The 121,896-nt window shown below is 38.5% G+C and overlaps 4 protein-coding genes, 1 long non-coding RNA gene and 2 other non-coding genes across 17 annotated transcripts; 1 reads left to right on the top strand and 6 right to left on the bottom strand.

Moving 5' to 3' along the window:
- Nucleotides 1-1,210: 1,210 nt before the first annotated feature.
- Nucleotides 1,211-11,373, bottom strand: LOC126644294 (uncharacterized). Its single transcript, XR_007629909.1, has 3 exons — nucleotides 11,067-11,373; nucleotides 4,148-4,305; nucleotides 1,211-1,307 (listed from the first exon to the last, which is right to left on the bottom strand). It is a non-coding gene; the product is annotated as an uncharacterized LOC126644294 (long non-coding RNA).
- Nucleotides 11,374-12,957: 1,584 nt separating this feature from the next.
- On the bottom strand, nucleotides 12,958-46,405 carry APAF1 (apoptotic peptidase activating factor 1). 7 transcript variants are annotated; one of them, XM_050323428.1, is made up of 28 exons: nucleotides 46,304-46,405; nucleotides 45,801-46,007; nucleotides 44,891-45,032; nucleotides 44,416-44,605; nucleotides 43,007-43,204; nucleotides 41,794-41,977; nucleotides 38,603-38,715; nucleotides 37,943-38,074; nucleotides 37,310-37,548; nucleotides 36,604-36,771; nucleotides 35,603-35,734; nucleotides 33,130-33,243; nucleotides 32,361-32,539; nucleotides 31,082-31,208; nucleotides 28,930-29,055; nucleotides 28,181-28,312; nucleotides 25,901-26,026; nucleotides 24,699-24,860; nucleotides 24,321-24,449; nucleotides 23,439-23,564; nucleotides 22,564-22,683; nucleotides 20,713-20,838; nucleotides 20,317-20,442; nucleotides 18,724-18,843; nucleotides 18,277-18,402; nucleotides 17,376-17,501; nucleotides 16,794-16,940; nucleotides 12,958-14,590 (listed from the first exon to the last, which is right to left on the bottom strand). In XM_050323428.1, exons 2-28 carry the CDS (start codon nucleotides 45,839-45,841, stop codon nucleotides 14,447-14,449), a joined length of 3,795 nt encoding a protein of 1,264 aa, XP_050179385.1. In that variant the 5' UTR covers nucleotides 45,842-46,007; nucleotides 46,304-46,405; the 3' UTR covers nucleotides 12,958-14,446. The 7 variants fall into 7 exon arrangements, 6 of the variants coding, with proteins under 6 accessions (XP_050179385.1, XP_050179384.1, XP_050179386.1 ...); XM_050323427.1 differs by lacking the exon at nucleotides 46,304-46,405 and having other exon boundaries at nucleotides 45,801-46,167; XR_007629902.1 differs by lacking the exons at nucleotides 12,958-14,590; nucleotides 16,794-16,940; nucleotides 17,376-17,501; ... (8 more) ...; nucleotides 25,901-26,026; nucleotides 46,304-46,405 and having other exon boundaries at nucleotides 28,290-28,312; nucleotides 28,930-30,480; nucleotides 45,801-46,187.
- Nucleotides 46,406-46,532: 127 nt separating this feature from the next.
- On the top strand, nucleotides 46,533-55,911 carry IKBIP (IKBKB interacting protein). 3 transcript variants are annotated; one of them, XM_050323442.1, is made up of 4 exons: nucleotides 46,533-46,682; nucleotides 48,182-48,378; nucleotides 49,297-49,414; nucleotides 50,299-53,528. In XM_050323442.1, the coding sequence occupies exons 2-4, from the start codon at nucleotides 48,185-48,187 to the stop codon at nucleotides 51,127-51,129; spliced, it is 1,143 nt and encodes a 380-aa protein (XP_050179399.1). In that variant the 5' UTR covers nucleotides 46,533-46,682; nucleotides 48,182-48,184; the 3' UTR covers nucleotides 51,130-53,528. The 3 variants fall into 3 exon arrangements, with proteins under 3 accessions (XP_050179399.1, XP_050179400.1, XP_050179401.1); XM_050323443.1 differs by lacking the exon at nucleotides 46,533-46,682 and adding an exon at nucleotides 46,696-46,723; XM_050323444.1 differs by lacking the exons at nucleotides 46,533-46,682; nucleotides 50,299-53,528 and adding an exon at nucleotides 53,569-55,911 and having other exon boundaries at nucleotides 46,909-48,378.
- Nucleotides 55,912-57,410: 1,499 nt separating this feature from the next.
- SLC25A3 (solute carrier family 25 member 3) lies at nucleotides 57,411-70,201 on the bottom strand. The gene is made up of 8 exons (XM_050323445.1): nucleotides 70,076-70,201; nucleotides 69,761-69,917; nucleotides 65,376-65,497; nucleotides 62,942-63,121; nucleotides 62,649-62,830; nucleotides 61,760-61,932; nucleotides 60,667-60,777; nucleotides 57,411-60,556 (listed from the first exon to the last, which is right to left on the bottom strand). The coding sequence occupies exons 2-8, from the start codon at nucleotides 69,909-69,911 to the stop codon at nucleotides 60,396-60,398; spliced, it is 1,080 nt and encodes a 359-aa protein (XP_050179402.1). The 5' UTR covers nucleotides 69,912-69,917; nucleotides 70,076-70,201; the 3' UTR covers nucleotides 57,411-60,395.
- Nucleotides 62,240-62,479, bottom strand: LOC126645300 (small nucleolar RNA SNORA53). The gene has a single exon (XR_007630114.1). It is a non-coding gene; the product is annotated as a small nucleolar RNA SNORA53 (small nucleolar RNA).
- A 4,646-nt stretch (nucleotides 70,202-74,847) lies between the features above and the next one.
- Nucleotides 74,848-98,165, bottom strand: TMPO (thymopoietin). 3 transcript variants are annotated; one of them, XM_050323437.1, is made up of 9 exons: nucleotides 97,758-98,165; nucleotides 88,445-88,571; nucleotides 86,670-86,825; nucleotides 84,994-85,094; nucleotides 80,165-80,284; nucleotides 79,964-80,059; nucleotides 79,296-79,406; nucleotides 77,987-78,081; nucleotides 74,848-76,723 (listed from the first exon to the last, which is right to left on the bottom strand). In XM_050323437.1, exons 1-9 carry the CDS (start codon nucleotides 98,001-98,003, stop codon nucleotides 76,432-76,434), a joined length of 1,344 nt encoding a protein of 447 aa, XP_050179394.1. In that variant the 5' UTR covers nucleotides 98,004-98,165; the 3' UTR covers nucleotides 74,848-76,431. The 3 variants fall into 3 exon arrangements, with proteins under 3 accessions (XP_050179394.1, XP_050179395.1, XP_050179396.1); XM_050323438.1 differs by lacking the exons at nucleotides 79,964-80,059; nucleotides 80,165-80,284 and having other exon boundaries at nucleotides 97,758-98,159; XM_050323439.1 differs by lacking the exons at nucleotides 79,296-79,406; nucleotides 79,964-80,059; nucleotides 80,165-80,284 and having other exon boundaries at nucleotides 97,758-98,155.
- Nucleotides 98,166-105,196: 7,031 nt separating this feature from the next.
- Nucleotides 105,197-105,268, bottom strand: TRNAW-CCA (transfer RNA tryptophan (anticodon CCA)). Its single transcript has one exon. It is a non-coding gene; the product is annotated as a tRNA-Trp (tRNA).
- Between the last annotated feature and the right edge of the window lie 16,628 nt (nucleotides 105,269-121,896).

Genomic DNA, 121,896 nt, shown 5'->3' with positions numbered 1-121,896 from the left:
CCCCAGAGCAGATAAACTGAAACTGGAAGGAAAGATAACAATTGACAGACATAAAGCACTTCTGTATTTGCAGAAAAGTGGGACTTGGGAAGAAATATTTCCCTCACTAACTGATAAAATGTAAGCCAGTTGGAGAGAAGTCCATAGGGTCCCCTCTGCCATGGGACTGGTTCAGCAAGGGTACGTGAAGAAACTGGAGTATTTGGATGTTGTCAAACCAAGAGTTAATTGCAACGACTGTCTTACAGTAGGAGGGTGGAGAACAGGCAAAAGAGAGGTGATACAGAAATAGATTGGATTTGATATGAGCAGATAAGCAAATTCAAATCAAAATGAGGTGTGGGTGACAAAGGATTTTGAGAATTACTTGGGTGGTGAGGTCTCTAATATGCTGTTCTGACTGGGTGTTTTAGGTCACTCAAAGAAACACCAGCAAAGGTATCAGCAAAAACAGGTTTAATAAAAAAGTGAAAGCACGATGAAGTTCATTGGCAAAGTGCACTCTACTGCTTACTTGGTGGTTAAAGCACACAGAAAAAAATCAAGACTAAAATCTAAAATCGGTCAATCTAATACTAAAATCAGTCTAAAATTATCTGCATGGAGGCTGGGGATGGGAAAAGGGTAAAGATGGAAAAGGGTAAGGATAAAAAGAAATGAGTCACAAGATTCAGAGTGGACTCGCTTGCCAAACTCAGCCTCAGACTTAACCAATGGTTTAGGCCTAAAGGTTTTAACAGCTCTTGAACATAACAGCACTTAATTGATAGTAAAATTTAAACAATTTAGGAAAATATTTTGTAAAATTTACAATAAGCACAACAGTAACTCACAGGCCTTACTTATGAATCTAACCTACTTAAGAATCTAAGAGAGCAACATTCATAGTACATTTGCTGTAGTGTAGTCACACTTGCATGCACACAGACCTAAAGGAGTATGTACTAGGTATGTAATACCTGTGAAAAATTCCCCTTGAGTTCAGCGAAGTAATCAGGTCGGATGCCTTTGCATCTTCTCTAAGGGCAAAGGGTTGAGCCTCATGGAATGGGGGTCTCAGCACAGGCTCTGTCGCTGGCTTTTTAGCCAGTGATCCTCCAAGTAGAGCAAACTTGGGAGTTTGCTGGGTCTGAGAAGGGTCCCACTCAGAAGGAGATTTCTGGTCACAGCCCACTGCCGTCCAGGAGAACTCTAAGGGTCTTACTTAGGACTGCTGTTTATTGGGTCACAGAAGAGTTGGCTTTCAGCGTAGTAATTTTCCATCCTGGCCACAATTCGGGTCAGTGACTTTCTGTGAAAATTCAATCCTAAAAATGTTGTTACACATGCATCGTTATTCAGGCAGGAGAAATAAGTTTCCAAGGCTGTTCACTAAATAACAGGAGCTCATTAGCCAACATAAGTTCCTGGGGACAGACAATGTTTCTGATAAGCTTGGCCCAGCTATCATTTATCAATGCCAAGGCCTAACAAGCGTTTCTGAAATCAGTGTGGGCTGAGGTGGGAAGAGGAGTGTATCACCACGTATGAAAGGTAAAAAAGCTGGTGCTGGGAGAAGGCTTAAAGTTGGAGAAACTCCTGAGGAAACATTATGTTTGCGGAGCTAGAGGGTTTCCTAAAGCAGATGTTGATGTTGCATTTCAGACTGGACACAGTGACTCCTCCAAACTGGCCTGGTATTTATTAAGAGCCAGAAGAGGCACTGCTTACAGCTGGCAGGAAGAAACACTCAGCATGTCCAGTTCTGGTATCTCAGTTTGCAAGAGGCTGCTTTTCCTGCAGAACAAGGTTACACGTGCCTTGCAGTTTAAAGCCAACAACTCAGCACCAAAAACTGGCATGGCCACAAAATGGCAACCATTAGGAAGAGAATTAGCCAGGTTGTCTGTCCTTTGGAAAAGAAGCAGCATGCTAGACAACTAATAAACTTGCACTTCCAACTGTGAAATAGTTTATTTTTCCATTCTAGGTTAAAACAGGCAGTTTGTGCCACGTGCAGAGCTCTAATTTTGCCCTAGATTTCTTTCAATGTGACTGTTCAGCTGGCCCACTTCACACTTCACTGGAGTACAATGTCTAAGATGTCATCAAGACAACAATCTAGAAATAGTAACTTCAACTGTCTCCTAACTACCAGCCCAAAAAACAACTGACTCTGTGGAGGAACCGTGTGGCAGTGACAAGTACACAAGTGGCAGTACATGGCACAGGGATTAGGGAACATATTTAGATAAGAAGAGGGATAGCTATTATCTCATGTTAAGAGACCATCTGAAGAGAGTGGGAGAAAAAAGGGTCCTTAATTGGCTAGAATTATTGACTGGATTTTCATCTCACTGGAAAGAATAGGGGTATAACGCTCAGGCTTCTACTGAAAAGCTCTGTAATTGTTTAGTGCTCTGTAACTTCGTTAGGTGAACCAGCTTCTTTGCTAAGCTAACAAACAAACCCTATCACACAAAGTCCCTGCTGATTCTAGCTAATCACATGCTGATTCTAGTTAACTTTCACAGCCCTGAGCTGATAACCTGAGCTAGACAGAGGCTGACCACAAGCTCTGCTAACTGAAACACGTACCACAAGCTTCACTTGTGGCCAGAGTTCACACTGGATGTAGATTTTGTAGAACTGGTGGATGATTTCCTTCCTGCTGACTAGGCAGTCACACTCATCCTCATTACAAGCCTGAATGCAATCAGCCCCAAACACTGCTGTCCTACTGAAGAGGCAGAAAATGGTCTATGGTCCTTGCCTTTTGGGAAGGTTGTGCTCCAAATGCATGAGTGGGAAATGGCACCTCCGTTTGGCTCCCGCTCTTGTAAAGAGCACACGCAAATTTCTCTTCAGTTCTACTTAATTTTTATGTAGTGCTACATCTTTCGTCATTCTCCTGTGGAAGTCAAGTACCTAGATATATTTGAGAATGTGGGTCTGAGTAAAGTGATAACAATTAGGCAGGCAAAAATGCTATCAGTATGTAAAAGAAACAAAATTCTCTTTCTCTCTCTCCCATATTCTCTTGACACTGGGAGCTTGTATAGGAAAACTAATTTTTCTATCAATCAGAAAAGCCAAATTCAAAATACTTTAAAATAACATAAGAAAAAAATTAAGCTTACTGAAGATACTTGAGAACTGCCTGGACACAATCCTCTGCAATGTGCTCTAGGACAACCCTGCTTGAGGAGGGAGATTGGACCCTTCCAGCCTCTTCCTTTCTGTGATTCTGTGAGGACCTTATAGTTTCTATGTGTGATGAAGAAGTCTGTCACAGATTTAAATTCAAAAGCTCACTTAATTGTAAGATACATCCCTTTTTGTCTTCTTAAATGTTGCAATTCTACTTTCAAGTTGTTAGAAGAACTGCTCAAATTCTCCACACCCTTCTACAAAGCTAAATTTGTTCTAATATTATTTAAGAAAAAAAAATTCATGCTCAGTGTTATGGATGGGCCAGTGCTTGAGAGAACATGTCCAAATTCAAAGGCAGTGAATTTATTACCATATTTTCTAAACACATAATAGAAAATCCAGAAAGAGGGAAAGAAAGGAAAGGGAAATATGCTCTAGTAGAGAGAATCCCTGATAAGCATTAACTTTATCCTATAGTGACACCATGAGGAAAAAAGAAATAGACCAAACTAATTTAAAAAATGCATTAGATGCAGTGCAGTCTTCACTCTTCCAGCTGTGATTATTGGATAACGATAACTGCTAGGATGCAGAATGTCAGGCTTGGGCAAGTCCTAAGCAAAAATATCCCAATGTATATCATTGAGGCTAGCACTACTTATTTCTTGACTTTATGTTGCAAAGAAGACATAATATTTTAAGTTACCTTCCAGACACTATATAAGCATATAAAAGTATTAGTGATGGATTAAGTGAACACTTCTTCATTGGAATTGAATTTACTGGAACATACAAGTGTTTTGGAATGCTGTGCATGAGTGGAGGTTAATATGAAAAGATACTAGATAATTCACCATGGCCATCTCTCTGTCACAACCATTACATTTCACTCAGTTATACCTACATAAAACTTCAAGGGTTACCTAGGCCAAATACCTCAAAAACCTAGAAAATTAAACAGATTGCTACAAGAAGTAAGAAAAAAAAACTTATAAAGTGCCAACATTATCCACACCCCATGATGTGGCAAAAAGTCCTTAGGTGAGAAGGATCTCAGAAATTCCAGCTGGTGCCCCATTTACTACAGAAAAAGATGGGGTGAAATATTCCTGCCAATGTGACTTTGGGGAAACCTGTTCCCCATCCAGAAGTTCATTCATTGCATGATGCAATCTGCAAGGAAACAAAAAGATAATTCTTTTTGTTGACAAGAGTGACATGTCCTGCCTTTCTCTCACACATCACAAACATGTCACTTCTCAGCCTTCTCTCCAATTCAACAAAACAAATCCAACACAAACTTTACACTGCAAGACTTTTGCCCAGCCAGGAATCATTTTTTTGTGGTACTCTTCTAAATTTTGATTGAACCGATTTTGTCCCTGAAATACAATTACCAAAGCTATATGCACTATTTCAACTGATGTCTTATTAATGAAGCAGAGAGCACTTTCTCACTTCTTCAAGACAGATCCTTTTTATGCACCCACAGGCCCTTTTTACATACCACTGCACACACTTTTGTATGAATGATACCATACACTTTCATTCCCACACCACCTTTCTCAAGATGGTGGACTTCAGAATGCCAGTGAGACTCTCTGTGACAAAGATTGTCCATAAGGTAAGAAAGCAGAGCTGGTGGATGTTGAGAGCAGACATGAATCATATTGTGATAGGTAGTTATTCTTGCAATTCACCTTTTAGGCAATTTATAGAGTGTATATCATAGAATCATAGAAGGGTTTGGGTTGGAAGGGACCTTCAAGATTATCTAGTTCCAGCCCCCTTGCCATGGCAGGGACACCTTCCACTAGACCAGGTTACTCAGAGCCCCATCCAACCCAGTCTTGAACACCTCCAGGGTGATGCACCCACAACTTCTCTGGGTAATCTGTTCCAGTGTCTCACCACCCTCAAAGTAAATAATGTCTTCCTAATATTTAATCTAAACTATCCTCTTTCAGTTTAAAGCCATTACCCCTTGTCCTATCACTACATGCCCTTGTGAAAAGTCCCTCTCCAGCTCTCTTGTAGCCTCTCTTAGGTACTGGAAGGTGCTATAACACCTTTCCCAGAGCATTCTCTTCTCCAGGCTGAACAGCCCAAACTCTCACTGCTTGTCTTCATAGGCTTTATCATGCAAGGTTTTATAGATCATGGACAAAACCATTAAACAACATTGTACCAATAACGTGACCTATATTTTAATCCATCTAATGTTCTCTACGTGTGCTACAGAATAGAAGCTCTTTTAAATCTAAATATGGTGTGATAATAAATCAAATTCCCTAAAGAAATCCAAAGCTCATGTATTAACACTGATGTATTATAAAAATCACAAAAAATAAAAATCCCAAGCAAAACAGTTAGAAATCTGTCAGTAACATTTGCCAAAACCAATCTCTCATAAAACCACAACAGTCAATAATGCTTAGAAAAATTCTGTGGTGCTCAGAATAGGCTCTACTTTTCCATATAACCTCACACCTGCCAGTCCACTGTTTTCCTCAGGACTTATTTCAGGTCAATAGTTGTTGTGGTCACCTCTCAAAACACCAGAATTGTCATGGTTCACAATCCTTTAAAAATTTATCAATTTTATAATGTATGATGAATTTTACCATGTGTGATTCAAGGGACACTTCATCTTATCTATCTCAGGCATATGGCTATTTATTATTTGGACTTGGCAGTTCAAAATTCTATAATGTGAACAAATGCATCCTTGCTAACTGTTAAGATTATCAATTTCCAATTTCTGTGATTAACATATTCAAAATATGCCATCTTTCCAAGATCGTATTTCACAACTGTGTCACTGTGATCAATGGAATAAGCTTCTTTTTTTAATTACAGAGGTCTAATATTAAACAATCTCTCATTTACTTCACTTATCAATATTTCAATCCCTGGTGTAAAAGCCCCTATCCGTTGCTCTTATACTTTACTTTGTAATTTGCACTCTAAATATCATAAACATGATCTCTTAACATATTTATCTGTATTGCACTGCAGCTTCTACACCTTTTTTAAAGGAATATCATGTAAGATAACATCTCATTCAGCAGGTTTGGTGGTGTGGTGATGATTTTTTCACATCTGTGGAACTGTGACTCCTTGGACCCCTTTCAAAGCTTTCCAGCTCTGACATATCCCACACTACATCTGTGCTCCCAACCATGTGAAAAATTTACTTGCTGGAATGATTCCAAATCTGTAACTCCCTGATCAAGGTGATACCCTGTTATACATGGAATATGCAAGCAGAGTACTGTCAGCGACACCTGGAAAACTGATAATATTTTACACCTTGAAATTGCTTTCATAATTTGATTTCATAATAAAGATTTCATAAAGGTTTGCTTTTCAAGAATGTCTCTTCTGATCCAAAGCCAAGTGTGTGGGTGTTTTTCATCTCACTGTAGTTGATTTAACTTGTAAAAGGAGAGTTAACTTCCTCTCTATAGTTCCTCTGAATTACATAAACATTCTTGAGAGCAAGTCAGTAAAAGTTTATGACAGATTTAGAGCTGCTTGGTGATAATTTATGAGTACTTTATGTTGACCTGATTACTGAAATGTTTGTTATATGGCTTCATTTGTTTAACGTAGCAAGAATCTGTTAGGAAAAAGCAATTCTAAATTCTATCCTTCTAAAGGGAAGGATAGATGAGGGCACCCAGTTTTCAAACTCCACTCAGTTCTTAAGGAAAAATGCCAGAATTATTTGAATATCCTATTCAACATAGCCTCTAAAAACAGCTTAGCAAAATAAAAACAAAAAGTCCAAGCATCTGTAAGACCAAAACTTGCATTTCAAATGGGAAGTGAATAGTGCTTAACTGTTAAAAAAAGTATTGCTTCTGTCAGTCACCACACAAACACCGCCGCTACAGTTACAAGGAATTTTTGCAGTCCTCCCCTTGGAACTGAATCCTGGAGTTACAATACCTAGTTGAGATTTCTCACTTTGAGGTTCTGACTGTTTAGGAACTTTTCATCTTTTCCCTTCAAGAAATCTCAGCAGCCGTAAACAGTCACTTTAGAAATAACAACAACAACAACAAAAACCCAAACAAACAAACAAAAACCAACAACAACAACAACAAAAACTCAAACCAAAACTACTTTGTTAGAACTCAAACATTGCACAAAACACATTCAAAACAGAAGATGCTCAAGTTCAAACCCCATTACTGCTTGTCTTAGTGTAGACATCCAAACTTCGCTTTTGTGAGAAAGAATATATAAAAGTTAAGTTTGTATTTGCTGCTAACCACTCAAAGTATTCACTGTGATAAATTTCTCATTTTCCAGATAGGTTCCTGCTTAACAAAACAAAAACATGGACACATATATAGTATTATCCTAAAATAATTTCTAATCCATGATAGAACTCAAATAAAGAGCAAACTAAGTAATGATAAATGGAGAGACAAGCTGCATAAGCTGGAGGCACTGTGGTATAATGTTTGAAAAGGAGGAGATGTAATTTTTATGCCAAATAAAAATAAATATAGAAAGGATTATACATTTTAGAGAAGGTGATCTTAATTTCCCAGATTCACATTTTAGCAAAATGATGCATAACACACATATGCAGCAGCTTGTTAAAGATCATTCTCTTTTTTTTTGCTAATACATGCTGAGGAAACCAGAGATCCAGAACACAAACTGAGAAAATGTTCTGTTCCACAGAGCCACTTTGTGATTAAAAAAAAAAAAGAGTACAAGTACCCTTCCCCTACCATTAACAATATTAGAACCTGAACAGTGGAACCCCTCATTTAAAGAAGGTTGACAGTGGTAACTAAGGACTAAATATGAGATGTAAGGAGGGGTACAGCAGCTTGAGAAACTGCAACGTGTAAAGAGCTTCATACAGCAGAAGCTTAGGAGGAAAAGTAGACTACAACTCAAGGAAAAGATCTTTTTTTCCACATCTACCACAACCAAAAGTTTAACCCTTTGAACAAAGATATTTCTGGGAAAAGGAGATAAAGCAACTGAATTGGTAGACTTCTAGCTTATTGCCATCTACTGTGTTGAATATATTTTTAACCATGTTTAAATGCTCAAGATATACTATGAAGTAAATTCCAGGTCACATGTAGTTCTACAGAGTTGTACCTGTCTCTGGCAGATATTCACTGTTACAGTCTTGCAGTGGAAAATGATTCTCTCACAAGTTCAGCATGGTCCCTTAACCATTCCTTTGAATGAATGTGTACCCAAAAGATCTACCTCAAACCCAGTGCTCCAGAATATGAAAAATCAGCTGCTGAGTCAGAAGACCAATTTAGTAGCTGAATTATTGATACTGTAGAAATATTTTTTTTAAAAATTACTATCTGCTCTATAATTTTGGGGATGGAAAGACAACAACTCTTTAGCTTTGTGAAATTGAGAGGGCCTCATCTGGCACTGTTATTTCTTTGAATATTTTGAAAACTCAGACACCCTCAGATAACCTTTTTTCATGTTATTTTTAAATATATACTGAAATAGAGGTAAAACTTTAGCAACACTTCTTTGGTTCAAACTCTTTGAAATTTTTCCTCCTTGAATTTCTCAGTACTGAAATTTAAGTCACACTGATAAGACAATACATTTCCTCCAGTCTCTCAGCTGGAAATATAAAATGTATAATTGCTATCCTGTACTGAATGTAAACTCCACAGCACCTTGTACGAAGTCATGCAAATACACTGAAAAAAATTAGGAGCTACCAGCTTCTTCAGGTGTATCTTACATTACTGTGTAGATACTGAGTGCTCAACCATCAAGACATGACTATCCACTTCAGATTGGATTCTTTATATCAAAATTTTTGATTTGTATTTACAGGTAGATTTCCACTGGTCTATTCCATATGTCTTTTCATTCATCTAATCTCTACCAAAATACCCAAACCAAAACAAACAAAAAAAACTCCCATGAACACCATGACCAAAAAAAACCTGTTAAAAAGACAAAACTCGAAGCATTTCCAAATCTCACATTAAAAGTACACCATTCCTCTCATGTATTATTTCAGTGCTGTTAAAAAAAACTATATTTTTCAGTGTTTCCTTAATCTTTTTTTCCTGCACTACTTCTGCTGAGAGCCTTATAAACAACAGTCAATACTGATCAGAGTATTATATATTAAAAGATTAATTTAAGTGGTTCTAACTGGGAGCACAGAGAGAAATGTCCCTGCCATTGTGTCTCTGAGGCAGGAAAACTTGCTCTCAAAACATGTCAAGACTAATATTTCTTAGTAGTATGGCAAGAGTTTGAATCAGCAGATACAGAGTCTTAGCACACATAAACCCAAATACTGACCCTAATGAGGAACAGGAGTATGCAACAGTTATCACTGTCTTTGTAGAATATTACAGGCAAATAATATGATTTTTAGAAGTACAAAAAATCCCTGGTCTCATGTGCTAGAAAGTACCAGTTATCTATAGAAATTAAATTTTGTATACAATTATAAAGAAGAATTAAAAGAGCCTAATGTTTTAGAAAAGTAACATGAAATAAAAGTTTAAAAATGTATTTAAATATCAAGCATATTTTGTATGCCTTTATGCATTACAAATAACACATGCTTTACCTAAATAGCATCATGTTTACTTTTAAACACTTTGATTGGGTAAATTTGTCTTTGCCAAATTTTGAGTCATTTTGAACATCATGATTTTCATCTGAGTTCACATGTTATTAGAGAAACAGGACAAAGCTAAAAATAAATCAGAAAGATACACAAATAAACTGAAAGAAGTTAATACAGTAAGAAACGAAAAATACCACATAAGCACACGGAGTCTAATTGTGCCATCCTAAGGAGGTACTCAGATGAACCCTCTTGAGTACAGAACAAGAATCCTCTCTAGCCTGAAGGACATGAATATAACTGTTCTCAGAGCACTTCTTGTACATACAGTGTATGGTTTGTTAAATGGAAACAAGCACAGGAAGCTAATTTGTTCTGTAAACAATCAGGGCCCAAGAGAGAAACTGCCTATTGAAACACTTCTAAGATACTTTAGCTTTCTCATTCTTCTGAGCAAACACACACATGTCACTTCAATAGTTCAACTAGTCCAATTATCACAGTTGTGCTATATCCCACAAGTGTAACTGTAGGAACTGATAAAGCTCTCAATAACACAAGCAGACTGAAAATCTTTCTCGTCAATATTCTTTCGGGATGCACCTAACAGTCCCAGCTGAGGCCTCTATTAAATCTACTTGCAAGGTTTCTCATAAAAGGCCCTTTTAGAAGAAAGATGTGCAGTAAGTTAATTTGGAAAAAAACATCTTAAAATCCAAGAAAACCCAACATTCATGTTCCAAACCCACTGCTCCCCACCTCCCCCCAAAAAACCCACACCAACACAAATGTGGATAGCAGCACACCACCCAAAAATACAGGTCAGTCTACTGCAGAGTTCCAGCCACAAACAAGCCTAGTCTCAGTTTAACATCTTACTGCATATTGGCAGAGTCAGTGACTGTGTCACATCCCTAGCCTGAAAGAGCAGAGTGAAATTGAGCAAAAAAAAAAAGAAAAACCCCAAACCACACTGGAAGTGTTCAGAGTACCTGGCACATTCCCTATTCTCCAAACAGTAAAGGTCATTTGGCTTCTGCTTTTCTTGAAATCACAACAGAAATAAGGTGTCCCGAGTCCTCAGAGCTCTTGGGCATCATCATCACCATGTATGAGCCCAAACAAAATTTATGTCTCCATAGTAGACACAAGGAGGGAAGCACAACATGGACAAATACACCTGAGCATGCTACCAGAGGGACACACATCCCAAGGCTGACTTTTCCACTCCTTGGCATTGCCATGGCATCTGTACTTGCTATGAAGGAGAAGGGGCAGCCAAATAGTTCAGTAAGGGGTTTATGTTCTACTAGCAATTGCAAGAACATACCTGCATTCTCTGTGACCTATTGATATTCTGAATTTACTGCTTTCTTGAAGATGGGTGGGAGTGGCCTCGCTGCAATGTTCTGTTCCAGGAGGGCAGAGGAAATCACCTGAGTCTTGTCTTTCCCCTGAAACCTGCAAAGGCATCAGCTTCTGTAAAAACACCTCGGGAGAGCATTGATAAGGACATAGACTATGTACTATCTGTATACAACTTGGGGAACAGGGTCCCACACAGAGAGTTCACTAAATTTCAAAATGGTAAAAAAAAATCCCCAAACAAACAAGCCAGCGATTTGCACAGCATTCTGAAGTAGGGAGTTTAATAGCATAATTTTCTAAAGAAGGCCAAATAATTTTGGGTGGGGGATGTTCTGCTACTGAGAACAGGTTATCAGTTCCAGCTCTACCCCCACACTTCAGCACTACAAGAGATCTATAAACCTTTATATGGAAAAAACCTCAGACAGTAATGGTACAGTTTATTTCAAATGCCTATTATAAGATAAGAGGGGGAAGGAGAACACTGTAGTTAAAGGAATGGTGCATCTCCACACCATACAAAGCATCCTCTTAAGCAGGTGTAGTCCATGTGGGTACAGTTCCCAAGGAAACGAAAAAACACAGATTTATGAAGGAGCTGTGGTTCTAATTGCCAAGTGAAGAGACCAAAACTTCTACAGAAACTGATAGGCATGGTTAGTAGGAAGTGTACCTAAAACTTGTTTATCATAAAAGCATATAATTTCAGTGAAAGACCTAGATAAAACTGGCAATGCTCATTAGTTAAATTTGAATGCAGAGTCATTCAGTTTGATCTGACATTACAAGAAATAATAATGGAAGCACTAATGTCCAATCTACATACCAATGTCAATTAAAATTGCTTCTAGTAAAATTTCCCATTTCCTTGAAAATACATCTACCATTAAAGAGAACAGCTAAATCTGATGATACAGGAAGACATTTTTTATTACAGTAAACTGCCTTCTTAAACATTTTAAATTAAAGAAGTTACTGTTTTGGTCCTACTGTAATAATTTTTCACTTGAAGCTTTTCATCCTCTCCCTGCGAATCAGATCTATTCTTTGGATCTTCAGACTTTTTCATCACTATTTCTCTTCTTCCACCTCAGCTACAAATACCTACAGCCAACTCCATACATTTACCTACGTGACTGCAACCATCCCAACTCTATTAACATTACCTTCTATGAAGCACAGCTTCCTCAGTTCCAGCAACAAGTACAGTGCTGCTGTGCTGTCATTCTTCCAGAACAATCCAAGAATGCAGTATTCATCTCACATTTCTTCAAGTTTTGTGCTACTTGCCTCCTACTCACTTCAACATTGCAATCATCTATAAACTCTGCTCATGCACCATTTGCTTTCTGCATTAAACCATGATCCGTTTTTCCTATCATCAGGATTTAATTAGTGTTCTCACAGAAGACACCTTTCTGCCCTGGTTCCTCATGGGAAACATTTATCCTGTATCTTTTAACCTGGATAAGTGTCTAAGTTCAGGCTGACCGGTTCTGCACAACAGGGACAGCACAGATCCGCATCTCGGATCCAGGGATATTTGTTGAGAGAAGCTTCCTGCTCCATGATTCTTCAGCTATTCAGGGAGGTACTGATGGGTTCTGTACAAACTAGACAGTAGAGACAACTCTGTCCTGAACACTGCAGGAAATGTTCCAGGAGTGCAGTTCACTTTTTTCTCCACACTCATATTTAATACTGTTGCTCACCTGTCAAAGTATTTTTGATGTAGTTTGTAAAGCATCATTATGTTTAGATTGAAAGTAAAATCACAGTGAAAGACAATAAAAGAGGCAGCACTCCCCCTCCCTCTTACTATGTATTAAGAAATACTCAAGAATACAAGTTCATTTACACCTTTGGCCAGTATTGCCTGGATTATCTTTATTGAGTATTGTACATACTTCGGAAACAAAACATCATGTTCTTTTCCACTGAATTTCTTCTCTTTACATATCTGCCAGCAGTACTGTGATTATACTGACCCGTATTCAATAGCACCTTAGAAATAGCACAATTTTGAGTTAAAAAAGAGGAAAAGCTGGCGATTGTCAAAACCAGGGAAATACTAAAAATGCATATGAAATCTTCTGAAATGCACACAAAAAATACCATAAGTGAGAATTTCATTATCAGTATCAGTTCAGATACTTGATACTGTACTTCTTACAATCAAGTCTTTAGACAGTGTTCTACTGCTAGCTACAAAAATATGAAAATCATATTAATGCTTGTGTAGTTGCTCATAGCAGTTGAGAGGCAATTGAATAGAAAAAGACTTACTAGGTATCTAAGAAAAAATTGCTACCTAATTACTCACAAAACATCTGTCAAGTGTAATTAGTACAAAATGTCAATATTTCTACCCTATATGGAATCTATAAATAGACTGTAAAAATTTCAAAAATTAAAAAAAAAAATCACATATTACCAGGCAAGAGATCAAGTGGGCATAGAATCCCATGTAAACAAAGCTGACGACAGTAAAGTGCCTCCATAGTATAAACTGAATTTTAAATCCAAAAGAAAAGAAAAGCTATTAAATTCACACCTTTTTAGATTTTTCAGTACATAGCTTTTAAGCCATTTCCATTTGCAGTTTAGTTGGTTAGCTGTACTCATCCTTGGACTGGAAATATGGCACTATCTTTTCCACTTCAGTTGTGGTATCCTTTCAGATTTTTCCTTCAGAAAACAAGACTCAGGATGTTCCCCTTAACAGGAACAGCTCACACGTGTTACAATGCACTTTATCTCCACAGATGCAAAGCATGAAGGTTCTTACCACAAGTGGGAGGCACTGCTGCTGTAAATTGAACAGCTACTTGATTTGGTTTGAATGTCAAGCACCAAGATGCCTGGTTTCATATTTCAAATGAAGGATGCACCTCTTTCTTTCCATTCCATACTAAGTAAAAATCCTTGCATCACAGTAAAAAAAAAATGGGTTTGTACCTTATACAGTTGTGTTCGTGACTAAAGAACATTTAGCCATCAGCCTCAGCACAATATATAATTTCAAAGTATTATACTCTTATTATTTTTTCACTGCTATTAATTTCAACTAATTTGAATAAATCTTAATATAATTTCCTTACAAAATTGGAAGCAACATACTTAAAATGCAAATCAAGATTTAAGGATTATAATAACACTTATTAAAAGTAAAATTAAATGCAAGTTCATTTGAAAAAGACATAAATAAATGTACATAAATATACATGAAAACATGAATACAACAATGAACTGTAATTCACAGCTTAAGAGTCAGACAAACATCCAGAAGAATTTTGTTTCAGCTTAAAAAATTAGTTATCTTTGCAGTGTTCGGCACATTGATCAGAATTTCTGTAATACATAAAGAATACCAAGATTATCAACAGTCACATACACTTTGAAATTAGGAGACACATGTATTGACTTGAGGTTTGTTCCATTTGTGTAGAAGGTTTGTAAGGATTCTCCAGTAGTTACATTCCACCACTATAAAAAATAATAACAACAGTTTTGTTAGTAGGACCAAATTCTTTTTCAGTGAGATTACAGTTTCTAATTATTATTTTTTAGAATATGCAGTAAGCCCTAATAGCAAAGAAACTGAGAAACCTTCAACCATCAGTTTACTGTAGTCTGAAATTTCACATTTCTCAGAAAAACTACAGACCAATGCAAAATTGACCTAAATGCAATCCGGCACCAAGCTGTTACTCAGTTGTGCCAATAAGAAGTCTACCCTCTATTCTTGCGGATTTTGAGTGCAGCAGCAAAATATCACAACAGATTACCTTCAGCTTTGATCATCTAGAAAAACAGATGGTATTACTACTTTTTAGCTTACTCATCTCATGAAATATGTAACATCACAGTTGTGTGCATAATACAGATTTGCAACTACACAGCTATAATGTTCTGATTAAAAACACTGTCGCTAAAGTGTCTGCTATTTGATCAACACCCCCAAAAACAGAAAGACAAAACCAACAAAACAAAAAATGGATCTTGACTAGCTCCTGAACCTTTGTTGGTGAATAAATGATCAGGTGCTGTGCTGGAGGTACCACTCATTTATGACTAAGATGACTCGCTTGTTTAGAGTTATTGTCCACATAACTCTACAGTACCACTCAGTCCAGTTTTTAGGGGACCAGACTTCTGAAATGTTCTAGACTTTCACTGCCTAGCATCCTCCTACAAAATGGCTGTGTGTGTGTTTGCATGCACATCATACACATCCATCCGTAGATCTTGAAAGAAAACTAGAAATTCAATACTTTGAGAAGACATCATGATTGAATATGGACCCATGACTGGAAAAAGACAAATGTCATACCCACTTTCACAAAGAGATGTTGCTGAGAACTACAGGCCAGTAATCTTCCCTGTAGTGTCTGGGATTATTATGGCACAAGTTTTCTGGAAGCTATTTCAAGTCATGTGAACAACTAGCACAAACGAACCAAAGGTAAATCATGCTGAACCACCCAATTGACTCCTGCTGACAATAATGGCGGCTCTCCAAACAGCATGGAAAGAGCAGTGGGTGTGAATAACCTTGACTTTAACTAAGCCTACAGCATGGTGTTCCACAGTGTCCCTATAGTCAAACTGGAGAGATAAGGACTGGACGAGTGGAATACAAGGCAGGTAACAAACTAAGTGTATACTACTAGGTTCAAAAGGTAGTAGCCAGCAGTTCGGTTACTGTGTGTTGAGCCCCAATTAAGTATAAGAAAAACACTGACAAACTGGAGCAAGTCTAGCCCATGGTTATTGAGATGGCTGGACACCCAGAACAGATGCCACAGAAGAAAGACGGAGCACTGAATTTATTTAAGTGGCTAACTGCTGTCTTCAACTACTAAAAAGAGGGTTAGAGATGTCAGAATCAGGCTCTACTTTCAGGACCTAGAGTTGACCCAGTTGGATTGGGGCACAATACTTGATGGGGCAAAGCCCTAAACAACTTTACCTAACTCTGCAAACTAATTCTAACAAGAGGCTGGACTAGATGAGTTCCAGAAGTCCCTAACATCCTAAACAATTCTACGCTTCAAGAAGCATCACAACACCATACTGTGTAACCACAAAATAAAATGGGGAGGAAGCTGGAAACAGCTTGTTCTTTAATAAGAAATGAACATCAGAAGATGTTTTCAAAGCTAAGTTAGAAAATTTGCTGAATTTTCAAACCTTTGTACTCACTGACTTCAAAGAACTAGTCTGATAGCATGTCCGACAGCTAGACATGGACCCACAATCAACTAAACTCCATCACTCTGAGGTGAGAACTTCACCCCCTCTCACTTCACATACACACAGTTTCTAATAACTAGTATTGGCTATTACACGAGGGGAAAAACAACAACACAAAACCTCGTGAGAAATTCACAATTATGAAGAACCATTCACAGACTGAAAGAAAGGCCAACTCTTCCCCTTCCCAGAAGACATATGCCTGGTAGATGCCTGAATCAATGAGAGAGTTTAAAAACAAGCTTGAATTCTTAAGAGACCTTTTCAGGGGACCTGCAGATATGAGAAGGACAGAAGTGAAATTGAAGCAGCTCTGTGTTCAGTAAAACGTTTCAGATTTGTTTCTTTGAATTAATCTTCATTTTCCTTTAGAATTTACAGAGTGTTGCCCTTTAATTTGGTATGTTAGGATATTTATTATTTCAAGGCTTACCTTAAGATAGCCTCCAGATGACACAAGCATTTTACTATCAGGAGAAAATGAGAGGTCTGTTACCCAACCCCCGTGAGTTGGTTCTCCTTCGTCTACAGTAACTGGGGAGCAGAAGTGAAGTAATGCACCTGCTAAAACATCCCAAATCTAAAAGAGAAGGAAGATTATGCAAACAAATAAACTTTACAGGAAAAAAATCTAAAATAAGGATATCTGAAATGTATTTTTCTGTATTAAAAAGATCTCTTGTAAATATGCCTTCTCCTTGAAGTGACAAAATATTCAAAGAAAGAATTCTCCTCTTAGAACTGTATCATATTTGGAGGATTTAATCACTCATGCAATTCACAGTAGAATAATTACTGAATCACGTAAATTGGTTCCTTATCATTCACGGAACATAAATCTATCAATATGGTTACAAACTACTGTCTCACATGACATACTTTGCTATTTTCAACCTCTAAAGTTCACCACAATGCTAACGGATTAGACATGCAGAACACAAACTATAAGAACTCTTCTATCTGTGAGCTGAATATCAACTGAATTATAAAATAAACATCAGGATTAGAGCAGTACCCTTATTTCTCCTTTGTCATCTCCAGTGGCCAATAATTTGTTGTTAGGAGAGAAAGTACAGCACCGCACACAGGCTTCATGACCTTTCAGCTCATGAAGAACAGCTGAGCTTTCAAAGCTCCATATCTAAATGGAAAACATTACAGAGGAGTGAAAAAGACAAGTTCAAAACCAATTAGGACTTCTTTCTAAAAGGCATTAGCATTCAAATGTACATAAGACTTTTCATTTATATGCGTACAAGTGTGTGCATTTATGTAAATGTATTATACTCTCGTCTAGTTTTCTTTTTATTATCTGAATCACAGAAGAATGTGCTTGCTACAAATTACTGAACAACTACAAGTAACATATCTTTCCTTGGAACATATTTTGTAATGAAACTGATTTGTTCACAAGAAAGTTTAAAGCTGTTCATAGAAACAGGATTTATCAATCAATTTAAAGTTATCTTTTAAATATCTAATGAAGTGCTTTAAGAATATAATGGGGTAGCCTCAGTTCACTGCTTTGTACACCTGACTTCAGAACAGGAATACCAGAACCTATCGACAGCACTTTCCTGGAAGTTTCAGAAATTTTTCTTAACTTTACAAATTAAGAATATCAGGCTATCGACAAACCAATATAGGGAAATAAACAAAGTGTTCTGCACAAAACTGTGCATTAAACATGCATTTTATTTGTACAGAAGCCACTAGGACAGCTTCAAGTTACAGCCAAGATCAATTGTGAATGACTGTAACAGCTTTAGAAACATGTTGATGAATACAGGAAATTTAATACTAGAAATACAACAGGATAACTTGAATAATCACTAGTTACCTCAAAATAAGAAATATAGATTACATTTCAGGGCAAATAAGACATCGTTTTTATCTTTGTACAGAAGGTAACCAACCTTTGCAGTTTTGTCAGCAGAAGTAGATGAAAATTTACTACCATCAGGTGAAACAGCACAGGAAAGAACAGCACCTCCATGACAAGCAAAATCTTTTTCTAGGTTTCCAGTAGTGATATTCCAAACCTAATCAAATGTACAGGAAAAACAGGTTACTTTTGTAACACAGTAAAAAGGTTAAAAACATTTGCATCGTATACAACAATATGTAAGAGACAAAACTCAACTAGCTAGATCTAATATGGCCAACACTTTATTATACTTACTGGTATAGTTAAAATACAACAACAGTGTAAATCTTACTAAAAAGAAAATTCAAAACTTTGTCTTAAAAGTCAGCTTACACTTCACAATCAAATCAATAAAATCCACACAAAGTGCAGGAAATACCAAATGTTACAAGAGAGTAAAACATATTTGATGTATTTGTCAGTTCCCTTTACTTACCTTAACAGTTCCATCAAATGACCAAGAGAGAAGTTTTGAATTTTCCAGAAGTCTAAAATCCTTGATTGCTTCCATGTGCCCTCTTAGAAACACATGTTCGCTCAACTGCCAATTCCATACCTAGTTATAAAAATTAAATACTTTTTTAAAAAAATTGTAACAGCAAACATAAGTTAAGAAGAATGAACTAACCAATTGATTTTTATGTCACATGACTAACAAAAAGTTCTTATGGTGGTGGCAATTAAATAAAATGTTAGATATTGAAGAGATCCATAGTAGAGATGCTGAACATTGAGAGTGCCACAGAATTTATTAGTCAAGCTATAAGACCGTCCCTATAATACACATATTATCTGATTTTCAAAGTGAATTTGATACTTAAAATTCACTGGTAATTTAAAAAGAAAAGGTAAACCAATAACTTATAAGCACCTGACAAGTCTAGGGGTTTAAACCTTTGATTATTGCAACAAATAGACTTATTTCATCTGGCAGACCTCTTATTTTGCACGCTTGAGTTAACTTTCTTTTACATGTTTAATGGGCATTTTTAATGAAATGCCATTTTGCTTTGCATTTTTATAGCAAAATGACACTTCTATTTTTAATTCAACTATTCATTTAAAAATGAGTGTAATTTTTTTTTTACAGAAGCTATTAAGCATCAATTTATTTTAAATTACAATAATTTAATAGTTTTAAATTTTATAGGTTTCCTGCTGCAAAGAGTGAACAGAAAGCAGCTGTGTTCAGGTGACAGTCGTGGAGGTTTAACTGAGGCGCTGCCCACAAGAGGGAGCTGAGGACGCAGCAGAAAAGTTTCCCACGCTAAACTTGAGAAGGATCCTAAAGCTGAGGACCAGCACCCATATGTGTTTTGGAGAAACTCAAGTTCAGTTGTGTGTAGTGAATGCTCATTAGTAGCCAGAGCATGTGCTCCAGTTTAGGAATCCTGTCAGGACGCTGCGGCTGATCTGCAGTGCAAACTAAAGCACAGTAAGCATAAAACGACAAGGATGTTCACTTCAAAAGTGCATCCCTGAGGTGAGCTAAAATGCTAACGCAGACACACCAGAATGCATCTCCAGAGCCAATCTACCCTGCTGAGAGGTAGAGGTTACTAATTTGAGACTACATTAGAGCAGTCACTCTGTTTCTAGTATTATCTGTAGTCAGCACTCTACGGGACTAGGTGAGCACACAAGCCTGCCCTGAGACAGGCCTTTTTACCTCATTCCCTAAGAGAGCATAAACAAGCCCTCTGACAGACCTACCACATACAGCCAGCTCTGGGTCACATCCCAAACCCTCACTTCAGAACTGCTGAGTTGTCTTGTTTGATGATTAATGTTCCTTTTACTCTTCTCAAAGCAGTTGGTGCTTTTCTATCATCCACAGCAGTAAAAACAGAAACTCTAATATTCACTGTCACATAAGGTATAAATAAAAGCTACAGTTTTTACAGTCTCTTCCCCCAACATGGAGCAATACAGAATACACTAATCATTTACTGAGTTTACATTATATATAGTATAAAAGCTCTTTACTTTCAATAAGTTACAACATGATCTTTTTAAATATCTTTCAAACCTGTAGAACTGAATCGTGAGCACTTGAAATGAGAGTCTGACAATCAGATGTGAATTGACAGTGCTGCACAGATGTCCTGTAGGCCTCCCAGGATTTCAGAACTTTCCCATCTGACAACTGTAGTACCTTTAAAAGGAAGAATGCAATAACTGTACCTATTTTATATACTTGAGGAAAACAGAAACATGCAAATTCTCTTTTAAATAACGTGAGATTTTTAAAAAACGTGAGTCATTGGATTAGAACAACTAAGAAGTCCTATTAGATTAGTTATTAGCTTTGAATTACTATGTTGAAGAATATTATTGTACAAAGTCATTCAAATTACATTTATTTAAAAAGCACCAAAAAGAGTGTTTTCCTACTATTTTTAAAATCAAATTTAGGATTTAATACCTTTATTGTTCCACTTTCCTGTCCAAAAGCTGCAAATTTAAGATTTTCACTTAAGCAACAGCAGGAAATGGGGGATTCTTGGGCTGCTGTCTGCATAATAACATTGTCTGTATTTCCATTGATAAGCTGTAAGATAGGAAGTTAATTATTACAATATTTTAAAATTTAAACTTAAATACATTACAATACAGAGCTAAGAATGCTGAAGGGAACAGTGTACAAAGTTACAAACTTTAAATTATAAGAATCAGGTACTTTCATAAACCATGAAGTTTATAAAACTTCATAAACCATGAAACCATAAACTTTCATGAGCCTTGAAGGTCAGTGTAACTATCTCCACACAATGTTCTCTGAACAGGACAAGTTTGTAGAAGGAAACTCATCTCAGTATTAAAAGGCTTTTTAAAGTTTGTCTGACTACAGGAAACAGTAACTCAAAATGCTACTCCCAAATTCCAAAAGCCATACAGTAAGCTTCATGCTCAAATTTATCTTACCAGCTAGATTTAAAGCCCATGTCAAATGGAGCATAAAATACTTTAAGTGCATCGTCTAAGCATGACTTTAAACTTACTAGCACACACAATACATCAAATCTCAACTCAGTATTGTCCTCAAATCAATTTCCCGGGAGGAGGCGGGGGGAGGGAATCTTTAGTATACAATAATTTACAAACAGACTTCAAAAAGCTATCAGTGTGAAGTGTTTAAAAATGAACATATTGCACATCAAAGGGTGAGTAGGAGTCCAGTTCTGAGAGACAATAAATTACAGCAGGTTGAAAGAAAAACTTAGAGAGGTGACAGCAGGTACACTGTTAAATGACAGTACACATGCAATCTGTCTTTTCAGCCCATTTTTCTCCTTGTACAAGGATGAAAATATCTATTGCCTTTCTACACTGCAGACTTCTCTCATGACTGCTGCCTACAGGTTGTCAGAATATTGTATTTAGGGCAGAGAATCTAAGCACCATCTTTCTCTAGGAAATGGTTCAAGTAAATTTAGGACAGAAATACACTATTTATAAATATATAGATAAGGTCTACTAATTCAAATGAGAGCCAGACTACACTATTACACAGTAGTTGCTACAGATGTTACAATTCAGGAAGATTAGAAAGTATCAAATGTCCTAAACTGTTCCCGCACATAAGCAGGTGTAACTCCATTTGCTGTGGTTTCTCTCAGCCCTTCGTTGCAGGAGATGAAAATCCTATAAACTGACTTTATCTGATATATTAGAGAGTCGTGATTTTAAAAAGGGTGACATGCATGCACTTGCTATCGTGGAATGGAAAAATATATTTTGGATGTTGGTGTACTTAGCACTTGGTGTGGGGGGGCCCACACTAATAAGAGTGTACTCACTGTTACTATTTTCTTCAGCACAAATCTAAGGCTACAGGCAGTCCTGGGCTCACACCTTTCAGTGCCCCAATTTGAGACGATTCCTTCAGCTGTTACCCAGGGGTTCTGATGTGTTACATACCCGTGCTGTGTAACACCTGGTCTATAGGTGCTGCACACGTTACGCATTGCTGTGCACATCTAAGCCACTCAGAAGGCCCACAGCATCCCTGGTCGTGAAGGGAGATGAGTTTTGTTTCTCTGCATCCGGTTTCAGTTTCAACACTGGTGTAGAAATTTCCCCTCAAACTCTATTTTTCACTTATTAAACTAGGCAGAATTTCTGGATATAAAGATCTTATCAACCATTGAGTCATCTGCTACAGATTCAACTGCTGAAACACATGAACAAGCCGTTCTTTCAGTGCTTCCTTGTTTCCTAGTAAGATTTGTAGGTAACGTTCAAATATACTAACATATTGAGAAATACAGCTTACTTGTAAGTGCTTCTGATTATAAATTGCTAAAATCATCACTTCACCATTGTGAAATACAACATCCAGTTCACTTTTCAGCACATTATCAGAAGACTTGCACACCTTCTTTGTTTCCCAGATCTGTGGAAGAACACAGTATTTCAATAGCTTTATTAAAGAATAAGATACAAAATGTGTTGAGTAAGAGTACTTGTAAACCAAAGGCTTATAACCTTGGATGTAACATTGATTTTTTTAAAACAATGAAAATCATGCTTCTGCTATTTTTGATACTATAGAAGGTTGTGCAATTACTATAGTGATTCCAGCAGAGGAAACAGGACTTTTTTCTCCAGACTGACTATAAGATTCCTCTGTGTTTAGAGTCAGAGCTATAAAGTCCAAAGTTTTCTAATCCAAAGAGCAGCATTAAAATCCAATTACAAAAAATGCCAAGTATATATTTCTATATTTAACTGCTTTCAAAATTTAAAAAATGTATGTGGTTATTTGAGAGAAAGGGAAAGTTACCTTGGTAAACTATAGTTCTACTTTCCCAGGGTTTTAATGAAACATTACAATTACAGAAACCTATCCTAAATACTAACATGCAAATATATCTAACAATGAAACTAACATCAAGTCTTCTAGGATACTCAAAAAACTTTGCTATTCCTGATTCAAATAAAATGTGAAATGAAATAGAAGCTTACAATTACTCTTGAAGAGCCACCAGACTTAAAAAAAATCATGTAGACATAAGAAATTTATATAAACAGTAAATAAGTAAAAAAGTCAGCTCATTTTACTGTATATGTAAATTATTTTAATACAAGTACTTAAATACATATATATATAAAATTAACATATTTCAAAACAAAAAGAAGTCATCTTACGCGTATTGTCTGGTCATCAGATGATGTCAGAAATAAAGATCCATCTGGTGAAAATGCCACACAGTGAACCCAGCTCATGTGTCCCCTGCAATATGCCACTTTTGACAGAGATTTAATATTCCACAACTACAATAAAAATACAGAAGAAGGACTCAAATGGATTTAGATTACATTTATTCATTTATTAATTAAGTGCAAGTACACCTAATTACTATGTCTTCTAGTATTTTCTTAATTCTCATTCTCAAATCAGGTGTAACAAGAATTGTGCCTGCTTATCACATTTCAATGGTCAGGAAAATTGAATCTGCAGCCTCTTTGACCGCTGCAATTTTAAAAGACAAGGGGGGAAAACAAAACAAAAGAAAAAAAGAACAGTATAAAAAACCCAGAAGTTCGATTTGACCATGTAGATTGCAAAACCAAAAAAACCCCAAACAACAATGATCACCTCAAACCAAACCCAAAGCTGATACCTGTACAAACTTAGCCTTGCTAGTCCCAAAGTTATTCTAGATGTTTCCTTCCTTTTTATTGAGTTGCCACAGTCTGTACCAGCATATAGAAGGAGAGAAGGAGGTTTGGTTTGAGTTAAACAATACTCCTGAGAGTGATAACAGTAACTTTAGATACATTTAGTACACTAGTCTTTCTATATGAGTTCCATTGTCCAGAATGAGCATGTAACTTTAAAACATTATTTCCCAGCTGATATTTTACATTTGAGAAGCAAGTGAAAATTAAAGAATGAAGCACATCAAAAGCCTGTTAAAGTACCTACATTTGTTATATCTCTGCATACAAGAAACTATTGAGACAAATGTAACATTTTAAATTACAAGTAGCCTTTCCTGGTATACTGCAGCAAAGACAATTGCTTACCTCAACAGAACAGTGAGACAAGGCAACTGCTACTAACTCATCACCAGGACAAAAGTCGCAGTACTGGATTGTACTGTGATGACTGATGATGACTTGCGTTAGCAAATCACATGTTTCAGTATCAAAAAGCTGTGAACACACAGTAAAATAGTTGGCACCAAGTCTGAATGATTTCACTATTGACAAATAGCTTATATGCGTAACAGTGTACATTCTTGAATTTAGGAAGTATTTCTCTCAGCCACAAGTTTGTTGCCATCATATTTTTACACACATTTGAAATTATCCATCTTTTATCTGAAACATCTTAATAGCTCGGAATTTCATCCATAACTGTAATATACTAACTCCAAATAATTATTAAAGTGAGGTACTTACCAAAAGCTTATTTTTGGCTACTACCAAAATCATGTCACCATTTCTGGACCAAGAGCAACATTTTACTAAAACGTCCACATCATCTGGTTGGTCATCTGCATTTTTGAAGAAATCTTTTATCTCAATACTTTTCAGTTCATTTCCTGAGCATGCTGCCCAAAGCTGCAATAAACAGGAAAGAAACAAACATCTTTTCTGTACCTACATCTTTTCACTGATGTAGGTACAGAATTCAACAAGGGAGACCTAACTCACAATCATTTCTAGGAAAAGCGAGGGGCAGGGAACACCATACACGAAAAGCCCCTTGCTACTTTGCTCAGTCAGTAAGTAGCATTAGAATATTCCCAAGTCCAAATGGTTTAGATAAAAAAGAAGAAGAATAAAATAAAAAACAAACCAAAAAACCCCCAGGATTATGCTGTAGCAGAACCCTGTCCTTAGGTTCTTCTGTCATATCATTCCAGGTACAATGCTGTCTCAACTTCTACTTAACAAAAGAATAAACCCAAAAATAATACCTGCCCTGCAACTCTATAAACAGTCCACTCACCATGAGAAATCTGGTACACATCTAGCTTTGCACCTTAATTTAATTGAAGAACCTGCCAAAAATCTACTGAATATTTCTGACCCCTTCATCACACTTTTCCTTCTGAACAACAGCTACAGCAATCCTCCTTTCCTGATTTAGCAACCACACAGAAACATAATAGTGTTTTAAGAATTGCAATTCTGAAACAGCATAGTTCTGTTGCAACCAAAGGCAATAAAAATAATACATTCTCAGAAAAACACATAAGACTCTCAGTTCTCTTCTAGTGCATACATGAAAACATAGGAATTGCTTCTAATTTTTATGTCTCCTGATCATTTTCAGAGATGACAGAATTTTCAATTAACCTGAAAACTTACTACTATTCCATTTAAATAATTTTCACTCTCACCTCAAGTTTTCTTAATAAAGTGCATTAGGGGAAAAATATTCAAAATGAGGCTATGTAGTATTTCTTCACAACTACAGGCAGCCAACTTTCTTTTCCTGGTACTGCACTAGCCATTTAAAATCCTACAGTACAAATAGGACCAACTTTGATTCATTAAAGCTTATCATGTAGACACTAAATTTTCTTTGCATTTTATACAAAAATACCCCCATCCATCAGCAAAACAAACAGTTGATATAAAAATACACTGTGTACCTTTACTGTTCCATCTGTTGAGCAGCTAGCAACATATTCATCATTTGGTGAAAATCTACAGTGATTGACAGAATTTTCATGACCCATCATCGTATTTCTACAATACTTTTCATTCATATCCCAAAGCTGCAAGAGAAATAAACATATAAATATCATCATATTAATGAATTACTTAAAGACAGATCATTCATGCTCTTCTCAAAATCCTATGCTGGCAATCAAAACATCAATTTCTTTTTTTTTTTCAGTTTTACCCACATGCTCATGGACTGGATACTATGCCCCAGACTACCCCACAACTCACCTCCATCTGCTAACATGCATGAAAACTATTAACATCAGAATTAAATAGATCTAATTAAAACTGCACTGTACAGTGCAGACAAGGCCCTTGAACAGTGCAAAGTCACAAAATACGCTGAGTTGGAAGGGACCCACAAGGATCACCAAGTCCAGTCCTTAGCACTGCACAGGACCATCCCCAAGAGTCACACCATGTGCCAAGAGTATCATCCAAATACTTCTCGAACTCTGTCAGGCTTGGTGCTTTGACCACTTCCCTGGGGAGCCTGTTCCAGTGCCCAACCACTCTCTGGGTGAAGAACCTCTTTCTAACATCCAACCTAAATCTCCCCTGACACAACTTCAGGCCATTCCCTTGGGTCCTGTCACTGTCACCACAGAGAAGAGATCAGTGCCTGCCCCTCCTCTTCCCTTCACAAGGAAGCTACAGACTGAGTGAGATCTCCCCTTGGTCTCCTGTTCTCCAAACTGAGCAAAAAGCTTTGTCTAGACTCTTTTCAACGTTGAAGTTCAGAATTATGTAGCTTATGCATATTAACACAAATGAAATCTCTGGAGTTAGTCTTGAACAGTCTGAAAATCAGACTTTCACATCCATATTAACAGAGTTAAAAAAACATTTCATATGGGTTTTTTGTTTAGGGCTTCTCCTCTTCACCCTTCTTACATGCACTGATTTCCAAGTCTATAGCCCACACAAAAAAAAAATTCAATTGAGCATTCAAGAGAGAGCTCAAAACAAGAACAGTCACTTGTACAGTGTTCTCTGAAAATTACTGTACATACTTCAAATCTGTTATTCATTACCCATGAAAGTGTCAAACTAAAATTTTAACCATATCAATGTTATAAAAATGGTAATTCTAAACAAGTCCCTCCTAAATCTACCTGTTACAAGGTGGCAGACTCAGACAGTAAATGCATCTCCTGAGACATTCAGATCAGCACAGAAGCCTCTTCTTTCCACCTTGACATCAGATCGTAACTGTATTTGTCCTCCAGTTGACACAGACACAAGCTTTTGCAAGAACTCTTCAGATGAGACTTCACAACTGCACATTACAGCTGGAAGTAACGGTTGTCTCCCCCTGCCCAAAAATCTCACTCCTTGTCATGTACTTCCAACAATTCTCTTGCACTAGGACTAGGTAATAGTGTCACTACAGGGAACCAAACGGGCAGAAAAGCAATCCTAGCAGAGGGTTTTACAGAGCTGGCTCCTTGAATCATACACTGCAGAAAAAGGTAAGTACATGCATTGTCTCAAAGGCAAGAATATATTGCCAGGGCATCTGGTGCCAGCTAATGAAATTATTTGCCTATTTGTACTGTAAAACTGCACTCCTTATTTCCCAGTGTCGAGATCTTCGTGATTCTTCTGGTTTCCCCTTTCCATCAGATGCAGACTTAAATTGCCCAGCTTCTGCACTTTCTCTGTATACATACTGCCTCCCAGTCTGGACACTGAAGGCCAACAGTTAACCTGACAAACCTCTGTACTGATTATTATTTTGCTGTCTTCCATGTTCATCTCTCTACTATGCCCAATAAATTTAATCAAAAAATGTCCCTGCTACACTCATATAACACTTTTTCTCTCCTCTTTCAGTGTTCAGTTTTTTACATTATTAATGTTTCCCGACCTAAAGTTCTGCCTTCATTTTTTCTTATGCTGTTTTTAATTAGGTATTTCACTCCCACTCCCATTCCACTCTCTCTCTTGCCAAAGCCCTCACCTTCGTACCCTACCAACAGAGGACTTGCCCACTCTCCTTTGCTTAGTATAAATGCTCCGATTCTGCCTTTTTGAAATCTGACTACAGAGCTGTAGTCAGTACTCTTAATCAGTTGTCATCTCTCTTCTACCAGGCTCATTAAAAAAAACCATTAATTTACAGCATTTGGATATATTTATACACTAATAATTATCCTGTTATGACAAACAGCATGAGAATAATCTCAACCTTTTCCACTTACTTTGATGAAAGTGTCATTTGAGCAGGTGGCTAGGAGATACTGTCCACTTATGTTATTGAACTGGCAGCAATTGACCTGCTCTGAGTGTTCTTCGTATACACGCCTACACTGGCCTGTTCTTGAGTTCCAGATCTAGACAGAAATGAAGGATGAAAAAGACTTTTAAATATATTTAAAGTAATTAATTTTTAAAAATCTGGAAACTATGCAGAAATACAGATAAAGTCCTAAAACATTCTTAATAACACCTCAAAGATGTTTTGAAGATAAAGGGAAAAAATATATATTTGCAAAAAGAAACAAGAAGTTATGAGGGGGAAGGTCATAATTCAGATTGCAATCTGATAAACACTGGAATTTCAACAAGATTTGGCTACAATAATGAGGAATTAAAAATCCCAAATATTTCACAGGTAACAGAAAAAAACACTAAAAAACCAATTATGGATAGATTCATCTGTTATGAGTAAGACTGGACTCAAACATTACGTTCTAGTTAAAAAGAATCATCTCATAATACAAGTAAAATAAGTGATACTAGCTACAAGCAAGATGTAACGTTAAGCATATTTTGCATATGTAACAAGTGGGACTTATGTGTTTGTCAAGTACTGAATTATCCATGTAAGATTTAAGACAGTTTAAAACAAACACCTTTAGTCTTAAGAATCTGCTCTGTCTGAATTGGTTAAACAGAAATTAGAATTATTAGTTTGACAAAAAGAATTGCCTACATCTCATTCTCCTACCTTCACTTTTTTATCACTTGAACAGGTAGCTACAAATTCACCATCTGCAGAGAAAGCGCAACAAAGTATTTCATCATCGTGGGCATTTATCTCCAGGAGTCTCTCTCCACTTTCTGCTTTAAACACCTATAACAAGAAACAATAAAACCTTATAACTTGCATAGAATTTTAAAGCACAAATATAAGGTGTTTTTATCTCAGATGGCTCTCTTTATGTAAACTCTTCAAAAAATTGGTTTACTTATGAAAGCATTCATATTTTCAGGGACAGTAACGTAACTATAAAACTATTTAATTTGAGCTTCAATTTTGCAAGGATGATAAAAATTGTTAGGGAGAGAAATAGTGAAAACTGATACTAAAAAATATTTCTGTTCTACCCTCACTCTTTAAGCCCAGAGCCATGTCCTTTCACAGTATTTCTTAACAGTAACTGCAAAACACTATCTATTAACAAAATCTAAATTATTCTTAAAACTAAAAATTCCAGTTTTATACGTATGTGATGTTCTTCTGTGGAAAGTATGAATTTCATAACCAATTGACAATTTGAGGAACAAAACCCAAAAATAAGTAAGGAAAAATTGTACAGAATGGCACTTGGGCTCAAAGTTTCTGTCTTGTGCTAGACAAAGGAAGTGAAAGGACAACTGGGGAAAAGTGTCACATACTAATCACTTTCCCCAAATTCTGGGATTTACAATGTGGGACGGGCAGGGGGAAAATCATGTCTTCCTTTCCATCTTAGGTTAAATATTCTTAATTATTAAAATAAATCACAAGGTGTTCTTTACAGCACTGTTCAGGATACTACATTGTGAAATCCCTGTTTTTTTCCTTTAATTTTTTATTGAATGGGTATGTCAATGACAATGAAATGGTTGGTATTTGTTCAAATAAGAACATAAACACTGAAGTAACAGGAAATTCACTGTAAGTTCTACAGAATATCTGCTCTTACTCTAGCAATCATTTTCTTAAGTAGCTTTGAAAACTGAAAAGCTTATGCCATGATTAGAAAAAACACGAATAAGTTCGAAGTTAAACAACGAAAAAGGACTATTGCTAATTTTCCTATTACTTCTTCAACAAAAGTTTAGTTTAAATGCAATCACAATCCATAGGGGTTTTTTGAGTAGAAAATGAAGATAAAAATAAGCAATCTGCAGTGTCAATAATGAGGCTACTTAGTACAGAAGCCCAGCACAGTAACTTCAGCACAGCAACTTCAGCACAGCATGAGTACATTCACCAGGTATCTCCTTAAGAGGATGCCATGATCATAATATTGTAGAAGCCAGCAAATAAAATAAACAAATAAAAAAACCCCAATAACAACACACTAAATAGCAAAATGAACAGCAACTAAGCACCAGTGATATTACTGCTTTAGTACTCAACTTCTCAAGCACCCAAAACAAAACCAAAGGTTTGCAGAGAAGTTGTTCTTTTCCCTTACCTTTAGCTGTCTGGAATAGGGATACTTTACCAGGTTACTGGCTGGCTGATTGCTAGTTCTCTTGAGAGCTGGCTGACTCCCCTGCAGGCAGACTGCTGGCAAATTTATATTAGTCACTTTCTCCTCTGTCTCCTCTAATCTGCTTTCTAAGCCCTTTGGGCCTGTTTCCAATCTAACACTGTCCTCAACTTCAGGGGTTTTCTCCACAGATTACTTTTGCATAAGACATTTTATTAATGAAGCATCAAAGAGGCATAATATCCACTACCATTTCATATAAACAGTAAAGATGTAACTAAAATATCTTACTGCTTCTCAGTACTGTAGAAGGTCTACTGTGACTGGAAATAACACTTTTTGCAAGCAAATATTAAATAAGCTGGGGTGCATTACTTAGGCTGTGAGTTTTCCCATATCATTAAAAGGCATCTCACATTCACGCATTAAAGCAGTAAGGGTATAAACCCTAAAATCACACCTTTTGGCTTTTGAACTAGAAGAAAATGCCTACTGTTCTAACATGCGACTTGATGTTTATGCAACAATATATCCTTTTCAGTCATTTGCCTCCAGTTACGGTCCAGATCCAAATACTTCCACATAACATCAAAAAAAAAAAAGCAACAGGACTGCTAACAAAGGTTATCAGTATGGTACACAGCATCTCTTTTCACTCATGCATAGGTATCTTACCTGAAGTGTTTTATCTGCTCCACATGATGCTATTCTTTGTCTATCCTTAGAAAAGCAGGCATGGTAAACTGCATCTCTATGTGGACGAACAACCAGACGGTAGAGGTTTTTCAAGGATTTTTTATTTCTACAGGGTGAGACAACTGATTTAGACGAGTAGGATTTCTAGTACCTTTGTACTATTCAGAATCCTCTCTAAAAAGATTAACGCTTTTCCACACATCTTGAGCAGCCAAGCTTTATCACAACCAACTAACCTACTCTGTCTTACCTCTCAGCTTTCATGCTGAAGTAATAAGGGAAAAATAAATTCCAATACTCACTCAGAGGTTTGTATCATAATCATCCTGTTTAGCTAGGTCTTCAGACAGAAAGCTGTCACTGTAATAAGATGACTTTTTGGTGATGAATGACCAAAACATCTATCTCTGTTCTGTTGATTTCAGTCATTTTCTTCAGCATGTCTCCCATATCCAAGGTGAAAACCTTGAACTGACTGGGGATTGACTCTTCTGAACTGTGTACCTTCCAAGCAGTTTTCTTAGAATTCTGTTAGCTATCCTAAATTAAATAACCAAGTATTCAAAGAGGAGACTAACCTGTTGGGCTATTACTATAATCACTTGCCACTCTGTTTTGTAACCACCAAGTACTACAAATATCAGAAGAGAAATGTAAAACAGAGGAATCTAACAGAGTTACATGGTCAGATGACTATTGGACAAAGCTAGGAAAATGTTTAGATACGTATACTTTTTCCTTAAACAATTTCTAAAAACACAATAACAGCAAAGAATTATTTAAATAGGGGAAATTTCAAGATTGCATAGAGATTACAAAGTATTTCCCACCTCGCTACTTTCAAAAACTTTGCAAGTTAGTACAAATGCTCTCCTTTCTTAAGTTGTACATTTTACTATAAAACCTAAAAACATACTGAAACATACCCAATACTTGCACTACAATCCTAAGTTTTAAAAGGTATTTAAAGAAGTTTTGAACTATCATGTTTTCATCTTTGCATAGGTATTTAAAAGGAAGAATAACTGAATCCAGATATAAATATATTTCTCCATTTATTTCTGTGTAATTACCACTAATGTGTGGCCCTACATATGCAGGGTTCTTGAAAATTATTTCACATTCTTTCCCCAGAAAAAAAACATATCAGTTATTACAAAGGTGTTTTTATTAGCCATATGTTGTATTTAGTTGCACATTAAATGATTTCCTTGGATCAAGGGATCAGCATATCAGCAGAAGGACTGCATCTACTTACATCCACTCCAAATAAAATGTTCCTGTTTCTCTTTGAGCATGTAGCTTGGCTTGTTGATATACCTCTGATGTCTCTGGTTGGCAAAGCCCCAGCTGTGTAATGTCAGGAAATGGTTGCCGTCCAAGAAGGTGCCCATTTAAAGAGAGAAATTCCTGGAAGTTCTCACGTACTGTGCTATCCTAAGTACAGAGCAGATAATATTTGATAACACAGATTTATCTTAGTATTTATTTCCTAAGTGCCCTTTGCTTTTTTAAATTTCTACACATTTAATACTCTTACAGAAGCATTTAGCTCTATTTTTCTATTTAGTTCTATTAGCAAGTACATACAATGGACTGAAACATTTCATTATCCTACTCAGGAAAGCATAATCTCCTCATTTTTCAAATAAAGAATATTGGCAACAGTGATTTATTCAATAAGCAGTCAGTTTGAAATATCACAAAGACTATTCCAAGTGGCTAACATAATTCTACACCTCCTCAAAAGCAGCGTACCTTATGTACCCACCATTAGGTATTGATCCCTTTGGTTACTGAGTTCCACAGCCACTCACTTACACACTGAAGTTAAAACTAAAACTGAAAACTAGGTTTCCTTCATTTTTATCTTCTCCAAGTTAAAGTTTAAATTAGGATTGGTTTTGTGATTCAGTGTTTCAAGCTTTCTGTACATCTGCCATATATACATACATCCAACAAAATGCAATTACAAAATAGAAAAATATATTTGGAACAGACCGATCATTTACCTTTTAGTATCATACCTTTTGATCCAGGATTGAACTATATTCTACATATTCATGAATCAGATGAGCAGGCCCTACTAATTCTGTTTTAGCTTTAATCCAATCTAAAGAAAACATAAGATCACGGAGCTCCTACAAGAAATAACAAAGTTAAGTTCAGAGCATAAGTTTCACAACAGAAAAAGGGGAAAAAGAAAAGGACAGGAAATACATTAGGTATTTAATATGCTTTGGTATAACTGTCTCTAGTTGAAAACTTCAGCAATTTCCTGTTTCCTGCATCTTATTTAATCAGGTATGAAAATCCTGGGTTAAAGAAGGCTAAGCCTGTTATTTTAACACAAAGGGTTGCTCTTTGATACACCTACTCAGAGAAGGGATGGGAGTACAAAGCAATTCTTGACCTGTAGCACACAAGACCTGGTTTAAGATACAACTCTGAAAAAGCTTCTTTTAGTCCAGTCTAGCAAAGATCATTGCTAATAGTGATTGTTGATCTTCCTAAGAGAAGCTGAATTTGAATAAAAGCAAAAAAATCTGTTATAGCTGCATTTCACTTAAAAATGAGAAGACTACTTAAAAAGGCGATCTGAAACTGCAAATAGAATTATTAGAATAGAATAGAAATTTCAGTTGGTAAGGACTTACTATGATCATCTAGTGTAACTGCCTGACCAGTAGCTAAAGCATGTTATTAAGGGCATTGTCCAAATGACATAAACACTGACAGGCTTGGCTCATTGACCACCTCTCTAGAAAGCCTCTTCCCGTTTGACCACCCTCTTGGTACAGAAATGTGTCCTAATGTCCAGTCTAAACCTCCCTGGGTGCAGCTTCGCACCATTCCCTCGGTTCCTATCACTGGGTACCAGAGAGTAAGAGCTCAGCACCTCTCTCTCCACTTGCCCTGCTCAGGAAGCTGTAGAGAGCAGCAAGGTTGCCCCTCAGACAGGGACCTCCCCAGACTCCTAAAACCATTGGTAGATGATGGGGAGGAGTCCTGCCATAACATCCTTTTGTTCCTTCGGTGCTCTTGGTTGTATCAGATCAGACTTGTGAACATTCAGCTGATACAGCCAGTCACTTACAACTTCAGCGCCCACAAATGAAAAGTCACTGTTCCCAGACTCATGTTCCTCCAGCCCAGGGGGCTGAGCAGCCTGAAGTCTGTCAGTATTATTAAAGATTGAGGCAAAAAACCCACACTGAATGCTTACACTTTATCCTTATTAGTTGGATGACCATCTCCAACAAGTATTGGTCCAATGTTTCCTTCAGACCTCCTCTTGCTATTAATGTACTGAAAAAAGCCTTTCTTTTAAAAAAACGTACTTGCTGGGATCAGAAAAACTCCTTAGAGACAACATTGCACAGGCTCTAAGTATATTCCAATTTAAAGACAGTAACTACCACAAGGATTAAAATATTATCATGGTTAAACAAAGGAAAAGAATACCTCCCAGCTTTACTAGCCTCCCAACAAATAGAAATCATGCTTAAACAATGAGAAATATGTAATACATAGAATGCAAACTCTAGGAAGCATACAGTCATAATGAGCCAAGCTAAAGAACTCTGAGAAGCTAATTCTACAAAATGTAGAAAGACCGCTAAAAAAACCCATTTTTCAAAACATATTGAAGTTAAAGAAACTAAGATAATTAAGTAAATATGATACAGAAAAACAAGATTTGTAGCCCACAATAATTATGAAGGTTCTTATAAAATATAAATCCACACAGTATATTATATGATGAGTCAGATGAATCATCTCAAAAGAAGTTCAGTAGAAAAGGTTTGAGTAAATGTGAAATAAAGCAATTAGCAACCAGTATCAAATGCTATTCAATGCATTTGAAACTCAAATTCAAGTGAAACTTCTGAATTATTAACCCTTCTACATGATTTGCATCTTATTCTAGTTGAATATCCAAAGTACAGTAGGAGGCAAAATGACAAAAAGTTTTCTAAAGGTGCCAAGGCAATCCTGGGAACAAGAGATTTGCCCTACCTCCTGATGCATTTTTTTTTTGGCTATTAAAATCAGATAATAAATTTTTACATGCAAATCTCTACAAAGTAAGAGGAAAAAAACTAATAAGACTTCTGAAGAAAAAGATAACTAATTGATAGAATTCTCTGACTAAATCAATTTACTTGTATTGTCATACAATAAAGCAAGTCTGGGTTTTCAAAAAGGTTTAGAGAAGATTTCTTATCAAAGCTTCTTAAAAAGGAAAATACGAACAATTAAGATATAAAATAAGAAATCTTCTCAAAAACTGTTTGAAAAGAGAAGATACAAAAGGTAGCAGTTTTTATAATGGACAGTGATTATCAGTGGACCTCCTAAAGATTCTATGCTGAGTGCTTATCTAGATGCAAAAAGGCCTGAGGGAAAAGAAGTTCAAGTGGGGAAAAAGGCCTGGAGGGAAAAGCAGAGGTAAGAGTGGGTTAAAAAGGGAAACAGAGGCCACTTGACAGAACTCACCTCCTGCATGTTGGCACCAGCCATGTGATACGCTAGGAAGTTATACCAGTACATGCAGTCCTCTTGGGATGGAACAGGCGTCTTCAGTTTGTAATATTTCTTGTACTGATTTACTATGTTTTTATGTAGCTCCTGCAATGTGAAGAAAAACATACATATTTTAGTAGTTAGTTTAGTAGTTTCAGTTAAATCTATATCAATGTATGGGTTATTTTCAGTATTGAGGAATTACAAGTATTATTAAGATTATATTTGAAATTGCATTGAGGAATAATAATATATTTTCTCGATCACAATATGTCAAGAAATGAAATTAAAAAAAGCTTACCTTTCCAAATTGTACACCCTACCTAACTTAATCCTTAAGACTTCTCCAGAAACATTCTCTGGATATTAAAAGGCAGAAAAGAAAGCTGTTAACCTTCCTTCTCAGACTGATAACAGCTATCAAATCTCTCTTCATATTAAATGTGGGTAGCCAATAAAAAAGGACTCTTACATATGTCACTCTAAAACAAGTCTAAAAACTTGCTTTTTCTTCATGTCTACTTTTTCTGCCTTGTCCTTCAGAAGTGAAATTTTTTGGGCCCAACTTATATGCCTTCTCCCTGCAGGCACTGCTTTAATTGAAAAAAAGGAAGTAAAAAAGCACTTCTCTGCATTAAAGAGGGAACCTCCTATTCTGGTAGGGTCTTGATGCCTTTGGAATCAACAGTGGTGCATTACATCTCTTGTTGGAAACGTCTGATAGAGAAATAATGGATATGGAGTCTTCTCTCAGTTTAGTCTCCTAGGTCCAAATGGAAATCTTGAAATCATGAAATCATGAAATCTTTCCATAGTTCCAAGTTGAAAATAAGTATTTTTAATTAATCAGCATTAAGTTAAACTGCATCGTGGACTATTCTATGAAACTACTTGGGATACCATTTAACAACGCAACATTTTCTGAAGAATACCCAGCTTTGAAAAGTTAAAACTAAGATTCATTATTATGCTACCTGAAGTTGGTTGCGATTCTTCTCTGTGAGAAAGTCAAGTTGAAGATCATGTAGATAATAATGGAATGACTTCCCATTACGATCACAGAACAAGAGTGATTTGTTAACAAATTCCTGCAGTATATCTTCAACTTCTTCAGTTTCCATATCCCAAAGAATACAGAGAACCTAAAAAATATTAACAAAATAACAGAGAAAAGAATGAGAACTAAGTCATAATATGACTTATGTGAATATCATAAAAGGCTACCAATTAACTGACAAAAAAATGCATACTAACAAATATAGAGATATTACAAATGGTAATCAATAAGTCACCAATTCTTTCATATCAAACCACAGGACAGATACTACAAGTTATCCTGTCTTTTGTCTATTTGTGCTGATTTATGGCAATCATATCTTCTTCTTAAAGAAGACACATTTCACTTAACAGTCTTTAAACCTTCCATTTTAAAACTACTTAAAGAGCAATATGCAGAATGCATGTTAAACATTAAGAATACATTTATTCAGTTATGCTTTTTTTAGTTTCACTACTAACAATAAAAGCCATGATACAATAATGGACCAAATCTACCTAATCTAGCAATTACTATTAAGTTACACACAGCATAAGTTGCACATGAAAATTGTAAATTTTATGAATGCTTTAAAGTTGTTGTTTGTATCTCACTAAAAATGACAAGATTTCTGCTGTTATTACCTTAGTCGGTACTTTAACATCTTTAGGGAGAATAGAGAGGTCTTTATAGTAGTCTTTGTAATTGTCATTTAGTTGCTCAACACTTATGGACATTGCTTCATCAAGGGCTTCGTAATCATAAGATGAAGATTTTCTTATTCTTTTAAACTGCTTATTCTGCAGTTGTCTGAGATAGTATTCCCAACGACTAGGGAAGTCTCGTAATAATGCACCTATCAAGGATATCACAAGAGGAGAACCTGAAGGAAAAGATTAAATCAATTTTAGAGCTTTTCAAGCAACACAAGCTGATAGTTGATCATCAAGCCATTGAGTAATTTTCCCAACACATTGATTAAATTCTTGAGGTGTGGAGGACAAACACAACGTGTAATCCATGTAGACATCTGCAAACTCACTAAATTTAAGTGCAGTTGTAGCGCACAAGGAAAATAGACTGAAGAAAACTACTTCAAAATCAACATGGGACAATTCTATTTTGCTTAGAAAACCCTCAAAAACATTTGACAAGCACTTGTGTTTCACTTAAGGTATACAATATTAAAGGATGTTCCCTCCTTTGTTTGTAAGTCTAAATCTAGAAGAAAAAATACATTCAGTGGTAAATGATATGTTGAAGAGCAACCAGTATACCTTTGCATTCTCTTACAAGAGAGTTAGCTTGTTCTGGCAGTTCTGATATTTTCATATTCACAAATAGGGATAAAATCTCCAGTCCTTTCTCATGTGCTAGTCCACTCTCAACATGAACCTCAAATTTATTGCCTAGATTCAGAAACATGGAAAAAGTTAAAAGAATGTAAAAAATCCTATGGAATTTGAAGGCATTTTCCAAGTAAAATCTGGACCAAAGGACCTGGTTCATGATTTTTTGCATAGTATTTTATAGGCTTAGCACTAAGAAGAGTATGAATTCTACTCATCAGAATTAGTCTACATCAGAGAGTCAAAAAAAAAAAAAAAAGACTATAATCTAATAATTACAAATGCATTATGGGTAGTGACTACTCAATAGTGTAGAGATAATCAGTTTAGCAGCACCATTGTAACAGAAGTCAATTTATCCTGTTGAGAATCATTGCACTCTTCAATGAAAACATTTAACTTTCAGGATAACATATAAATAACACTTATTTCACAAAGAGCATAAAGTCTTACAGAGTAGATTTCCAAAACTTTGCCAAAAGTTGATCAACAGAGATTCTACTAGATTCTTTTAAAAGTTCACAAGAACAAATTGTATACACACATACACACAAAATCTGTGACGCAGAAGAGGAAACTGTTCCTTACCAGCCACAGCATCTGTTACGCTCCTGTCCCTGCTGGTGATAAGAACCTGACACTGATTATCGAATGCTTTTAGTACCCAGGAATCCCAAATGTCATCCAGGACCAAAAGAGATCTAGTACAAGAAGAAATATTGCAGATTTCATATCAACTATTAGTGCTAAAATAAAGTATTGCACTTTAGTAATGAAAAAGTATTTTCAGAATTTACAATGCATCATTGCACGATTATTATATTTATTATTATTATTACATTTATTATTACATAAAATATCTTCAGAGCATGACCAGAGAAGAGTAATGAAATTGGTAAAGGGCCTAAAAGATAAGTCCTAAGAGGAGTGGCTGAAGGAACTCTGGTTGTTTAGTTTGGAGAAAAGGAGGCTCAGGGGGAACCTTATTGCTCTTTATAACCACCTGAAAGGAGGTTTTAGTGAGGTAGGGGTCAGCCCCTTCTCCTTGTCTCAAGTGGAAAGACAAGAGGAAATGGCCTCATATTGCACCAGGGGAGGTTCAGATTAGATATCAGAAAAAAAAAAAATCACTGAAAGGGTGCTTAGGCATTGGAATAAGTTGTCCAAGGAGGTGGTGGAGTTATTGTCTCTGGAAGTGTTCAAGAAGTATCTGAATGTAGCACTTGGGGGTAACGTTTAGGGGTCATCACAGTGGTGCTGGGTTAATGGTTGGATTAGATGATCTTGAAGGTCTCTCTCAACCTTGATGATTCTGTGGTTAAACACTGTACTGAAGAAGCTGAATGCAGGTATCTCAAAAAAGTAAGTTTTTACCATTTACTATTTTATAGCTACAACGGAAGTGTAAACAATAACGTTTTGAGAAATATTTCCATTAATAGATGTCAGGAAAAATAGAAATATTTACTCTGTTTTTCAGGTCACCAGGCATCGTAAATGAAGAAAACAGTTGTACAGGACTACATAGCAACTCTGTTTGACACAGGCTAGTGATAAGCTTTGTGGGAGAAAGTATTTCACTTTCCTTTTGACTCAAGAGTTTTCAGTTTTATCCTTGTATCTTTGGAAAGAACCTCTTGTGAAGGAATTGTCTTGGATGATGAGGCTATTTTTCACAGAAACAACACTTTATAGTGACTACACACTCATTTCCTATGGCTAGCCACATTTGTGGGTTAATACATGGAATCTCACCAAAATAATTTATAGTAGATTTCCCTACACCTACCTATATATGTCAATGAAGTTACTGAAAGCTGATTTTAAAAGGTTGGTTCCAAGGGAGTAAAAAGTCAAAAGTAGGTGTATGAAATGTCAGTTATTTGCATTCAGTGGGTTTTGGTTATTGAAACCTAATCTTACAAATTGTTTATACTTACTGCCTTTTTTTTTTCTGGAATTTTCTGCTACACTAGTTATTGGTTAAGTTGTCCAATTCCCACTGAAGCATGCCAAGACTTCCGCATTTTTGTTCAGCTAAATGGCACTTACACCATCAAAGCTTATAAATAAGGATCTGATCTTTCTTGGAGAAGTGTGTACACATCATGCCACATTTAGAAAGTTGCATTTAAGTCTTTGATACCCCTATCTCATTTTTATACAACTGCTCTTTTAATACCCTTTTGATAAATCAGAGGGTTTACAAGAATACCATCACAGCCATAAATGACTCATGTTGTGGCACTTTCACACTTGAAAATCTGCTGGGTGGTATGAATTTCATGTTGGTTTGATTTTATGTTTTTAATTAATCTGAACACTTCAAAGTCCTCCCAATATTTTAGCACCAATGATTTTCTCCTCCAACCACACCAACAAATGTTATATCCTAATTAGGATTATTTAAAAAAAAATAAAATAAACAAAGCAAAAACAAAGCAAACAAAAAAACCCACCCTAAGCCAACAAACACAAACCCCTGTGGTAATAATCACAGGAGATTAAATTCTGTAATTTCTTACTTTAAAGTATATCACAGTTTCAATTTCTTCATTTGACTAATATTTTAATCCCAAGAAACATACTGGATTCACGGTGGAATCCTTTGGCTAGTACTTTGTTCCCAAAAGATATCCTGGGTTGACTATTTGAATCCAGAAACAGCTAAAGTGACTTCTTGTCACCAAAGACAATTCCAGTGCAGACCAAGCTCCTCCACAAGCTGCAGAAAGAGCAAAGTTTGGTTTCCAATACACTTGCACCTTATGAACCTCACTCGTCAGTACATTTCCCTCTACTTCCTCCCATGCCCACTGTGATGTTATGCATGAATTAAACATCCAAATTCTTCCTTATTCAGGAGTTTTGGTTTGTTTGTTAAAAAACAAGAAATAACAATGGAAATGTGTCAATGGGGACAGCCACTTCACATATTTCATGAAAAAGTGCTCTTTCAGTTGAAAGTGTAGTTTGAACTTTTCATATAAGATTTCCACAAGAAAAAAAAAAAGAAAAGATTTCTTGTGGAGGACCTGGCAATATTTTTCACATCTTTTCTTTGCAAGAAAATACTTTTTCTTTTTTTCTGTACAGAAATGCCAGTATTCTACTCTATGTCATCTATAAAGATCACAAGATTGGAGTATTATTCCCAAGATATCTCACTGAGGTGCAGGCTTGTTTAGTTTAGTACAGATTTTCCCAGAGAGTAATGAAATCCCCAAAAGTAACAAAAACTATTGCTCAAAGATGAAAAATGCTGTGTAGTGACTGAGATGCTGATCAATTAAATCAAGTTACTTGCCCTGAAGTTTGAAAGAAACTGCTTTCTTGGTGGTAAGTGATCACATCATGAAAACCTGCTTTCACTTTAGTACCTCTAGAACAACGAGTTTTTTGACAGACATCAGTTGTTCTGGAAAGGAAAAAATTTCTGCAGTGATACAACACCATTTATTTCTGCTGTATGATCCTCATATATCAGTAAAGCACTATATGCACACGATGATTGCAATGAAAGTTAGAGCGATTCTTATTTCCAATGGTTTGTTCCCTTTCATTATTCAACAACTAATATTTTTCAAGAAAATATGACTCCTGCACAGTTGGTTAACATATTTTTAGCAGAAGCCTTATTAGTTTAAGTTAGGAAGTTGGTTAAAAAAAAAACAACACATCACAGAGACACGTACCTACAACACAGACACCTTAGATTATTAGATCAAAGTTACTCTGCAACGTTTTAAAAGAGTAGTGTTTGATTTTACTGACATTACCTGGGATATTTGCGTAACATCAGCAAACGAAGACGATCTTTAGCTTCCTCGATGTTAAGTGGTGACCTTTGTGAAACAGTCGAGTCATGTTCTAACCTACTACAGAGATTCTGAAGTTTTATTAGGAGGCCTGCTTTGTCTTGTTTTCCAACAGAGATCCAGTGAACTCCTCCTGGAAAGTAATCTAACAAGAAAAGCAATATTAATCATGCTATACATTTAACATCAGAAATATTTAATAGTAGCTTAAAATAGACAGCAAGAACTCAACATTAATTAAAATATAAACCTCTAAAGTCTATTGCAAGCCATCCTTGCAACTCTACTATTAACACTGAAGGATGATTCTACAAGATCACTATATCTATTTTGAAAGGAACAGGCTCTGTAGGGCAAATTCCCACAGGAATTTCACACCACCACTGATGCTATTGTCCCTCCTTTGTACATGTCTTCCTGCCTGTCCTTTGATGACCCCTTCTGTGTCCATCTTTCTGCAAGTCTAACTTAGTATTTACATTTTTAACCCTGTATTACCACAGAAGTTGAGAGTTTGGGATGTAAAAATGATCCCAAAACAGTCATCAAGAAGACATCCAGAAGAATCAGCTGTAGCAGCAGATGCTGTGGTATCTATCCCTATATCATGTTTTTTTAATGCCCAAGTCCTGCTTTCTCCTCCTAGTGTTCTATGTAGGGAAAAATAAATAAAATAAGAAAAATACCATTAAATAGTTTCATTTATGATCTGCTTTAAGCTAAGGTGATACTACTGTAAGCATTCCACAAATGCCTGCCATTGTTAAAATCTATGCAAAAGTTAGAACGAGATTTTTTTAAACTCCCACAGTAAGGAGAAGAGTCTAAAGACTTTATCAGCAATGCCCAAAAGGAATGTAACTAGATATTTTTCATTAGCAGAAATAACAATTTCAAGTTAATTAAGGATGCAGCTACTGTCATAAACCTAAGCAGATTCTAAGGTGAAAAGCTATTCAAAACCTTTTTCCATAAACTAGTAAAATACCTAGTGGTCCCAGAGCACTAAACAGTTATGAACCTTGTATGTTGCAAGCAAATATTCCAGAAGCAACTAAGGAATTTAGAAACCTGAATCACTTTCAAGATGACATATGATATTGCACCATATATGTCCAAAACGTGTATACCTGCAGTAATTTCTATTAAAATATGGATGTTTTCCTAAAAGTACCTTCCAAGAGCTGATGATCCCTTAAAGCTTCTGCTGTTAAAACAGTCTTCCCACAGCCTGCCATTCCATAAACTGTGACCCAGCCTGGATCACTTCCCAAGCAGGACAGCTTCTTTTTAATAGCATCTACCAGTTTCGGTCGAGTGACAAACACAACTGGTCTCTGTGGTACACCTCCTTCGCAGAGAACTGTCTTCACTAAAGTTAGAAACAAGAAACATGAAAATAAAAAGTGAATTCTAAAGTGATGCCTCTTCAAACCCAACTAAACAACTCCTCACCCAAAATAACTAGTGGGCTCCCTTCCCACCTCATGTCCCATAAAAATGCTCTAAAAACTTCTGGGCTCACAACACCAAATACTGAAAAACTATTGCTTTTTAGAAATATATTATTTAACAGATAACTAGCCCCCCACCTACAGCAGTATTCTAATAAATAATGGAGGCATGAAGCAAGTTAGTTACATCAATCCCTAGAAGTTAAAAGATAATTAACAGCTCCAGTGGAAACTGTGGCCAACACAGGAGCTCAACATTACTATACCCAACAACCAAGTCACTTTCTCAGCTAGAAGATACCACCCCATGGATCCAGCAGAAAATAAGGATGTTGTGTAAGGCTTTTACTTGGCAGTTAACAGCACAGCACTGTGATCCAAGCAAGACTTCCACTGATTTAAGCTATAGCAGGAAAGAAAATGTACACTTTATCTGTCCACTTTGTAGCCATATGGAGTGGTATGTTACAATGATAAACTTTTATTATCTGAGTAAGATTTCCCAAAACTCCACATGCCTGTGACACTTACTAAGTGTAGAGTGTCAGCAAAATATGGCAGGTAGAAGGTGCTTGGCATTAGAAACTACAAATTTATTTCATGTCAATCAAAGATGATACCAATGACAAGGCATGCAAAAGTTACGAACTTACGTAGGGTAACTAAAAGATCTAGTGGAAAGAATTAACTAACCTAATAATTAGATCAACTGTTGGAATGTAGGTTGAGAGATTACAGATTACTTCTCAAGATGAATGTCAGAATTGTGGAGGTTACAATTTTTTATGTTAGATTCAACTTCTTTAATATATACAAATGAGAGTATCTCACAACAAAAATGTTACTAATTAGAGAAAACCACAGGAGCTTCAGTTTTCCCGTCTTTTAAAATAAACATTACTTAATGTGAACACTTTCAAGATGACCTACAAAAGCTGTAAGTGCTGTAACTCTCCTGCCATATTAAAGACATGAAATACAGACATACTGAGTACTACACATCAAAACAAGCGAATGTACCAACTGCCCCTTTTTCATTGGAATAGGTATTACAGAGTCACTTTCTAAGCAATTAAAAAGGCAACTTGTCTTTACATTCAAGCACAGGGATTGCTGTAGTTACACTGACCATATGAAGTCATTCCATCCATTGAACTCTTTCTGTTACCAGACGAGACAGCAGGGATGCCATCCTGAAGAAGCGCAGCAAGATCTCTGTACCCTTCGTGAAGCAGTGCATTATAAAAGGATCTATATGAATTATTATCTTTTGTAAGAATAATATTTATTAGCATGGCTGCTCGCTCCTTCTGTGTGTTCTAGAAAAAAATCCGAACATTAAAAGATGTATTATGAAAAACTAAGAGACCTTAGAAATCATTTAATCTATCACTCCGTCAATTATAGATTATTTATAGTTAGAGAAATAGCCTTTAACTTGACCAAGCCCTTAACTTAACCTTATGAAGCCCACAATAAAAACTGTGTGCTGGATTCTTTTGATGAATCCAGGAATTAGATAGACAGAAATTACTATTTTTAAAAAGGATAGCAAAGCACGTGAGTACACAAGGAAGATAAGGAACAGTGAAAGATGACTCTACCTGCTGTTTCACTCTCTCTTCCTCCTGTAATGTTAGCACTTCATCAGAAATCATATGATCCATAATATAAGAAGTCTTGATGTCTTTTTCCAATGCTTGGCGATTCATAAGTAAATAATTTCTACTCTTGACATCCATGTTCCTTCCATGTGAAAAAGGGAGGGGGGAAGAAGTCAAGTAAGAACGGGAACATAATTTACAAGTATAAGCAAAGAAGTTTTAAAATAGCTTAGGAATTTTGGTTTTAAAGTCAGAAAGAGTAGCAAAACAGCTGCATTAGTGGAAAAAATGTACAGTACCTGATACGTACTGCTAATTCTGAAAATAAAAAGTCTGAGTCCTTTCCCCCATTTCTATGAATTTTTGTTTATGAACACTTGCAGAGCTAAAAAACCACAGACTTTGCAAGATTTTCATATACTAGAAACTTGCTAAATGTCTCTGTGAAAAGCTTTTCTCCCTCCCCACTACAACTCTCAATTTTTTTAAGTCCTTGGATCATGCAACTGGGACAACAGGATGAGAAAGAGGACTGGTCTCATCACACAAGATAAACTAATTGTTACCTCCAAATTCAAGAAGCCATACGAGCACATTTGAATGGTACACATGATGAAAGATGGAGCGCCCAACACTACCAATGGCTGCACTATACCTTCATCAATATCTAACACACAACTCTATAAACTTTCATTCTTCCTCTATGTCATAAAAAACCCACATGTCTGAAGACAACAGAAGGTGAAAACTATTGTCTATAACGCAAAAGTTTTCCAGGATCGATCAGCTGCCCCCGAGAGTCCCCAGTGATCAAAACGATCTCTCCGATCACACTCCCGACAAAAAAATCCGTAAGCAAGTTCAAACTCCTCCATGGAGCAACTACGCAGGTGCAGGCAGAAGCATTTACCTTTTCCGATTGCTCCCTCCTTCAGGAGCTGGGTAGAACATTTGCCTTTGGATAAGCCCGTGCTGGAGCGCCTCTTCAGCCGTACCGACAGAATTTCCTACTTTCACTGAAAATTACGCGATCAGAAAAGCCTTCCCCCCATCTTAATCCCAACCGCAACGCTGAGGTAAAGGGGACGCGGAAGCTCCCCAGCCGAAAAACGTCCAGCTTAAACAAACAAACAAACAAAAAACAAACAAACAAACAAACAAATAATAATATCGGCAAGAACAATAACGAAGCCACACGTGAAGCGAATACAGGAGAGATCGCCGCACAAACACCCACAACAAAGGGTTAGCTCACACCCGAGCCGCCGTTATCAGCCGCCCGGAGAAGGAAACAGAAAGCGGAGCGCTCAGACCGCCCGCCTGCCGCCGCCGCCGTCCCCACCCCGCCCAGGCAAAACCCTTCCCGCTCCGGCCTGGCCCGGTCCGTCCCTCCCTCTCCGCCACGCCGCTCACCTGGTGGGCAGCGCGGAGCCCCGGCAGCGAGCCCCGCCTGGCCCCGCGGAGACGCCGCTCCCGCAGCCACCGCTGAGACAGCGCCGCGACGCTTCCTCCTTCCGGGCCCGGGGGCGGAGAAGGGCCGGGCCGGCCCGCTCGCTGCCCGGCCCCGCGCCCCACAGAGCCCGGCGCTGCGCGGAGCCCGGCTGCGTGTGCCCGGATCGGTCCCCTACCCGCGGCGGCTGCGGGCGGGCGAGCGCCGGACGTGGCGCACCGGGAGGCGATGCGCCGACCCCGGCCAGGGGAGGGGCTCCACGGCCTGTAAACGTGGTGCCTGCGGGGCAGCGTGGCCCTCCCCGCCCCTCCGCCCTGCAGCTGAGGCCGGAGGAGCGCCGGGGTAACGGAGGAGCGCGGCAGCGGCCGGAGGGAGCGGGGAAGGTGGCGCGGGGTGCTGGGGGTCGCCTGGGCGGGGCGGCGTCCGGCAGGGCTGCCCCGGGGGCGGGCGGGGGGCTCGGGTTTGCGGGCAGGGATGTGGGGGCTCTGGAGGGCAGGGATGTGGGGGCTCTGGAGGGCAGGGATGTGGGGGCTCTGGAGGGCAGGAGGCGGTAGGTCACGCTCGGTGTCCCGGACCCAGCACGGGCAGGGCTGGGGCGGCCGGGGCCGAGGGAGGGAAGGGCTGCCCCGGGAGGGTCTCTGTGAAGCTGCGGTTCGTCCCTCTATACCGCGCCGCTCTGCAATCTGAAGCCGTCCTTTTAAAGCAGGGCTTGCCTTTCTATTTTTTTTTTTCCTGTGTTGAGCTATTTCCCTAACTACCATTCAGATTTCTTTTTTTTTCTTTAACTTCGTAATGCTTTCAATCCCAAAGATGTCTTAAAAGTTACAAAATAGCGGTTTTTTTAGTTTTTGGGGTTTTTAAGATGAAGAGGAGTTTTTTCCTACGTACTTCAAACTCAGAGAATGCTGCCCCTTACTGTGACTCAAAACAGCTCTAAACTACCTGCTCTTATGGCAGATTAGATTTTAAACAATCTTTTACTCTTGTATGTGACAATCCAAGTGTCTAAATATTTATATTTTGATATGTGACTAAGCGGCAATACTGCAAAGTAATCCAAAAAGCAGCACAACAGTTTTGTCTCAAATTGTGCTAAACCAAATCCACCAAGGATCAAGTCTATTTTGAGCAGTACTGTGGAAGATTTTAGGCTTAAAAATTCCACTCCGTACTCCCAATTGGTTGGTAAAATATGAGGCTGAAGATTACCTGTTTCTATTCAGACCTTAATTTTATTAAAAACAAGTTATAGCTTTTCTTTGGTCTACATGCATCATTTTATTAATCTTCTGAATTTTTCTATTATTGACTTTTCATTAACTGATGTTTATGATTTTACAGATAATGTGAAATCACTACAGTAGAACTAATTCTAAATTAAAGCTTGACTTGCAATTTCATTTTTTAAATAAAAAAATAACTTTCCCCTTTTAATGTGGTGTAGGTAATAATTATTTTTTTAAAGTCTACAAGTAAAACACAAGTCCATTAGTGAAATTGCAGATGATCTCGTGATTTAAGTATCTCTTTAAAATTACTTATTTTACAACAGAGGAAATATTTCTGGAAAGGTGAAATTAGCTAAAGCTTGAAAAGTCAGTTTTGTTTTAGAAAATATGAAAGCTGGGCTCTGTGCAATAGAAGGCAAAGTGAAAGTCTTGTGACGTTTTACAAAAATGCACATACTTAAACACAGTAAACACTGAAGGAAACACTTTTAGGAGTGTATTTTTGTACTTTAAGGGTGAAAGTTTATGTTTGAGGATGATTAGAAGTTAAGTAGTCCTTTTAGGGTTTGTTTTTTATCCCAGCTCTCTTTTGCTTCTGCTTTTAAAACTCAGAAAATGTCTGAAATTAAGCAAAGGAAAAAAGGTATTTCTTCATCTAAGACCAATGAAGGTTCACAAAATGTTGAGAAGCACAGTATTTATGGGAAGCTGGCAAATCCCAGGACCAGCAATAATCAGAGTTCCTTTTGGATGGACTCACGGACAAGCTTGACCATAATTTGCCTTGCTGTTTGCCTGGTGGTGACCTGGTAGGTAACCCTCTAAAGCGTGTTTTAATATTTTCTTTTGTCTTCTGTATGGCATTCAGTCACAGGCTGTATGATTTATATTTGAATGCCAGACTTGGGTTAAGGGACTACATAAACTTGTTAAAGCCAGAAGAATCAAGAAAAGAATAGAAATACTCACAAGGATGGAAATATGGGTGCACAGTATGTTATTATAGAAGCTCAATTTGTTATATCATGTTGAAAGTTTAAAAGGTGCCTTCCTCATGAATTTGAAATAGCTGCTTTAGAGACTACATCTAACTGTGAAGAGCAACTTAACCTGCTGCTAAGTACAACAAGGCTCATTCAGCAGGTCATAAGTAGACAGTAGAAATGAAACAGAGTTTTTGTAAATAAATTGCTCATCAGTGTGGTATTGTTATTACAGTAGCTATACAAGCTTTGCCTCCATGTGTTCTTGGGTGGTTATAATTAAACGTTAACCAGCCTTTCTAAATCCAAGGACTTCTATGCATGCTTTTGTGATGTTTTGTAAAAAAAGTCCAAATTTTTGTGTGTGTGGTTTATTTCCACCAGTTAAATAATACTTCATCGATAAAATATATTGTGAGGCAATGCATCACGAGCATGTCACAGTCTTCTTGTGCCAGTGCTCTGATTGGACATTTTTTCTGTTTGAATGGCAATACAGTGTAAAAAATGAAGACATCTATGGATGTTTCCTTGTTTTCCTACCTCTTTTGAAATATAACTCCAGTATCTAGACAGATCAACTTAATTAAATCCTGATTATTTTTTTTCTCTTACATATTGATCTAGCAAATTCTGCGAATAGAAATTCCTCCAGTAACATATTGCTGTGAATCAGGTCCTGGAACACTTAATATATGCTAATTATGTAGTTATGTTTTCTGTTTATTTACTTGCAATTTGCAGGTTTCTGTTTCAGCAGTCAGTTCAATTTACTGATATGGAAAGAAAGTACAATTTCTTACAGCAAGAAGCTGAAAAAATCCTGGATGTGGAAAATAAAGTAAACTTAATTTCTGAAAAGGTAATAGTCATTAACATCCTAATTGGAAAATCTCTCGTGAACATTTACCATCATTTTACCTTGTTTTTAATTTTTCTGTTTTAAAATAAATTCTCATAACATGTTCTACTTGCCTGTGACTAGGCCTTCAGAGAATATTTCATGTGACAAAACGTGTAAATCCATGGCATCAAGTATGTAGATGTAGTGGTTGTATCTCAGTATTAGTTTTTAAACTATTTTTAAGAACTTAACATTGATGCACATACTTCATTCTACCAGTACCTTTTTGTGTATGATTCTAACATATGTTGATTTGAAGAAAACGTACAGGCATTTTTGTGCAGTAGACCTGTTCTAATAATATGGAAACATGATGAAGTGATAGATAAGAAAATAAAACAGCAATGAAAAAACTATTATGATGTGTGACATTATCAAGTTGAAAACTTGTGCTGACTGCCAAATTATCCCCGATACCTTACAGATAATGATGGGAGCACAGCATGGCTTATGCCAGTTATTTTGTTTTAGTACTGATCTCAGAATGATGTCACTTATACATGATGTAATTTGGATATTTATATGCTATACTTCAGATTGCAAAATGTTGCATGGTGTTGACTGTATTCTACATGCAAAAAACAAACATGGAAACAAGGGATTGACAACAAAGAAAATGGCATATATTCTATGTATTCAAGACATATCTTTTTACTATGAGTTTTTCATGCTAGAATAATCAACAATATTTTAAAGATGAAATATGAAAAAATCATATAGAACCTTTGTAACAAGTACAGTGGCTTTTAAGGGACTTTATTCTCTCTTAAATAAATGGAAATGGTTTTCTATTCTTACTTTTGTTAAGTAGACACGGACATTGTTTTGTGTTATAAATGCAGTTTGAGTCTTCTGAAAGTGTCCTGCAAGAAGCTGCTTCATCCATCTCTGTGATGACTGAGTTTGAGCAGGAAATATCTTCTCTTCATAACATCATAAATGATATTCAGAACAATGAACAGACTCTTTCTCTAAAGATGCAGAGCATTAATAAGAAGTTCCAAAATGTTACGAATTCCTGGAGAAGAAGCTTGGATGAAATGAACACAAACACTAGTAGTTTAAAATCTGAAGCAAAGTTCATACATGCAGAAGTTACTTCTCAAATTAATGAAGTCGACCAAAGAATTAAATCCCTTTCAGAAAGAGTAAAAGATTTGGAAGACAGTACAGCCAGAAATATTAGAACAGTAAAAAAGCAAGAAGATGATGAATTCTCTAGAGTTGAACACAAGTTGGACTTGCATGCAAAGGCAATTGAAAAGCTAGAAGAAGAACAGAATAGTCTGGTAGCCAAGGACACAGACCTGAATCAGAAACTGGCAAACTATGAACCTAAAATTGAGGAGTGCAAGACCCATTTGCCAACAATTGAAAATGCTATTCACTCCATTCTTAGACTGTCGAGTGAATTGCTAGGTATGGAGAAAAAGATACAGGACTTGACAACACAGCTGTACACTGTGGAAAATGATATGTTGAAAACGGTTTCTGATACAATGGCGATGCAAAAGGTTCTTGAAGGCATTCAGTACAATGGCAGCTTGTTAAAAGTGCAGCATGAAATAGCAGGTTTAGAAACAGTAGTGCCTGACATAACAGTATCTTCCAAAGCAAAAGAAGTAGCTTTAGAAAGCTATAACTTAGAAGATGACCAGAATGGCGATAAGTGAATTTGGACTTAAGTTTTTCATTGATGAAAAAGCACTTTATTATAAATAATGTGATTTCAGTGTATGTTAAGGATAGCTTAAATACTGTCGTAATTTAAATAGACATTGGATTAGCCTGAAAGGCAAACTTATAATAAAGAGGCTAGAGAGCAAGCCATACTGTATTGAAAAAGGAAGGAAGTATTTTCTTAAACTAAGGATTATTTTCATCTTATTTATTAAAAGATCCTTTTCATTTAAGGAATTTGAAGCAAAGTGTTTAGATTTAAGGAAAAAAGGTAATATTTTTAGTTCATACTTAGTTTTCACTACTTAAGTTTCTTTTGTTACTACTTTCTGTATTATTTTCATGGACTTGTAACACAATGAACAATCACTTATTTCTCAGTAGAGGTACATGTACCTTCCTATAACGTATTGTATACCATAATGGTTTTGTGCTTCTCAATGTCAGAAATGCTGCTGGGATCTACATACATGTGCAGGAAAGCACTGAGTATATTTTTAACAGCTGAAGCTTAGCTACTACAGCATTACAGAAAACACTCGTGAAGAACACCCTACTGGGAACGTTGTCTCATTTATAAGCAGCTGATATTTATATAGCAGCTGGTGCTATCATTTATTTCTTTGACCCCATGCAAATAGCCTCCTTAGACCTCATTTCCAGCCTTTTCAAATGTACTTAAATGACTGGTATCATTTTGTTCTGCCATTGAAGTCACTGAACTACATATAGACTAATGTTCATATTGACAGATATTCCTGTTAAGTTCTTCTTCCATCATTTAATTTACAAGTTTGGTGTCATCAGTCACTGTGTTAGTTTGGGGGTTGGTTGTTTGTTGTGGTGCTGTTAGAAACGGACTTTAACCTTTTCTTCTGTAGAATGCTCTCTGATAGGTACTACATTATATGTCTGGTATTGCTTTGCGTTTCAAAGGGAAAAAATAATTAACAGTGCCACTTGCACTGTTTCCCAAAGTTTGCTGAACCAAGAGCTGCAAAAGTAATTAATGAAATCCACGGAGTTATGTACTTGGGGTCAGGGAATATCCAGTTTATCCATTGATCTACTTATGCATAACATAGTATTACCTAATAGGCCTGATAGCTGTTCACTGAAATTTGGATCTCAGGGACAACATAATTTTTTTGTCTACAGACTTACATCTTGACAATTTTGTATTTCTGAACTCAGGAAAGTAGTTTGCTTAGTAGAGACAGTGTGAACCCACAATATTTATGACTTAATCAGACTTAAATTGTTCTGGTTTTGTACATTCATTTCTCTAGAACTCCACAGAAATCTTCACTTAACAGGTAAAAGTGCCCATTCAAGAGTCTATGAAACCAGCATTTCTCAATGTTATAAAGCTGTATCAGTTTCATATATTTATTGCTTCTGTATAAATTTGTGTCTGTTTACAGTCATATTCAAAATAAAAACATATTGTAGTAAACTGCCTGATCCTGGTACATAATCTAATTCAAAATAAACTGCTCCTTTGGAAAAGGTACAGAGTAAATACTTTAGTGTTCGTGTCCCATTAAGAAAAACTATTCGGTAAAGAAATGTTTTTTAAATACTTTTCTTTGAAGTGTGTTCCAGTCATAGTGTTTCTACGTTGTATCTTTTTGGGGAAGGGTGGCTAGATTATCAACCTCAACATTATTGAAAGCTGAAGGTACAGGAATTTGAACAGGAAATCCTCATCCATAGAGGGCATTAGCTAGGAAACAAGCACAGCTTTCCACAGTTTTGGTCTTTTGCTTTTGAGCAGACAGTTCTGAGCTAGTGAGGAATGACCAACACTCTTGAAGAGCTGAAAGTATTTTGTTTCTTTGGTGGTATTTTTACTGTTAGTGTCCAGAAAAGGATTAGTATGAAACTAATTATAGCCTCTTAGAATGTGTTTCAGCTTGCCCAATTGGTGTTTTTTTCTCTCTAAGTTCTGCCCTGACTTTTGGGGGATTGAACAGGATAGTGTCACTCAGGTGTTCTCCTTTCTTCCTCTCAAATTTGAAAACCAAGAACCAGTCATTTAAAAAAAAAAAAAAAAAAAAAGTGAACTTAGCAAATCCAGGCAAAAATCCAACAATAGCATGAGTGTTCCCTCATTAAAGTAGCTTTTAGGGAGACTTACTACAAAAATTCCTACAAATGGAAGAATTTTGCATTTGAGGACTTGTGTTTTCAGAGGTCACATGGGAAACTCATATAGCATCTTCCTGTAATGTTTTGTTGTAATAGAAAAAGTAACATTTTTTATGTATACTGTCAGGAAAAAAATTTTGGTTGTGTTTCAACAGAAGTTGATTTCCTAGAGACAGGATCTGCATTCAATTTGAATATCAGAATAGTAAGATATTTCATTAGAGTATAGCTTGAATTATGATGTGAGTTGTTAAGCTAGATATATTTTTGTATCCTTCTAGTGTGAAAAGACTTGGAACTTAATGGAACAGCTGGAAGATCTTGAAATAATTTCTCACATTAAACATCTGCAGGAAGATATTTATACAATGAAAACATGGTCTAGCAGCATAATTAGAAAACAAGAAGAGCTGCAGAAGAATTTAACAAGTCTTTATCATGCAGTTTCAAGCATTGAACAGAATGCAGCTTCTGTAGCAAAAAACATAACATTGACAATCGTGACAGTAAAAACTGACATAAGGCGCATTTCAGGCCTAGTCTCAGAAATGACTGCACTGACAGATTCTTTGCAAGCACTAGAAGATAAAGTAGAAAAAGGTGAAAAGGCGACAGTAAAAAATATAGGTGACCTCCTAACCAGTAGCATTGACCGAAGTACAAAAATACAAAGTTTGGCATCCAGTAATGCAAGAAAAATCGAGGAAATGAAGATGGCATTGTCGGAGTTAAGGAGTGATTTTAACAAGCACTCAGATAGACTTTTGAATCTTGAAGGTGATAGAGCAAAAGTTCTGAAGACGGTTACATTTGCAAATGATTTAAAACCCAAGATGTACAAAGTTAAAAAGGAGTTTGCTGTCTTGGAGCCATTAATAAATGACCTAACATTGAGAATAGGAAGATTAGTGGAAGAGGTACTACGACGGGAGAAGGAAATTGCTTTACTGAATGAGAAATTGACCAATCTAACAAGAGTTCAAACTGAGATCAAGGATGTGAAAGATGAAATAACCAAGATCTCAGACATGAACTGATCACTGAAAGGCCACTGCCTAAAGAACAGTGTTTGAGGAGTTGTTAACTCCATCACATGTAGTACTAAGAAGACAGACAATATTTAAAGGCTTCACTTAGAAGCACACTGAAACTTGAGGTTTGTCCTATTCCTTTGAAAAGGACAGGAAAAAGTCATACTGATTTCAAGTGAGAAGTTATAATGTGAGCAAGAACCGTATCTCTCTGCATATATTTGTTTTTCTGAAGAATGACAAATTTAGTAAATTGCTTGTTTTGTACAATAAAGCAGTGTTAAGACACAAAATTATGTTCTTAGGTGTTTGCTTTCATGAAGAAAGCAGGACACAAGACTGACAGATGTCAGTTTTCCTTTCCTGCTCCAAAGAAAAGGAAATAAAATTGTGGCTTCCAGTGAAACAAGAGTTAGTCAAACAGCAATTTGTCTCCATATATTCAGTCTATGATTTTTGTAAACTAAAGTGGTTTCTTTATTAATAACATTTAATGAGGTAAAAGCAGTGAAGCAAGCAATGCCCAAAAATATTGCTGATGCCTTGCAAAAAGTTCCTTACACAATTAGACAGAGTAACTTGTATAAGGTTTTGTGTGAGGCTTTATAATTGTAAATCGTAATTACTGTGCAGCACCGTTCATCTTTAAAATGCAGAACTCTCTATAGGGACAATGCTCTGAAAGACCTACTAACCCTGCTGATGGCTTTATCCCAGTGTCACAGTGTCTGTTCAGGAATCCTAACAGTGTTATTCATTCATTATTTCTTAGTTTGCAAAATACTGTGGTGAGCAGCAGAATTGCAAAGAGAAGCTACTTAATCCCAAAAGGCTAGACTGGTCTAAGCCACTGGCAGTATTTCTGTGCTGAAGAACAAGAGATCTGGGACATCTGAAAATGTAGGCAGTAGACTGAAGTAACAACATAGTGAGAATGGGTTTAGCAGATGAAGGCTGGGGGATGGAAGTGCATTAAACAGGAATAAAAATTACTATAAAAACCCATTAGGAACAATACAGCAACTCAGAAAATCCCTGTAAATTGAATTATATCAAGAAGTGCATGTATATGGTAAGGCCTTTATAACTTCTCAATTATTTAGTTGGTCATACCTGAACATCTTGCAGCTACTAGACTCTTGATTGAATGAAAGATAAAACCTTTCCTCTCCCTCACCATTCTCATCTTCATTCAGCATTCCATGTCTTTTGGTCAGCTTCATATTGCTGGTCTTCCCTACCCCTTCATCACCCTCAGTCAACCTCAAATACTTTGTTTAAAATCTTCCTCTTTTTGGTAAAAGTCTATTGCTCCCTCGCATTTTTTTTTCCCCCTTTCCAGTCCACCTGACAGGCCACAAAAATACATCTGTCATGCGTCCACAATGCTTTCACATCCCTTTAGCAACTTCTGTCCCTTTGCTCTTTCTCACAATTCTTAAGTGATCCCCTAAAAATAACCCATTGGCGTTTAAAGGAGACAGAAAAATCAACAGCCAGAATGGTCAGCCATGCTAAAGAATGTGTTGTGTATACCTCAAAAAATATATATGCACATACACCATAAGGGTTTGAGGATTACATAATAAATGTATCCGATCTGTATATTAAAGCCTGCTCTTCACTGAATCCACCAACTCCATTTTGGTTATTTTAGTGTGCAAGCTCACATTGCATCAAGAGCACCTGGCACAACAGACGTGGGTACAAAAGGAACACGGATACAGCGGAGTGAGAAATGCACCCTGCATGTCTTTCACTGTGACCCATATGATGCAGTTCAGTTACCAGTGGATTAACAGCATCATGGGCTACAGAGATTTCATTTATTTTGTTTTCAATGTTATGAATGCATCATTTGTGGTCAGTAGCCAGTAAAAATCTGGAAAGGCAGTACTGGACAACCAGCAGAGTTCTATCTACACAAGTGATGTGGAAAATACGCTCCAGCTGCACAGTTAATCAGAGCAGTCTTGACACAACAGAGGTCTGTCTGCATGAAAAGAGCACTCTCTCCTTGGAATATTAACCAGAAAATAAGCCAGGATAAACAACTGTGGATTTCACTTTCAACCCCCAAATGAATAACCTCCAAATTCTAGAACACATCTACCAGGAAAAAGCAGAGTAAGACAGCCTTGTGCATGGTCTCTACAGTGAGTTCAGCATGCAAAAAATGTTACAAGACCATTAATTCCCCTTTCCCTTTAGATGTATGCAGACCACCCAGAAAGTGCAGGTCTAAAGCATTATGATCCTTTCAGAAACCTTTCCTGTTGCAAGGAAGAGAAATAATTTAAGTCATAAACATTACTTGGAAAAAATATTTTAAAAGTATCTCGATCTAAGGTTGGCACACCCACATATTGTCCTCATATATATGGAGAGCAATCAGTAATTCTCCTATAATCTGCACAGGTATTACAAATCTCCATTTGCCATTCAATCACACACCTCCATTGTACCAAAAAAAGTAGTTTTGCAATTACACTGCTCTAAGGACAGAGGCAAAGCTCCTCCTACAGTAGAAAAGGTGAGGCAGAGAATGAAGTATTTTTCAAAAATTTGAAGCAGACTACTAAACTCACCTTATTTTTAGTACTATCAGTGGTGGGGAAGAGTTATCAGCTCAGGAAAACTACAACCCCTTACTTAGTTCATTTCTAGGGTCACTCAAAGATACTCTCTCCAATCTTACCAAGTGATCGAAAGATTCAGATAATAATGAAAATTACAGCTATGGTACTTAAAACAGATCATCCCATGGAGCCCAACCTGTAGTGACATTCAGGAGATATTTGCTTTTAATTTAGTTTGTAGGTACAAAACTGGTCAATTAATATTCTTGTCAGCAACCTGCAAGGAGAAAAACAACCCAAAAGCCAGCAACAGCATTAAGTAATCAACAAGGAAAAATTACACGAGCAAAGTAATCCCAAAACATTAAAATCTACTTTTAGACATGAGAACACCTGCTGAGCCAAGAATTTCCTGCTAGTAACATCTTCCTCCTCATCACTTGGGAGTTACAAAAATCGTATTCTATAACAAAGCCACGTAGTTACTAAGCTCATCTCCCCAAGGTACTCGTATTTGCTATAAAAAAGCAGGATGTTTATTGTTTTCACTGTGAACTACATAATTTCTATATAGAAATGTAAAGTAATTACAACTATTTGTATTATTACAGCCCATTTTAAAATGATATGCAACAAACATTTCAGCAAGTATCAGCACATTTGATCTGTAGTACAACCTGATACAAACACTGTGTGTGAATAGAGTTGTTATTCCAAATTTATATAACTATATGCTTTAAACCAGAAAGCTCTTCTCAGCTCCAAAACCAGCAAGAAAGGATGTTTTCTCCTTCATAAAATATACACAAGCAGCACATACATAATCCATGTTTTACAAAGCACTTTGGGGTTCAGTGATGGGTCTGGAGTTATCAAAGTTCAAAATGGAGTGCTCCTTTTCGATACAGGACTTGCCCTGCAATGGAAGAGCAAGTCCATCAAAAGCACTGCTGCTCCCATGCCCCAGCTTCCCAGGCTTCGGAAAACATACCAGGCATTATGCACAAAGCAGTTATCAATGACAAAGTTGACCTTTTAAATGCATATTAATACTACATTTTTCCCACTGAAGCTTATTTAATAATATCAGCAGGTGACCCTTTAAGAAACATTTTGTATGTCAAGCCCTTTCTAAACAAGCATCTGAACAAGCCTGTGGCTGAATATCAATGAAGCCAGCACCTGCAAGGCAATTCTCTCCCCCTCTTAGATTTTCCACTGAAACACAACACTGCAATGAGCACTAAGCATATTTTCCCTTTCTCAGTTACAGAAGAGGAACTGATGGCCGCTCCTTGTAATCTCAGATCTACCTTGATAAATCTGAGCATCTTTAAAAGGATAGTTTCAGGTTTACCCTTGAGCAATGAGAAAACGGACTTAAGATTCTCCTGTTACTACGCAAAACAACTGCGCAATGTTGACCCTATTCTAGGGAAAATTGTGCGACTTTGCTCAACATATAGAATGACAAGAAGCAGCCTTGTGAAATTTAGCTCAGCATTGGATTGCTTGACAATCAGGCTACCTCACTGCATGAGCTAAGCTTGTCTCACTCTGCCAGCCTTAAAATTTGACAGAAGTGCTTCCCCAGAATTAGAAGGAACTTGAGATGTTTTACAGCAAAGCAATATCTACTGAGTTAAAACATGCTTTTAAAGAAACTGATATTCAGTCAAAAAAAGTGATACTGTTTTTTTTCTAATAAGTTGCATCACACACACAAGTTAAATTCAAAAGACAATTTAACATCTATGGTCTTGCAACAAGATCAAGTCATACTAAAGGCTCTTCTCCAGGAAAGCTCTTAGAAGCATTTAATGACTCATTAAATAACTTCAAAGCTTCCTACTCACTATGGGGAAACAAGATTTACATACTTTTATCATTAAACAATTGTAATTCAACACCAAATGTTTTGTTTAGATGTAGGGTATTTGACTTCACTGTGTAATGCAGTTAAGATACCAGCCACTCTGAGTGCCTTTATTACTGTCCTGGTGACAGTGAAATGGAGAAGTTTTAGATTTTATTCCACATTCCAAAAGGCAACAATTCAAAATAAGGCCTAGTTTTCTTGTTCAGCATAATCACCAAAATCTTGGAAATTGGAGAGTTTTCCTAGGGAGAAAGAAGCTTGATACTACGCAAGACAATAGGAGGCACATAGGACTCCACAAGAGGCAGCAGTCAGTGTATTTATGCTATTCCAATAGCACCTGCCTTAATTGTCCTTTTGGCTCTGAAGGAACCAAGTAAAGAAGAAGGAACAGCACAATATATGTGAGTGCCAAGGTAAGTTCAGTATCATCAGCTCACATGATGTAAGACAGCATATCCACAGTTTTGCACAAAAGAAATTTCAGCTCCAGTTCTACTATGTCAACAAAGTAGTACTGGAGAGGTTGAAGTGATTATCAACTGTGGGTTACTGAACAAGAGAAATGCAGAAGGCAGCATTATTATCCTTCAGTAAAAGACTCCATGATTGTCTCCTCTTGCATGCCTAGGAATCTAGATTTGTTCACATCAGGGTCCAAAAAAAAAAAAAAAATTGGTATGACTCCTTCCCCTGCAGAAGTGCATGGTTCAACCAAAACTCAGCACTAAACTAATTCAGGAAAAAAATAAACAAAAAACTACAGCCATAGCAAATGGAAGGAAAAGCTGGCAAGTTTTTCCAACTCTCAAGTAAAAGACAAGTCATTTTTATCTTATTGGAAAGCTGAATTAAGCTTTCAGTGGTCAGATATATTTGAAAATCTTTATGAGCATCAGCTTTTCTTTAGTTAAAGAGGTAGCAGCTATCATTTAATTCCACAGGACAACCAGAAGGACCAAGTTCTTTGGTGTGGTTCAAAGCCAAGAGAAGCAAAAATTAGTCAAGTAAGCATAAGTTAATTAAGTTGGGATGACCATCCCAAGGCAGAAACAGCTTTGGGATGTATAAGGTTCTTTTTATCTCTGTGGGGAACACCAGTATTATGACCAGGATGCCCTATCAGACTGCAGTCTCAGCCACTCAGGAGTTCAACTATTCTACAGTAACAGCTTATTAAAGGCAAATGATCAGTGGACTCAAAGTGCACAAGACTGCAGTTTGTTTCTGCAGTTCCACAAGGACATGTTTTGGCACTTCTCTGGAAACAGTGAAAGTCTAGTTTTGTTACAAGTGGAAGAGTAACACTTCTCCAATTCCTAATGTGTAGAACAGAGTAATTTTTTTTAACTCTTTTTGGGGGAGAGAGTAAAGCAGGGAGAGTATTTGACATATTTGCTGCTATGAAATGAAGCTTACATATGCAGTAGTAAACAGACACTAATGACTCTGTTTCTCATTTATTTCAGGCAATGACAGCGGTAGAATTTAAGCCCTCACATGAGATGAGGGCACAGCCAATAATGACATCATATAGAGTTTGTTTTCTACATAGTCAAATATATAAAAGTTTCATGAAACTCATCACTGGGACAGCCAGCAGTCAGTCCATGAGTTGTCTATTCAGTTAGACCAAGCTTCTTCTTCAGAGATTCTGGCATTTCAGGTGGAGGTGGGCGAGGAAGTCTGAAATAAACCTTGACAGAATCGTAGATGAACCACTGTAGTGCAGTCAGGGTACCAATCATAATGATACGAGCAAACAGGCCTTTCCATACACCTGCAGAGCAAAACATGAAGCATGAGTAGCATAAAATGACAGCTAAAATAGAAATCTTCCCTAAAACACCACAAACACTTGATCCAAAATACATGAAAATAAGGATGTACCTTTGAATCCAAGCCTCATAAGAACCTGTGAAGCAGAGCTGCCCTTTTCTTTGTTCAACACAGACACCACGGAGTCAGCAGGATGGGAAACAATTGCACAGAACACACCAGCTGAAAGAATAATTTGACATTAGTTCTGTGATGTTTTAGCTGTATCATTACTGTGTACACTAACTACAACCAGCTGAAATCACATCTGCTAATGAACTGCACAGACATTTTGTTCTGGTATCCTAAAAGGACTCATATGAAGATCTACAGGACTCATGAGGAGCAGCTGAGGGAGCTGGGATTATTTAGCCTGAAGAAAAGGCGGCTCAGAAGGGACCTTATCACTTTCTACAATCACCTGAAAGGAGGTTGTAACCAGGTGGGTGTCGATGTCCTCTCCCAAGTAACAAGCAACAGGACAAGAGGAAACAGCCTCAGGTTGTACCAAGGGATGTTTAGATAGGATAGTAGGACCAAATTCTTCACCAAAAGGGTTGTCAAACACTGGAACAGGCTGCCAAAGGAAGTGTTAGAGGTACCATCCCTGGATGTATCCCTGGAGGTACTTTAAACACGTGTGGATGGGGCACTTGAGGACATGGTTCACTAGTGGAGTTGGCAGTGCTGCAGTAATGGTTGGTCTTAATGATCATAAAGGTCTTTTACAACCTAAATGATCCTATGATTCTATGATAACAGGACGTGAACAGAAAATACCTCAGTTCTCGTACTGCAGTAACTCTTTTGCTAAAATAATCCTTCTGAATCTTTGGATATTGAAAAGCCATGTTCCATCCAAATTTCTCTTACCTACCTTTCAACCTTCCCGACACTAACGAAGATGCAAGTTTTTCACTCAAATAAACTGCAGGTTCTAAACCTGGGCATCAACATTGGTAATATACAGGAACAATTAAGAGTATTGTCCTATTACAGACCCATTTTTCACTAAGAGACTGAATACAATTTTTTCCCCTGCACATATTTAGGTTCCAACTGATTTCTCCCATGCTAGTGACATTTATTTAATATTCTGAGAAGGGACAGGACTCTAGAGTTGCAGTAGTCCATTAATGAAGTGTAGGACTTAAAGATTCCTTACCAATATAGCCTGCAACAAACGTGACTACCAGCTGTTCTCCTTTTGTGCATTCACTTCGTGGCTTGGGAACGACATACTTGTAGAGAGCTTCTACAGTACGTTCAAAGCAGGCAAATTTCATCATTGTGTATGGAATCTGTCTCATCCATAGTGGAGCAACACCTTTATAGAAACTTAATCAGAGAACAGACAGACTCAGTTTCGTTTTCTTTAATATTTAAGGTATATTTCCAACTTGAAATAAATTAGCTTATTGTTATCAAGAATAAAGCTTCTAAATACTAAATACTGATACTGTAAGGCTGTCAATACTTACTGAACAGAAATTTAAGTTGTATTAGTGCCCAAGTACTACCTTAAAATAGCAACACAAATTAAGACTTTTCCTGATCCCCAGCTGCACAGCAGTTTCTGTAGTCAGTTTTCAGATTACAGTGCACTACAGTAATGCAGTACTGATACAACCAGTGCAGTAAGGCTAATGTCTGCATACCAGCCAAGTCCTGATAGTGAGAAGTGGGCTGTATATCTACAGCCAATTCTATCAGAACAGAAAGCTAACATGCAGTTATGTTACTCTCACATGCCAATGACTCAAGCATCTTTGACTGTACAACCAGAAAGTTGCTGAATATCTCTGACTGGAACTGCTAGAAACTGAAGTTATCCAGCAGAACTCAGCACAAAGATACTCACAAAGATGGATCTAAGGAGCATGTGGAATTAACAGCCAGTTTAACACAGATTCCCTGAAGTATGTTATTATCTTAAAATACAAAGACCAAAAAGTATTATAAGCTAAAGCCAGAATTAGTTAAAGCAACAGTTCTTAAGAAAAAATACTCAACATCAAGAACCTGAATAAAAATTAAAACTGAGAGATACTTACGCCCAGATGCCTTCTTCTCCAAACATTTTAGGTAAAGCCTGACGCAGAGTGTTCGCATATCCAGGCTGTGTCTGAATACGAACTTTAGCAGCTTCCATTGGAGCCAGAGCAATGTCAGCAAAAAACTCTGCACTGGCAGATGCAGCTAAATACAGTGAAGTACGCCACAAATAGGCATTTTCCTGAAGTGAATGTGAACACACATTTTTATTAATGAATCATGCTTCTATGATTACTCCACATTACTATTATGTTGCAGATGTACAGCCTTACAAAAACTATTTAAGGCTTACCTCTCCCAGCATGTTGCCATATAGGATTTTGAAAACTTCATAGAAACCAAATTTACAAAGCCCTTGCATGGAATATCCAATAAAGGTTGGAGCCCATCCCTTAGCCAAGCCACGAACACCCTCTTCATTTATTGTCACTGAAAATCCATTGAAGATGCTCTTGTATTTTTGTGGATCAACCTAAACAGAATAGGCAGTTAAATACTTGATATAGCTTACTATTTCCGTTCCTACACCCCCAACTAAAATTTAGAATTTTTAAATTCCTCAGACAGCTGACTTCCCAAAATTCCCTGGAGAGATGATGTACTCACCACAAAGTTACACTAATGAAAATTAAGGTTACTTGCTGGTCTCAAACCCCAACTTATTTTAACAGCCTTAATACTAAGGAATCACCAAATTGTCTGAATTTTGTTTTACATTTATTCTCCAGATCAACAATACAACTATAACGGATTTACTGAAATCACTATTCTAACACTGTCAGAAGTATACTGGTGCAATTATGTATAGATCAGATTCTTAAAAAATTTGATAGCTCCTGTCAGCAATGTCATCCACTCTACATGTCACACCTACATACACTCGATTGTCGCCACAAACCAAACCTGATGATTCACCTGATTCCTAATCAGAAAAGGTTTTCTTCCCACTTTCAGTTCGATCCCCCCACATAGTCAAAGACAGATGGAGCAAAGGGGATCAAAGAGTACTCAAGAACTTCTGCACTTGTACTTTGACTTCACAGTAAAGGCTACATACAAACTGTTTTCTGCCCACAAAACTTTTGATATTTCATTAACTTTTCAGAAAGTAAAAAAAGACTGACTTGAATAATTTTGTTTCACATGAAAGGAAACAATTTAACAGAAATTCTTAAACAGGTATTAAAGTCACATCACACTTTTACTTTTCATACTTGGCATCATCCAACAGTTCCTCAGAGCATTAGGAAGGGAAGAATCAAACTGAAAGCCAATTAAAGCTTTCAGAAAAAGCAATGGGACACACATGCCAACTTGCATTGACTGATATTTTGTCTTGCAGTCTGGCACCAACCTACTTAAGAACTACTTCACCTAAACATTTTTAAATGATTTCACAATTTTAAAAAGAGACATTATTTCAGAAAACTGGATATATAATCGGGCACACTGTAAAATGGGGCTATGTTCAAGTCAGAACCATGTTCCGTTATTAGCTATGTAACAGGTGTCCTGGTTTCAGTTAAACCATAGCAAAGGTGACCTCTTCTTAAAAAGACATGAGAGGGCAGGCAACAGGTTTCTTCCTGGAGAACTTAGGAAGGATTAGTAACATGCTTTGTACTGGATCTGTAAAGAGATAAACGCTGACAGGTTTTACAAGATCATACCTGGAATTCACATGGAACTGCTTCCCCCACCCCCAAACACCCCTTAAGTGCTGGAGAGGGAAATACCACCACCACCACCATGTAAGAAACCCAGGACTTGTAAGCTCAAGCCAAGCATGTCTGATGTGTTATAGTATTTCTAGCTTAAGACCAGAATTTCAGGTGCTTAAGTGTGTGAAGAAGCCTCTTTGGTAAACAATGATAAATAAAGGCCATCCAGAAGAACACAATTTTAAAGAACATCATGCAGTAGTCCTAGTGTAATCAGTAGATCTGACTAATTCACAGTTCCCTCCTAATTTCAAGAGCTTTATAATTACAAAATTTCCATTTTGTAAATCATTGTCAGTCTACGCTACAGGGAAGAAGTCATTAACTACTATATTTCCAGAAATTTAAAAGTGTGCTTTAATTTGCTTCATTCTTGTAGATTTGCCTGAGTAAATCCATTTGTATGTTTTTAGCCATGGCTGTTCACTAAATGATTTAATGCAAAGCTGGTATCACAAATTAGGGCGATGCAATGACACTCCTTTCAGGTCAATCAAGAAGCACTTCAAGGAAACCAGCCGCAAACACCAATGGCCTTACTGACATCCAATCAAGTTTTACCCACTCTATTCAAAGCAGCATCGTTAGAAAATATCCAATCCATAAGCCATGCATTGATATCCACAGTGTTAATGGATAAAATTACACATGCATGTCACTCCGGGCTAAAATCCAGATCTGCACAACACCAAAGATACTATTTTCTTACTCCAGAAGCACTGAAATAGTGCTAGACAGCAACCAGCCAGCCAAGAGTAACACTGAGGTGGGTTCAATGTGCCTTAAATGTCATCAAAAATAATTCATCCAGATCATCCTAAATACCTTTGCTTCTCTCGAAAGTGGTATTTTGCTAGTCTCACAGCAGTAGATTTGATAAAGCAGCATTCAAGTTTACTCACTTCCTTTCATCCAGAAAAAACTGCATCCCTACTGCAAATTGTTAATATTCTGGCTATACAGAAAAAAAAAAATAAATCAAGAAACATTTAAGTTTATACAAACCTGCATACGACATTTCACTAAATCCAGGGGGACAACACCAGTGTGTGTCAGGCCACAACTTAGGACCCCACCAACGCCACAGAGAGCATAAAACTTGAGCGAGCCATATTCACAACTGTATTCTGCAGCAAAAAATAAAGACACACCATGCTTTTATATGAACTCCATGCACTGTTGGACTGTGACGTCCAGGGTATAGTTTATGCCTCCAATTCATTAGTAGATTAAATATACCACACTAAACATGCTTTGCCAATGTCATCACATACTGACATGCAGAACAAACCTGCATTCTGCATTTAACCAGGTCTAGGGGAACCAGTGCCGTATGTGTTGTTCCACAGCTAATAATCCCACCAAGGCCACAAAGCATAAAGAATCTGTTTGAGCCATAGGCACAGCTGTATTCTAGTTAATTGGAAAAAATTACATATATATGATCAATCACAAATGGTAACAAAGATCAGAAAAGAAACAAAATTGACTGAGTGCTACTTTCTCAGACGTATTAAAGTGAAACATACTCCCATTTAAGTTTATGGGAGTATAAAGGCACTGTTATACACAGAAATAATTCCCTTGCTTTAAATTACCACCTTTCGGACTGGCAAGATTTGATTCCAAGCCTTCCAAATTCAATTTGTTCCTTTAAACAATCAATGAAAGAAAGTGCATTTTTAGTCCATAACACATTTAAACCACAGAAATTAATCCCAGAAGCTGCTAGTAGAAATTATGACTCAAAGTTGCAATGTCCAACAATTTTCTCTAGAACTCAGGAGACAAAGCTTCTTTGGTTAAATAGTCTATGATAGTGTAACTTCTATATTTAAGTAGAGACTTATAAAGAACTACACAATCAGTGTTGAAATTTTGTTTATGCAGCTGTATTTTCAGGTATTTTTCAGATTATACAGATTTTATTTTCTTTCAAATAAAAAATCTCAAATTTCTATACAGCTTGTTCATTCAAGTTTAAATTTAACGGTACAAAATAAGGATAAAGTAGCAGCACAGTTCTAAGCAACTATGCTTAACATTTTAAATATATAAGTAAAAGCAAAACTAATATACTTAATAAGCATCCAGGAAACAATACACTATGTAGAAAATATTTCCCTGAGTTGAAGGGCATAATCTTTTGTTATTACATCCATTGCTGTTACTTCAGTATAATATAAGTCACTAATGAAAACCAAAAGACAGCAAAAACCTATCTCATGCAGAGCTTCTTCACTCTCTTTTTGATTCTTCAATAAACTCCTTTATGAACATCAACAAAAATTTACAACAAAATTTACAATGTTTAAGAGTATCAATAGAGCAGCAGTTAACACTAGCAGGCTTATCCAGCCCATAACTTTGCTATTTTAAGGGCACTTCTTCCTCCAAATGTTCCAGATATATTACATTTAAAATTCACATTTCTCACTTAACTCTTAAAAATTAATTACCAAGGCAATACAATATATTTTTTTTAATTCTAAAATAACAAATACCAAATCACAGACAGCATATTAAGCCTAAACCTAAAGCCAGACATCAGTTAACAGTCAGAATAATGTACTTTTAATTGAGATACTGCTCAAGACTGCAAATATGCTGGTCTGGGACTTACACATACCTCCAAAATAGCTTGGCTAAGCTGGCAGATTTGCAGACAGCAGCAGTCTGTTTACAACTCTCCAGAATGACAGGTTAAACATACACAGACCAGGCTTTCTTTGCAGGTGTAATCAGAGAACAGACTCGAGATCTGTATGGGGCAGTTCTGTCCAGCTCTATCTTTGGCCTGCAGCTCAACAGCGCTTCACTACCATACTGCCCAGATACCAGAAGTGTTTGTTCACAGTCCCTTTTTCACAGTAATTTACTGTTAGGAGTCACACTCCTGAACTAACAGAGACAGACCTTTGTAGTAGCCACAGAAAAGTAGAGTTTTAGCTATGTGCTGTATCACAATGCTATTCAGGCTGACCTGCCAGCTCAGTGTTCAAAAACAGCAATTAAGAAAAGCAAGCCAGTATCAGTTAGGCTGGAGCTCTTTAGAGGTATCTAAGTTGGTGATGGTACATCTCAGACTTTCTATTTTAGACGTAGAGTCAAATTTCCTAAAAACCATTACCTGAGAAGAGACCTCTGAACACGTAGTACAGAGGGCAAGAAAGTCATTCTAATATACCCAGGCAGTGACTTAGCACAAATACCCCAAATATAAACACACAACATAAAAATATGCCTACTGTTAGGACAGTATATCATAACTACTTATCTCTGCTACTGATCTGATATGTTAAGGACAAATTCCAAGAGCCGATCACAGAACATTTTGCCTCTGAGCTGGGTTATAGTTGATGCCCTGAGCTGAACTCTTTAAAAGGTCTTGTGGTTTGTATTGACTTTGTGTGACCTTGTGAAAGCTCAGATATCTTCCGCAACACGTTGTTCTCCCAACACAAAGGCCAGAGAAGCAACTCCTATGTGAAATAATGAACCCAGCAGAAAAGACTACAAAGATTAAAAACTGCTGGCCACCTTTGACCATAACTGCCTGCAAACAGGATGAAGATTACACATAATGCTTTTAAGAAATAAATGCACCTACTGAATATATTTAGCATACCAAAGAGTGATTTAGGGCTTTAGTTAGCTAGCAAAAGGATTACTACACTAAAAGCCAGCAGCAATTTCTCAAAAATTTAGTAAGTAACATCCAACACTGACTTGTCTTTCACATATTACATGTATGTTCCTCAAAGTGCTCTGAAATACTTCAATAACCATGGTACTTCAGAAGAGGTAGTTTCCTGAAACCACTTACTTTTTTTATTAAAATAAAAGCAGAAATGTTTTTAAGTTAACAGTTTAACAGAATTTTAATATCTACCTCTGCTACTGTGCAGCCCTTCAGAAGCACCTCGACAGGTTGGAGACATGGGCAGAGAAGAACCATCTGAAGTTCAGCAAAGGCAAATGCAGGTCCTGCACCTGGGGGGAATGACCCCACGCACCAGCACAGGCTGGGGGCTGACCTGCTGGAAAGCAGCTCTGCAGAGAAGGACCTGAAGGTCCTGGCAGACAACAAGCTGTCCATGACCGAAAGCATGCCCTGGGGGCCAAAGAATGCCAATGGTATCCTGGGCTGCATCAGGAAGAGCGCTGCCAGCAGGTCAAGGGAGGCAATCCTGTCCCTCTACTCAGTCCTAGTGAGGTGCATCTGAAATGCTGTGTCCAGTTCTCAGCTCCTCTGGACTACAGACACGGAGCTCCTGGAGTGGGTCCAGCAGAGGGCAACAAAGATAATTAAGGGACTGCAGCATCTCTCTTGTAAGGAAAGGCTGAGAGAGTTGGGCCTGTTCAGCATCAAGAAGAAATGACTGAAACAGGACCTTATCAATGTCTGTAAATATCTGAAAGGAAGATGCCAAGAGGATGGAGCCAGGCTCTTCTCTGTGGTACCAAGTCATAGGACAAGAGGCAATAGGCAGAAACCAACGCACACCAAGTTCCACCTCAATATGAGGAAGAACTTCTTTACTGTGCAGGTGACCACACACTGGAATAGATTGTCCAGAGTCACTGTGGAGTCCACCTTGTGAGAGATTTTCAAGAACCATCTGGATGCAATCCTGTGCCATGTGCTCTAGAATGACCCCACCTGATCAGGGAGGCTGGACCAGATGACCCACTGTGGGCTCTTCCAACCTTACCCAGTTCATGATACGAGAAGTATCATCAAGGTATGACCTTTATAAGTCACAAAAGTGATCGGGAAACATACGGGAAGCACTTGACTCTAAAATGCATCACTGTATCTTAAAGAGCAGAGTTATCTGGTGTATATTCTACAAATCCTAAGGAGAAAAAAATTTTAAAAAAAAGAAGGGGACCTCCTCCCCCCCCAAAAAAATCATCTGCAGGAATATGAACAAACAAGGGAAAAAATAAGAGGAAAAGGAAAAAAGGACGGGAGACGTGGTTTTTTGAATCCACAAGCTGCTCTTCGCCAGGGATGAAGTGCGAACCTACAACCTCAGTGACCGAGACTGCAGGCCCTACAGAGACAGAGAAAGAGCTCTCCAAGACAGACTCCGCAGGGGTCTCTGATTAGTCTGCGCTAGAACCTTCCCACGTCCTTTGCCGGTAACCCCGGATCCTCTTGCCCCTCGGCACACCCCGCAGGGAGGGCGGAAGCGCCTGCCAGCGCCTCCCCCGCCCGTGCCCTTCCTCGTCCTCCAAGAGGACGCTTAGGCCCAGCGCCAGCCTCTCCCGGCCGCTCACTCTCCTTGCGCCAGCCCGGTGAGCATAAGCACGGGCCGGGGGGCCGTGCGGGCCCCGCCGCCCCGGGCCTCGTCCCTGCCGCGGCCCCTCCGTCCCGCTCTCACCTTCGGCGGCCGACGCGGCCGCCAAGCTCCGGCGCGCGGCGGGCGCCTCCGCGGGCTCCGCTGGGCGCTTCCTCACGCCGTCCTGGACCAGCTGGAAGTGCGGCGCGTAGAAGGGGTTGTGCCGCGCGAGCGGCGCGATGGACGAGAACATGGCGACCTGAGGCGGGCGACAAGAGCAGAACGGCGTGGGACCGGGAAGCCCCGCCACGGCGCGGCTGCCGGGCCCCAAGCCCGCACCCACGAGGCGGCCCCGCCGCCCCGGAGCGAGCGCGGTGCCGGGCGAGCGAGCGGGCCCGCCGCGCCGCCCCGACTCACCTCGCAAGATGGAGCCGCTGCGGCAGAGGCTGAACGCGGGCCCCGCGCCGTCACCTTGTCCTTCCCGGCCGGGGGCGGGGCCGCCAAGCAACGACTCGCGCCGCGATTGGCGGAGGCGCCCACAACGGCCGCGCACGCGCAGCCGCGGCCGACGCCCTCCCGCCCTGCGCCTGCGCCTCGCGCGGCGGCGGAGCCGCACCCGGGCAGGGAGTGGGAGTGGGAGCGGGGCCGGTGTCAGGGCCGGTGTCAGGGCCGGTGTCCGTGTGTGCGGGCCGGGGCTGCGGCCGCGCCCCCAGTAACGCGGGCACTGAGGGCCGAGGCCCCGCCGGCACGGACCCGCTTCTTCGCGGGTAGTCATGGGTGTATGAGCGCACCCTCCAGCGCTCGCGCCTCAGTTTCTGACGCTTCCCCGTCGCCGCCCGGCTCTGGGAGCTTGCCAACTACGCCACGTGCTTCCCGCAGCCTTGCCCCAGGCAATGTCAAACCGGAGACACTCCCGAACGCCAGCGCTCCCCGTGCAGCGGCAGCCTGTTGCTGGCACCGGCAGGCTGGCCTTGACCCCTGCTCTGCAGCACTTTGCACTGAATCATAGAATCACCAAGGCTGGAAGAGACCTTAAGGTCACCATGCCCAATACTATCACCATAACCCCTAGCATAACATCCGTTTTTTTAAAATTAAAGAAGTCCTCAGTATTGCCCTAGATTCCAGTTCTGCAAATCACACCTAATAATATTTTCTAATCACAGCCTGCTAAAGCCATAGGATGCAACTCCCTTAGCAAAAGGCTCACCTCTAGCAGGCTGGCCCCAGCTTGCCCTAAGACTGAGCACAGTCAGATCTGCATGCTCCATGGCCAAATTTCACCTCTGGAGGGTAAGTTTGCAGGGCATGTTGACTTAGCCTATGCTGCGACTGCTATAGCTGCTAACAGAGTTACTTGGTTTGTGAAAAGCAGAATGTTATTGAACACAGGACCTATGCTCGGCCTCACCAACCTTAAACTATGCCTTTTCTAATGTAGGGCGATTTCACTCATTGTAGTGATTTACACAGTATAAAACTGGCACAGCACAGTTCAGCTCTCCAGTTACTAAAGAGGCCAGAACTCCACTTTTTCACCATTGTGATCACATACCTTCCATTTATAGTACTCCATAACAACATATGTGCAGAAGCCAGCTAAGCAAGAGACATGCACTGAACATCCCAGCTATTACTTATGGGCAGAGAGACATAATGCAAGTAACAGCACGCCTGCACCACCACACTGAAGAAACACCCTCCTTTGGTCAGCTCAGTGGCTCCTATCAAACTTCCAAGGAGAGCCTTTAGGCCTTGGCTCTACTCACTGTATTTCACAACAAAGTTTATCGAGGCAGACTGTCACATACAGGCAAAAGAGACACACACCTAACAGCACTGCCACAGAAATCAAGGTTGGTCAAGTCCCTCTTGACTAAACTAGACTCCACTTGCCTTCTAGGAAAAGGTCAAGTTAAACTTGCATTCTTCAAATACCTTCATTTAGCAACCAGCAGAGAGCCTTAAGTGATCACTTCGCTGCCAGTGGCAGCAATGAAGACAAGCCAGAATTGTTCATTTTGCCATTACCTGCAATCTAAACAACTGTTGTTAGCAATGTTTTATCTAAAAACCACTGATACTTATTTTCCATTAATAATCTCTAAACATGACCAAGACAGGCTCTTATCTTGAAACTGGATGTGGTTGCAATTCTTGCAGACTTTTCTGATTTTTACACAGAGAAAACTTCTGCTCCTTCCAATTACGAAGGATGAACAGAAGACTATTTATTTACAGACATCTAATGGCAATTTATGTGCTTAACTAGTACTGACACTTCTGAGTTACAGTCTGTGAACAGGGGTTTTTTTGTTTGTTTTACCTGATAACTAACAGCTGTACTATTAACAAGAAATATTAAAACAGCAGTCTAACATAGCCCCATGAAAATACAGGAGTAATACATGTTCCTACTGAATGCATACCATTTTACAGAGAAAATATCTTCAACCTTTCCCAGATGTGGGGGAAAAAAAAAAGGCAAGTCAGTTTAAGAAAATGCCAGTTTGACAACACCAAACTTTCTTAATTTTATCTATCCTTCTGTTTGTTATTAACACACACCACGACCCCCTTCCTATTTCCCATCCCCCCAAAGAGCATAAAATCACGACATTGTAGGTTATTTCCTGTCTTTCAGTAACTTCTACAGTTATAAAATTTTGGTGAAGCCTGCAAACAAAATCAAAGCTCTTATGAGCTAGTACCCCAGGTGATATTGTTTTCAAAAATACAGTGACATAGTGAAACCACCATCCACACCTTTGATAACCAGGTTAGCACAGTAGGATCTGCTCCTGTTGTAAGCATTTATTTCACGTGCACTTTCCTGGTTTCAACATCAGAACTACTAGACTTAGAGACAGTAATGGATCAGGTTTCACAGCCCAAGGGAAGCCTTAACACTGCAGCATCTTCTTCTGCAGTATCCAAGCTTGCTAGGTTGAACAACAGTTCACATCCACTGAATGCAAAAAGTAGTGAAACCTCCCCTCTTCTTATTAGTCGCTGCCATGAGTGTCCTCATCTTTTTAAAAATCTAAATCCTTCTCAGATATTACATGTTTTTCCTTCATAAAACATAATGTTTTTTACCTAAATAATAAATAAATAAAGCAATGGTAGAAAAGTTAGCATTTTTAAACCACAGACTACCAATGCTAAAAAAGAACTTCAAAGTGAGGTGGGACACAAAACTTCCAAGATTTTTCTTTTTTATATCAATACATACATAGTCGAGTTGTCTATACCACCTCAGGACTGCTTTACAAGTTGAGTTAACTTGTAGACCCTGAGCTGTATGAACACATGCATCTACTACATCTGTCATAGCTTGCTGTTGCACTGGTGCAAAGCAGCCTGGTACACTCCCTCTGGAGAAAGAAAACCAAAGCTCACAGAACAGTTTTAGACAATGACAGGTAGACTTACCAAACACACACTAAAAGCCATAATAACAGACAACAAAGGGTATGCTGTAACACCTCTATTTGTAAACGCAAAATTAAAAATTATACATCACAACCCACCCCTGTATCTATTTCAATCAGTCAGATGAAGTTTTAAATATTTTTAAAGCGCTTCAGCCCAATATGATAGGATATTTTGTCCACAAAACCATCTGAGAAGATAATTAGCAGGAAATTTTAATACCACAAAGGGGGTTGTAAGTTATGTCACAAGAAACAAACCAAAACACACATAGACCAAGCCTAGGAGGGACACAAAATCATTCTGAAGGGCAGTACTGAGCATGCTCTTATAGTAAGTAAAGATATTCCTTCACACTGTTTCCTATATAAATACAAATCAAGGTTCCAAAACACACAGAACTTAAATTCACGATCCTTGAGAGTTTCTTGCCTCAGACACTACTCTTCTAGTCTCACCATGGATCACATGCCATAAAATTAAGTCTTAAAACTGCAAATGAAAATCCTCTAGTGATTTGCAGCCTGATCCAAGCTCCTGAGACACGTTAAAAGATAATCACACAATTTAAAGGGAAAAACACAAGCTCTGTGTTAGCTCTAATTCAAACAGGTAAATCAAGACCTGCCATGTTTTCAGCACAGCATTCTGAGCAGTATGATCAATCATGAGAACAAACCCCACCAAACTCAAAACAACACTGTTATGCCCATTAATTTTCACAGACCTTTCCTAGGCTTTTTGTAGCCCTTGCCCCAAAAAGGACTTCAACAATACTTAAGTACATCAGAACTCTATTATAATTTTTGCAACTGAATTTTGGATACTGCTCCATAAAATTGCTCTATTTTGTGATTGGTTCTGCAAGTTTAACCTGCCTTTGTCTAGAAGATGAACTAATGGAACAAAAGTGAAAGTGTATAAAAGGAAAAAAAACCCACCAGCTCCTATTGCTTCAGCACTTTGATACAAAGACTACAGTATACTTGTATACTTCAGCATAACTTACACAGCAGTATATAGGCCTTAAGCAGAAGATACAACTATTCAGCTAATAGCTAATACTACATGTGTTACTCTTAGAATAATATGTATAGCTTTAAGTATGCTGGAAAATCCGTATGTGGGGACAGGGGAGGAAGGAAGAGAAATGTCTTAGTCTCAGGGATATTTCACACCATTAAATGCCTCAAGTATAACAATCCTGTTAATTTCTTGAAGATGAACTGTCTTCCAACTACAACTGACTTACATGTAGGTTACTTTAAGGACTTACGCAGAAAATTCCTTACCATCTGTGAAGTAACACTGAAGTTGTGAGGATTTTCCATAACAGTGCAAAAATGAAAGAATCATGAAATTAGTTGCATCGCAGTTCAGTTTGTGGTTTGTTTTTAATTAAATGATGCTAATAGTATCCCTGAAGAAGGTCAACTGAAAGTATTTCATGTAACTAGAAGAGAAAGATGTATTTCACGTTAAAACATGCAGCAAAGTTGCGTGAGATAATTTAAAGTGAAAAGGAAGTTCCTTAAGCATTGAAAAGCAAATGAAGGCTAGCTTCTCCTCCCATCCAAATTAAAGGTCTAATATAGGCTAAAGGATTATGGTGCAAAACTCTTATAGTGCAAGAATGCTGAATATTCCTCCCGCCAAGTGACGTGAACTGATTTAACTATTAGATTTTTAACACTGTTTTTTCAGTATGGAAGACTGTAGCAGCACAAAATGACACCACTGATACATCAGCTGTCTTGCTTTTCCTGCCTTTCAGCAATGCATTTATTTTGATAAGGAAAATCCACACACATTAAAATCATTTTTATTTTTCTGCATTTTTGACACCAAAAGTGAATGTCTTATGTTACAATTTTCTATAGGATGGACACAAGGGTAGCTATTTAGATTACTCAAAAAAGCAGTTTAGAAGGAAAAAAAACATGAAACAGCAAAAAAAAACCCCAAAACTATTGCTTTGCTACAAATTACCGTGTTTGTCCCAAAGTTCACAGAAAGTAAAGCTTCCCCATTGCTATAGTCTACACAATAATTGTACCTAGAGTAAAAAGATATTGACTATTAACTAATGTTCTCAGCTTTTTATAAGTAGCACTTTAAGAATAAGTAGTATGATTTATTGCAATTTTGTACCAAGCAGTAAGACTTAACATCTGTATGCTGCAGATTTAAGCACACCAAAAATGTATACATTCACTTTAAAAAAATTGTTGCTTATCACTCTTCATTGGTAGTAGTGAAGTCAGCTGCCTGCTCAACCAAGTTACACAATAGAGAGTGTTTCAGCATGCTTCCACTGAGAAAAATAGTCAACTGCATGAAAGTAGTAAATCTCACCTTAGAAGATGAAACTGTAGCAGAAAATGCAGCAATGCCCTCTTCATACAAGAATAAAACTTCATATGGAATTTTCACACTTTGAGAATACTTCTCTACATGAATATTCAAAGATAATCACATAAAGCTGTGTTGGAAAGACCTCGCTTTTTTTAAAAAAGAAAAAAGATCACTGCTTAAATTGGAATTTGGACTACTTCAGATAACTTTGACCCAAAAAAGTATTTTAGGAGCAAATTATATTGATGCAATTTTTATTTTCCACACATTACTAATAAATAAGTTCCTCTAAGACGTCTCTTGCCAATTAGATTTGTATTCAGTTCCTACAACACTGTAAGCACTAAAATGAAGGGATACATTTAAATGAAGTTACACTTAAACAGTTACTAGTATGATACTAAGACTTTTACAGAAATGCAAACAGGTTTACAGTTACATTTACTAAAAAGTTACAGTAATCTACAGAAAAGGTTGTTGTTGTACTCTCCCTACATCCTAAGAGACAAATTCAAACTGCTACTGAAAAAATGCATACAGAAATGCATTTCCCTTTATCCCATGTTAAAATCCTCCTCCACTATAATCTAGAGATAGAAGTACAACTTCTTTTCTGTACAAAGGAAAAGCTTTAAAAACACAGCTTCACATTTTACTACATTTTTGCCCTTCTCAGCTTCCAAGTTCTTGCAAAAACAAATATACATTTTCTCAAAAGTGAATTTAAAGGATGTCCACATTAAAAAAATAAAGCCTACAAAAAGTTCAAAGATTTAAAAAAATGTTACTCCTATGGCAGTGATCTCCTACTAGTCCAAAGTCCAGAAAGTTACCGATGTCCATTTAATATTATCTTCATTTATCCAATTTATCAAGTTCCAATCACATTATTTGTAAGAAGTCCTTGAGCCGATGAGAGGGCAGAAGAGTTCTCTACAATTAAAAATAGGAGATCAAATCGGGTGTGCCTTTCAGAAAGATATTCATTTGGCACTTCCCGGAGAGACAATATTCAGGTATCTAGAGAAAGGATTTTCTTGATTAGTTTCCATTGACTGATAAACCAAAAACAGGAAGACTGAAACAACAACAAAGAGAAGAACTTTTATCCACAGGGGAACGGAGCGTTCTTTTTTTGTTGGTAGTTTCTCCGACTTGATGTCAGTCGAGGTACCATACTTTTCAACATATTTAGAGAAACTTTCATCCATTCTGAAGTCACTGTGCTCTATAGGCCGGCTAGCAGCTCCTTTGATTGGTCTACGGCAGCTAGCACTGTTAATTAAAAAAACCAAATTGAAATATTGCATATTTAAAAGACCAATCTAAAGTACACAGGAAAGTTTTAGTATAATTAAAGAATGAAATTATTTCCAGTGAATTCAGTACCTGAAATATCCATCAAACTCCCAAAATAGTAATGATAGATATGTTAATCATTCAGTGTTCAAACAAACACCCCTTAAAAAATTCTCAAATGCCACGTTACCCTATCCACATAAAAGGATCGTAACTGGCAATAAAACTCTACGAAGTGTCTCTATTTGCTTCTTTAATGATCACTTATGCAGCCCTGCTGGAATTTCTAAACATAAGATTATCTCTGGCCAATAAAATATCTTCTGATGGCTAAAGCCAATACACAGAGCCAGAAGACAAAGTAGTAAGGATTAAAAAAACCACATATGTTGCCAAATCCTTGCAGACAAGGAGCACACATGCACAATTTTTATTTAAAAAGTAGTATAGATTTAACTAGGCCTCAAAAACAAGAGAAAGCAAACCTGAGTGGTCAGCAATACACCACAGTAGTAGTAACTGGTACTATGTATCTTCCTTATGGTTCAGACTTTATGCAATTGTGTTTAAACTGAAGCTCTAATTAATATGTTGGAAACAAAGGAGATGTTTTCACATCTTAACACAAGGAAACTCTCTCATTCTCTAAACAGGGCAGAGTTTTTTGAATTGCCTAATTAACCAAAGGGTTCCTTCAATTTTTTTTAAATATAAAGTTGCACACAAAAATGTAATAGCCCTTCCTAGATGCTGTTATTCATATTAAGAGTAATCTTTGACTACAACTGGACTGCTACTTAAAGAAAAAGGTAGGGTATCTGAAAATTCTTTTCGGCTTTGCAAAAGAAAACTCAAATATATGCTGGGAGATTTTTTACCTTAATTTAACAGCAGGCCTAATGGAGTTGCATCTAGCCCAAAACCTGAATACTGCAAGTCATTACCACAGAAAAGCACTTTCCCTTTAACTTCCAGCATCCAGAAGTTCCAATAACAATTGCTATTATATGCAACCCTGTTTTCCCTCCCCCAATTTAAATAAAGACTGAGCTATTTTGGCTAACAAAACTTGTATACAGAACAGCAGAAATTGGTGGTCATCAAAAGTGTCATTGAGCCAAGGTGCAAAAACTGTTCCTCAGAAATCTATCAATATAATCAAAAGATTATATTGATATAATTCAGCTTAAACTGGTTTAAGAGAACTGAGAAACAAGCCCCCATAAACCTTAGAAATACCTAATTCCTGTAGGTGTTGATGCTTCATATGGGAACATTTCTTTCAGAATATCCCTTTCTATTTTTCTTTCTTCTGTAGCAGTTCTCTCCAGCACCTAGTAAGTCAAAAACAGTTAGAGGCCAAGCAGACAGAAAAACAAAAAGCTTCTGCATAGCTATCTCAGTGACCACAACCATGTGCAATTTGTAAGAATGAATGAGTCACCCAGTGATATTCAGAAAGTTTAATTCTTGCGTTTAAGAATTTCATTTAACCTTAATTATTGGCAGAAGTCTGGTCACTTCTGGTATCTTAAAGCATTCGGTGATCTCCTCAGTTTCCTTTAAGATAAAGAATATATTGTATACATGCTATACACCTGCCAGCCAATGATGTAGATGATTAAAAAAAGACTTAACCATCACCTCTATCATGGCTGTGTTGAGCAGCTCACAAGACTGGTTGTAGTGAACATGATTAAAAAGGCACTGATGTGGGCAATCTGTCTCTTCTTGCTGTAATAAACAACCCCATAGCACAGTAAAATACTGACAGAAAAAAACATCAGCAGCTTGGAACAGAACATCAACTTTTCCCACAACCTTCTATTTGATAAATAAGTCTACGTTCCAGTCATATTTTAAATGAAGTGTTAATAGAAGTTTTATCTACAGTAACTGCATGAAGCAATGAACTCCACTGAAATTCAGACAAGCATTATCTTGCAATGTAAAATTCCACAATATTACAGTATTACATTAACGCAATTACATATACTTGCAGGTGCTTTAGACAGTTCTCCAAGAGATATAGTTTTGACAGTCTGAATAGGTTAACAGTAAAAGAATTATTTTCTTTCTTGATAACTGACAGAAATCTACAGATGCTTTTTAATTCAAGTGTTTGGTCTAAAGTAATTCTACTATTTGATTCCCTAAATTAAAGCACAGTGCGTTTTTGCAGGACAGGCTGATCTACAAGATCAAAGGTAGATAGCCCAATTCTGCTCTATTTTGAGCTATTCAAAGAATTTAAAGAAAAAAAATCATTTTGTTCAGAAAAAGAGCAGCAAACAGAAATAACACATCAAAACGTATTTGTCTTAGGAAAAAGAAAAAAAGATTTTCACACACACACACCCTAAATCTGAGAGGGGAAGATAAAATTAAGTTTATACTCTCTCATGTCATGTGACAACACTAGTTTATATTGACTGTCACCTGGGCAATAACATCCTCCACCCCCTCTGTAGTCAGAAGTAAGCACATCCACACAAGAATTTTGTTCACAAAGAGTAAGCAAGAGCAATCTAAGTTTTAATTTATTTACTTCGGCTGTCATCAGTGGTTTCTTTGGTGTTCTTCTGGGCATGTCTGAGAGTTCACTGACTGACAGTGTAGGAGCTGCATGCTTGAAATTTCCAGGCACCCTATTGACAACCTGCCGAGATTCAAAATTGTTCACACTCAGAGACAGCCAAGATACAAAATGAAAGGGGGCAAGGTGGCAGAACCAAACAACAAAACCTTATGTGCATTGAATATATGTGAATGCATATGAATATGAATATTGCATGTTAGGAGTTAACTCAAGAAGGTTATGTAACAGATACTCTGAAATAAGCACAGGAAACATACAGCTTATCATTCCAAGTAGTTTCTTTTAAGCCACTGAGAACCATAAAAGCTGTTTAGTTCACAAGAAAAGCCAAACTTAAAAGCAAATATTAAATAAATTAAGAAAAGTATCTAAGCTTTTAAAGTGCTTCTTTTCAATCCTTCCCCCCAAAAGACATCAGATGGGACCTAAGTGTCTACCTAGTCCCATTTCAAAGTAAACAGCATTAGGTACCAGACACTGAACGTGTGGTTTCAAAGACTACTTTCCTTAAAAGAGTCTTTGATCTGTCCAAAACAGAATGATTCTGTCAGTGAAGATACAATACAGAAGAATGCCACTTGCACCATTGATTAAACATATTTACTAAGCATATTTACTAGGGTCTCGTTGCTTGAAGTCAATATAGTTTCAGCTATGGGAGTACTCTCTGATATAACAGCATCATCTATAGGCAACTGTGCTGTAGCTTCCACCTGTTTGTTTAAAACAAACAAAAGAAAACAATTGAATAAAATAGCCACTGGGACCCTAACAGTGAGAAGAAAAAAAAACTTGTCTTAAAATAAGCCTCTCATCACCCTTTTTCTTGGTGTTCTTCTTGATACTCTTGTAGACTCCCTAGAAAATGCCTGGAGAGGTCCACTTTTTGAAGATCCACTTGTCCAGACAGTCTCAGTAACTTCATCTTGAGAATAGCTCTATTCAAGCATCAAACACATGATCACATACATGAAAACCAGCTGCCAACGTTGGATAGTCACAACCAAAAGCCAAAATAGCATGCATACTCCAAAAGCAACATGTCTACAATCAAAAAAAGTGGATCCTAATACATTTAATAATGAATACCTAGCTAGATTAGTAGAGCTGACCACAATACTTACAACATTAGAGTACATTATTGTTCAAATACAGAACTGAGTAGATAATGCCCAACAGTAAAAACTGCTACTTTGCTCACTGCAATAGAGTGAGCTAACTAATACTGTGAGCAGTTACATCAAGTCATCGGCAGACAACGCGAAGCTTTCAGGTCCATTACATTACCTGCCTACACACACACACAAAATAAAGTCTCTGAGCATAAGCAGAAAGTATCCCCTTCTTCTCTATACACTTAGGGCTCTGTTCTCTCAAGTAGAGATAGGAATGGTTTATTGGCAGCCACCTACATTTCAACAGGAACTAATCTCTCGGGGTCAGGGGCCTCCACAAGGGTCATGGGGAGATACTTCATAATCTTGAAAGGTTCCACATACAGAGGTGAAACTAACAATTCTCACATAACAATAGGCTTAAAAAATGAAGCCTGACACAAATCTTTACAAATCTAAGTAACAACATAAAGTGCCAAACTTTTATAGTCATTAACAAATACGGATCACTCCCTATGCTTTCTTTCAAGTTTTATGATGAAAAGAAAATATCCTCCTCAAAACTAATCCCAGGAGGGAAAGGGAGATGAGGGCCTGCTTCTTCTAGATTACATATAAAATTTTCCTTTTTACTTGGTTAAGTTTAAAAATAAAAATTGTTACTTTGCTTTAACTGAAATCTTTGCATATCAACACCTCATACAGTGACATATTAGCAAGTTCTTGGAAGTCACACTCAGTTCTGATCGAAGTTACGCACACTGGTACAATTGTCAGTTACAGGTCCAACACCAGAAGTAACTTCACTAGAACACTATTAGCCCCAAAACAGTGCGTTAAGAGAACAGGCTATTTATTTAATGAGAGGGAACAGTGAAAGTAGAAGCTAAGCAGTTTTATGATTCTGTGATGAGTTCTATATTATAGCAACTGCATACCCAGCAGAGGGAGCACAAGTGTTTCACTTATTCTGAAGTCACTGAAGTACTTTAAAAAAAATAAATGCACAAACCTCAGGTCCAAACAGATTCAGGTGTTTTGTACAGAATTGTAGATTTTGGCCTAATTCCCAAAAATTCTTTACAATTTAAGCAGACTTCTGATGAAATATCTTACAACCCCTCTTTAAATATTCACCAGGCACTGCCCTCTCTTCCTTAAGAAACATTTAACCTGCAATGTACAATCGTGGCTCCCCACCTCAACCTCATACACTTTCTATTTGAGAGGTGTTCTTTAGAAGCTTTGGGAACAACACTAATTTCAGAGTGGTTCGAACACAGTCCACTGAAGAAGGCAGTAAAACAATCCTCTCATCCTAATAGCAGAAAGCTCCCCATTCCAGACTGACCAAGAATTACTTATCTTCTAATGAGAAGTTAAAAGTACTTCACTAATAACTGCCTCTCTGTGTTCTTCAGATGCTTCAGTAGTGTGTTTTAAGTACCAAGTTTCAATTTTTTTCTTGCATGAAAAGTCTAGGAAAAAACAAGAATCTACTGCATAAGACCCAACCATACTTCAGCAATGCATAGTCAACAAACAAAATAATAATAAAAAGGAAATAAAAACTGTTGTCTATATAGTTATCCTCACTGTCAACTGAGCTGGCCTCTAGCCCTATTAGAATGTAACACTTATTTAGTGACACCCTGTATGTAACCAGAGAAACTACAATGGTGTGGTATACAAGCACTGTTCAGCATGTGCTTTTTTAACTGTCATACTACTCACGAGCAGCAAAGCTACAGTTTGTGACTTCACCTCAGTTATCATTTACAAAGCTTTTTATTGGGTGTATGCCACATAAAATTTGTATGTCCGCAGTTGCAATGCTGCCTGTTTTAATAAACCAACAATCCAGGTACTCAAAAAAAAAAAAAAAAAAACCCAGAGGAAGGAGGAGTGGAACACAGCACATGCAGAATGTCACTTTACAAAGTCTCAAGGAAAGAGAGTAGTTGTACATTACTCTTTAAAATTTATTGTTTAGCCTGCCTCTTTTTGTCTACTGCCATTTACTGAGGCCTCAGAGTATATATATAGAGTTTGAACTCTATATTCACCTACCGGATTAGAAGGGGGCATTCAAACTAGGGGTTTCTGCCAACTTTTCCAGTTCACTATGAAGAGGTAATTAAACATAATTAAAGACAAACAGCTGAGCTCAAGTTCATCCAGCCCTCCTCTGCTAACTGACTGATAAGCCCCATAAGCCTGCTCAACCTCCCCACCCCATTTCTCTTGCAGCAGTCTGCTTAGTGACTATATGCACTCTCTTCTCAAGAGAAGAGCAACACCTCTCCTCACCAAAGGACAGACAATCTTGTCAGCTGTCTAGTCTGGACTAAAACTAGGACTGCACAGGACCTAGAAGTAACTAGGCGGTCTGCTCACACCACACTGCCCACCACTCTTCAGAGCCTCAAAATCTTTGAGCCAATGCTGCACAGTGCATGACAACTGCAATAATTCTGCAAAACGAGTATAGTCCCTTGACATACTAGTTGAAAACCCAAGATCAAACTCCATAGAAGAAGGAAAACACCTCCGAACTTCTCCATCTTTATGTTTTATTCTCATCAAAATATATAACTACACACATTTGCTAGCCAAAATCATTGAGTTGTTTTTGGCTTCAAGAAAATTTTTGCTGGAGGTGGGTGGGGTGTTTGTTAGGGTTTTTTAGATGTTGCTTTTTGTTGGTTTTTTGTTTGTTTGTTTGTTTTTGTAACACAGCAATCAGGAGTTGAAAGGTAAAAGGTTTAACAAGATAGAGTTACATTTTCTGAGGAACTGGACATAATTTTGAAATTAGATCAATTTTTGATTAATCAAGTGATATTCCTTTGATTAACTACTGGTAATTAGAATATGTAAGTTGCAAAATATTGCATCTACACTGCACATGGAAGATTGCAAGACAAAACAGGTAATAACCTAATACAGTGAAACAGAATGACCAAAAATTTAGTAAACGGTCAACACTTGAAAATACAATGAAAATACCTCAGTATATATCTCTTGCCTTTTATTCTGTAAGTGGGTTCCTGAAGACCAGAATTTTTGTTTGTTCATAGCAGAATTAAGTATCTTTATTACACTAAATCTGGCAAGGATTTCTGGCTGAATAGCAATTTAGAAAAAAAGTAATTCTTAAACTACAAGAATCTAAAGATTCAGATGTCCATTATGAAGACCATCACAAGCAGAAGTTGCCTGAATAAGTTAAGGAACATTTGGTGTGTTGAATTATGTGTGCATTTTGATTTGTAGAAATGAAATCTGTTCAGCCTGTACTCTAAAAATCCAATTTAAAAAAACGGAACTAGTTCTAGATCCCTATAACTCTACTGTATTACCCAAGATCACACAGAAAATGATAAGGTAAAGCATTTTACCTCCTTTAAGGGACATTCATAGTAAAAGCATGTTTATATACACATACTATCTAAATTGCAAGTATCTAGCATTTACCACGAAGTATTAAGAAAGGTCACTGTGATATGCTAAAATACACCAAGCAATTAAAAAGTCAGATTCTAGGTCACTGTATGCTTTTATACAAGTCCTTTACTGTAGCAAAACCTCTCTACTTATTGGTCAGATGAAAACATTATTAAGACCCTAAGTAACCTAAGCTGGGGAACAGTGTATTTAGTGACACTGTCACTGTCACATCACCAAAACAAATCAGCCAACAACTACCAAATCCAGAATTGAGCAGTTTGAAAACCTGAGGGGCTTCTGTAAAATTCCTCTTTCATCAAAACAACAGAACTAATATTATTTTCAAGTAAAGGACAAGTGGTACATGCAAGATCTAAACTTGTTATTATTTTTCTTCTTAGGAGCAGCTTTTAAACAAATTCATGTCTATCTAGTATTGCTACTACAAACACAGTTGAAGAAAAAATATTATATATACCTAGTATATGCATGTACAAACACACACCTATGCATATACTGAAATGCATTACTTCATGTATTATATTTAAATGAGTCATTACAGATTTACTTAAAATGCATACATATGTCCATAGATATCAAACCATATATATATGTAATTGATGAATATGTATGTATTTAAAAACATTTTTTAAAAATCAAAAAAACCACTCATTTTTCCAAACCTTTTTTCCTTGAGAAACTGCTGCTTTTATTAAATTGAGTTGATCACAAACATCCAACAGGATGACATCAGCCCACGTGACTTAAAAACCTGTCAGGTTTCCAAAACTAAACATGTTAAGGTTGCCTACTATTCTTCTCTAGGAGGTGCTATAGCAGCTGGCAAGTCAGACTAGAACATTAAATTCAAACTTTGAACATTATCAGACAGGCTAAAAATGGCAGCTATAGTTAATTCACAAGATTTTCATGCTGTATTAGAACAGGCTTTCTGAAAGAACTTTTAAAAAACAGCATTAGCTCACTTAGTCAAATGCGATTATGTTAAAAGTAGTAAGGTGTTTAGTGAGCACATCACCTGCAGTTAGTAGCTGTTCCATATACCACTAAATTAAACATACCTGGTTGTGTTCAACAACTCTTTTTTGTTTGAGTGCTACTGGTGTCTTCGTCCGGGCTTTCAGTGATTCTCTCTTCTCAAGCATCAGCTCAGTCTTCGGATCTGCAACCAGGTTTAATATAACTAGTTTCTATAGTACTACTGGTTGTTGTACTAGTTGAAAACAATTGTATTTTAATAAAAATTCATTTTAAGAGGCAACAAACTCTGAGTTACCATTTCCTTATAAAGCTGTGAGAAACAGGTATGTTTCTCCATTAAATGTAGAAGAACAAAAACTTTTGAAGAATAACTTGAAAATTATTTTGAAACACTGACCCAAGTATTTACATTTTGTCCTAAAAATTCTATATTTCAGATAAGCTTTGACCAATCCAGCAGTTCCATTTAGAAACTGGTATCAAATTGAAATTCCTTTAACTGAAGTACCACTTCTACGATTGGTTGGAGTATGGGTATTGAAGCTTTTCAACCTCGTTTGATGTTGTTAGCTTTGTTTCTGTTAAAATGTCCTTTTATATAAAACTCTGGTTTTGACACCATAGGAAGGCAAGTGGTTAGCAGTCATCTTATCAATAAGAGAATGTATTATTTCCACTGCTTTTCTAAAATCTTAATAGCATTACACCAACATATTTAGGGATTATTTATAGAAACTTTTTATTTTGGTGGGGGTAGAAGGGGAGTGTTTGGGTTTGAGGCTTTTCCCCAGAGTTTGAACAGCTCAGTAATTAGATAAAGCATTTGTAACTATAAGGGTAGCTTATAGTTACCAGTTGTGACTGGGCTCTTGGCTGTTCCAAAAACAAATATATCAATCTCTAACATCCCTTCCCCCTTGAAAGTGCAAGAGAGAAAAGTTGAAAAACAAGCCCAAATATGCATGGGAGATCAATCAAATTACTAACTGTAATTCAACCCTTTCTGTCTCTACCTCCATAAAATTCCTGTAAAGACAAAAAACTACACACACCTAAAAAAAACAACAAAACCACCAACCAACCAACCAAAAAAAACCCCACAACACCCCAAAACCAAACCACACTATAAATAAGCATCTTTTAACATTCCATTCATGTCACTCTTTAAAGCCTATACTTTTATTTTTTGTAAGATGTATGATGGTGTGATTTGGGTTCCACTTCCCCCACTACACTTTGATACAAACTTGATATTAAAACCAGAAAAAAAAACACACACAGGACCAACCAATCAACCCACCCCAAACTAAGTCCATGAGGAACAGAGCATAAAAGGCATTGAGCCATAAGTGAGAGACATTAAAAAAAAAGTACAAAAGTTTAATAAGCAAACATTCATTCGCTATCCCATGCTAAACTGCTGTGAGCACCATAAGACAAAATTGCACTGGTACTTAAGCATGAACTACAAAGAACACCTTAACACCTCATACACAGTTCTCTATCTCTCAGATTTACAGGCTCCAGTCTGGTGCAAATGGATCAAAGTTCAGTAGCAAAAAAGTTTCATTACCCAGAACAGGCACCTGGATCACTGTGCTAGAACTGCGTGATGAAGCACATGACTCACATGGTCCACAGCAGTACCTACAGCCTCACCTAACAGCAAGACTGTACCCTCTTTAGGTATTTCTACTGCAAGTATTATTGATATATAACTTGAATCATTCCCATGCAAGTTTTACTTTAGTCCTACCTTCTTCATTGTCACTGTACTGGTCAGAATCATTGTTTCCATTCTGTCTGGTGTTCTCAGTAGTTGGAATAGCTGGGAGAGGCACAGGTGCCTTCAGTTCAGGACCTTGCTCCATCAGTTTCAACAGCTTTTTCTCATAAAGTTTCCTAGTAGTAGCTATAACAAAGGAAGAATACATGCTAAAGATACAGTTTTCATCTTTCCTGAACTGATTGATAGAACTTGATTACCTATTCCTTGGGAATATTATTTATTTTTAATCAGTTTGTATGGCCCAGAATACATACCTCTAGGTACATAACTCTGCTTCTAAGGCTTCTAACTTTTTGGTTTAAGAGAGTTTTTAGATAACTTTAGACCTCTCTGTACACTGAAAGTTATGAAAACTAAACCAATGGAAAGGGAATTTACCTGCTTCTTAAGATGTTTCATATGCTGCAATACATAAGATTTTATGCCCTCATAAAAAATGTAGTGAGTCTGAAATTTCAAGGGCAACAGTTTCCATGCAGATTGCACAATTATTCTCTTAATTCCTTTACCCTGGAATTAATGCCCCTTCAACCTTAGCCTGCGCCTTGTTGGCAAATTCAGTCCAATAAGCATCAGAGATGGTGCAAGCAAGCAGGAACAACAGAACTTTGTTTGCTGGATCTAGCCATTAGGTTGGTTCACTTGATCTATGAGGACAGATCTTGAAGAAGTATCAAGTCTAGCACACACTTCCACATCAGGACTGTGCTGGCAAGTCTGTAGAGGTGATTGGTGCCTGAGCTGCAGAAAAAAAAAATTCTAACCTCTAGAATTTTTCAGATAAGAGGAAACAACACTTAAAAAGAAGTGGCAGACTCAAGAAACAGAATCCATACCATCTAAGAACTAAAGGTTTTTAATTAGACCAAATTTGAACATCTTTCCAGTGGACTGCATAGGTTCTTGAGTTTTGCAGATCTGCAACCTGTTCCTCTTGGATGGTATTCATGGGAAAGCATACAGAATCAGCTAACTGAAAATAATATGCATAAGACTTTGAATACATACAGGACTGCAGGCTCCATCACTGACATTTTCATCCACCTAGGATTTCAAGGACATTCCACAGAAGGCTCAGCATGCTACAGACAACAATCTTTTTCTGAAGAGTTGTGAAATCAAATCCCCTTGCCATTAGGCTAGTGCACAATCTGAAAGGCAAGGTGCTTTGATCCCACATCACAGATGAGAGCTCCAGGCAGGAGATTAGGCTGGGGTCAGGACTACTCCTGATATAGACCAGCACGAAGGACGGAACGCTGGGCTCAAAGGGCCAGAAAAAGACATCGGCAAAGAAAAACATTACTGCACAATGCAGCGAGTAGGAAACGCTCTAGGGAAAGGGAAGCTCCCTGTTCTCATTCTGCTCTCAATGCTATTAGGTTATTATGTAAGATGTATTTTCTATTTAAGTGGGCCCAGATCTCAACCTCTGTATCAGAAGACCTAATTACCCCAGCACTGAACTTTAACTAATAGTTACACAGCTTCAGAACAGAAGTTGGAACATCTCCAGCTGGCCTAGAGCACAAGAGGAACAAACTGCAGACTTGCCTACACTGCAATGCTTCAAAGTCTTCTCAATGTAAATAGTTCGGTGAAAACATCCTAAGTGGGAAGTAGTATTGAAACAGCACTGGTATTAATAAGTAACTCTGTCAGAGGAGCTTAGAGCACTCACAAGTGAGGTTTAGTGAGAAATATGTTGAACAGATGAGTATCTGCTAGTTCAGTTGACCTACCTACAATTGGGCCAGGATTTATTCCATACTTCACAAGTTGCTCTTGAAGGTCTTCATTACTCATCTCTGTTATATCTAGATCATCCTTCTCCTCTGGCCTGGGTTTGTCAGTTTTCTTTGTAGCTTTCTGTGAGTGTATGAGGGAGAAATGAGAGATAGAGGGTTTACAGTTAATACAGAACACATCTTTTTCTTCTAAGGGAATAAGAAGATATAAGAGTACTAAACATATAAACCCAGAAAAAAGTCATTATATTCTCCCTCCCCCTATTAAATCCCATGTGAAACAGTACAAACATTAACACCTACTAAACAAACATGGCCAAGTTTCCTACTTAGAAAGGAAACACCCATTACAAACCTCCTCTAAAGTAAAAAAAAAACAAACAAAACTAACCAACCAAACAAAAAAACCAACATCTCTTACTCATTATTATGGTCGTATGTTTGAATTTGAAGTTCAAGTATACAGTGGGAGGGGATTGCTTTCATATGACTGAAAAAGTAAGTTTCTAGCTATTTCACCATCACTACACTAAACTACAAATATTTATGTCCCATTGGCATTTCTTTGCATCATTTTTCTACCTAGTTGGTCAACATTTCTTCCTCTAATGATATGGAACAAGTTCTTCAGTATCTACATCCTCTCAACCAACTTTCCAAAACCCCTATTCCTACTTGTCTTAGCATTCTAGGCAAAATCAGAAACAATCTCAAATTTTCAAAATCCTGCCTGTCTGCTTAAGCCTCTGCTACTGTAGCTCTAACAAATTCTAAACCCAACTCTGGCAACACTACTTTAAACAGTTGGCAATGCACCACCACCACATACAGATGGTTATCAAAATAATCTGCCGAGATGCTACTCCTAAATTAACAGTTTCTGCTAGATCCCAACAGAGTAATCACAACATTTCTTCAACTTGGGAAGCCCCTACTATTATAACAGCCATTTCAAGCTTCAAAATTTGGAAGAAAGTGAAGAGGTAAGACATAAAGTATGTTTAGGATTTGCATGCTCTCAACTCAGAAAGATCTTGATACTGCTTTGAAATAAGTTGTATTTGTATTTCAAAATTGTAGGATATGAACAGAAACAATTTCTACACTTAATATTTTTCTCAGCTTGGCTGCCCAGAGGCAAACCAACCTGGGTTTTCTGGTATTAACCAAAGACTAGAATTCCAAATACAAATTAGCTGTAACACTCAGTCACAATTAACAGGTCTTTTTCTTGTTGCATTTTGTAAGATAGAATCAAAACACTAGGTGACTGACATGAGTCAACAGTATCTAGCTAGGCATTAATGCCAGTTCAATATTTGTTTGCATGTAAACCTGGTCTTGCCTCAAGTATCTTGGTATTTTAAAGTTAAGCAGGGACTGTATGAGGATATATATATTATAAATATAACTAACTATATATATATATATAAAAAAATATAACTGACTCCAGGTTTTCCTCTAACTCCTAGATTTTGAATATCCCAGCATGATGAAAAAAATCAGCTGCTGTAAAGAAGAAATATCATAAACTCTTGGAATAGACTGCAAGCAGTCTGAAGAAAGTACAGGGTCATTGAAGTGGCAGATTTGACTAAAGACAGATTTACAATTCACTTCAATCATTCCATTCCAAATTACTTTTTGAAGCAACAGAGCCTACTTACATAGTACACAAAAAACAAACAACCTGCAGCTATATGAGACTTTTATTCACTTTTGAATGTGTTGGTCATAACACTATTCCAAGTTAAGTATCACATTAACTTGAATTTCATATTCAGTGCATTTTTTCTGGACTACTGAACTGCCTAAACAGTGGGGAAAAAAAAGAGTTCCAAAACAAATGCTAGGTGTTCTTGTTGAGATCTGTTTAGACTATTGATAGCTCTGAGGTTTGCACAGATCACCAAGCAGATTAACCAAGATGCTATTCTGTATTTCAGAAGAAAACTACCATGGTGCAGGAAATCAACTTTCCAATGACACTTTAAAGAAACTGGAAACCTAATTTAACCTATCTCTGCCTTTGTATCACTTAGAGACCACAGAAGATACTATGACAATATACACCAGAAGCACTACTCAGCATTCTACTGGATGCTTTACAGAAATATTAACTATCAAAAATCTAACTGCAAGTAATGAGAACTAGAGTATTCTAGCACAAGTAAGCTCATACTTCATGGTATCTTCGAGTTTGGTTTTTTTTTCCCTTCCAAATACTATTCCACTTTTTCCTGCACTACTATCACACATAGAGACCATCAGAATAATCAGTTTCAGCAGAGAAAAAGGGCAGGGAAAAGGTGAACAAAGTTGAAGTAATCTATGTTCTTCAATAATTGGAACAGATGCATTGATTATCTTGTGCTCTTCAAGGTCACAACTTTTACTTTTGAACACCTGTTCTCTTAAGTGCAGAAGCAAATGATCTCACTTGTACAAGTACAAAGTTGCCATTTAATCATTCACTGGACCACAAGATCAGTCCCTAGCCATGTAAGGCAGGATAGAAGAATTTCTCTCATACCTTGACTGTGGTATGACAGCATTAACCTCAGCAACAACATTATCTCTAATTACCACTACTATTACAGTATAAAGCACCACTACACTTCCTGTGCATCAGGACAACTTGACCATTGGACTATGCCATGAGACAGATCAGAAGAGCTAGCTTTAAAATTTATCACTGCAAGTTAAAAAACAATCAAACAAACAACAACAAAAACACACACACAAATTTTCCTGGTCTGGTGACCACTGGTAAAATTTGTCTTACTGTGGTACAGAGGTGAAGTGCCTAAAATGAGATTGTGGTAATACCCAGAATTTGCCAAAGTAAGGTGGTGCCACTGATCACTTTGCACATAATGTAAATATTTTTGCAATATACCATATACCCTGATCAATAAATCCTTATCTGAAGATCACCTAATTCCATCCAGAGCTAGTAGCATTAAAAACATATTTCCAGTCACTGCTATTTTACAGAAAACGAAACATGGAAAAGGATCTGCATACTTCACTTGAGAGAGATTTGTTCCTACCAAAGAGATGGCAATTTGGTAGTAGTATCTGCCAGGTTCAGGTTCATATTACCCAGGAACCACATCTTTAAAATAAGTACTGTAGTGAAATATAATCATGGGGCTGCCACATAGCATTCTCAGTACTAGGGCCACAGAAAAACAAGAGCACAAGAGAAGTTCATCTTCTCTGAGTATCATCTCTTGACTGCACAAAGCTTTACCATGTTTCCATTAACAAGAGCAGAAGACACAAGGGATCAGAATTCAGACTTGGAAGCTACCTACCTCACCTTTGCCATTCCTGCTGAATAGAAATTAACAGCCACAGACCAGTTTATCAGGAATATTGACAAGCACCTGTACTAGTCCCAGCACTATTCCAAAGGCAAGCATAAGTAACATCTTGAAGAAGCTATTAAATAATATAAACAACTATGGGACATCATCAAAAGCAGCATTTTCAAATCCCAAGGTAAACAGTACCTACATCAGGATACACAATGATTTTAATCCCAAACATGTACAGCTTCATCACTAGAAGGTGAAATGGTCAGGGCCTATTTACTGTTTCTCTGAATGAGGTTAAGATAGGATAAAGAAAGCCCAAATCACACCAACAGAATGCTCTTCAATTCTCCAGTTTGCAGAGTTTTCTCTGCTAACAAATAAATATTTCTCAGGAGAGGTGAAGATAAGGAACTGCATATGTGAAGCATTAATAATAGACTTACACTGTGAAATAGAGAGGTCTTTGTTTCCCTTGTACTTTTTATTATACCATACACAAATATTTCCTGCAGTAGAACTCTCATTTTAAAAACCAAAAACGAAGTTCTTCTCAACTTTTAACCTCAAAGGCCTGGAGACACTTACCAAAAGCTACAGGACAGACAAAATAAACAACGGAAAGGAAATTATGCAGCAGCAATTCAAAGATCCTGATACACATAACTTAAAGAACCTTTTAAGCAGCTAGTAAGTGCCAGACTTAGAACTTTCAAGCCTAAGTACAATAACAGTCCCAAATGGTAAGATTAGGGACTACTCAACTCTTTCACCTTCTCCCTTCATATGCTGGGTTCCAGTGAAGGGAATGTACCCACTCTGAAAGCAGATGAATGCTATATAATGAAGAGTTGTTTCCAGAAACAACTCTTTCCCTTAGGTGAAAAAGTAAAAATTCACAACAAAAAAAAACAAATAAAGAAACCAAACTAACAGGTGGGTCTCATAGCTCAATTAACTGAATGCTGACCTGGAGATCTGATATGCACTGCTAGACAAAAATTACTTCAATGGGTTTCTTTTATTTAAATATAACTGCAATTATTACACCAGCACTCTAACAAGCTTATCTCCTTAGTTCATGAGTCTAGAATTGCAGAAAGTCTGAAGGTGCAGAGCAGCATGGCAAGACTTCTCACAGTAGTGGGAATTACTTTGGTCATCCCTCCCCTACTGCCCACAGCTGTCACTCAGCCAGCAGATGACTGCCATTTAAAAGGCCGCAAAGGATTTAATCTGTATTCTTGGTCACATTTGTACAGCACATCATAATCAAGACATACAGCCACACAGGAAACACCAAACAGATTTTCTTCCTTCGCATATATGCTTTACATTAACTCACCTATCCGAGCACACAGTTTCACTTTCCACACACCTAATCTCATAAATTACCTTCTCTTTTCCAATAGGGAAGGGGTTGAAGCCGTAGTTACCTCAGCTACAGATATTATCACTGCCACACCATTCTCACGATAAAGGGCTGAAGCTAGGTCTTAACTTACTTGGCTACTTGATTAGCACAAAAAAACCCCAAACAAACAAAACTAAAAAACCCAACTAACGAACCCAAACATCTTTACTTGATAGGTCTCTTACAAACTTTCATCAAAGAGGTCCATGTGATTTCATCATACCTTCACCGACAGATCTGAGGAGGAGACATCTGACTGATCTTTTTCAAATCATCACTTTAAAGGTCAAAAATTTCACTCAATGTGTTTTAGAAGAAATTCTTCCAGGACATGAAATACATCAAATAGTAAAGTCATAATAACCCACACATTCTAAGCTCTGAACAGTTCCTGTTTGGCAACAGCATCAAGACAGTATTTTCAGCGTGTGTTTTAAGATAAGGGCACTAGAGAGGCAAGAATGCAATTTCATTGTTACTTTCGAGCTCAGTCCTGATATTCAGCCCTTAACTAAACAGGACCAGGGGCATCCAGATACACATGGTTCCCCCTGCAGCAAACAGGTGTCCCGCATACCCAAACACTGTCCTCACATACCACTATGCTAAACAAGCTTAGGAAAAAAAGTTGTTCACAGACATTAGCAGAGCTAGAGAAGCTGACTCTTCCAGGCAATGTTATCAGACTGAGGCAAGAATAGACATGGTTTTAAAAGCTTTTCCTCTCCTAGTAAGAGTATACAACTAACGTGAGATATATATTCTTGGGCTAAATTTAGTGTTAAATAAAGTTGTGCTGAAAAGAGTGGTGCATTCAAAAGGCATCATTTGTAGCACAATTAAAACTATGGGGTATTGTCTCTGCATGGCTTTTATCAATAGAAAATGTGCACCTAAATGCATTCTCAAATGCCCAGAACTTAGGAAAAAAGAACACTAAAATGACAGTGCAGACAGGTTAAAATGACTAATGATTCCAGCAATATCAAAACACTAACTTCCAAGAGACTATCTAGAGACTAACACTAACTATCAAGAGACCTGGTTTCGCCTTCAGTGGCTGGAGCACAGATATTCGGAGTATCCCTTTGAACTTGTCTATTTCACGAGAAGCAGTGCCTTCCCCTCTTCAGGATCCGTGGGTTAGCCGACTGGTCCCGTAAGCTGCCGACCCAACTCTATCAGCAGCAGCCGCGGCCTCGCCCCCGCACACGCGGCTCCTCCGCGGGCCGCCGGCCCCGCAGCGCCCCCTGCCGCCCAGCGCCGCCGGCGAGGCCGCACCCGCTCTACCCTCCGGCTGCCCCACACAGACACGGGCACTGAACTCCAGCGGGCTGCAGGACCACAGAGGGTTACAGCTGTTTGCTCTCAATAAGGGGAACGGTGAAATGGCCCAGAGCGGGATGGGAGAAATCCCAGTGACCAGTAAACCCATCCAGCGTCCACCACCAAGTCAGGACCACCCTTACTCAGGTCAACACAAAATCTCCATTACAATATTCTTTTTCCACACCAAAAGCCATATTAAGGAATATATTATGCCATAAAGTAAGGACAGAGTGCTTTTTGACTGTAATCTCAACCCTTTCAGAGAAGCTAAGCAAGAGAGAATTGCTGTCAAGACTGTTGGCCTTCAGCAGGCAGCACGCAGTTAAGCACTGACAACTGTTGTGTTGGTATTACTACTGAAAAAGCAAACTTCAGAAAAACGAGGTTATGTCTCACTTGTGTTGCTCTTCTCCATTCAAAAATAACACATCTCTGCTCCAAAAGTAATTCTGTCCCTTTACTGCTTCTCCCTCTAAGCAGCTGGCATGTATTCATTCATTCATTCCAAGTGAGAGTGAGTCTTCACTCCCAAATCAGTTTGTTAGGGGTTTTTTGATTGTTTATTACTGCTTGGTTTGGGTGGAGTTTTTTAAGGTTTGTAGAATATTATGCTAGAGCCAGAGAAATACCAAATAAGGAGTAGGAGAAAGCACAGTGGGACAGAACCCTCCAAAATGCAAGCCTATGTAAGTGCTCTTTCAAACATTTTTTTTCAAGTTAATACTAGCGTTGACTGAGTCATCTGGATTGGAGAGACTTTTGCAACTTTCAAGTAAGCAATAGTAAACTTTTAGAGTGGTACAGGAAACACAGTCCACATTTTTTAATCCCATGGAAGATATCCTTGTAATGTAGTATTTTGGTGTTCTAGAAACATATTTAGTTGGCTGCCTGTAAGTTTGAAACAAATGGTTTAAAACTCCCCCAAGGTACACAAACCAATACTACAATTTCTCAGACAATTTCCTAATAAATATGGAGCTATTAAAGCATCACAGTTCTGTTAGTCACATCTCAACCTAACCTGTCATTAGGGCAGTACATATTATAAAGTACTTCTAATTCCCTTGTGCACCCAGTAAAAACTGTTTTCTAACCCTTTTAAATGTAAAACATAAAAGCAATGCCCAGTATAAAACAACAAATTTACACAGAGGAGTTTAGAGACAGAGGTTTGTTTCCAGAGCCTACTAAGTGACCCACAGGTAATATGGAATTCCTTTATTTTATTCCTCCTTTCCATAAGTGTTTGCAGTTCCAGCCACCTCTCTTTGCCTCTTATTTCCAGTTTCTTCTTATTCAGAGGTCTATGTGCTTCCCTTCCTACCCTCTCTTAATCTTATCAAGATATTTTGCTTTGTTTCCTCACCAGAATCCCAGTCTTCTGGGACGTCAGACTTCTTTCACTCTACCTCTCCCTTCCAAGTGTTCTGGGGACATGTAGATTACTCTTTTCAAAGGAGAGCTGATCAGAAAAGCATCCTTATGCCAGAAGGCATCAACAGAGACAACAGTTACTCAAGCTACATGCAGTTTCAGAACTTAAGCTGCACAAAGCAGGCAACAAGCATACATCCTCCAAGTTTGCTTGTTTTGCTTGGCAGGTATTGTTTGGGATTCTTCTGGGTGTTTTGGTTTGGGATTGGGTTTTTTGGGAGGGGGAAACAACACAACACAGGGCACAACGGACCCAAATCTCAACAACTATCACTAGAATGTTCGCTAAAGTTCTGGAAGTTATGATGATACAGTGTTCTTATATTAATACACAAGATAAGCACAAATAGCACAGAGCCTTCCAGACATTGTTAACAGCAGTGTAGGAGTACCACCCATTCTGTAAACATCAAAAAAGTCACCCTTAATTGTTTAAACTTAAGCACTCTGGAAAGGAAAAAATCATATCTAGGATAGAAACTTCAGCAGTTTCAAGACGTTCCTCCTCCAACAAGTGTGAAACAAGTCAGATCCAAGCTCATCCTATTTTACTCAAAAGCACCTTATCAGCGCTACCAGCAGACTGCTCTAAGCCAGCAAAGTGTCTAGTTCACTGTAAAGTTACTTCAGTGAATGCCAGGTAACTGTTTGAATTAGAGAGATGTTAAAAAGAGACAAATAACTTTGTTAGAAATCTCTTCCTCTTGAAGTTGCAGTTTTCAATTTCTTAATTCAAGAACTGGTTTTTTTGCCGTTTTTTGAAAGCTAGGGCACTGAAAGACCTTCAAAGGATTCCATTTCTCTGCACTCCCTTTACTAATGAGCTTTGAAAGATAGTATCTCATACAATTAAATACTTGTAATATCACACGCACCACAACTCCGGGAGCCGGCAATCAGTATCCAAGTCCTTACTCGCGACCAGACAGTTTAGAATTATCTGTTACAAGACTGCTTTCTCAATGTATACAAGTTTACAGACCACTTATTAAAAATTACGAAGGAAATCAAATTTTCCCAAAGAGAAAAATTCCAAACAGTATCAGCTCCCCCTCTTCCTTTACACGAAAAATTCAAAGAAAGAAAGTACAGTGGACGAACTGAAAATGCAGCAGAGGCCCTTTGCTATAAACACGTGCTTAGAGGTACCAGCGAGACATCTACGTTATGCAGACCCTCTTTACACTAAACAATCCACTTCATTAAGTGAAACCTCTGTTTCCCCACAGATTCCTCCTTTCATCTAGAGGTATTTACACCGCGTAGCGTTGCTGCAGTACAACCGAGACAGCTGACGGGAATCATCTCCCAGAGTAAGTTGCAACCTCGTGCGGTTCTCTCGCTTGGTTCCTCCAACACCGAAATTTTCTCCTCAGGAGACCGCCCGCCAAACCACAGCAAAGGCTTCCCAATTTAAAACCGGGGGCTGTCGCACCCTCCCACGCGCGGTCGCGCGGCCCTGCCCGGCTGGAGGGCCCCCCCGCACGGGCCCGTCGCTCCGAGGTAGGACGCGACCTGTAGGCGCAGTCGGCGGCCGCCCGACACCGACCCGCGGTCCCAGCTCGCCCCCTCGACGCGGTGGCCTCCGGGCAGCGCCGCTGCCGCTCTGCCCCGGCTGCTGGGACCGTCCCCGCCAGGCACAACCGCGCGCTCAGCCGAGCCCGAGGGTGCCCCGGTGCCTCACCGCGGTCCCCGTGCCGCGGCCGGCGGGCGAGAGCGGCCGCCCCGTTCGGGCGGGAAAGCGGGCCCGAGGCTGCCGGGAAGCCGCCGCGGCGCGGGAGGGAGGGAGGGAGGCGGCGGTACTCACCCGACCGGTGGCGGCAGCAGCGCCGCGGCTCCGGGCACCGAGAGGCGTGGGCTCCCGCTCCTCGTCGCTGGAGAAGTCGGGCTGCGCGACAGCGGGCGGGTTGCGGGCGGTGAGGTGCTGCAGGTAGAGCTGCACGTACACGTCCTTGCGCTGCTCGCCGCCCGGCAGGCTCACATTGTTAGCGATCAGCTCGCTCTTCAGCTTCTCCTTGGTCAGCACCGACGGGTCCGCCAGGAACTCGGGCATCGCCGCCGGCCACCGCCGCCGCCGCTCTCCCAGAAGAGGCAGCAACAAAGCGCGGGGAGAAGGGGCGGGGGAGCAGCAGGAGGAGGAGAAGGAGGACTCGCCTGCCCCGCGCCAGGGAACAGCTCCACAGCGGGCGGGCGCACACAGCGAGCGCTCCTTCGCAGCCGGCAATAAACCGCGCCCCGATTGGTGGGGAGGGGAAGGAAGCGGCCCCGCTATTGGCTGCCGGGCGGCAAAGGGGCGAGGCGCGCGGGCCCCGGCGGCGTTGGTGCTTTGCGCGAGGGACAGTCACGCAGTTTAAATTCGGCTCGGGCGGGAGAGGCGCGTGGGGCGGCGCTCGCGCGCGGGGCAGGGCGGGGCGGGGGGCGCTGCCCCTCACGGCGGCACCGCCCCCTCCCCGCGCGCCCGGGGGCCTTCCCGGGCCTTCCCAGCGCCCGCTCGGGTCACGGGCTGCGTTACCCCCCGCCGGGAAGGAACTGAGGAGCGAAGCGGGCTCTTAAGAAGATCCCAGTAACCTGCAGTGATCCCGGTCACCTGCCGCCGGCTCTGCCCGCGCCGCCGCCCCCCAGGGCTGTCCCCTTGGCAGAGCGATGGGCCGGGCGGGCACAGGAGCTGCCTCTCCCCCGGGATAACCGCGCTGGCCGCCGCCCGAGCGCGCCGCTGCGCCTGACCCGTTAGCTGTCGGCTCCAGAAGAAATCCAGCCGGGAAACCGGTAGCTAATCTGTTACTGCGACTGCTGCCGTTGCGTGACTTAAACGTTAGGGAAAAAAAAAAAGAATCGCATCTATAGTATCGCAGAGTTTGAAAGGCACACAGTTGTTTTATTTATTTATTATATTTGCGTATTTATTTATTTACTTACTTATAAAACCGACTTCAAAAATTTTGCAAGTGTGTCCCTGCTGGGGAAGTAAGCCTGAGTTTTAAGACAGTCTTGCAGTCTACACAAGCGGGTTAAATCTTTCTGTGTTTACATGCTGCTCGCTGGGAACAAGCACTGCTTGTATTTTATCATGGGAAGGGTTTAGTATTTAGAACTGACTATATATATCCTATGCTTTCGAGAGCTGCCTTCCAGTATCAGAGATAAGAATTTAAATGTAAATATTTTAATTTACCCATCAATCATGGACCTAAAACAGGATTATTAGTGTTTATCCCCACTCCTTTTTATGTTCCAGAAAGAGTTTTAAATTGCTGTTGAGGAAAGGGATTTCCACTCTTCGGGTGTACTCCACTATGGAGCTGTCGTGGTGGCTGTTGTTCCTGTTTATCTCACCATAGCTGCAGTATCAGCTAGATGAAGGTGATAGGGGTTATCTTTGTTGTGTAAAGTAATTTCGAGGCAAATCAAGGACCCACCCACAGGAAACTTGATGCTTCCCCCTGAAGAATTGGTGTGGTGTAACAAAGTAATTAATACAAGTGAGCAGCTTTGCTTGAGGAATTTATTTTAGAGCAAGCAGTTCTATGAGGTGGCAATCATCTGAAGTTCATTATAACTGATATCTGAAAGTGCTTGGTTCTTGGTGTTGTATATACTTCACGTATTAGTTTGTTATACGACAAGGCTGAACAGCGGGCAGAAACCTCTTCCTTTAATAGCATACACAGCGAATATGTATCAGTGTGGATTGACAAGTATCACTTACTTTTAAGCTTGCATAGAACAAGTGAGATGGTTCTATATATTTTTCAGCATATCTTATCCAACACTTTTCCCAGAACATGGGTATTACATGACAGGTCTCTGTTTAAAGGAAATTTAATTCCTTTCCAAATTTGATAGTACTAAAGTGTGGATAGTATTTTTCACATTAAAAAGCTTTTAGGTGCCTTGAAAATCAGACTTTCCCCCACCTTTAAGAATTCGCTTCTTATTCAGGTATGGAACCAGTTGCACAGCATGCTTCAGAGAGATTCTTCAACTGTCATATTAATGTAAAAAATAACCATCTCAACTCATACCAAGTCTAAAATGTTTTAAAGCAGTGTAAGGGGAAACTGGGTCTGGGGAATTTTTAGCCAAAATTAACTGTGAAAATACAATCTAAAAACTTGGTTCAGTCACCATTTAACACCATGGACAATAATGGTACAATAGGCCTGAAGCTTGTTTTCTGACTGTGCTTCTCACAAGAATGCAGCCACCATGTGCAACTCATCATAATGTGCAATACAGGTGGTGCTGGCTTTTCTTGTGAGTGACCCTTTAGGAGTGGAAGGAACCAAAATTGTTGAGCTTGAAGTCTAAGTGTGTTGATGGTAAGTCTGGTTTTAACCTGTAGCACAAAAAACCCCAACAGGAACATAGTATGAAGTAGTAAATTACTACAGTTTAGCTTTGGTCATAACAAATGGATGGGTTGACTGGCCTTATCTTAGATCTGGGTTCGTTGTTTGTTTGTTTGTTTGTTTTTGTTGTTTTTTGTTTGGGTTTTTTTCTGTCAGGCAGAACTTTATGCATAGAAGCATAAAGACAGCAGAAACTTGACATCTTATGTTTGGCTATTTATTCAAACTCCAGAGGTTGTGGAGCCACTGAGGTTGTGGCTCAGATTAATATTAATTAAAGTACATGTTTACAGTGCATGTAAAGTGCATGTTTTCAGCGTGCTTGCAGCAAGTGTGGGTAGAGCCCTTCTGAAATCTTTGTTCACGAAGCCTAGCCATGAAAAAAAAACCAACCATGTTTACAGTCCATTTAAGTTTTGGAGTCATTTCCCCAACTATATCTTCTTTTTTTCTTTTTTCTTTTTTTTTTCTTTTTTTGGGGGGGTGAATTATTTACTCTGTTACATTGTTACACTGATGTAACTCCCTTGCACAGACACGGAACTCTTTTTATTGCCTTAACTTCAGCTGCTTCCAAAGCATCAAAAGCTAAAAAAGCACCATACAATAATTTAGTGTCACCCTTCTTCAGAGCAATAGACTTCTCTGGGAAGCCAAGTCCCTAAACCATCCTTGGCACAAAATGTCCCTTATTGGTTCTGCACTTTTTACTGTTTCTACTCTTTATTATTGCACCTTGGGATCAACGGTGTTCTCCAGGGAAAGTAAAGACAGGAAAGTAATATAAGAAAGTGCCAAAATGTGTACATGCATGACAATTAACACTGGAACCTGCAACTTTTAGACCTTTATACAGCTGAGAATCTGCACCTTTATTGTTTGTTTTGTTTGAAGGAAAGTAAGTCACATTTTGTAGCATTAGGCAGCAGTCAAGGGGCCTAAGGGAATGAGTCCATTACAAATAAGCTCAAAAGATCTTTCTAATGTTGTTACAATGGGGAACAAACCCCACAAATGTGAGGTGGTCCATATGCCTATCCAAGGATTTGTTTTGTCATTGTTTAGAATATGGAACTGTTGTTTTACTCTGCCTTCTGTGAAGCATTCCAGTATTTGAATGTTTATCCCTAACAGCAAGTTCTGGTTTTCAAAGACCAGAATACCCACCTCTACCTGAGAAACAGGTAGTCACACTTTATCTCTTGTCGGTATAAATGCTGACAAAAAGGAAGCTTAGAGGAAAAAGTGCAAATATTCTGAGACTATGGCCACTTTTAGCCGTTAAAAAAGTGTTGTAAGCTTGCCTAAAAATGTGAAATATGCTGCAAGGAGAAGCCAAAAATCTTTCCTTTGTAGAACCCTCCCAAATGTCTGGAATTTGTTAGCTTTCCTGAGCGTGAGAAAGAAATTTTTCAGTCATACATTCATGTCTTTGACATGAAAACATTGAATGTCTCCTAAGCTGTCTCAGATTTCTAGCTCTGAGTTTCCCCAAGTGTGTGATTCCTAATCTCTAAGGCTACCCATAAAAATGAGATAGATAGCTTATGTTGTGAGACACTGAAAAAATATATTTTCTGTATCTGTGTGTTCGAAAAAAGTAACCTACGTTCAGCAGAGGGCTTGGAAAACACTTACTCTATAATGAAGTATAGATGTATAATTGGCATTCGTGTGTAACATTTGCCTCATAACACATAATATTGTGAAGACTATAAATTTGTTCATAGCCAAGGCTTTTAAGTAAGTGTTACAGACATGCCCTTGCCATAGACTGAGATGATAAGAAAATGTAAAAAAGCTATATATGAAGTATTAATTCAGTCTTGGTGCACAGCAGGTTTCACTATGAAAATGATATTACATCTGAGTAAGGCAATAGAAACTGGAAAGCATTACTATAAATAAAATAAGTAGTTGCCTAAGCATTACAGCACAGTGTAAATATTCTTTTTGGAATCAAATAATTTCTTTTTCACATTCTTGATTAATTTAAAAAAATTAGTGGCTTCCAAATAACTCTAGCTTTCTTATTAGAAACGTCTGAAGTAGAAGTGGCAAAGTGATAAGGAAAAAAAGCATGCCTTACTACAATGGAGCATATTGCTTCTGGAGCAATTCTAGAGCTGCCAGCCACTGTGGAATGCTGCTCTGTGGTGTCGCCTGACATGGTGCACACACAGGTGAATACAGGGGTTTCCAGCACAGTACAGCTGCTCCCAGACAGGGAAAGAAATGGGTACAACTGCTTTAAAACTTCTTACTGCTGAAACTGTGATAGTCAAAGGCCTGTATCAACAAAGACTGAAAACAGAAGTATCAGCTCCTACTTAAGTACACTGACAAATGAAATGAAAAGGGCAATTTTTAGGGTAATTTCCTATATTGAATCATTTCCAAACTATAATTATTTGTACATCTATTTCTATCATATACAGACAGAGATAACGCAAAAACTATATTTACCATATGTAAGCTATTACATCAACTCCACAATTTTTTGAAGCTTATGTACATTTAAGTTATTGTCTATAGTTAGCTAGGAACAATTTCATAAGAAAAAACATCTGTATTAAGAGATTCATTTGGGTTACAAAATAAAGGATTAAATAAAAGTTAGAAAGAGACAAAAAGCACAGAAGCACATGTGCTGTTAAAATGCTATTAAGAGACAAATACCCACTAGTATATTTAAGTGCCTCAGAATTAATGGAGTCAACTTGATAAAACAGCTGTGAGATTAAAGAGAACTACTCTTCCCACTTCACTGTTAGGAAATTGAGAGGGAGAGTTTGCATATAGCTAAGTTACATTTAATTCTTTCATTTAGTTTTGAGACATAACTAGATTGTTTCGATTTAGGGACAGTGGACTGACTCTCTCTCCAACCAGCTGACAAAAACCTTAACCAAGCCATTAGTATTTGTGGTTGTTGCTGCTGGGGACGATCCTGCTCTCTATCCTGTCCCATGCACTCCTGGTGCTTTTCTTGTGTTGGCTCTAGTAGTTGTGCTGCCAGATCTGCATGCGGAGCCAGCAGCTGCTGCTCTGCCATTGCAAGACGTGATCCAAGAGGAAGGAGGGAAATGTGCAGGCAGGAATGGACAGGGCAAAACAAGACAGACTGTTTTGTGACAACCTGCACTCATGTTAGGTATATTAGTGTGAAATCACACCCGGAAAACTTTGACTCCTATAAGCAGATCTTCTGTATGGCCACTAGATGAACCCCTTACTGCAAGCCAGAGGTATTGCCTGGCAACAAACTGCAATGTTTAGAGCAGAGCACCTGCTTTGGCAGAGGTACAGGAATGCAAGCAGATTGTCACCACTTCTTACATCCAGCTCTCTGCATGGTGAGGCAGAGAGACAAGATACTTTGTGGGATCACGGAAATCCATAACAGATTATGCATCCCACACAAAATGCATCCATCTGACAGATTACGCATAAAAGAAAAGAAAAAAAAGAAAAGAAAAAAAAAACGGACGAACCACATAAATGGAAGTCCTGTCAGCATAGCATGTGAGGCAGTCCTCCCTGTCCATTCAGACCTGGTAAAATCTGAGTCAGCTGAAATACTGCGATCAGTTCTGACCATTTAAAAACACAACTTGTTTGGAAAGACTCCAGAAGGCAAGAGATACAAACAATTAGAGCCCCAGCAAACACAGTTTGTTACTCTAGAACTGCTTTAGAGAGGCATAACGAATTTCAGATATGTAAGAAGTATCTATAAAAAGGAAGGGAATAAACTGTTCTCCAGCACAATGACACAAAGGCTGGATTTAAGTTACAGCAAAAGAGACATCAGAACTAAACTACACATTGTCCCTTTGTAATAGTAAGAATAGCAAAACACTTGAACAGATCGCTTAAGGAAGATGTAGAACTTCTGTATTTGAAAGGTTTTAAGCATATATGGAAAAAATATTAGCCTGTAAACCCCAAATTATTTGGCTTAAAAAACCCACATAATTTGATGACTCTGATGAGTCTGGTTTCTAGGACTTCTGTATTTCTTGTACAGTTTACAACATTAATCATCAGTTCTTACAAAGTGAGAATTGTGTCTGTGGCATTCTCTCTGTTCCTCAAATTCAGGCCCTTGACAAACTACTGTTTCTCTTCTAATTCAATTTCATCAAGTGTCAAACTTTACAGTCTCTCCAAATCACTACAGTACTACTTCTAGGACTCGCTATCTCATGTGTCGATCAAAGCTAAGTACTCTCTGTGCCTTTCTGCCTCTGGCACCTCAGCGTGTGGAAATGGTTACTCTGAGAAAACTCTTCTGTTCTTCAGCCTAACCCTCTGAGGTGCCCCCCACAGGCACCCTGGTCCCCTCTCCCTCCCTGTCAGGGTCTCATTCTTCTTCAGGGTTCTTAAGAAAAGCATCTGTCTGAGCTCTTGACTCTGTCAGACGACTTGCTGCCTCTGCCTTTACTTCCACTCCCTGTTATGTGAATTTCTGTACTGAAAACAATGGTATCCCTGCCATTTTGGGGCTCTCTGTCCCTGTTAAAATGTATATCTATTATATATATATTTGTAAATCTATACAACTTTCTGAATCTTTCGTCATATTTCCATATAGTAGGTTGTCTTTATAAAGTCAGTCTTTAGACACGTCCTTGCCTTTTGTGTTTTAAGCGTGATGTTTGAAAGTCCTATATACACAAAGACCGTAAACAAAGACATACCAATTTAATCCAACGGGATCTTTATGATTACATTGCTACAGCACCAATCCTATGCCATGACCCCCACTAAGCCCTCCGCGCCGTGCTGCCCTCTCAGCCGCAAGCGAAAAGAGTAGACTCTGGGCTGTAGGGAGAAAAAAAGAAGAAAATAACAATGATGTTCCTCAGTTTCCCTCGCGAGAAAGAAAAGTGAGTGACCCCGACGTGATTCGAACACGCAGCCTTCTGATCTGGAGTCAGACGCGCTACCGTTGCGCCACGAGGTCCTGCTGAGCACGGGCAAGCAGAGAGTTACAAGCTGCCAATTCCGGGTCGCTGGCCGCGCGACCCCCGCGGTTCGAGGAGCCGGGAGGGTGCGGAGGGTTCAGGCTGCCGCGGGGATACGGCTGCTGCGCCGAATGGGCCAAGTCCTCGCCCGCTCCGGCCCTTCTCCTCCGCCACTATTTCGTTTCTCGCCTTCCCGCGCAAGTGCGTTACATGTCCCCACCCGCATCCCCGATATCGGCCCCCAGCAGCAAGAGCCTCCCGCCCCCGCCCCCTGGTGGTGCCGAGCCCGCTTCCCGCGCCGTTGCCGCCGTACGCAGGCTCGTGGGTTCCCACTCCCACTTCTGTCGCTCCTCTACCGCAAGCCCTCCGTTACTACCGCCCACCGCCGAGAGCGGGTGTGTGGATTCCTATAAAGGCAGTCCCACCAAGCCGGCACGCAGGGCAGTTCCTCGTTAGTATAGTGGTGAGTATCCCCGCCTGTCACGCGGGAGACCGGGGTTCGATTCCCCGACGGGGAGGCCTCTCACAACACTTTTCCGTCCCCGCGCGAGGGGGCGCAGGGGCGGTGCCCGCGCGGATCATTTTTCGCTCGGCCTTGAACGGCCAGCGCAGCGCGGCGCGCGGCAGCAAAAAGCGCGCGGGCCTCCCCGTCGGGGAATCGAACCCCGGTCTCCCGCGTGACAGGCGGGGATACTCACCACTATACTAACGAGGAGCCGCGCGCCGCACCGGGCCCCGCGCCGCCGCTCCCCGCGGGAGGGGCCGGCCCCGCCCTGCCCGCCTCCAGGATCGTGTTTGTTTGCCCGGATCCTGCGGGACCTGGCGCGGGCAGGGAGAGGCGCGGTGCTCCCACCGCGGCCCCTGGCTGCCCTCTCGCCGCACCGCCCGCGAACCCGCGTGCAAGGATCCCTGGAAACTGCAGCGCCAGGGAACTGCCGGGCTGGAGGCGAGGCGGGGGAGCGGAGCGGCACAAGCAGCTCGGGTGTCTTTTGAGTTTCTAGTTTTGCATCTCGTTCACGCAGAGTTTCTTTTTACGGGAACCTGAGAAGCCCTGGAGTCAGCAGTCCCTGAGGTGAAGGGACCCGAGCACCTGCTTCTTACCTACCTAAAAAAGGAAGGAGGGAAATGGAAACCAGCTACTCTGAGATTTGAGAGTAAAAGGCTGGACGCAAACTGACCATCTGTCTTGATGCTGACCCGGTCAGCAGGAACATGGTTGTAAGTTTGTATGGCAGTGACATTAGACAGGAAACTATATTTAATTTGCTGTCTTCTTAGATGAAGAATTAACACCCATAATAAACAAGCACTTGGAACAAATGGTGTTTCTCTTTTGATGAGCTCCACTACTGCTAGTATTTCTTTGGATAAAAGGACCTCAGCTTTGCTTTTTCAGATAATCACAGCTAAAGAGCAAACGGCTACCCATATGTAGACTTCCAAATATAAGTGTCCTGTAAACAAAGCATTTCTGAGAATTGGCCTTCTAATTTAAACGTTTGAATGTGAACATGTGTTTCTCAGTGCATGCAACAGATTCAAATTTTGTCCCGACAAGTGGAAAATATAACTTCAGTCTCATAGTAATTTCATTACTTTAGATGTAGTGTAATGAGATGTATTGTAGGGCTGTGGTCAGGTGATAGGCTTTAAACCTCCAAGAACAGGATCAAAATTGGTGTTGCCAGGCTGGTCTACACTTACTGTGCGTGCTCAAATTTTATTTAAAAGATGTTAATAGTTCACTTGAAGCTGGGAGACTTTCTAATAGGTCAAACATTTCATGTTTGAATTTTATGGGACCACTCACACTCAGTTTAGGTCTTTTTGCCAGTCTATTCTCAATTACTTCTCTTCATTAACCCCTGTGGTTGGGGAGATGAGCTGTGAGCCCTTGTGTAAGTTGTGGTGCTTGCTGCAGCCAGACCTTCCCTTACTGCTGCTCTTTGCCTCAGGCTCCTGCACAGACCTCTTCTTGGGCTGTCGTCTCTTGGAACAGGACTTCTGCTATCTCCACAACAACTCTTGCAAATTTTTGGCATCTGCTAAGCACTTTCATAATACCAGAGCCGGGCTTACAGCAAGGTATTTTATTGTCTCCTTAACTTTGTCTTTGAGGGCCAAAGCAGACCTGGCTGGGAGTTCTGGACCTGCTGGAGATCTGGGGAAAGCCTATGGTGTGACAGGCTCTTGGAGCACCATTTTCAATAGCACAGTAGATTGGCCTTGAGGATATGAGGCTGCTTCCTTCAATTTGATGTCCTCCACCTGTGTCACGTGGTGATGCCTATTCACCTTGACAAGTAACATATATTGACATTACTATTGGCATGCTGAGGTTTTCAGCACATCTGATGTCATCATGGCAATATGACCTGTGATGGAGCCTTCTGTAGCTGCAGAAATTGATTCTTCTAATTCAATGTAAAAACACAAACCTTAGATGAGAAGTGAAACCCGTCTCTGGGTGTGGTCTTTAGGATGCCCCAGTCCCAAACAGCTGCTGCAAATTGAATATATTTGATTCTGATTAATCCTCATAGCTATTTTGTATGCTCTTATTCCTGCCCATTCACAAATATCCAACTCTCCATCTACTATTTTTGTTTTCCTTTTAATTTTCCTTTATTTTCCTTTTAATTTTTGTCTGTACCTGCACCCTATGAAGTTCACAGCACAGGATTTAATTAATTTCAATAAGAATGTATGAGTTATCAAGTGGCATATTAAGTTACAGGACTTCTTTCTGCGTAGTTTTTGGCCTTACATCATTTCTGTCCATTGTAATGGATTTGTCATGCGGTCTGTATGACTCAGTGATCCCTTTCTGTGGTAATGTATTTTGATCAAGCTAAAATGAAGTTTTAAAAGTTATTAGAAAAATCAATTTACATCACTTAAGGGAATGAGCGATCAGGCATCCTGTGTGAAATCAACAGCTGAAGAGCTGAAGAAATTCAAGGTAAAGAGGACTGTGACACTGTACGTCAGTTCCTGGTGGATTAGTGGGAGGAGGGACTTAAGGGGCTTTCCCCTATTAGCATGCCTAGTATAGTTTATGCAGTATTAAATGCAGCCACGCAGCTGGGCAGCTTCCCCTCTGTCTTGAATCATGTGAATTGTCTAATAAATGGAGCCTTTTACAAACTTGTTGGAGGAATCTCAGGGCTTGAAAATTTATGTCCTAAGAGCTGTGAAATAAAATAGACAAGAAGTGCCCATGCAAACTTGCATTTTCTGTTTTGGGTAAAACTGCTCTGAAGGAACAGCTGAACAGTTGACTCTTGCCACTTTTATTCCTATAGCATGATTTCATCCAATGGATAATTCCAATAAGAATAACTCCTTCTCAGAGGGAATCTGCATTCTCATCACTTTTGCCCTCAAAAGGGATTGCCAAGGAAATGTACTGAAGAGATATCATAAAAACTGGAAACTCCAAGCCAGGAAAGGTGGAGCCTGGCTGGTTTTAATGAATAATTTAAAGTTTAGAATCACAAAAACTGAGAGATGCCTTGCTTAGAAATAGGAGGATAGGAATTAGTAATTAAAAGAAAGAAGGTTTTTTTAAGTTCATGTGCAGAATACACCTCTTTTTGTGTATGAGATGTAATGTTTCAGAGTAATCTCAGAAGAGTGTTTATGCAGCAAAGCCTTTAGATACATATCAAGACACTCCAAAATCCAAATAGATTGTGTACTAATGTAAGTATTCCTGTGTAATGCAGTTCTGGATACTACAATGTGTCTACCATGTGACTCCAAGAATAATCATAACTTTTGGCTGTGAGGAAAGACTGCAGTGGACTGAAACAATTTCACCATTGGTCTGACTTGGTCTGAAATAGCATTGGCATTTCTTAGAATCTTGAAATTGTCAATAATTAGCTTCAAAATAGACCTATCATTTAGTGCCTAAGAAGGAAAGTTCTAGGGTCAAATGTGAAAAAAAATCAAATACTCTAATATACACCTACAATATAACATTTAGGACTGACTCTGACATCATATCAGTTCTAGGAGTAAACAAGTGTCATTCAAAAAAAAGGCATCATGAACCTAATAAAGCTAAATGGAGTGTAGAGACAGGAAAAACATGGGATAGTAAAACCCACAGAAAGCAACACAGGAAAAAACACAATTGACTGAAGTTAGGGAATGTAAACGAAGTTGTCATGAGATAATGGCATGCATAAAGAAATTAGTTCTACTGTTAACAGCATTGGGAGATATTTAAAGGTATTGGTTTTACAAAACTATAAATGAAGTTATATGTAATAAATTTAAATTAGGAAGCAAATCATCACACTTCTGTGCATTCCACTACTTGCTCAGTACAGACATGGACAAGTGCAGGTCAAATAATTGCAGTGGGGAAACAGAACATCAGAAAAAAGATGAGCACTGGGAGCAGGTGCTATTGAACCTAAAACCTCTATGGTTGCCTAAGGTACAAAACCAGAAATATACAAAAGAACTTGCAGGAGATGGGGGGGAAAAGGCATGCTGCCACTTCAGAATGCACTGATGCCCCAGACCTTGAATAGTGCTTACTCTTCTCTAGGTTCAATGGATTGCACTGCTGCAGTACTGAAAAATCAGTGGGTAAAAAAAGAGTCAGTATGCTCAACAAAGAATGAATAGAAATCAGTTTGGTTTTTATCCAGTAGTTAACACAAGGGAAACTTACCTCACCTTGAAAACACGGTCAGAATGTGTAGTGAAAGTGTAGAGGGCAATTTACATGTTTTTTGCTGCTTTTGTGAAGGTTTTGGGAAGTTTTAGCATTTTAGAAAGATATACGTCACTGAGAAATGTATTAATGACTCGCAAAACTCAGTTTAGAAAACATTGCAGCTGAGAGACAAAGCAGCATTGTGAGCAGATACTGAAACATCCTAGTGCATCATCAAGGTACATTTTGTCTGTAAAAGCATTTAATGCTAAGTAGAAAGTATAACAAATGACAGTTTGGAATCTTCTAAATGACATATGAGTTAGTGGAGCTTATATGAAGAATATATGTATGAGTCTATTTGTACGAAGAATATATATATATATGTGAAGAATATATAGAAACGTCTGTTAGCAATCTTGCTTTAAGAGTTCAATTAGAGAAGACCTTCAGAGCTTGATGAATGTTGTGAAAAGAAATGAAAAGATGAATATTAAAAGACCCCAAAGTGCTAAGAATAGTCTCAGCAAAAGACAAAGTTGACAACTCATTTATTTTAACTACCAAACACTGGGTCAAAGCTACCAGCACTCTATAATTTGCTGTAGTGCTGGCTTTACTGTGCATTTCTGGTCCTCCAACTGCCACCCTTTGCTACTTCATTGTGTTGTGGATGTGGAACAGAAGAACAGCTCCCTTTCTAGGCAAAACTATGGCTTCATGGGGTAAGAGTTTCCTCCCTTCTCCTTTTCTTATGATGCAAGGACCACATGACATGGAAACCAAATTATTTTCCTTACTTAGGGGTATACTGCAGTGATTGCAGTAATCCATGTGCATAGGGAAACCTGGAGAAACCTGAAGAGGTCCTCATAACTAGCAAAAACCCATAAGGCTTAAATCTCATTTCAGTAGTTGATTTTTATCCTTGCCATGTGTTTTACTATTACTTCTATTTCTGACTTCTACACTTGGCAGTTTTTTTGTCTTCCTTTTCACTACTCTTCCTCCCCTCACCCCACCTTTTTTTTGTTTAACTATTTCCTTAATTAAAAATAGGATGCCCCATGTACTGTCCAAGTCATGGGAGTGCAAAAAAGTGATCTGAAGGTTGGAAGAAACTACTGGTCCTGTTCAATCACGCCAGTCCTGGGACTGGCCTCTTTGGCTATTGACACAATTTTCGGTGGGTGAACAAGCAGTAGAAGGGAAGTGGATAGATTTTTCAATTTAGCAGATGGAAGAAGGAAGACAGTATAAAATAAACCATTAAAAAGCCCTTACAGAAATTAATTGCCATTTCCAATGTTATTCATGATAGAGAAAAGCAAATGTGCACATTCACCAGCGGTTGCTCAGGATGTAATGGGTGGTTAACCATCTTGCTCAGCTGTAAAACTCTGACACTTAAAGATGCAGAAATGAATCACATTGCACTTTAAATCTGAAACAAGAGATAAATATTTAAAGTCAGTTGAATAGCCAAAACAATAAACGAGGAACTGTTGAGAATTATGTGCTTAGAGCACAATTAAGTGAAGTAAGAGCTTAACACTACTATGTGTCTGGAATATATTGCTCGACAATCACCAAACTACTCTTAGCTCTAGCAAAATCAAAGAAATAGCATTAAGAGGAAAGACATCAGATGCATTGCTAGGTAGAGTCACAAGACATTTTACAGCTTTCTCACAGCTGATAGGGATGGGAGACGGTGATCTGCAACCATCTCCACTGGTTTGGAGATGTCAGTTTTAAGGGATGAGAAAAAGGCTGAGGAATTCGTGTGGGGCAAAATACGAAGGAAAATATTGTCAAGGTGACAATAAACAATAAAAATAATAACAAAAATAATAATTATTGAAGTGCAATGCAATGCAGAAGAATGCTTCTATTCCTAGGGAAAAAAAAAAAGAAAAGTTGTTTTTCATTTATATTATTGATCCCCATTATGAGTAATTTCGAATGTGAGGATTTTTGCCTCAAGAAGCACAAACTCCATGCTTTGGAACAATAGTCTTTATTTCTTTGCTGTCTGCTATTTTGCAGGATAATGATCTTTCCCTACGTGTTTGGTTTTTTATTTTTAACTTAGAATTTCAAGTTTGCAATTGCACTGGCACCCTCTGGTGGCATTCCGAAGTGTTCTACTTTACAGTTCAGTAAAATTAGATTTGCATTTGCTTTGATAGAGGAAACATTACAATTTCATAGAATTGTTATATTAGAAATAGGAGAAATAAAGAATAATATATCATAACTCCAATTCAGCTTACACAAAATGAGCTCATAAAATGAAATTCTAGCAATCTGGGTCAAAATGGCTGGAGAAAACATCTTTCATTTCCCCTCCCTCACAGTCTCTTAACTGAATTCATGGATAGCATTTTGCTAGTATGGGTTTGGAAAGGAAAGGAGTTACAAAAATGTCCTAACTCTAGGACTGGCCTGTTTGACTTGGCAGCAAAAATCAATCAGTCTCTTACAGAAAGTGTTCATTGGAGTATTTCCGTTTTGAAATTAAGACACTTGGCAGCTCTTGCTACTTGCATCCTGAGAGTTCTTGCCAGAGCTGAACCAGATGTGCAGTCCATTTGTCCATTTATTATTAATAATGAATATAGAAAAGAGTAAAGAAAATATAAAGAGGAGCAGGAAATGCAGAAGCAGTTAGACTATTTCCCCTATTTATACATGTGGGAAGGACTTGCATTTTTGGGGATTTTGAAAAAAATGAAACTAAGCCTTTCACCTAGAGTTGGGTAACTGTGCAGCTGCTCTTCCTCAGTGTAGCAAGACTGACTGAGAGGAAAAAATATTATTAATGTTGCATCATCACTCCATCCCAGTCCTCTGTCTCTGCAGTGTAAATCCTCATTACTGAACATGACAGGTTTCCCAAATGAATGTATGTTCCTGCCCCTTCTTTTCCTTAAGAACAACTGAGAGTTCAAGAGAAGGGGAGTACTTTTTTGTCAGTTTGACTCCGCTGTATAAACATTCTCAGGTTGACACACTGACATACTTTTAACTATAGCTCTTTAGAAACTTTGAAAAAAAGAAGACAATGAAGTCAAGTTTTTCTGTAGATTAACCTGCTCGTATTGGAAGAAATTGTGTAGGCTCTTCTGTTTACATGGGTAAGGGGGCCACAGTCTTTTTTGACATAGTTTAAGTAAAGTAAAAAGGGAAATAATAAAGATATTTTTAGAACCATTGTTCTCTAAGGGGCATGACGACTAAGCTATTTGAAAGGACTTCAGTGTTATATACTAATAATATTTTGCACTTTTGACAAAATTCATCTGAAGATATAAAAGTTTTTGCTCAGTCTGACGTGGGCAAAATCCTGATCCTACCTACTCTTCTGTTTAAAGAAAAGAATTTAAACAAACTCATTAGATAACATTTATTCATTGGAACTTATTGGTCCATTGACTCTGAAACTTCAGCTTTTCAGAATTATTTCAGACAGGTTATTTCAGGTTTTCACAAAAACTTCACAATAAACAGTACTAAGAGTAAGAACTGTACATCTGTGACTAGTGTTTACATATAGAGAGAGATATATACGTATATATATATATATATATACACACTCATAATTTGTCTACCACAGAATGATTCTATGATTCATTTACAGTTATATTTAAACATAATAGCTTGGCATTTGTCAGGCCGATTTGCACACTTCTGTACACCTTAAAGTTCTTGGAACATCTCTTTAACCTGTAAGACACATACTACCAGATAAGCAATATATTATATGTGCTAGCATGTTACTCTAAAACATTTAATTTGAACTTTAGTATTGTTAAATCTGGTTTCTTCATGTGTGGAAGTCCTGTATTATTCAGCAAATTCTTTACCTGAAATTTTCACAATGTGTGTTTGTTTTACATCTACAAACCCCACTACTTTTGGAAAATGCCGTTTCCTTTTTAAAATCAATTAAATAAGTATTAACTTACCAATTTTTAAATAAAGCTAGCTTCTGAGCCAAGAAAGTATATTAGAAATTTCAGCCATATTTAAAGGGCAAAAATGATTGCAACTGTGCATTAAGAATGGAAAGTCATTCATAACATATGATTAAAAGCTAACTTGACTATTTACAGCTAAGCACTGTCAAGAGCAATATGTGCTGATGAGAGAACATGACTGTTAGTACATTCCTAGATTAGGTGCATGTTGAGGAGACCTGTACAGTGCAAGAAAAGGGATAAAGAATGAAGATAATATTTAGAAACCAGAAAGTGTGTTTAAATTGCTTAGATACACAAAATGGTGAAATTGAAGGCAAAAAGAGCTAAAATAGGTAAAATTTTCAGACACTATTTGTAAAGCAACCCTGCTTCCTATAAAGGCTTAAAATGTAAACTCTTAAGGCTTTGAAATTTACTTCTAACATATAACTATATTAGTATTTGTAACAGTAGTTAATTACTACTAATAAACACACACCCCTCCCCATTAAACAAATAAGGATTAACACATTTAGAATTTATGTTTTCCTGAAGGCATTTTTTTAAAATACAGCAGAGAAAGCAAACACTTTTTATAGGGACTCAATTCAAATACAATGCTGAATCCAAGCTTTTTAATTTTTGTTCTGTATTAGTCTGGGTTATATTAAGGATAATATCAGGATAATTGGCAAGCATGAAGGCAAGCACAAACGTATTTAACTCTTAGGGGGGTGTCAATCCTTAAACCCAGAATGACTTTTACAACGTCCATCATCTGGTACAACTCCCTAGAACATTTCAAAGTTTAAGGGGTGCAACTTTGTGAGACTATTTAGATCAGTCTGGGAATCTGACTAAAAGATGTATATTTGGGGCAGAAGTTGTATCAGAAGATAGATCAGGCAATCAATCAATCTTCTGGTTTTCATTCTTACTCAGAAAAAAGTCCTTTGTATGCATAGGAGAGAGTTCCTAAAGTTTGGTTGTCTTGTTGAATAGCATTGTATTTGCATTTGATGAAAGGTTAAAATACAGAATGCTGCAGGGGGTGTGTGTGATTCTTTTAGGTAAATGAATTGTGGACATTCTATTACAACATTCATTCTTATCATATATCACCTTCTGTAACTGCAGTGTAGCAATCTGTTTTTCCTGTATTTGGAAGTGAAAGAACAACTGTACTTTCAAAAATGGGCACTACAGGGCCCATAATATTCCTGTTCCCTTAACAAGAGACATGCTTGTGTGTAAAATTTAGATCTAGATCTGAGTTTGCCTACAATTTAGGGAGGAACAGAAGAGCACTGCAGTTCTGCAAACCGGATGCAGAACTTCAGCTGAGATATTTGGGAGAAGGATGTTGTGGATAGATGTGTATCTCAGACTCTAATACCTTTGTGTTTCAGGATGCATTTAGAATTTGGGTGTTGCCTTGTGCTAGTTCCATATTTAAACTTCCTCTGTGGTAAAACAATTACTTCATTTGAGAATTTGTTGAGTGAAATAAAAAGAACTCATGGTTTTTGAAAAGACAAGGTAATGAAAACTAGAGAGGAAAATACGCACAGAACTCATGGAAAGAGGATATGAAATTTGGAAGACTGCAACTACAGTTTCTGCAGCCTATAAACTGTATTTCCTTCGTGTGTTCAAATGATACAGACAAGAAACAGTTGTTGCACAGTGCACTCTCTCCCTTTGCCAGGTTCCATTTCTGAAAGAGAAAACAGCATGAAGTCATGCATGAAGAATGACAGTTTCATGGCTAGTCCTGAGTGGCTGGATAAGGTACAAAGAAAGGATGGGGATGTATGATGGTATCAGGGCAGTCCAACAACAGGAGGTGTAACGTGCCCACTGTCAAAAGGTCAGAGATCTCAGCAGGTCCTTGTGCCTACATTCACCTTCCCTCTGCATGCACGTCATGGTGATGCCCAAATTGTGATCGCTTGTTTCCTAGCTCCCAACTGCAATACTTAATGAGAACGCTGTGAACACTTCCACCCTATATAGGAAGTTGTACTGGTTTTGCATGGGGTAGAGTTAATTTTCTTCATGGTAGCTGGTATGGGTCAGTGTTCTGGATTTGTGCTAAAAACAATGTTGGAAATGTGGGGATGTTTTTGTTGCTGCTGAGCAGTGCTTGTGCAGCATCAAAGCCTTTTCTGCTTCTTACACAGCCCCACCAGCAAGAAGGGTGGGGGTGGACAAGGAGCTGGGAGGAGACACAGCCGGTACAGCTGACCCCACCGACCGAAGGGATATTCCATACTGTATGCTGTCATGCTCACATAATAAAGCTGGGTGAAGAGTAAGGAAGTGAGGGATGTTTGAAGTAATGCTGTTTGTCTTCCCAAGTTATCCTTGCCCATGATGAAGCCCTGCTCTTGGAGAGGGCTGAACATCTGCCTGCCCATGGAAAGCAGTGAATGAATTCCTTGTTTTGCTTTGCTTTTGTGCGTGGCTTCTGCCCTATTTATTAATTTGTTTTTATCTCAACCTGTGAGTTTTCTCACTTTTCCAATCCTGTCCCCCATCCCACTGTGAGGGACTGAATGAACAGCTGCATGGTGCTTGTTTGCTGGCTGTGGTTAAACCATAACACAGCAAAGAGACAGAAGTCGCATTTCAGTATGAGGTTAGCATGGTCTTATTCTGGGCCGCCTACAGTGTCCGAAGTCAGGAGGGAGAAAGACAAGCTTGTTTGACAAGGAAGCTGTTATTGCATCTTGTATCTCCCTCCTTGTCCCAAGAAGTTAATTTTTAAAATTTTTCATTATTGCAACAACACAAAAATATTACCTACCTTGATCCTTTTTTTCCCGTTGAGTTTGTCTACAGAAAGATTGTCATCCACAAAAACTGTAATTTATATTCTTGTTATAATATTACAAAAGAGATGGTTACATTGGGAATGAAGATTGTTTTATATTGAAATGCCTTTCATTAGGCAATTTAATTGATGCATTTGGTGTTACCACAAGACAACTTCCAAGAAAAGGGAAGCTTAATATACTATGTATAAACACCTTCCAAGCCTGTATGGTAATTGCTCATCATTATGTCTGAAGCAGTGGTCTTTTGGCAGAAACTTAATGACTGTTATTCCACTGGGCAAGCTAAGGCTCTGTTATTTACTTAGAAAGTTATTGTCTTAATTCTTTGTGCCTGGATGATCACAGAGAATGTTATTAATAGTAGATTGGAAATGAAAGAGAGGAGGGTCTATTCATCAGAGAATTTATCTGAAGGACATACAAACTCTAGCTGTCTGGACTGATTGTTTTTATGCAAGCGATTGTGTCATTTGTACAGCAGATGCCTAATAGCAGCTACTGAAGAGTCACTGAACAGCATTGTTCTCAGAAAGATGGTAAACATCTTACCATCTTTGCAAATTACAAAAATACATTTTCATAGATGAGACTGCTTTTCATACATGAGACTGCTTTTAAGCAACTAAAGATGTCATGAGACTTAATTTGCTTGCACGACTAATGCAAATTCAGATAAATGGCAAGAAAAAGTTTGTAGCAGAAGGTAGCATGAGAACAAAGGCACTAAAGGCTCTTGGAAGTATTTGTATTACGAAGAGTTCTTCTATCATGCATCTGGTTTTGGTTCCTAGATTAGTCTGAAGGGGAGATATTTTTTGTCATATTTTGAAGTGCTTTAAAATAGTTAACCATTTATATACCCACTATTTGCTTTTCTACAGCTTGTGGTGGGAGAGAATTTTTTTGTTGTTCTGCAAAAAGCATAATTTTCTCCTATACACAGCCATTTATGATGAACTCACAGGAGGAGTACTTCTTAGAGGAGGAGGGGTTTGGAGAAGGCATGGGAATCATACAGCTGGTGTGCTGCAAGGATAGCCCATTTATAACATTTCTTTAAGTAGCCGCATAAATAATTTCTTATTTTTCTGGAGACCCAGTGCATTAAATTATGTTGGTGTGGCTCGGGATGCAGAAGGTGATATGTAACGGAGAGCTCAGGGTTGCAAACATGTGATAGGGGGCACGTGCTGGGTGTATTGGTCATTTTACAGGCAAAGAGCTGAGGTGCTGCATTTGCTTGTCAGGGCCTAGTTCCAATGCAGGGACAAGGAAGATAAGAGCTACAGCACAATGCTGTTGACTCTTTTTCTTTCCAGGACCCCACCTCATATGGAGCTCACCAAGGAACTGCATTTACTTACATGAAGGCCAAAGGTGAGAGAGGTTGTAGCACTGTATTGACAGTGAAATTCAGGCACTAAGGTAAGATCTACCAAATAAGCAAACCTCACAGTAATATTTAACAGTCCTATACTTCAGGTTTTAGAGTCTTTGTTTTTAAGGGCTCCTCATGTTATTAACTTGCACAGAGTGCATCCATCCCGAGATTGAACTCAGTTTTGTGAAAGCAGCAGCTAGAAGGAGAACTGTAAAGCAGTATTTGGCAACACCAGAGCAGAGCAGTGTGGTGGGACTGAGATCAGTAGCAGTGTTGAATTTACAGCAGCATGTGGCATGAGCAGCAGTTGACTTTGCACTTGGAGATGGTTGTGGAGAATTACGATGAGGAGATGGCAGTAAATACATTTTTATTTGCAATGGCTGAGTGTACATATGCTTGCATTCAATCTGAAACGTCCATTAAATGTGAAAGTTTTATCCAAAGACTTGATTGCAGAAGAACAGGACTCAATCATTCAATCATATGGGTTGTAGATTCCAAGCAAAAGCCATATCTGCAATATAGATCATCAGCTCTATTTGACTGGATATAAATATATAGATAATACAGATAAGCTGTATTTGAGTGGATGTTGTCCAGGCTCCACAAGGACAGGTGGCTTCCTGGGGCTGAGTTATTGGGGTCTCTCCATGGGGGTTGAGGATTTGGCAGGACAGGGATCAGGGCAGCTGATGGGCATGGGGGGCAGCCTCAGGCACTGGGCACTGTTTGTGGGGATAGGGTGAGGCTGTGCTGGTCTGTCAGCCAGTGGATGTGGGATCAGTCATGAAGAGGAGGTCTGGGTCAGACACAGCCCTGGAATGGCTGGTCAGGGCCTCTCTGTGGCACTGTCTGTCAGGAAGTGCCTGCACTGGCTCTGACTTGGCCCTGAGCCCCATTGCCAGATCCCTGGTTGAGAGGGAGGGTGCACTCAGGACCCTTAGAGATATATTCAGTAAAGACACTACAAAACAAGCAGGGAAACACAGTGTCAGCTATCAAAGTTTATCACGGGATTTAGAATAATTGTTATTTAGGGGCCGTACCCAACATCAGGGTCATGAAGGTTGTTGTGTAAGAGCTGCAGAGCAGTGAAGAAAGTTTGTCTGCAGGGCCACTGTCTAACAAAAGGTACAGACATGTTTCCATGCCATCAACATGTCTCTAACTCGTCCTCCCTCTCTGCAGCTAAGACATCTGAAATGGAGAGTTTCTGTTAGCCCTGTTTAACCCACGGAAGGAGGAAACACCAAGACTGAAAAGAGACAGCATCATTATGTCTGCTGAAACGAGCACAGGGTTAGTCAACAGCTAACAACTAATAGTGGGCAAAAAGTTAAGAGAAACCAAGATTGTCAGGAGAGGGTCTGACAGACACAGGTAAACTATCCAGCCACTCCCCTTGGGTGAACAGTGCTGGATCTGGATAATAATGTGGTTTTCTGCTGAAGATTCCTGGTCTTCAAATATAAATGATGGTATTCTCTTCATAGGAAAGAGAGAGGTTAAGAGAGTAGTGATTTAAGAACATCATGGTAATCTTCAGTTGTTTTTAAGCAGCATTATTGCAGAATATTAACTTGATACAGAGACTGAAAAGACCTGAGGTCTGAGTGTCAGCAGTCAAAGTTGTGAATGAAATACACTTCCCTTGTCATTAAATATGAATATCTCCATCAGGTGACACCAGAGGTCTTCTTCCAACTTGATTTAAGGTCAAGAGAAAGGCTTATGTTGTCTGAAAATCTCTCATTTTTTCCAGCTATATGGATTGCAAAAATAAAACGTTTCCTCTCTTTACAAACCACAATAACTTGAGGCTTTATAAGAAATATTTCATGGCTGAAATATTGGTTATGTACATTTTGTGAAATTTATTCTGTTGCTAGCCATCGATTTTTAATTGTATTGCCCCAGTATTTCTGAAATTAAAGCATTAGGGAGACAGTTCTCTGCAAATATTAATTTCAGGTACCCAAATCTTCTGCATCATCTTCCTGATGTACTTGAGAGGTAAAGCTGATGATTAATGAGAAGAAAATGGTATATAAACCAGAGTATTGACAAAAATAATTGACAAATGGCCTCTAGTCAGAGCTTCTGAGGGTACATGACAAAGCTGAAGTGTTTACAATATTGAAAGTGTTTACTATATTGAAATAACTGAAGTGATAAGAAAATGCAGAGTCTTGCTTTTTTCTACGAGAACAATGAGCTCAGTGTTTTCTCAAGAGATTTTACGGATTTCTGGAGATAAAGCAGTTCTTGGAGCAGAACTTTTCCTACTTACAATGCTATAAATCTGCAGAAAAACATAGTAAAATATGTCAATCCCCAGAAAAAACAACTGCATCATCCTACTGTCCCCTTGTACATTTAGCCCTTAGGAATCACAAACTTAATAATTAGGTATGAGCCAAGTCTAAAATCTTCTCTCGGCCCCATGGTTTTTCTTCTCACCTTTTCCCAGCAGTATCTTTTCCTACTTATTTCCTGCCATGTCCTCAGATTACATTTCTAGAGTTGTAGAGGGGACAGACTACATCTCTTACCAAGTCTGTAGATCATATCAGATCGAGGGGGCTGTTTGATACTCTTGAGTGCTGGGCTGCTACTGAGAGGTAGGAGGGATGGACCAACAGGAACCTTATAAAACTCAACAAGGACAAGAGTAAAGTTCTACACTTGGGAAGGACAAACCACTGGCAATGATACAAGCTGGGGACTGACAGGCTGTAAAGACCTCTGTGCAGAAGGACCTGAATCTACTTGCAGTCAGAAAACTGAACATGAGCCAGTGGTGTGCCCTAGAACAGTAGAGAAAGCATTCTGAGCTGCATTAACAGCAGCAGAGCTTGTAGACTGAAGAGAACATTTATCTTCTTCTACCAGCATTTGTTAGAAAACAAAAGACAGTGATAAACTCAAGCAAGTTCAGCAAAATGTCAGCATGGCAGTCAGGCTGGAGGACCTGCCCTGTGAGTGGAAGCTGAAGGAAAGAGCCTTGTTCAGCCTGGAGAAGGGATGGCTTCAGGGAACTTAAGTGCAGTCTTCCCATACCTACAAGGAACTGATTGAGGATGTGGAGCCAGGATATTCATGGCAGTGGATGGTGGGAAGCCAGGAGACAATGGATATCAACTGAAAAAAGAGAGGTTCAGACTGGATGGAAGAAACTTTCTTCTCCCCTCCTTTGATAACTTGAAGAGGATTTGAGGAGGAGGAGAAGAAAGTAATGACATAGGAAGAAACTAATGCTTTATTTCAGTTAATTACATTAAAATCTTATGTTTAGGGAAAGGGAGGTGAAAGTGGCAGAAACCACAGGAAAAGAGAGCAGGGGGCAAAGTGTTTAGAAACAGAGTCTGTGAACAGTTGTTCATGTGAGCAAGGACTGATAGACAGCCCTGATTAGTGTACAAATGTAATGGGATTTCATGCTCTACAAGATCAAAATAGCAAAGTGTCGCATTATGGCAATTATCTATCAACTGGTGAAAGCACAATAGATGAAGTTGCTAAAATACTTCTGTGTTCATTAGCCTCATTATGTGGCAAATGTGTTATAAGGCACTACATGCTAATGCTTTACCTGACAAACAGAAAATGTTAATGGAAGGGATAAAAAGACAAATTATATGGAAGCCAAACCACACTCAGCCATTACAAATCCAGCTACACCTTCAGCCTGCAAATACTGGCGAGTCTGTGGTCATCATCCAAAATCCTTTCATCTGATCCAAGTTATGAGGGGTTTGAGGTC

Source organism: Myiozetetes cayanensis, unplaced genomic scaffold (genome assembly GCF_022539395.1).
Source record: "Myiozetetes cayanensis isolate MyiCay16 unplaced genomic scaffold, myiCay2020 scf3, whole genome shotgun sequence".
In the NCBI taxonomy this organism is placed as follows: domain Eukaryota; kingdom Metazoa; phylum Chordata; class Aves; order Passeriformes; family Tyrannidae; genus Myiozetetes; species Myiozetetes cayanensis.
The sequence above is the reverse complement of the archived record's forward strand: the minus strand, read 5'-3'. Positions and strand labels throughout refer to the sequence as shown.

What these genes read in the sequence shown, in the direction of transcription:
- APAF1 (XM_050323428.1), bottom strand. Translation starts at nt 45,841, where the DNA reads ATGTTCTACCCAGCTCCTGAAGGAGGGAGCAATCGGAAAAG. An exon ending in ATGTTAAAGTACCGACTAAG is followed by an intron (nt 36,772 to 37,309) that starts GTAATAACAGCA and finishes AATATTTTTTAG; the next exon opens with GTTCTCTGTATTCTTTGGGA. An exon ending in CTGGTGCCAACATGCAGGAG is followed by an intron (nt 33,244 to 35,602) that starts GTGAGTTCTGTC and finishes TATTTCTTGTAG; the next exon opens with GAGCTCCGTGATCTTATGTT.
- IKBIP (XM_050323442.1), top strand. Translation starts at nt 48,185, where the DNA reads ATGTCTGAAATTAAGCAAAGGAAAAAAGGTATTTCTTCATCTAAGACC. An exon ending in GTTTGCCTGGTGGTGACCTG is followed by an intron (nt 48,379 to 49,296) that starts GTAGGTAACCCT and finishes TGCAATTTGCAG; the next exon opens with GTTTCTGTTTCAGCAGTCAG. An exon ending in TAAACTTAATTTCTGAAAAG is followed by an intron (nt 49,415 to 50,298) that starts GTAATAGTCATT and finishes TTATAAATGCAG; the next exon opens with TTTGAGTCTTCTGAAAGTGT.
- SLC25A3 (XM_050323445.1), bottom strand. Translation starts at nt 69,911, where the DNA reads ATGTTCTCGTCCATCGCGCCGCTCGCGCGGCACAACCCCTTCTACGCG. An exon ending in ATGGCAACATGCTGGGAGAG is followed by an intron (nt 62,831 to 62,941) that starts GTAAGCCTTAAA and finishes CATTCACTTCAG; the next exon opens with GAAAATGCCTATTTGTGGCG. An exon ending in GTTTGTTGCAGGCTATATTG is followed by an intron (nt 60,778 to 61,759) that starts GTAAGGAATCTT and finishes TTATTCTTTCAG; the next exon opens with CTGGTGTGTTCTGTGCAATT.
- TMPO (XM_050323437.1), bottom strand. Translation starts at nt 98,003, where the DNA reads ATGCCCGAGTTCCTGGCGGACCCGTCGGTGCTGACCAAGGAGAAGCTG. An exon ending in CTTCAAGCAACGAGACCCTA is followed by an intron (nt 79,407 to 79,963) that starts GTAAATATGCTT and finishes GAATCTCGGCAG; the next exon opens with GTTGTCAATAGGGTGCCTGG. An exon ending in AACCACTGATGACAGCCGAA is followed by an intron (nt 78,082 to 79,295) that starts GTAAATAAATTA and finishes TTGACTTACTAG; the next exon opens with GTGCTGGAGAGAACTGCTAC.